The sequence below is a fragment of the Anastrepha ludens genome, chromosome 6 (assembly GCF_028408465.1).
Source record: "Anastrepha ludens isolate Willacy chromosome 6, idAnaLude1.1, whole genome shotgun sequence".
Classification (NCBI taxonomy): domain Eukaryota; kingdom Metazoa; phylum Arthropoda; class Insecta; order Diptera; family Tephritidae; genus Anastrepha; species Anastrepha ludens.
This window is the reverse complement of record NC_071502.1, coordinates 42,643,697-42,784,821: the sequence shown is the minus strand read 5'-3', so window position 1 is coordinate 42,784,821 and position 141,125 is coordinate 42,643,697. Positions and strand designations below refer to the sequence as shown.

The window sequence follows — 141,125 nt, the reverse complement described above, 5'->3', positions numbered from 1 at the left end:
CCTTGGCCACAATTACACTAAGTGTAAAAGCGTCGCAGCTCAGCCACATTAAGCAATGCAGAACGTCCACAGAAGCATGGAAGGCTCTAGAAACTTTGCATCAGCCAAGTGGGCCAGTGCACAAGGTGTCGCTGTATAAGAAGCTTTTAAATATGAAGCTTAGTGACAGCGAAAGCATGGCAAAATATTTGAATGATTTCACATCCATTGCCGAAAAGTTATCCGAAGTTGGCATTGAAATCAAAGACGAATTAGTGACAATTATTTTACTTTCAAGTCTGCCAAAGCAGTACGAGCATTTTGTTATTGCTATGGAGACTAGAGACACGCTGCCGACATTAACTAATTTGAAGGTAAAACTTCTAGAAGAGTCTGAACGAAAGAAACAGACAAAACGCGGTTGTGCTGAATCTGAAGGGGAATCGCAGGCTTTTGCTGTGTGGTCAAAGAATGCAGAAAGAGGGGAAAATTCAACGCACAGGAAGAGTAAAAATACGCAAAATGTCAAATGCTTTAAGTGCGGGCAGCGCGGTCATTACGCTGCAAACTGCAACACGAAGTCCAATAAGAACGATTATAAGGCAGCGAAAAGAAATGAGCATTCGTTTACGATGTTAGCAGCAGCGGACGCTGAGGTGTTCGACGACTCAACCTGGCTTCTTGACAGCGGAGCGACAGCGCATATGTGCAGTAACCGAAATATGTTTATATCACTCAAAGAACATAAAGAAAAAATTTGCTTAGCTGGAAACAATTATCTTTTCTCAGAAGGTGTGGGAGAAGTGCGTGTGAGGTCTCAAGAGAGTGACATTATTCTTTACAATGTTTTGTTTGTGCCAAATATGTGCGGTAACTTTATGTCTGTCGCTAGAGCTGTAGAAAATGGACTTAAAGTGAAGTTCGATGAAAATTGCGCTAAAATAATGAAAGAAAATGATATAATTTTAAAAGCTCTAAAGGTAAACAAACTTTTTGTGATCCGATGCGATAGCAGCAAGTGTTTTTATGCTGCGAATGAAAAGGCAGTATCATGGCATGAACGATATGGACACTTGAATTACGGTAGCCTGCAGGAATTAATGAATAAAGACATGGTTCGCGGAATGGACAAAATGACATTTACTAAAGACATTGCTTGTGAGATATGTGCAAAATGCAAAATGAGTGTGAGGCCTTTTCCGAAGAGCACGGAAAATCGAGCAAAAGACATTTTAGAATTAGTGCACACAGATGTGTGTGGTCCGTTTCGTACAAAGTCCCTGGGGGGCGCGCGTTATTTCTTAGTTTTCATAGACGATAAATCGAGACGAATGTTTGTGTATTTTTTAAAATCTAAAGAAGAAGTTTTAGAGAAATTTAAAATATTTAAAAGTTTAGTAGAACGACAAACTGAAAAAAGAATTAAGACAATCCGAAGCGATAACGGGCGTGAATTCGTCAACAAAGACTTTGATAAATTTTTGAATGAGTGTGGCATAAAACGGCAGTTGACGGTGCCGTACACGCCGCAACAAAACGGGGTTGCCGAGAGGGCGAACCGTACAATAGTGGAAATGGCACGTAGTATGTTGCTTCAGAGTGGACTTGGTGAATTTTTATGGGCAGAGGCAGTTGCTACTGCGGTGTTTTTGCGAAACAGATCGCCTACAAAGGCATTGAACAGTATGACACCTTACGAAGCTTGGTCTGGGCGAAAACCAGTTGTGAATTTTTTGAGAGTGTTCGGCTCAGAAGCTATTGCGTTAAATAAGATCAGCAAAAGTAAATTCAAGCCGAAAGGTAAAAAGTATGTTATGGTAGGTTATTCACTAACGTCGAAAGCGTACCGCTTATACGATCCTGAGCAGCGCATGGTAGTGGAGAAACGTGATGTTACGTTTTTGCCATTCAAAAAGAGTGAAATAGTAGATTTTTACGACCTGCTGTCTGCTAAAAACAATAAAGATACCACCAAGGAGAAACCTTCAGAGTCATTGAGTGAATCGGAAGCTGACGACAGCGATGATGAGTTTGAAGAGGCGAAGGCTTCGAGTGATTCTGGGAGTGATTACCAAGAAAGTTTTTGCGAATCTCCGATTCAGGAAGAGTCACCTGCGCATATTGGACGAGGAAGACCGAAGTTTGTACGTAGTGGAAAACCAGGACGCCCACGCAAAGTGTACAATACTGTCAATACGATGCAAAATGCTTGTGAAATTAAAATCCCGCAAACTGTCGCAGAGGCTGAAAGCAGCAAATATTCGAATGAGTGGACAAAGGCGATGACAGATGAGTACGACGCTCTTGTGCGAAACAAAACGTGGCAGTTAGTGGACTTACCAACTAACGAGAAGGCAATCGGGTCCAAATGGGTTTTTGCGGTCAAGCATGACCAGAATGGCGACGTGGAGCGTTTTAAGGCTCGTTTAGTCGCAAAGGGCTGCAGCCAGAAATTTGGTGTGAATTACACCGAGACATTTTCTCCAGTGGTTCGTTACGCCACTATTCGCATGGTGTTGGCGCTAGCGGCAGAGCTCAAAATGTACACTCATCAGATGGATGTTTGCAGCGCGTATCTCAACAGCGAGCTCACCGACGTGGTGTATATGAAGCAACCTGAAAAGTTTATCGCCAAGCGGTTTCCTGAGCGAGTTTTGAAGCTCAATAAGGCGATATATGGGCTGAAACAATCCGGGAGAGAGTGGAACCATAAATTGGACGAAGTTTTGAAGAAAATCGGTTTCGAAGCGTGTACTAATGAGCGGTGCCTGTACAAAATGAGTCATCAAGGTAATTTATGTCTCATAGCTGTATACGTAGATGACTTGATCGTTAGTTGCCAAAACAAAAATGATCTTCTTGCGATCAAAGCACGAATTTCAAGCAGCTTCGAATGTATCGATAAAGGTCCCATCTCGTATTTTTTGGGGATGGAGATCACCAGAGACGGCGAGACAGGAAGCATCTCAGTCGGGCAAGCGTTGTATATAAGAGAGATTTTAGAAAAGTATAACATGACCAGTTGTCGAGCAGCGAAGACACCTTTAGACGTGGGGTTTCAAATTGGGTGCACTAGTGAGACGTGTATTAAAGCCGATGTTACAAAGTACCAATCAGCAGTCGGTGCATTAATGTATCTCGCTATTTGCACAAGGCCAGATATATTGCACTCAATCTCGAAACTGGCACAGCGAAATCAAAATCCACACAAAGAGCACGAATCAGGTATCAAACATATTTTACGATACCTGGCAATGACTATAGACTACAAGTTGGTATACCGTCATACGGGCAAGCCTATCGAAGGGTTTGTGGATGCCGATTGGGGCAGTAATAGTATCGATCGCAAGTCATACACAGGGTATGTATTCTTCTTGGGCGGTAGTTCAATATCGTGGGAGAGCAAACGCCAGAGCAGCGTAGCCCTCAGCAGCACAGAGGCAGAATACGTCGCGTTAGCAACGGCTGCGAAAGAAGCAGTATATCTACGACGTTTATTGGCAGATATTGGCGTAAGTGGCTCCGGTGACCCAGTTAGAGTTTACAGCGACAATTTGAGCGCGCAGCAATTGGCGAAAAACCCGGTTTACCACTCACGAAGTAAACATATAGATATTAAGTACCATTTTGTTAGAGATGCACTGAATAATAATTTAATTGAAATTGAATACATTTGTACAAGTGAGATGATTGCTGATGTACTTACAAAGAATTTGAACAAAATCAAACATGAAAAATTTGTAAAACTTTTAGGTTTTAATGCAAGTTCTATGTAAACGACCTACTCGTGTTGAGGAAGAGTGATGAAAAAGTAATCGGTTTAAAGTTACAACACGAATAGATCGTACCCTATAATGCAACTCTGCTTCAAGATTTTCTTCTTTTTCCTTTTCATCTTTTTGTATAGTCTTTGAATAAACGCCATTGTACTTAAACGTGTTTTTCCTTGATTACGATTCTCGGCTCTACCCAACAATATACATATGTATGTACATACATACATAAAAATCCATAAACAAAATAAAACCTAAAGGAAAAATAAAACAATCTATAAAACTCAAGGGTTAGCAAACAATTTTATTGATAAAACAGTACATGCTTCAAATTATGTATAGTTGCTATATAATATTGTATGTGTATATTTTAAAATTATATATACATAATTAAGAACATTGTATGAATAGATGTATAGCTTTCATTCGTTTAAAGTAAAAAAGTTAGTTATTTGGGATTGACGAGAGGATTTTTTATTATGATCTTCAAAAAAAGCTTCAATATTTTTTAAACCATTGTACAGAGAATCGGTTGTATGTTCATTGGTTTTTAAATATGACCACAAAATCTTGAACGAATTTGCAACTAGCTCGTTTGAAACTGGTTGCAGCATATCATCTTGCAAATCATCTTCTATATCACTTTCGCTATCATGCTCAAATTCGGATTGAGATCCCAATAGCTCCACAATATCTTCATCTGTGGGAAACTCTGAAGTAACAATATCGTCATCCACATGCATAAAATCATTAAAGGTGACACCTTATGTACCTTTGATATTTTGCCAAGCTTCATATTCATTCTGCAGTTGAATTTCTTCCTCACTCCTTTTTTTTTATGCTTTCGCTTATGAAAACCAAAGGAATGCCATCTTCTTTCTCCCATTCAGAATATTGACCGAAGCCGGCTTTTCTAAAGCAATTAGAGATGATTTCAGGCTTAACATCGATATTCCATGCATTAGTTATTTCATCAACACAGTCCATTAATGTAATGTTAAGGTTTTTGTTTACTTCAAAGCATTTTATAGTATTTTTTAAAATTCTGCGACGATAATGACATTTTAAATTTTGTATGCCACCTTGATCGAGTGGTTGTAATTTTGATGTCATATTCGGGGGGAAAAATGCAAGTTTGATAAACTTTAATCTCTGTTGGATGTCTTTAGGATAAGCTGGGCAGTTGTCAATAAAAAGTAGAATATTTCTTCCGGCTTTTCCAAATTGTTTGTCTAAGTTAAGAAGCCATTCTTCAAAAACGGCTCCCGTCATCCACGCCTTTGAATTTGCTTTATAGTCGAGAGGTAACCATTTAACACCTCTAAACCAGCGGGGTTGATTACTTTTACCTATCAAGAGTAATTTCAATTTTTCTGATCCATCCATGTTTGCGGCAATCATTATCGTAACTCTCATTTCGGGTTTTTAAAAGTTAAGGTGTTATCTGGAAGACATTTAAAGAATAAGCACGTCTCGTCTGCATTGAATACGTCACGTGCTTGATAACCTTCTAATAAATGAGGTAAAACATCACGTTGCCATTTCATACAGTCTTCTTCACTTACATCATTACTCTCACCACACGCCTTTTTATGACATATACCAGATCTTAGAAAAAAAATAACTTTAGGTGCCAGCTTGCACATTTATTTTATGAATGTACATATGTACCTTCGTTTCCAATTATCGAGCCAACCAGTGCTTGCCTTGAAATTCGGTTGTTCTAATTTTGGACTAAATTCCAATGCTTTTTCTTTAAGTTATCCTCTGGATATAGGCAAATTCCGTGATCTTGCCGATTTAAACCATTCTAAAACTGCTTTGTCCACATTTACGTATGTTGGCTTTTTTAGTCTCTTTGAACTCCCACTTGCAGCACCACTTTCGATTGCAGTAATAACCGTTTGTTTATTTTTTAAAATAGTTGACACTGTATTTGTCGGAATAGCATACTTTACAGCTAAATCTTTTTTTCGCGCACCCATTTCTACTTCCTTTATTAGTTTAAATTTTTCATCAATAGAAAAAGTTTTTAAACAACGTTTTGATGACATGTCAACAGAGTTTATTTTCGTGCAAGAACTACTAATAAAATACCTGTGCAGCGACCTAACTGCTGACATCTGTTTGATAAAAAATAAGCAACACGTAATAAGGGGATTCCCGCGGAAATTCGACTTATCAAAGCTGGCGCCAAATATTCTGTTCGAGTTATCAAGATATTCGAGTAATAGAAGTTCGAGTTATCAAGTAAAAATAACACACAATTCTCACTCTAAACGCCATTGCCAAGCAATTTGATTCGAGATATCAAATATTCGAGATATCGAAGTTCGACTTATTGAGGTTCGACTGTATATATATATATATACATGCATAGACGGAAGCAAGCAAACTATGAGGAAAAATTTGATTCCATCAACAATACAATTGTGTAGAATTGCCTTCACCTCACAGAGAAGAAGAAATGGAAAAAATTATTGTGGAGAAAATAAAATTATGTGGTGCTAAGCTCGTTCTTTTGTATTTTATTTGCTTTATTTTTGTTTTTAATTCAATACAAGGCAGCTCAACTGAAAAACTTTGTACTTTTTGTGATAAATATTTAATTAGCTGTTCGTAAAACCTGGGAATTGTGACAGGTTTTGCGTTCATGTACTTTTTTTGATATATTTCACTTTGAGAGCGAATTCTCGGAAATTAAGTTACTTGCAAGTTACTGGATGAATTTTTCATGAATAAACCTAATGAAATGGGCTGCAGCTTCTTGTCTTTATGTAATCATAGAAAATAGTAACTAACTTTATTCTAAGAACTTAAAAACACTCAACCATTATAATTTGAAATCTTGGAATCTAACAAATGACGCATAAATACTACTCGTACCAGAACTTTTCTCACTTAACGCTTTTGTATACGCAGAGCTTTTTGTATATTTCTGCTGTCCACACCATGAGAAATAAAATGTTGCTAAACATTGTTGAGCACAACATTAACATGTTTCGATATAATTTTTTTTTCATTTTTACGTGCTGAAACGCGAACGATCGATTACACCAATTCAACGCGAGGGCGATCAAGCATGACGGTAAGGCAGTAAACCGATACACATACATATGCACGCGCTTATACCCTGCTAAGAAAATCTAAACTAGCGACACAAATTCCTGATTTCGAACTGGTTTACCTGAACACTTGTGAACCACTTGGCTACTCATGTCGCGAGTAGCGACATCTGTTTACAGAATTTTGCAGTGCTCAAAGTAGAAATGCAAATGAGCGCTTTTCTCTCTCAATACGATCGAACAAAGTGTTTTTACGTTCTAACGGCAATCAGGTTTACACAATCTGAACGACCTATAATATTTCTAGCTGAAGATTGTCAATTACTTCAGCAGCATTCAAAAGAAGAATTCTTATATAGAAGACTAAAAAACGCGAACCACTACTTTATAAATAAAACTTGAGAAAGTATAAAATTCTCTTTAAACCAAGTTTGCCTTCCAGAAGGCGTCAACTATACTCATTTGTATGGAAACCTCATATTTATCTATTCGTTAATTTAGAAAACTTTAAATCAATTTCAGAGTGCTTAATTGCATATACATATATATTTCAGAAAGAGGTAAGTGTATTTCAGAGAGCGTAACCTACATATATCGAAGAGATTTAATGTTCAGACCTATAATTTCTTAAATTTTCTAAATTTCTATAACTTTTGCACAACATTGAAATTTTGAATGAAGTACATTCGATGCCCTTTGGAACACTTTTTGTTCTTTAAAGTGCATTTCTTAACTTTAGAAGTATATATCACACTTTTTCAAATATACTTAACAATTAGAGCAATACAAATTACTACTCTAAGTAATATTTAACGCTCCCCAACGTATATTTGGCTGTTTGAAGTACTTTTGTCTGTTTCTGAAATACGATTGTTTATTCGCAATTACATTGAATGCATTCGGAAATATATTTGAATATTCTAAACTACATTTGACGGTTTCTGAAATACGATTGACTACTCGGAAATATATGTATTTAGCGCTTTCTGAAATGCGATTCACTTTTCTGACGTACTTTTGATTTTTTTTTAGAAAAACATGTGACCGTTATAAAATATTTTTGCCGGTTTCTGAAATACAATTGTCTATTCTGAATAACACGCCTTCTGAAACACAATTTATTATTCGCAAAATATGTTAAACGTTGCCTGAAATTCAATTAAATACTCTGAAATGTTTTCGACGGTTTCTGAAATACAAGTGAATATTCGGAAATATTTCCTGAATGGCATTTCCTGAAATTGAATTGACTATTCTAAGAACTTCAGATGCCTTTTGAAATACACTTGGTTATTCCGAAATATTTTTAAAGCTTCCTGAAATACCATCGACTAAACTGAAGTATTTTCGACGGTTTCTAACATACAACCAACTATTCTGAAATATTTTTGATGGATTCTAAAATACAATCGACTATGCGAAAACACGTTGAACGCTTTCCGAAATATATTTGACTATTCTAAATAACTTTTGACGGTTTCTAAAATACAACTAACTATTCTGAAATATTTTTGATGGCTTCTAAAATACACTTAACTATTATGAATTGTCTTTAATGGCTTCTGAAATGCAATGGACTATACTGAAGTACCTTTGATGGCTTCTGAAATATAATTAACTACTTTAAAGACTTTTCATAGCCTCTGAACTACGTTTGACTTCTCTGAATTACTTTTGACGCGCTGTGTAGTACTTTTGCTCCCAAACTCACTAGAAGCAAACCAGTTCAAAACTGATGGATAACTCGGTAGGGTATAATAACACAAACACCAACGCACACACACACACAGCTGAGTCGCAACAACGATTTCAGGTTTAAAAAGTTCGATCTTCTTGGCATTTCGAAAATATTCGGCGATCTAGACGGTTGGGCGTTGTTGTGCTGCGACTGGTTTACGCGTTAATTGTAAATTTGAATATCCAGCTTTGGATTTTTATTTTTTTGTGTGTGTTTATTTATTAGTGAAACCAGTGATATCAAAAATTTCTACAGTCTCCTTCAGTGTTGTATGTATGATTGTGCTATTTTGTTTACTGTTTTCAGTTTTTGTTGTTGTACTTTCCATTGTGCGTTATTTGCATACAAATCGGAAAGTATTACCATTGAGTAGCGTGCCATTGCATATAATTATTTTACAGTTACAGCAAATAAGTGCAGCTGATGCGTTGTGTTAATGCATATTTTTTTATTAAACTTTTTAATTTGACTGCAGATAAGTTACAATAAAGTGAAACTTTCAAAATGGGCTGTACATCCGGTGTAATGAAATTTGTTTTGAACATGATGAACGTCCTGCTGGCGGTAAGTTTTACAGTAAATATATACTAACAATTAAGACAACAAGAAAAAAAAAACAATAATCTAACAAGAAAACTTATTTTAAATTCAAACAACAAAAACAAATTCGAAAATTGAAACAAGAAAAGTAGTCTCTGCCATAAACAGCAACTGTTAATTGGCACAGCAATTTGGTCTGTATGACTTTTGTTGTTATTGAAATAATTGCTAACCAAAAAAAAAAACACAAAAAACAACAAAAAGGCGAATTTTAATATATGTTTAGCAGCGTTGCTTTTTAATACCATTTTGTATAATAAAATTAAAAATAAAATATCGAAAATCCGACAAAAAATGCATAAATTCATAAAAAAGATTAGAAGCAAAAAACATTTAAGTATGTAATAAAAAAATCTTTGGCATCAGTGTGGCGTGCTGATGAATCCAGTCACCTCTTTTTGTTTGAACAGAACGTGTAATTTTTTTGAAATGATATCATCGATCGGCCGCTAAAATGTTAATTTGGATTCACAAGCAGCTGCGTCAATTTGTTTGCTCTTTTTCAGTTGAAATGCCTGCATGCCTAATACGTACGTATAAGCTTTTATGTGCGCACAAACAAAATATACCTTTACATATCTACATGCATCCATATACCTACATATGTATACTACATCGACAATGTTAAATTTGTTAGCATTGTCGACACCGCACGTCGTATCACATGCCGCTTAAGTTTGAAATTGTACTAAGCTAAACTTCAAATAGCTTCGACTTATCGGATCGTTGGTTTTTTTTTTTTTTGTTCTTTGCATCGGCATTCCAGTGCGACATTGTAGGCACGAACATAAAGGGTGTTGTTTCGACGGAGCCATCGATGGGGCTTATCAAACTAGTTGTTCGTGTAAACCCATGTTTTTGACATTACTGTTCAGTTAATTTTGGACTAACCGCTTAGACGGCTACTGCGCGAATTACGAAGAAGGAAAACTCTCTAACATGAGCAATGTACGAACACGCAGTGGAAAATTATTTCCAAAATAAATGTTTGGTAAAAAAAAAAAACACAAAAAAATAACCAACCTGTGTGCTACGCTGAAGCTCATTTCTACCTTAATAGCTCGGGCAATAAATAAAATGTTTACTTTCGGAGCGACACTATTCTATCTACAAGCGACTCGTCATTAGTGCTGATGCACTCCGAAAAATTCATTGGTTGGCTAAAATTTTCAAAACGATGATGAGCCATTGCCGTTTTTTACGATGAGTGTCAAGAATAATAGAACAAAGCATAACTTTGCCGTCAGAGAGTATGAAAGAAAATAGTTGTTTGAAAATCAAAAAAAAAAAAAACAGTTTAACAAAACTCCATAATTAGGTCAGCCCCATTCACGCGACAGTTGGTTCTACCTCACCGGAACGACGCGGATTTGTATCCGGCCAAGGATGCTATTTTAGCAGCATTCCCCGTATTTATTGAAATTATAAGATGGTACCTGGGAAGGCGCAATCTTGCATTCCATCATTCTTAGGTTGGCCCAACACCTGATTCTGCCAAATTTACTGAGAGCCGAGTGACATGCAGAGCATTCACGTAACATGCGAAGAAATCCCAGAAGCCAGTGACATAATGCCACTGCAATACGTCATTTGTCATGTGGTTTGACTGTTGTGAACTACTGCTTATTAAAGTATGATACATCAAGTCACTGGTATAGGTTGATAAACCAATTAATATTAACGATTTGGGGGTCAACATTCGACGCGTTATTGCGCGGTAACGCCGGCTTTGGTGGAAAAGGTGATACATCGTAAAAATAATGTTATTGTCTGTATAAGTTACAATCGATGTAGAGCAAAGCGAAAACAAAGCAAAAAAAAATTGCCAATTTTAAAATAATTTTTACTAGGTCGTGTCATTCATAAACGTAGTTGATTTTAAATTAACTTAGCTACAAAAAAATTGAGAAATAAGAAAAACACGATAGGTGGCGCGTGGGTCGAGATATTTGGCAAACCCCAATTTATGGTACGATTTCGCTGACATTCAAAATCTGTATAACCAAATTAAGTGAAACAAGTGAGTCCATGTAATGAGCAATTTAGCAAAAAATGAAGCTGGTGAAGTCAGGATGTTGGGAAAAAAATTATATGCGTATGACCCAATTTGGCTCATATTCAGAATAACATGAAATGAAGTAATTTTTTAATGCAATTATTTATAATTAAATTTTATGCAAATAAAAAAAAGAGAAATAATCGTGACACAATGATTCTCTAGATGGCACTGGGGTCACGATTTTAAAATAAAATTAAATTTGCATATTTTGCAAGAATCGCTTTTATATCCCATTTGGCTTATTTTAGGTTAGGTTAGGTTAGCCTGGTTGGCAATAAACCATGCATAGACCTTTTGGTCCCTAGCGATACCAGATGGAGACCGACCTCTATGAATACCTAAAGTAGACATCATGTAGGATGTCAGCGCTTTGGGCGAGTCTAAGTAGGGCTGGCAGCTCCGCTTTTGAGACGTCTTCCAGACCCTCAAACAGTGGGGCTTCTAGGCATCTTAGTCGCGTTTTTAATAATGCCGAACAAACGCACCGAAGGTGTTCTAAAGTTTCCGCAACATCCTCTATGCATTTTCTGCATTTGTCCGTGTTAGCCATCCCTATTTTGTACGCATTTGGCTTATTTTAATATATACGAAAAAATTTAATATATACGAAAAAAATATATTTTTTATTTACACGCTAGATGGCGTTAAGCTTAAGATACACCAGTCCCCCGAATTACACGATTTCGCTTTTACATGGTTTCTAAATGACAACAAACTATTTTTTTTTGTCTTATTTTGATAGTTTGCCATTGCCATTTATGCCATTTATAAGTGGTATTATATTGATAAACGTTGCGCTTTTAAAAGCTCGTTTAAAGTTACCAAGCTCACTTTTTTCCAAAACTACATCGCAAATATTAAGATAGTGGCATAGTGCGTGAAGAAGAAGGAGAAGAAAAAACTTCATTTGTTCTGATAAAATTCTAATAACAGCTGAAAAAAGGCAGTTTTTTAGTTTTACAAATTTATTTCGTAACTAATAGTGTTTGAACTTTATTAGAGCCCTGAAATGTCAACAACAAAAAAGCCCAAGAAAAGAAAAATAATCTGTTTGGAGGAAAAACTAAAATCCGCACAAAACTCAGCATCCATAGCAAAAGAATGTGAAATGAATGAGGCGACTGTTAGGACAGTAAAGCAAATGGAAGCTTCTATTCGAGAAAGTGTAGCCAGTGGAACTACTGTTTTTTACGTTTATATTGTTATTGTTTGAAAGGAATATTGTGATTTAATATTTTCATTTTAATTGTAATTTTCAAAAATAAAATGAATTTTCAAAAATAAATTATATTGAAATTGAATCCGTCCTTATCTCATTTCGCACGATTATAATGAACATATCTTCGACTTTTCTTTGCCCTCTTTAGATCGATTCATACGGTTTTTAGATTTACTTTGTATGAACTCTGTGTCTCGTTTCGCACGATTTTTCCAAGATGAGTGGGATTAGTGCACGAATATATGGGAAATAACTACTTGTATATACTTTAAGTTATTTTCTTGGATGAGTACATCCTTTGAATAGTTGACATACCAAAGAGAAACCCAGTGCTTAACTATCTATCTAGCAGCATGCTGGTCTAATTAAATGATAACCAAGGGGATATTTTAATTTTAATACAAAAAATTATTCATATATTGCATTTTTATTGAATTACATTTTTTTGGATTAAAAATTAAAAAATTACCTTCTAATTGATGTGCACACAAAATTATTAACGCTTAGTACGAGTATACCTACAACTCTTTATATTAGTATATCAACCCTGTTCATGAAAAAAGAAATTGCAAAAAACCTGAAATATGTTTAAAGTGTCAGTAAAAGAGTTGCAATTGATTGCAAAATTTCGCTAAACGAGACGAAATGGTATAAAATATTTTCATAAAAGATGAATTTTACTTAAACAAACACTTTTTTTTATTTTTTTTCTAATTTTTTTTTTGTTTTTTTTTTTTAATCTTAATAATTTGAAATATTTATATAGGATTGAATAAATTTACTTAATACAAGTTTTGCACTTCTAAAAAGTACGCATTAGGTGCACAGTAAATATGCACGCCGCGATGCACGAGTATTTACTTGTTTTCAAACTCGAAATATTTGTGTCGTCAAGTTGCCCCGCCCGCCACAATCAGCAGCCTAAACCAGCTTGTCGGCAAATGGTGTAGAATTTATGAGTAATTTTTTAGCTGTATGGTTGTTTGTGGAAAAACCGCTTGTGACCATAATTGCATTTGTTTTTGTTGCTTTATATATATAAGTACAAATATGCACACATATACATATGTATACATATAATAGTACATACATATATATATACATTCATGTTTTTTAATTTCATTTTCGCCAACTTATTAAACAAATATCCAATTGCGACATGTATTAGTAACTCATGCATGCACCCAAATTTGCACAATCAATTGAATTTAGTATGCAATAAGCGAATACAATATTTATATGTATATTTTTATTTAATTTAATTTTTTCTTTGCAATTTTTTATGCGTCTCCACACCCTCTCTTCTCAGCTTTTCGGCCTCGCATTGATAGCTTTGGCAGCCCTGTCCTTCAACACTGCACCCAAAGTCTACATCTACTATCTATTTGTAGTGGGTGCTGTTAATTTCATAGCGGCTATGTTGGGTTGTTGCGGCATTTGCCAGGAGGATGTTTGTCTCACGACTACGGTGCGTATAAGTAACCAGCCGACAATGAATGAAAACTAAATTCTATACATATATATATATATCTATAACATATCTATATACATATTTACTACATATATACATATACACATTTTAATATTGTAGCTTTATTTTCCATCACCACACACACGCCTACTATCTCTTAATTGCTTGTACATAGATATTCGCCTACTGTTTACATTTGATTAATTGTTCTGTTAGACACCTTTATGGTTATTGTTATTTTATGTTTTTTTTTATTTTTATGTATTTTAATTTTGTCTTTCTTTAGTATGCCATCCTCATAGCGCTTTCATTGGCTTCACAAATAGTTGGCAAAATTTATGCCTCCGATTCGAACGCCATCAAGGAGTTTGCTGCCAAAGATGTGGAAAAGACGTGGCTGGAGGAAATCAAATTACCTGGTGCCATGAATGATACACAGCAAACGGTAAGTTTTGTTGTTTTTGGCAAGTGATAATGCGAAAGATTTAGTCTTTAGGTTAGTACGAAAAAGAGTATAACGAAAGACTAAATTGGTTAGCATCATTGATTCAAAATATGCGCGGAAAAGGAGGCGAAATGAAGAGGTAGCGTTGTGAATTTGACTGTGAAATATTCTTCCTTTTCAATATACAGTTCATTAAACAACGTTAGCAGGCGGTCTTATTGACAAAAATTGTTTTTTTTTTATATTTAATACAATATTATACATTTCGTATACTTCATATACAAAAACCATATAAATCTAAATTGCAAACTTAGTGCAAATTAAAAAAAAAAATTAACACATTTTCGAACTTTTTAACAAAATTTTCAGCACATGAAATTTCAATTTTTAGAGTGGTTCAAAAATCGCGTGGATTTCTAAGAATTTTTTTCTGCTGGCGGTCCTGTGAATTTTTCCCATCCAACGAATGCTCGTACGAAAGCTTAATTTTCATAAAACATAATTAAAATTAAATAAGCAACAAATAAAATGTCAAAACGTGCTAACACGGAAACTGTAGGAACGCTCAGTTGCTTTCGAAGTTCCGGTTAAGTAGGGTGTGCGTCTGAATATATTACATTAAAATCATTATATTACATTTGTCCGTCTGCTGGCACACGCTAAACTAGGATTGGTTGAACCGTAAATAACGGGCCGTTCATTGACAACTGATAAAGCAATTTTTACCTATTATCTTGAAAATATTGCACTCCAGATGGCACTGCTGTCGAAATAAGGCAAAACATGCAATTTATGGTCTGACTCAGTTCATCTCTAAAATATATAGCCAATACTAGCTGGATAAAACTACTTATTTAAAAAAAAAAAATTGGAACTTTAAGTGACTCTGGGGACGGTATAATTCGAAAAATCATATTTCTGGTACGCCTTACAAAAAATTAAATTAGCGCTTACACTCATTTTGGGTGTTTGGCCGAGCTCCTCCTCCTTCTTGTAGTGTGCGTTTTGATGTTGGAGAAACCTATAGTTTCAAACCGACTCTGAACGACGGATATTTTTTCATGAGGACCTTTTTCATTGCAGAAATACACTCGGAGGCTTGCCATTGCCTGCCGAGGGGCGACCGCTATTAGAAAAAGCTTTTTTTCTTCATTTTGGTCTTTCACCGAGCTTCGAACCAACGTTCTCTCTCTGAAATCCGAATGGTAGTCACGCACCAACCCAGTCGGCTACGGCGGACGCTCTAAAAATTTATTTATACCAAAAACAATGTCAGTATTGATGAAAATAACTGACTTCACTTCATCTTCAGCAACGAATTCTTGTCTTTCAAGTCATTTTACATATTTGGCAGCATATTATAAATTTATTTTTATTTGGCTCGTCAGAGTGGTTAAGTGTTTCAAAAGCGTATCTACCTATATACTTGTGCAAGGCAGTCAACTCAGTCACGAGGATCATATCATGCAAATGGCGCACACCTAGAGTCTATTTTAATCTTCTTTAATTGCATCTTTAAAATTTTTAGGAGTGGGCCGCCGGAGCAGGCGCCCGTAAGAATTAAATGCCTTATGAGATATTATAAGAAAAAAATATTTATTTCGTTTTGGTAAATTAATTCATATCTTGATATCAATATCAACACTAAAACATTGAGATGAGATAAAGTAAATGAACTCAAAAAAAGAATAAATACATTCAGTTAGTGACAGGCAAAAATCTATAATCTATAACATGTCGCTTCAAATATAATTTATAATAATTTTCTTCACCAAATATAATCAAAATCGCTTTTAATAATTTTAATTTTGCTTATATGGAAGAAAAACCCGATTAGGGCAATCTGCCATTAATCCACCTTCAATTTCGTGCATTAAAAAAACATTTCGAAAGAGTGTTTTATTCATTTCATTAAACGATTGCGCTTAGCTGTTAAGAGATTCTCTCAATGTAATGGAAATGTCAATATCATTTCGCTTCAAATGTAATGTTATTAATAATAATTTTCTTCACTATTGAAAATATTTCAAATACAATGAGAATCCCTTTAAATTCTTCTTCTTCTTGATTGGCACGATAACCGTTTACGCGATTTCAGCCGAGTTCAACAAAGCGCGCCAGTCGTTTCTTTCTCGTGCTAACCGGCGCCAGTTGGACACACCAAGTGAAGTCAAGTTCTTCTCCACCTGATCTTTCCAACGCAGAAGAGGTCTTCCTCTTACTCTGCTGCCACAGCTAGCACTACATCGAATACTTTCTGAGCCGGCGCGTTTGTATCCATTCGTACGACATGACTCAGACAACGTAGCCACTGCATCTTTATTCGCTGCGCTTTGTCTATGTCGTCGTAAAGCTCATACAGCTCATTGTTTCATCGCCTGCGATATTCGCCATTGCCAACGTGCGAAGGTTCAAAAATCTTGGGCAGAATCATTCTCTCTAACACTCCAAGGCACGCTTCATCGGTTGTTGTCAAGTGCAATTTTGGACTAAGTAGGCAACTGAGTAGTAAAGTCCTTTCCTTATTTTAATTTTATTTATATGAAAGAAAAACTTGAGTTGTCCGAGTTCTCCATTTACTTAAATTGATATTCGAGCCTCAATTAATCCATCTGCAGTTTCATGTGTTAAAAACAAGGTACGAAACGATCAAATTAGGTATCAAAAGATAGAGTAGAAATAATTTTTTTTTTAATAATTAAAAATACATGCCCAAGTGTCACTGAAAAGCTTTCAATATTAGAATATATAATATACCTATAAAATGAGACGTTCAGCTATTATTCTATAGATGTCGCTAGGAGTATTTTTAAACCTTCCCAAATGTCTTGTTTTTTTCGTCTGTCATCTGTCAACAATATTCAGTTCATTGTTTGTGCATTTTTGACGCTCTTAAAAATGTCGAATTTCATGCCTTCAAACTACGATTTGCGGACATCGAAAAACCACTTGTGAAATGCTGCCCTCCCTGTTCAAAAGGAAGTCATTTTGCATCGATTCGTTACAGGTGATGAAAAATGGGTGTATTTCTCCAATCCCAAGCGTAAACGATCGCATGGTCCGTCCGGCCACAAGCCAAAAGCAACGGACAAACGAAATCGCTTCGGGCAATGCTGTGTGTTTTCCGGGATCAGCGTGGTATGATTTGGTACGAGCTATTAAAACCAGGTGAAACAGTTGACGATGCACGCTACCAACGATAATTGGCTGATTTGAACAGCGCTATGATGACAATGAACCGCCACATCGAACAAGATCGACCCGGGAATTGGTGGAGACGTACGATTGGGAACCGCTTGTGCATGCGGCTTACTCACCAGACTTGGCGCCTTCCGATTATCATTTGTTTGCATCGATGCACAGTGCGGCCGATTCCCGAAAAGCTGGACAAAACTCAAAAAATTAAGTAATTGATTCAAAATTTCTTACTCGGGGGTTGTCGGGGTCGCTGATTACGAATTTGATCTTAAAATTTTGAAAACCCACCCCCTTCCACCACTATTGGCCACCCCCTCACGTGAAATAGCGTATATTCAAGAACATAATCAAGATGCATGTAAATTTATATGTTTTCGGGGTCGCTGATTAGCAAGTGGTAGCAGCTGAATCTTGTTTTATTCAGTAACCATTACTTTTTTGAGTAACCTTTAATAGGTTTCAAAGCAGCATATGACGGCGTTGTATTACTATACAGTTTGAAAACTCAAATTTTATAAAAAAAATTGCAAAAAATGTATCTACGTATTGCTGCAGCTAAAAATTTTGTGTCGAGGTATTGATATGTACTAAAGATTTCTCGTATTTTACTAACCTTCCGAAGATGATTCCATTTGGTTTTGCTCAATTTACTTCATTACAAAATCTTCCAAATGTGTACAACTTTCACTATTCATCGACAGTAATACGATGCTCAAACGAAGGCCACGTTGCGACTGAAAATACAGAGGATACTTAGGGTACAGGACGTTGCTATGAACGGTTTTCACTACTCAAGGCATTACTGTAGGCAACCCAAAGACAAAAAAACTCTATCTAGAAACTTTTTTTTTTCGACTTTTGGCCAGCTTTTTGGGAATCGGCCGCACTGTGCGATGGGCCACGCACTTTCCGAGCAGCGCTTCAATTCTCACGAAGAAGCCAAAAAATGGCTCGATGATTGGTTTGCGGCCAAAGATATCCACAATTTGCCTGAGAGATGGGAAACATGTGTCGCTAGGGATGGCTATTATTTTGAAGATTAAATTTACAACCATTTTTTGTTAATAAACGTTTGAAAGTGAAAAAAAGTCTCATTTCATATATATGTATATATATTTATTAATTTAAGGCAATTCTCTAGAGCTCATACTCGTAAGCCTTTGATCGATGCCACTGAAGCAATTCCAATGGAAGGTGAAATTAATTATATTCACACTATTCATTTACTTATTTAATACTTATTATTCTTAGTGGTTTTTTACTTAATTACTATGAAGCATTATTAAATCCTTTCCTTGTTATTTGATTGCTCCTACTAGTAAAATGTTCATGTAAATATTAATCTACAGCTTTATGTAAGCGCACGCTGTTAAGTTGAAAGTGTTGTTGCGCTGTAGTGGCGTTTCTGAAAGAAATTTTCATTGTGTGAAAGCTAAAGAATTTATTTTACGAAATCTGCATTGTTTTTACGATACAATATAGAGTCTTCACAATATTCATAGTTTTGTTCATGTTTTAGTTGTAGTTATATCAAAATTATTGTAACATAAAAATACGGGAGGATGTGCGCCAACATAACAGTTCTGGTAATTATTTTTTAGTTAATTAAGTTAAATGAAATTTAAATAAATTGGAATACTGAGTGACGCATTTAATTTATAATTCTTTTGAAATGATAAGAACTTATTTGTTAAAATGTTTAATAGGAGCTTGCATTGTTTTTTAAGAGTTCGTATTTGACCTTCACGTCCTCAATAATTCATTGTTCTTTCGCTATACACACAATAAATAAACTTTTTCATAAATTTTTTATTCATTATCATTATATTCTCTGTTTTTTATTTACAGTATCATTGCTGTGGCAAAATCGGTCCCGATGATTACTTTTCCATCGGACGGCGCGCTTATCCCGCTAGCTGTTACCCCAAAATGGTTTACAATCAAACTGCCCTCTGGACAACTGGTTGCATCAAAGCTGCCGAGTATGAATTCACCAGCATTTTCACTTACTCATCGAGCGGTGAATGGGGAAATCTTATTGTCACGGTAATTACCATCTGTCTAAAAGTACTTTAATACTTACATGGCATGTCGATGGCGTACATATGTACATACATATTAATAATATGTAGGTGCAGTAATCCCATGCGCTTTATGGCGGTGATTTTGTTGTTGTTGTTGTTGTTGTTTTTATTGCTAGAATCATTCGTAGAACGATAATTTTTAATCACATATTTGCTTGTTGTTACATCCGATTCTTTAATTGCTATTGTTGTTTTATTTTATTTTTAGGCTGTGATGCTGTTGTTCGCTATTTATCTGGTGATACGTTTCCGTAGTAAACAGCGTCGGTATGATTATTAAGCCGAATTTCAGAAGCGTAACATATAGCTTTTATGTTTACTAAAAATGAATGTTAATTCGGGAAGAAGAACAAAAAGCAAAAACATATTTTCGCACTAAAAATTCGATAAGTCATCCAATACATGAACAAAGCTTTAAATATGTACAATCCACATATGTATGTACGTATACGTGTATGTATTTTTCTATAGGCATTTAACAGGTTTTCAGATGTCGAAATGTATTTACTATAAATTTTATTTATGAGTATGATTATACTTTTTCATTCTAAATTTTGTAATAAAAATAAATAATATTTGTTGTTATTCACTAAACTCAAAACGACGTTTATTACTGCAAGAATTTTGGAGATATACATATACATACATATATGGGATCCTCTAACTCCTAATTGGAGCATAGGGTGTCGGCAAATTCTCTTCACCATCGAAAAGGGCTGTTTTATGCGAGGGCTCTAAGATCATGCCAAGTCTTAACCAAACACCTCTTTACAGCCTGCGTTGAACGACGCCAGGTGGTTAGTGTTAAGCGCACATTTCGTCCTGTCTGCTGGTATGTGTTCCATGGCAGCGCTTGTTTGGCAATATTGTCGTCACTCTTCCTCAGGGTGTGGCCGATTTATTGCAATTCTTTTCTGCGGATTTCAATCGCCACATCGGATTGATTGGCCTTACTCAGTAATTCGATGTTGGATATAGCTCGAGGCCAGAAAATTCGCATTATGCGGCGCAAGCAGCGATTAATGAACGTTTGGAGACTCCTTGTGATCATTGCGGTGACTTTTCTCGTTGCACAACCGTGTAGCAGGGCGAACTTGACGCATGCGTTGAAAATACGCAGTTTCATGTGAGTACTTATGTGATTGTTTTGACATAGCAGTGCAAGAGTGCCGAACGACACTTTGGCTTTGCTAGTTCTGCTTTCAAAGTCAGTCTCACTTCTCCACCTGCGACGATCATACATCTCAAAAAGCAAAAATTATTCCCGTTTTCTAAAATCTGATGAGGAGCAGTTCAGGTTAAATGCTTTAGTCTTTCCTACGTTGATTTTAAGGACGTAGTCTGATCACATACTCATTTTTTATAGATATTTTTGAGGAATTTTTTGTTTTACGAAAATTATTGACATCGAATATATATTATATAAAAAAAATTTTTTTACAATATTTTTTTGTAGTAGGGTGGCACTAAAGTAAGCGTCTTAAAAAAAGATAGGTGGCTTGTCAATGGGTTATTGGCTCTTCAAGACATCTGAAACAAAAAAGGTTAACTCATAATTATTCTGTAACCTTGTCGTTCTGGCAGGTGTGACAATGGGAAAATTTTTTTGAAAAAGAACAAAATGGCGGACTTTTCAAAACGATCGCATTTTATTTTCTTAAAAAAAAGGCCGAACAAATATCTATAAAAAATGAGTATTTGACCAGACTACGCCCTTAAACCCGTTGCTTGCACTTGTTCCTGCATTGACAGAGTCATCGACAGCAGACAAATGTCGTCGGCGTATGCTAAATAGTTTAAGTACTCGTATGTGTTGTTGATCTACGACTGAATACCTCTTTAATGGGGTTTGTTAGCGAAAGAAACGTTAAGAACGTCTTCAATTGGAGATATATTATACGTCTATTAATAGGTCTATTTATAAGTTCGTGCGGTTTTACAACAGATGGCGTAACTTGATTATTATTCCATCGATCCACATTTCCAAACATTCATTGGAGAGCTACTGTCGTAAGGCACAAACGTCAGTATAAGTTTTTTATTTGAAGCGTAAACAACAATATTTTTACCACACTTGAAAATGTCGAATTTCGTGCCAAATAATGTGTTTTTGCGGGGAATTCTTCTTCATTATTTTAATATGAAGAAAAAAGCAGCCGAAAGTCATCGTATCTTGGTGGAAGTTTATGGTGAGCATGCTCTATCTGAGCGAACGTGCCAGAAGTGGTTTGCACGCTTTAAAAGTGGTGATTTTGGCTTGGAAGACGAAGAACGCGAGGGTGCGCCGCCAAAGTTCATGGATACCGAATTGGAGGAATTGCTCGATCAAGATCCGGCTCAAACGCAAGAAGAGGTTGCAAAAACTTTGGGAGTTGATCAATCAACCATTTCCAAACGTTTAAAAGCCATGGGAATGATCCGAAAGGTAGGCCATTGGGTGCCGTATGAATTGAAGCCAAGAGACGTTGAACGCCGTTTTATGGCATGCGAACAACTGCTTCAACGGCACAAAAGAAAGGGTTTTTTGCATCGAATTGTGACTGGCGATGAAAAGTGGGTCCATTACGACAATCCAAAACGTCGGGCAACGTATGGATACCCTGGCCATGCTTCAACATCGACGTCGGCGCAGAATATTCATGGCCTGAAGGTTATGCTGTGTATCTGGTGGGACCAGCTGGGTGTTGTGTATTATGAGCTACTGAAACCGAATGAAACGATTACGGGGGATGTCTACCGACGACAATTGATGCGTTTGAGCCGAGCACTGCGAGAAAAACGGCCGCAATACGCCGATAGACACGACAAAGTTATTTTGCAACATGACAATGCTCGGCCACATGTTGCACAAGTGGTCAAAACATACTTAGAAACGCTCAAATGGGATGTCCTACCCCACCCGCCGTATAGTCCAGACCTTGCGCCATCCGATTACTATCTCTTCCGATCGATGCAACATGGCCTGGCTGACCAGCACTTCCGTAATTACGATGAAGTCAAAAAATGGATCGATTCGTGGATTGCGGCAAAACCGACCGAATTTTTCACAAAGGGAATCCGTGAATTGCCAGAAAGATGGGAAAAAGTAGTAGTAAGCGATGGACAATATTTTGAATATTAAATTTGTAACCATTTTACGTCAATAAAGTTTCAAATTTCGAAAAAAAACCGCACGAACTTATTCATAGTCCTATTAGTTAAACATTTGCCTTCCAGCGTAATCCAAAGGTTATGATATTCTTTAAAATATCCAACTGTTGTAAACTGTAAATTTGTGTTACAAATAATTAGTGATTTACTTACACAAAAACCAGGTCACTTAATATCTATGTAAAATCGGTCGCTATGTCCGAAAATTCACATAATATTTTTTTCTGTAATTTTCGAGATATCGTCAAGTAACGGCCTTGAATTAAGGGGTAACGTTTTTAAATTTTTTTTTTTGCATTTTTTTATTTGATTTTTTAAATGAAGAACCTTTCAAGAATATTCTGTGAAAATTTTAGATGAATCGGAGCAAAACTTACAAAGATACAGCCATGTAAGTGTTGCTACCTACTCTGATTTTTTTTGTACAATATTTAAAACTTTAAAGCGTTTTTCCCACAACTTACGTTTTCAAAGTCGGTGCCCCTCATAACTTTGAAACTACTGCACCGATCCTGATACTTATCCTGATACGATTGTTGATACTTTTGTTTTTACGGTAACTAATTCACCGATTTTTTACGCGAAAATCGTGTTTTTGACTTTAACGTGTTCCCAAAAATCGAAAAATTTTTAATTTCAAAAAACCCTCGGCGTTACCCGGAGAAAACGATTATCTAACGAAATAACTTTGGTGTTTTGATTTCAGATGATTTAACACTGAGTTATGAGGGGCACCGCAAAACTACTTTTTTTTGAGATGCGTCCGAATAATTTCTGCCATTGCCGTATTTTTAAATATTTTTGGACGAAAATTTCACAAAATATACTTCAAATGCTATAGTTTTATGTAGTAAAAGATTTGACGAATAAATTTTTACTGTGTCATAAAAAAAAATCATAAAAATGTGCCTTTTTTTCCATGAATTAACGTTACCCCCCCCCCCTTAAAAAAATAGGAAATCATAAAAGTGTCTATTATCTGGATCTCAGACAAGAGTATACAAATTTTGAAACTCTTTTGTTATAAAGGGTCTGCCAAAGGAGGCTCCCAGATGTTGTTTTCAAATAAAACATGTAAAATTTAGATTCTTTCAGGTTTCACTATTTTTAATAAAATAATGCACTGTTCGACTGCAATCGAATCAACTTAGCCTAACTTCGCAATGCAGGTATTGCAATCAATTATTTCTTGATGATAGTTCTCTCGTGATCATTCATCTATAAAAAAGGGGAAAAATTATATGCATACATGTAAAATATAATATAATCGTGGTTATAATATGTATGTACACTTGCATACATTCACTCATATTTTATTTCTTTTGTTCACAAACTAATAATAGATGACTGCCAAGGCAAATCAGAAATGGCAACTATGAATGCACTTGATTTATGTACGTGAGAAGTAATTTGTATGCAATTAAATAACTTAAGCTGTAAATTGAGTATGGATTCATTTATTCCTAACAAATATTTACATACACATACATAATTTTTCTATTCTTTTTATTACACCTGCGTTTCTACACAATATGAGTATAATAAAACTATGTATAGAACCGTCGTGCATGCACATTTGTGTGTATTGAAAATGTTGTGGATGATCTAGGGGAATTTATCAGAATATATATGTGTATATGTACACATGTCACAACTATTTAAAATAAAAATTGTCTGCCGGTTTGAATCCGCTAATCTCCGAAACGCATCAACTGAATTTGATGTAAAAGAAGAGGAATTTTCTAATCAGAACAAAGCCCTTTTTGTGCTAAAAATACTACTATCTGGGTAGTACTAGCGTCAAGATATTTCCGAAAACCTTACTTATGATCTTTATTATCCTATACTCGAAACATATTTAGATTATAGCAAATACTTTTCCGGTTTCTCAAACAAATGTTGGCCGCAACTGCGCCGTAACTCGACCATCCGAAAACACCAGCTTTGAATGACTCGCTGGAAGACTTCGGTCGGTATCTCGTGAATAACTTTAGTAATGTCGGCTTCTAATGTCTCAATCGAAGCTAGTTTGTCCATAAAGCATTGGGGTTTTACATAACCCCACAAATAAAAGGACAAAGGTGTAATATCAAAAAATCTTGGTGGCCAATCCACTGGTCCAAGACGAGATATAAATTGCTCACCGAAACGAGTTTGCAGTAAATCCATTGTTTCACGGATTGTGCGGAAATTTGGCTTATTGACTTAGCCATTAAGCCAAAAATGGGCCTCATCGCTGAATACCATAAGTTGGCCTAAGCGCGCGATGAACACATTTCACAGAGCGTCGATTTTCGCAATAGAATTTTACGATTTGTAAACGGTTTTTTGGCGTGAGTCTTTCCATGAAGAAATGTCAACAAATACTGAAAAAAATTATGTATTTAGTTAAACAGTAGTCACGCGTGATCTATCAAAAAAACTCCATTGGCGAAAGTACCTCCAATATGATCACCCTTTATATGTACTTACACATATGTGTGGTGTAGTTGTGGGGCAAACCTCCCTGTTCTTGTTTATAACATACCCTATTAATATTTCTTCTGGTGTGGCATCCCTGGTTAAAGTTATAAAAAATGCACATTTTGAGAGCGCTCTCATGAGAAAAAGAGTTTCGCATCTGGTCATCTATGACGGCATCAGCAGAAGTTACACTCAAGATTTTGTTTCGGATGGCTGAATCTTGTATTTTACAATATTATTATATTTTTGGAGCTTATTTTATAACTTCGAGCTTAGTAAATCGTCGGGGCATCGATTTGATAAAGTTTTTTATAATATTTTGGTTTGGGCTAAGGTCGGGGCTGCAAGTAGTCATTCAAAACTTAGTATTTTTCTTGCTGCTAAAAACTCTCTTGCTTCGGAAGCATGGACGGCTACGTTATTAGGGTGGAAGATCCTCATTTCATTGAAACTATCATCAAAAAAAGTAGTAAAGTAGTTTGCCTTTGACACTTATGGTTGCCCAAACCATAACAGAACCCCTTCCTCCACAGGAATTTGTGCGTTACTATATAGTATGTAAGTAAGTGCGGAATAATTTACGTTATGAGATATCGTTTTAAACATGCAATCAACTAAACGATATTGGGACATTTGTCCCTTATTGCTTCTGTAGATATCATCATAATCATCTTGGTTTTATAATCTGTTCGGGCGGTGTACTTACAATGTGAGAGAAATAATCTAAACTTTTAACCGATATTCTCCCTCAGCCAGTCGGCTTTAATGATATTTCTGTGTGATTTGTACGAATTGATGAATTTGTTCAGAAAATGTAAATATTTTGGGTTTAAAATATCAAAGCTTTCAACAAAATTGTCCCATGCAGCAGAACGAACTTTAAATGCAAAAAAGCAGTTTCGTGCCACTCAATAATGAGAATTGTTGCCCATATGAAAGCATACCTGGTATGGCTAATTAAGATTTGGGAATACCATATGCGCTCCTAGTATAGTATATTTAGTTAAAAAATATACTTGTACTATCGTGTTTCTTGACTGAAACCAACATCATCAAAAGGGCCAAAGTATTGTTCTGGCTCAACAAATCTGAAAAGGAATATATCTCTATCAAACTAATATATTGTTTAAGCGAATCAACTAATCGTTTAACAAAAAATTCACTTCTACTTTACGTCACCTGTAATTGAGAAGAAAAGTCAGTACGTCATTAAGCATCATCAGTCTTTCGTAAGTTATTTATAGATGTTTATTGTCACTCATTAGTCACTGCTTATAAAACACTTATATGTTGTCTCTATATTTAGCTATGTTTGTAAAGAATATATTTCTAATTCACATATTATATTTGTATGAGTATTCGCATATGTGTATATTTTCTAGGTTATGCAGTAAATTGTATTATTGAATGACTATTATTATTTTGAACACAGGTGTACGAGTATATGATGCGATTTTGTTATTTGCTAATTAAGACTGTAATCATTTAACATCTACAAACTTCATGCCTGAAATTTTAAACTGGCTTGCGAAATTGATATTTTTGAGTTATTTAAACTAAGTTAATAGTCATTAGGTACCAATAACCATTTGAATGATCAAAACTTTGCCTAGCAAGGAAATGGCAGCAAGGTGCACGCCTTAGTCATTCAAGGAACTTCTTTTCAAAACTTAAGTCAAGTTATCCAAAAAGCGAAAAGCTTCAATATTCCTTTGTCCAAAATGTTCGAATTGATTTCAACAGAATTAGACAAGAAAGACCACACCATGAGGGGTCCATATTTGATGTACATATGTAGGTATTAGAGCTCCAACGGCCGCCATAGCGGAATGGTTGAAACGCGACTACCTTTCGAAAGTGTGTAGGTTTGAAAACCCTGGCACAAAACACCAATTCATAGAAAACGTTTTTTTCTAATAGCGCTGGGGGTCCTGAAGTTAGAACTCCAGATTCCCGGATAGCTCCAGTTACTAAGTAAAAATTGTAAATTTTATTTGTCAGCATTTCTTTAGTTTCCAAATGACATTAGCACTGTGCCTAAATATTTGCAAAACTCAAAAAAAGTCAAAAATGATTAAAAGGACTGCTTGAATTACTCAAAAAAAGTCGATATACTCTTACTGTACTTTTCGAGTAATGTGCATCGAACAAGTGTGCGCGTACTCGTTGCTCATTTGCTTGGGCTGTTTGAAAATGTGTGAGTAAAATCGAGAGCTCCATAATCCACACAAGTATAAAGGTTACAGTATAAAGGTTACACTACTAATTGCAACTTAATTAAGGCGATCTAACTTACTTCTATATGGGCTATAATATGGAAATCTACGTATAGTCGAAATACGTGGGTAAGTCATATTTACGGTACGACTTGGATTATTTCTAAATTAGTTATTTCTCCTACGGTCAACCCTGTATCGCTTGCTCTCTTATCACTAAGCCCAAAAATCTATACGTTTAGTTACTGAAAAATACATGTTTTTTTATGCAAATGTAAAAAAAAAATCTAATATTAAACATTTTTCGTGTTCATTCTTCACGTAGGTGAAGTCGCGGGCAACAGCAGGTTAATACATACGAGCATATAAAATATAAAAAAGTTCATCAAAATAGTTTCAGTTAATAATTATACTCGTGATCCACACTTCTCTTATGTAAAATAACTAAATTTCCGTTAGAAACAATTCAACGTTTTGAAATTAACGACAATTTTGATCAAAAAAGCTTTTTTACTCACCCTGGTGAATTAAAGCTTATTTGTGAGCTCTTATATGTATGTCTTACACGCGAAAAGCTCTCTTTGTGCCCAGGGTAAATTAATCAGCGAAGACACTGCAGTACATAAATTGTATTAAAAGCAAAATGTGACTTCTGGTAAGCAAATATAATTGGGAAAATTGGCATGGAATAAGAAAACGTGCCCAGAGTTTTATTTGAAAACAAATTTTAACGGACAACTTAAAAAAATATTTGCATATATACAGATTATAATGCTGGTCGACATCGATGTTAGGCTTGAAATCTAAATCTTGAATAAAAACCACATAGTATAATTTTCTGATCAAGACTGTCCTAATGCGTGGGACAAAAGTTTAGAGGATGTGGCGGTTGGAGAAGTTTTTGAGAGAAATATTCTAAGAAAGGCGTTGGGGACGGCGAACATTTCAGACGATAAAACAATGCGGTGTTTGAGGTCCCAGCAATATAGGCATACACGTGCCACACAAATTTAATCAAGACGGCAGCTGATTGGCTGCTCACATGCGACTAACAGTCAGGAAAGTAAATATTTACTCCGACAGCCAAGCGGCAATGAGGGCCCTCGGGTCAGTAACGGTGCGTACGAGACTGGTCAGGGAATGCCTGACCTCACTTTCGACTGCGTCCGAATTCTTTGACATAAGCCTCATCTGGGTTCCTGGACACAGCGACATTGTGGGAAACTGTGAGGCGGATGAGCTGGCCAGACAAGGGACATGTGAGGTGATTTCCCCGCGAAAGGAGAGAATTGCGACCACCGCGAGCGTTGGGAAAGTACACAAACTTGTAAGGTCGCGAAATCCTTCTGGCCACGTGTGGATCGGGGGTGCTCGAGCGAGCTTCTGAGGTTCAAAAGATATCAGCTCTCGAATCTCGTGGGTTTTCTCATAGGTCACTATGCGCGAAGAATACATGCTGTGTGACTTGGAATTACCCAAGTCTTTTTTGCGCTGGATATATAGAGGATGTGGTGGAATCATCTCAACAACTTCTCTTTAGCTGCCCTGCTCTGGCAGGGCTAAGATCTAGGCATCTTGGCTCTTACTTCTTTGCTCCGCCTGCTGATATAGCTGGCGTTGACATTAAGAATCTGATGAATTTCATCAGCAGCGCAAAGCGCTTGACGCAAACGCAGCACAGTCATCGTTCGTAATCCACACACTCTAAACCCACCCTTCTAACCATCCCAGCACCACCTCTCCCCACCCTCTCCTTGCATCCCATAGGTCTTTCTCTTTCACCTCACCTCCTTCATAATGGTATCACAAAGGACGAACCCGTTTTTCTTCGTCCAAGTGTGCTCATTCCTGGGCAACCATATCAACCTAACCTAACCATACAAATTTGAATATTCAAATACAATATTCAGTCCAAAAAGTATTTCATGCGATATCTACTGCAGATGGCAGAGAAAGAGGAAAACCTTGGTCCATGTGCGGTGGAAAGACCGAGTGGAAAAGAGTTAGCACGAGAGAAAAGAAACGATTAGGTAACTTTGATTTTTTTATTTCCATTATAAATTATTACCTTTTAATATAATATTAACAGTAAGTAAATGGTGTGGGAGGTTGGAATTATGTAGAGTGCCCCTTCCCTTTGCAAGAGAGTATTATTGGGTTTTGTGGTATTTAGTTATAATTTTACTAACATAAATTAGATTTCTGTGTGCCCACCCTTTTTGGGTGTTTTGCCGAGCTCCTCCTTCTATTTGTGGTGTGCGTCTTGATGTTGTTCCACAAATAGTTACGAACAAGATCTGTGGCTGTTTTGCGCTTTGGTCTTCTTGGTTGAAGTTTCATTCCCGGTATTAGTCTCATTTTCAGCTTTTTGTGATCTAGTATTCACAAGATATGCCCACTTCTACTTCTCTTTATTGTTTCAGTGTCTGTGTCTATGCCGAGGTCGTGGTAAATATCGTAATTTTTTATGTACCAATCTGCGTTTGTGATTGTTCTTAGCAGATTGACTTCTCTGTATAATTTTTAGGCTTGATTTACTGGCAGTCCGCCTTTCTCGTCCGCATGCCTATATGGTGTGTTGAGAAAAAAAACGGTGTTCGAGGATGTGGAAACTTATTTCTAAGCCACTTTTATATATCATAGTATACAACCCGACTTGGTTCATATCAAGACCGATTTTAAATATTTATGTGAAGATAAATATTTTTGAAATATATTATTGATCGGTTGCTCTTCTGCGGCGAGCTCATGGTGCATCTGCATTTTAACCTCATTTTCTATGAAAATAAGGCTTAACACCTTTCTAAAAGCCAAAATTTCAAAATATTTTAAATATAGTTTTATAAAACACCGTACGACAGAATACGAATAAAACTTCCCATAGCTCTTTCTCGATTGAAGTAAACGTTTTTAATTTTTCACCAACATATCCAAAGAACTCGAAAGTTTCACTTGTGACATAGGGCTTCAAAAAATTATTATGAATTCATAAAAATATATAGCATGGGTTTCTAATGAAAGGAGGAATTGAAAAATATTTCTTCCCATGCAAATGCACCTTTTTAAAGCAAGCGAAAATTGAATTTTGAAGTAATTATATTTATACATATACTAGGTTGTTCAATTAATTTTGCGGTTCTATAAAAAAACACATTTTGAAATACACTTTATTATTCAGCATAGTCTCCCTGAACATCGATACACTTGCTTCAATGGGACTGCAGTTTATGAATTCCATCCCTGAAGTGAGAGTCTGGAAGAGCTGCAAAATACGCTTCCCCAGCTGTTATGACCTCGTCATTTCATGAAAAACGCTTTCCACTCATGAATTGTTTTAGGATTGGAAACAGATGGAAGTCGCTAGTGGCCAAATCCGGAGAATACGGTGGATGTCCCAACAATTTATGGATTTCAGCCATTGTCAAAATGATCTTGTGACGTTGTTTGCAATTACTAATGCGAGTTCTTTTCAAACAAAGTTCTTTTCGCATACCAAAAAACTGATGAAATATTTATGAAATAATTTTAGTGCTGGAAATCTTTATTTAGACCTTCCGCGCTCCGTTGTTTGTACTGCACCGAAAGAAAATTTCAAAGAAATTGAAGGTTAAAAATTTCGGAGAACATTTTTAGAGTGTTTGCAAAGCGGGTAATTAAGAACAAAAAACATTTTTAAGTTTCTCCTCATATTCTCATTATTTTCATTATTTTTGTATTAAATTATACCTCATTGTCCAACAGTAGGTGGACCACAGAGCCCACTTGAGGAATAACTGGACAGGCTTGGCCTAGACGGAATCTCGAGCAAATGGCCAACCGTCAGGCAAGGAAATTGTAAAAAATCCACGGAATTTTTCAGCAACTTCAAACTTGCACTTTATTATACAAAAATTTAAAAGAGAAAAAACGGCCTACCAAAAATTGTTCTAGAAACTCTAATTAAAAGTCAGGGTGTTGTGGAATTTACCTAATTTTTGAATATAGTTTAAAACTGGATTTCAAATGGTTTTTGTTAAATAATAAGCTATACATAAAATATAAACAATAAAAAGAAAATTCAAATAGTCAAAACTGGTCAAAATGTTGATGTGGTATCATTTGTCGCTGACTGTATGCACTATTTTCGATTTATAATAATTTTTGAAATCTTGGATTCTAAGTGAATATTCGCAGTCCCTATAAAAAATAACCTGCCAATTGCAGTCATACTAGAATACAGTCATAGGTAATAAATACAGTCGCAAGGTTCATAATACTCGTACACATTTCTTTTCAAACTTTCAAAGTGCAGTATTTCAAGTCAATTGAATGTCTATTGCTGTCCACTAAATGTCAAATAAACAAATTAAATTTCCCGTTTCCGCTAATACCTATAAATAAGGGATATTTTGACGACAAATCTCCATTTCCAGAGCATAAAAGTTTGAAGAGAAATCATACCACAACCGCGAGAGCAGCCAACAACAAATGCCTTAATGCGCATGTCTAACTTTTATAAGGATATTCAGTGAAATACCAAATGAATATACAGAGCAGCATCTATCAAATCAAATGTTGTGCAATGAAGTAAAGCATGTAAATAGTACACATACATATGCATACTGGGTATAGCGAATCGTCTGAGGGCGAGACGATAATTCACTAAAATACCAACTGAGTGTAATACACATATCAATACACTCACACACATTTGATACTCTCCAACAATACAAATAGATGGGATATTTGGAATGTAGGACAGTTGTAATAGAATTTGGCGTTGATGAGTGGATTTCTTTCGCATGGATTTCTTTATACGCACCAGCAGCAGCACAATTTTGAAATTGTATGTGAAGCTGTGAGAGATATGAAAGAAGGAGGGATAGAGAAAGAGAGCTTCGTAATGTAATAGAAATAGTAATGTGAACTGAAAAAAATAGCGGCAAAAAAATTTTACGAAAAGCAGTCCAACGGATGACAATTATTTTCAAAGGTAAGTGACGCTGAAAACGCCCCCAAAATTACGAAACAAAACGTTTAGTATTAAAAAAAAATATCTTTTTTTGTTTTTTTTCGCATAAGAAATTTTTAATAGCAAAATAATATATTATTGTTTGTTTTTAAATGTTTTTTTTTAATTGTTTAAACAACTTCCTACTATTATTTAATAACTTTTTCTATCTTACGCAGAAAGTTGTAGGTTTTTCAGGAGTCCTACAAAAACTGTGTGAATATTTTGTATTCATTAAAAATTCAAAACTACATGAATTGAACTTCGAATTGTTCCCACATCCACTGTATTCATCGAATTTACCTCTCAGCGACTACTGGCTGTTTGCAGGCCAAAAAAATATGCGCGCCGGTAAGAAATTTCGCTCGAATAAAGAGGTTATCGTTAAATCTGTGGACTCATTTGAGGCAAAAGATAAATCGTTAAACAAAAGTGGTATTGAAATGTTGGAACTACGCTGGAATGATTGCGATGTTCTTGATGTAATTTACGTTGATGAATAAAACTAATTTTGAACATAACAAATAGAATAAAATATAATAATATAATATATGGGTTAATTACAGTCAACCATTAGTCAGAGCAAAAAGCTGTTGATTAATATTAATCTGCTAGTTGGTTTTTTTGGTTTCTGGTTTTTTTGTGGAATAAATCTCATAAAAATCTTCAGGATATTGAAGGATATGAAAAAAAAAACCTTTTCTATGGTACATTTCTTTTATTTTCTTGACTTTATGCCCATATGGCTATGATAAAAATTTCAAATAAAAAATATATCGTTAGCATTTTTCGCGAATTGTTACGAAAACATGTAATGTAATAATTTGGGTCATATAATTTTATGCCTATGCCTAATGCCTATAAGAATAATTTTTTACTGCTGGGTTCTAACTGAAATTTGAGGTTCTTTAAAGAATCCCAACATAATGGTGAACAACTAAAAACACAGATTTATCGCCATTGAGCAACGCTATTGCGGATATAACGATTTTCTCATGAGAAGTACTATTGGTGTTCTCGTTGGGAAAAGAAATATAACTATTTAGAAGGAGTCAAAGTTTAGAAAATGTTACGTTTTTTGACTTGGAGATTAATTCTCAACCATTCATAGCCCCGGTTCTGTTAGAGCTCGAAATTTTATTTTTATTTAATTTTTTAAGGTAAGCATGAGTAAAAAACTAAATTAAAAGTAGATAATAGCCAATCCTCACTACAAATGTATTACAAAAAAATAAAAAGTAAATGTGTATGTCGCACTAAACAAGTAGCGTCACATTATAGCGAGTTTTCCTCGTCCGACTTTTTATCAAAAACGTATTTTAATAGGGAAATAATTATTATCATTATCATTTGGCGCTACATCTCTGTGTGAGCTTTTTCCTGCTGCGCAAAATGTTTCCATTTGACCCGATCCTTGGTTGTTTCTCTCCAATTGGTGGTCTTGAGTTTCCTCATGTCGTCTTCTAGTTCGTCAATCTATCTTGATCTCTTGAAAATTTCCCCCCCTTATACGAGTAAGTTGATCCAGTTAATAGTTCCATCTTATACGCCACTCTCCATTTTCTTTGACAGTATCGAAGATTTGCCTCAAAATTTTTCTCTCGAATACTTGGAGCTTGTTTTTGTCTTTTTCACTTATTGTCCAAGACTCCGATTCGTAGCAAAGAACTGGTCGGACTATAGATTTATACAGCGAAATTTTGCAAAGTGTGTTGAGAGTTGAATAAGTGAGTAGAATGCTCTATTTGCTGCTTGTACTCCCTCGTCGATTGTAATGCTCATTGCGTTGTCGTGCCTTAGTTTAAATTCCAGAAAGTTTTCACCGCTTCAAACTCATATGCCCCGATTTTGATTGTACCAAGTACCAGATCTTTTTTTTGACATCAACAAATATTTTGTTTTTTCCGCGTTAATTCTCAATCCAATTTTACCTGTTGCCTTTTCTATATATGTCACAGAAAGGGAAATTATTACTACTATTAAAAAAATGTATACAACCAAGTCTCTTTTAAGGTAATGTGAACAGAAAAATTATCCCTTTTCTTTATTTTTAAAACTTAAATTTATTATTGTACAAAAACAAAACGAAATAGACGATATATGTATATAGGAAAATCAGGTAACAAAAACCTTAAAAACTAACATCGATATTTGAAAAATCATCGATCACACGAGCCTGCTCCTCTGGATGATGAACCGATTGACCAGGTAAGCGTTCATATTGAGCTGCAGATAAAAATATTAAAATATTAGTTTTTAATAATATTATATTCTAAGAAAATTTTTAAAACTAATTACCAATGATCTGCTGTCTAATAAAGTCGGGGTTTTGGCCATAAGCAATGCATAAGAAGCAGGCGGCAAGGACGAAGAGAATCTACAAAAATTTGGAGAGGCATAGAAAAATAATAAATTTGGCTAATTAAAAGCAAAAATTACAATATATTTAAAAATTTAACTATTTTCTAACATTTCACTATATCCATTTGTTTCTTACGAAATTATGCGCTTTTCAAAAAATATTTTTAGTTAGTTTAGTGTCACACAATCTTTGTTTAAAAAACTTTTTTCATTGCCTTTTAAATTTTATGCCATATAAAACTTACCAAGAACTTCTGCATTGTGTTTTCTAAGGTTTTGTACTGTTGCTTTGAGTTTTGAAAGGTAACTAATCAAATTTTGCCTGCCAAGCTGAATTTTTATACTCTCACGGGAGCAAAGAAGTAGGAACAAAAAATACTAGTTCGTTTTGAATTTTATAATCGCTCTGTTTTGTTAGTTTTAATTATTTGTGTTGTTGCTGGCTGGAAAGTTAATCATTCATCAAAGTGAGATGGATCCATTTTATTTGATCTTTTCTTACGTTTTCAATACTAAACAGCGACACAGTGAGAAATAAAGGATAGTAAAATTTGTAGCTATTTACCTATGGGACAAGAAAAGTTTTAGGTTTTCATAAGCTATTGCATCCCGCAGCCGCCGTAGCCGAATTGGTTGGTGCGTGACTACCATTCGGAATTCACAGAGAGAACGTAGGTTGTGAAGCACCAAAAATCTCGGTGAAACACCAAAATTAAGAAAAACATTTTTCTAATAGCGGTCGCCCCTCGGCAGACAATGGCAAACCTCCTAGTGTATTTCTGCCATGAAAACGCTCCTCATAAAAATATCTGCCGTTCGGAGTCGGCTTGAAACTGAAGGTCCCTCCATTTGTGGAACAACATCAAGACGCACACGACAAATAGGAGGTCCCTCTCTGATAACGCCTTTGGATTTCCCTGCGGGGATGATAGATCGCAAAATTTGGCTATCCGGAGCAAATTTGTGAGCGTAACTTCGACTGCCATGTCAGCGGGGATTCGGCAATATATAGAATTCTGCGCTCTCAATTTTCAGTTATTTACACACTCGTCCAATTAGTCGTTGTTCAGGTGGTAACAAAGTGGAAGGACCGGATGCTATTTTGATTTTTTGTTCGTATATCACCAACTCAATGTCTGTTTTTTCCTAAATTACCTGCTGCCATAACCCCAGTTACGTCAGAAATTCAGTTGATTCCTTCAAAATCGCAGAGAGCCGGTTAACGATCTGCTGTTGGTCACACTTCTGCATACTGTGCATCGTGAGCACTTTGTCGCTTCATAACTACTGCGTTTCATAACTATACTGCAATGGCTTATCGAGAAGTTCTGACTATTCATTTATTTATTTTTTAGTTTCTTATAAAATCCTGGTTTAGAAAATAATAAAGATCATAGTAATCCAAGTTTCAAACTTTGTACAAAATTTATAAAAATTCAAAATATTTTCACCGAAATTTCAAAAGTTTCAGTCGGAATTTTGTCAAAAAATTTCGATACACAGTTTTATAGCCTGTTAAATTTTAGTACAATAAATAATGCGCTTACAATTTTTAATTTTAAGTTAAAAGTCGAATATTTTAATGTAATTTTATTTCTAATTTTTGTATGAAGTTTGAGATTGGAATTTATATGGTTTTCGTTTGGCAATTAGCTATATATATATATATATAATTGGCGCGTACACCTTTTTTGGGTGTTTGGCCGAGCTCCCCTCGTATTTGTGGTGTGTGATGTTGTTCCACAAATGGAGGGGCATACAGTTTCAAGCCGACTCCGAACGGCAGATATTTTTGTGAGAATCTTTTTCATGGCAGAAATACACTCGGAGGTTTGCATTGCCTGCCGAGGGGCGACCGCTATGAGAAAAATGTTTTTCTTAATCTGGGTGTTTTCACCGAGATTCGAACCGACGTTCTCTCTGTGAATTCCGAATGGTAGTCGCGCACCAACCCATTCGGCTAGGGCGGCCGGAATTAGCTATACTTTTATAAAAAAAAAGTTATTAAGATAAAAAAGTCTCAAAACTGGTCAAAATCCTGAGATGCTATATTTTTCGCGGCGTGTAAAAAATCCTCCGTCTGAGAAGAGGGTATAAAATGTCATTTTGCCACCATTTTACATTAGAATAATAAATATTTTTTTTTTAATATTTCAATGTTATTAAAAAAAACATTGTAAAGGGTGGTTAAGTTTCAAGGGCGGGTGTTGACTTTGAATAAAATACAATTTTTTAGGAAATTATTGTTATTTCTCTTTATTGTGATACAATAATATTGGTATGGATCAATTACGTATGAAACAAAATATCGGCCAAATGTCCGCCGCGGCCTCGGCGGCACACCTCCATCCGTTGGTCCAAATTTTCGATGACGCTGAGGCATAATTGATTTTCTATGCCGTTAATATGCCGAATTACATCATCCTTTAGCTCTTGAATAGTTGCTGGCTTATCGACGTACACCTTTTCTTTCAAATAACTCCAAAGAAAGAAGTCCAACGGTGTCAAATCACATGATCTTGGCGGCTAATTGACATCGCCGCGACGTGAGATTATTCGGCTATCAAATTTTTCGCACAAAAGAGCCATTGTTTCGTTAGCTGTGTGACAAGTGGCACCGTCCTGTTGAAACCACATATCGTCCACATCCATATCTTCCAATTCGGGCCATAAAAAGTTAATTATCATCTCACGATAGCGAACACTATTCACAGTAACTGCCTGACCGGTCTCATTTTGGAAAAAACACGGCTCAATGATGCTGCCGGCCCATAAACCGCACCAAACAGTCAGTCACTCTTTGTGGGTGCATTGGTTTTTCGGCAATCACTCTTGGATTATTATTCGCCCAAATGCGGCATTTCTGCTTATTGACGAATCCACTTAGATGAAAATGTGCCTCATCACTGAAGATGATTTTCTTCACGAAGTGCGCGATATGCATTTTGATTTGAACGCCCGTTTTCATAATAAGCCTGAATAACTTTAACGCATTGCTCGATTGGTTCAAATTGAATTAGTCTGAAATTGAAAAATGTCAAATGAAATGCAGAAAAAAAAGTTTAGGTGTGGTTCACATTCAACATCGGCTTTTGAAATTGAACCACCCTTTAGTATTTTTCCATACTCTCAAATATATGAAAGCCACATATTTTTTCAATATTACCCTTTTAAGTAACAGATTTTTCATATAAACGATAAAGTTGTTTTTTTATTTATTTCTTGTTGTGTACTTAAATATTCAATTCGCTAATCAATTCATTTTTTGCCGGCCGGAACTTGAAATACCACTTTGGTTCAGCTCAGGAAACCCGTTACGTTCGCATCCGTAAAAACTCGCACAGAAATTGTTGTGATACACAACGTACATAATTAGCATAGATATGCACATAATTTAGACGGCTTTTTCTTTTAATATCTAAATTTATGTATTTTCAATAAATAAATATTTGTTTATTTTTGAGTTCGGGACTATCAAGTGTTAATTCGATGAAATTCCAAAGAAATGACCAGAACAGGGCAAAAGTGATGTGTTAACTTAGATTTTTTTGAAGTAGTTAAACCGCTCTACAAACAATTCCTTAAAATTGCTATCCGTAACATATATGCAAACAAGTTGTCCATATGTCGCGAGGCCTGAATTTTAAATCCGCAATACTAATAAGACTACGTAAAAGCATAGCTAAATTATGGAGAATAGAAGAAAGCCGCGTAGATGCCGGAATTGATTATCATTATCGTGGTTAAATAACAAGAAAAAAAAACAGCGTCGCAGATGCGTCAACTCCTATGCAGAGTATGGTCGAATGAATGCTGGTCCGCCGACACTCAAGCAGGGGGATGTCCTGCAATCGCGCCAAGCACCGCGGAATCAATCTCTTTAATATTGCATATAAAATTCTATCAAGCATTGTGATGGAGAACAAAAAATTATTTTACTCTTTACTAGATATTTAATGAAAATTACAGCACCAAAATAACTGTTTGTCGATTTTAAAGCCTTCGATGTTTTGAGACAGCATGAGAAGTAATTACCTATGAGTTGACGTAAAGATAAAGTGGCGTAGAACAACAACAACAACTCCATCAGAATCGCGAAGGACTCCTGCGACACTTTTATACAGAGCGATTTCCCATAGTGCGCTTTTTTTGATCTGGCGCTAGTAAAGCTGGCATGAGCTGATACAAATGTTCGACCACGAACCGGACTTCACCGAAGGGTTTTGACGTAATAAATTCGAATATGAACTCAGAAAAGCTGCAGCACATCTGAAGGTAAAAAGTAAAGTTTGTAAGCATGTGTTTTTCGGTTGGTTGGTTGATTGGTTAAAGTTGTGAATCATGCAGAATCCAACTAGCGCTTTCGCACCATTTCATTACCTGCTTGTTTATTGATTATTTACAGCATGACTATATCCAGTCTGTGCAGATTACGTACTTTATTTGGTTGTTGACATCTAAGCCGACATCGAACAGCGGTTTGCCCAGGGTTAACATTTTGTCCTTCCATTGGGCAGGGCATTCACAGAGGAAATGGAAGATTGTTTCTTTTTTCTCCGGTTGTTTGCAACTGTGACAGTGTGTGTTTTGAGAGATGCCCACTTCGACTGATATGCCAGAAGCCATGTATCACCGCCGTGAGTCTACAGGCATCCCTTCGTTTCATATTTGTCAGTATTGACGTTTGTTTGTGGTAGTAGGTGGGCCATAACGTTATGTTAACTTTGCCTGTTGTCTGGTCTCTCCACCTGCAATCCGCTATTCGTAGATATTTTAAGGAAATTGCATTCTTGATTGCACCCAGTGGTGTGAATACTGATTCTGCAAGAATGTTATTCATGTCCGATCCCTCTCTTGCCAGTTCGTCCGCTTTTTCATTTCCTTTACTGTTCTGACATCTCGGGACACAGATTAAGGTAACTTTATGGTTTTCACTCAAGGTGGTAAGACTATTCCTACTTTGTTCCACCACTTTAGAGGTTATTGTAGCTGAGAATCCAGTGCCTGGTTTGCAGCTTGGCTACCAGAAATAATAGCGATATTGCTTTTAAAAGTGAAATCTGCGATTAGTAGCCTACAACCTTCCCCTGTTGTCAGTGTTTTCACTACTTGCAGTAGTGTCGAAATTGTTTAGTAAAAGTCTCTTACGCCATTTCTACTGAGATGGCAAAAGAGTGGCAAAAGTCCTCCCCGAGATGAACTGAGTTTTTCGCAATAATAAGGTGGCATGAACATAAGTTTTGTCCCTCGAACTTCATTTACTTAAATGCACTCATGATAGCCATCTTCTTGATATGGAGAACTGCTGTGCATTAAGAGCTTGCCAGTGCATTAAGTTTTTCGAGTTGCTAAACTAAATTGCTTAGGCAGAGCTAAAAGAGAAAAACTGGGATCTTGAAGGCTTCAAACGAAGATGAAATATGGCCACAGATGAAATGTAGGTATCAGCATCGCTTGCGGGTGGAGATCAGGATTGGGCGGTTTAAGGATGATTCATGGGAAAAAAGCATTTTTTTAAGTATTGTATTGTATGTATTTTAAATAAAGTATTGGAATTGGAATGTATAACACGCCATACATAGTAAAACGAATTTTTTTGCAACAATGGTTTTTTTTTCCTACTCAGTAATTTTGTTGTTCTTGGGGTGTATTTCAAGTGTGCTAAACGGTTTTGCAAATTCTAATTTTTTTTTTCAAGTTACTGCTAATCAAACTTTTGAACCATCTTTTTCAGAAATTTTCATCTCGAAATCTATGGACCCTAGAGAAAAATTGTGGGAATTAGAATAATAGGGAATGAACCAAAGTTTATCAAAATATTTTTTGAAAATAGCCAATTTCATTTTTTTTTAATTAATAAAAGAAAATGTTATAATAAAATATCAATCAAAGGGTTTTTTGAAACATTGGTCTACAAATATACATAAATAAGTTCTTCGTAGATGCAACGAAATTTTTTTTGAGGTGAACGCGATACTTCGTAATTGGATAATGTTAAAACAAGAAATTACAATTGATAGTCAACACGTTTCTTGAGATAAAACTGTCACGTTTTTTATTTTTTTATGAATGTGAAAGTCGATTTTTCTAACAAGAAAATAACTTGTAAGAAAATAAAACCTCGATCTCGACCACGTAATTTATGTGAAAGTTAGGTTAGGTTAGGTAGTAATGGAGAGTGGGCCCAGAGAGTGGGCCCACTTGGACGATAGAAGTTTGGTTCATCCTTTGTCATACCATTGCAAGAGGAGGAAAAGGAGAGGTGAAGGCAAAAAACGATAGGACGAAAAGGAGAGGGGTGGGGAGGGTCGAGTATTTGTGGGCTATGAACGGTGACTAATTTGCGGTTGTGTTAGCCTCTTTATGCTGCTGATGAATTTCATTAGATTTTTGAAGTCAAGACCTGTTATATCAGCAGGCGCAGAAAAGAAGTGAGAACCAAGATGCTTGAATCTTAGTCCCACGAGATCTGGGCAACTAAGGAGCAGGTTCTGAGATGATTCCACCTCATCCTCCATACAGCTGACGCAAAAAGGACTCGAAGTAATTCCGAGCCTTACGGCATATGACCCCGCGGATAGTGCCCCGTGAGGATGCCCACGAAATGTGAGAAATGAGATTTTGTCATCTTCCGAATATCCCTCGAACGCCTCCTATCCAAACGTGGCCAGAAGGAATTCGCGACTTTACGCATTTGTGTACTTGCCCAGCGCTCGCTGAGTTGGTGCAAAGCCCATCCTTCCAGGAGTAGAGCGCAGGTTGTCAAGGGGATCCCGCTCCTCTCCTTTCGCGTGCACACTACCTCACAGGTCCCTTGGCTGGCCAGCTCGTCGGCCTCGCAGTTTCCGGCAATGTGAAGGAAAAGTGGCACAAAATTTGGAAAATCCGAGCTCGACGCAGCTTGCGAGTAACAATAACAGTAACAACAATTTAACGGTTACTAGGCCAATTCTGGAGAAGAAGATGCCGAACTGCTTTGCCGACACGAGAACACAGCATGAAACTTATTTTATTACCATTCATCACTAACTACAACTACACAGGCGCTTGGGGAGTCTACTTGTGCGCGCGCTATCGTCATACACCCACACTTTCGGGCAGCATACAGAGTGCGCGCCGCCCTGTAAATTTCCCCCTATTTGCTGAGAGTTTTCCCTGAGCATAGAACATTACGCTCGCTTATCATGCTTATGCTTTGCATGCGATCCGCTCCGCTCCACTCCGGTACATGGAGGCTGTATAGCTGGCTTAACAGCCTAACTAACTAACTGCCTGGCTGTTTGCTTGCCTGCTGCCAGTATTGGCTATCCGTGTTTGTCCATTCGCAGATGGAAAAGTCAATTTTTCATCTCGGCGCAGCGCGAAGGGTGTTTTTGCTTTAATCGAAATTTTTTCCTCGTTAATACTTAAATACTACACACACTTCACGGCTAAACGGACCATACCATTTAAACATTGAGGATAATTGCACGCCACAACGCAAATAAAATAAAAATCAATAAGAAAATCCGATAAAATCTATATAAAAAAGCAATGTATGTTTAATGTGTGTGCGCTTTTTTGCCGTTTTTTTGTATTTCGGAAACGCGATGCGAACGCGAGTATGAATTTCGTTTTACGCCTTTGGCTGCAGTCGAAATCGAGAATTGGCATCAACGACGCAAGCGTTGACGGCGACGACGGCTTCCACAACTATATCCACATGCTAAGTCGTCGCAGCTGTAATCGCGACAGCGACAGCAACTGCGGCGCTGACAGTCAACATAGTGGTGTAAGAAGTGACAAAGTGGAGTCGGTTGTGCGTGTGTGCCCGTGTGTGGACAAATCTGTGTGAGAAAATTCCACCGAAATTCGGAGCGGATAAAAATCTATTGACGGTGTGTGTGTGTGTGTGTTAGCACTAGCGGATTAAAACAAAAAATTCAATTGGTAAATGAAATTCAATGTTTTATGGTAAAATGCAATAATTTAAGTGAATATTTGTTCGCCTTGTGGAATTGTTTAGTGAAACTATGTGTGGCCAAGATAAGGCTGAAAAGCTTACCTTATTTTTAATGCATACGACGTGGTGAAAATCGGTTGAGGCTAGCAGCGCCGCAGCGGCAGCACTACGAACACAAGCAGCGAAAGGAGTCAACCAAGAATTACTTATGTGGGATTATAAATCGAAATTACTACAATCGCTGTGCTAGGTACATACATATGTACATGTGTATGTGGGTTGAAGGAATTTGAAAATTAATAATAAGTTAATTGAAAATCGAAAAGGGGCTTTCGCTGAAAGCAGCAGTAACGTTTCAATTCGTTTGGTACTTGAGTACCGAGCTTCAATATCAGATTATCAGTATCAGCAGTCAATTTGTATAATTATGTGTGTGAAAGCCCTTCATATAGATTATTAGATATGTATTTTAAGAAAAGGACCTTCGTAAATAAGTAGCGATTACGGTGTTATTTATTCTCGTTGCGGTCCATTGAATGGCTACAGTGTCTATTGACCCATTGTTTCGCGTATTGCTGAACACTTGCAATATAACATATTTTTATAACCCCATATGTACATATATATGTAAGCAGACATTCATGCACACACATATCGCAGTGCCATTAGAACGTGATTAGTTGCCCTACCCCTTTTTTTGCGCAGAAACAGGGTGTATTGCACTCGTGCGTGTAGGCCATAATTATGTTGTTTACAATGTGAAAATGTGTGTTTTTAATCAATCAATGAGGTTGAAAAATCACTATCACGTAAATTTATGTATATAGCTGCGTGGACTAAGAAATAGTTTAGTTCAACGCCGAGAAATGTGGTCCACACAGCTTAGCTACTACTCCCCATTGTTGTTGCACATTTTGGATTTTTCCTTTTTTTATGAAAACATAGTTCATTCTCCCACCAAAATTATGTGAATCGAAGTTTCACACTTTTGTGCAAATTAAAAAAATGGGGATTTAAAATAAACTTTAGGTATGCAGTTTTATAGGCAATTGAAGCTTGGTGTCTAGCATTCGTTAGATGGAAAAATGGGAATAGACCACCAGCAAAAAAAATTGTCAAAAATCACTGAGCCACTTGAAGCTTGCACTTTACGAGTAATGCACCAAAATCCAATGGGCTAAATTCACCTGTTTCACCTGTCATCTTCAATACATGAGTGCCCTTCCTCCATCTCTGCAATGTTCCATGCGAATCTTCTATTGTTAGAAACGCGCTCAAAGTCTCCTTCTGGCAGCTCTTTAACAACACATACAATTTAGCTTCCCACAGCTTCAGCGGACACAAATCTTACTTCTTTTAATGCGGAGTTAACCTTGAGAAACCAATAAAAGACGCCCGGCACATCTGGAAGAATGCGGCGCATGATTTAAAACTGGGCTAAAAATCTCTAGCCAGACAATGCAGAACGAAGTGATGTATCATCTTCATATAAAGGGTCCTTCCACAAATCAGACAGTTTTGCGTTATTATTTCACAAAGTTTAGCAAGAATTTCCAGAAACCCTGTGATGGTGCATAATTTCATGAATATCGAAAAAAATTATCATTGTCTTGAATTTTGATTTGTTTATTTTAATATTATTGTTTTGACCCTCGATGTGGCACGGATTGATGTTTCGGTTATAATGATTCGCCTACTTGCAATAGCCTCCAATGCCTTCTTACGAGTATTTCGTTTTGGTCACATTATCATTTGCTTCCGAGTAAATACTCTTTAATCTCTTTGACGATAGAGGTATTTTTTTTTTACTCGATCCTTTTTTCGAATAATGTCATGGTAGGCTATGCAAAATTCAATTTACCTGTATTTTTTCGCGACTTTCTTTTTTAGTAACTTCTGCGTGCAATTAATGTCTCCGCTTGGAAACATTTCAAAAAAAATTACTTTAAGTATTAATTTTTGCTCTTTTTCCTACGTAAAAGTAAAAATAAAAAAAATATAAAAGAAATATTTCTGTTCCGTAATAAAAATTTAAAACAAAATGTTGTCTGATATTTGTAATTTAATTGGCGCATGCATTCTTAGTTGGGTGTTTTACCGACCTTTTTCGTTAATTTATGAGTTGCATCATGTGATATTTTACAAACAAACAATTCCAGAGTTTATATATACATATACATATATACATATATACATATACGTACACCCTTTTTGGATGTTTGACCGAGCTCATCCTCCTATTTGTGGCGTGCGTCTTGATGTTGTTCCACAAATGAAGGGATCTACAGTTTCAAGCCGACTCCGAATGGCAGATATTTTATATGAGGAGCTTTTTCATGGCAGAAATACACTTAGAAAAAACGTTTTCTTTATTTTGGTATTTTACCGAGTTTCGAAAATACGTTCTTCAAATACTATTTCTAGTTGGCGCGGCTTCATATATAAAAATTCATTAAGCTGCATTCAGGAGAAGGATTCTGCAAAAGTGACACGATAGTGCGCTGAAGAAGTGAAAGCCTAATTTTGTAAAAAATTCGGATATGTGCCTCCATCCAGAGTATCTTGTAAAAAATTATAACCATGAGCATCTTCAGGTAATTGTGCCTACGATGAGATGGTCAATACAATTTTTGGGGATTAATGCCGAATAGCGTTGAGCTAATGGAATTTTAAATGCCCTCTGCAGGCAGATATCGTCTATTGGTTGATAGATTAATAAACACAACGATTCTTAAAAATACCATGAGTTTGATTGGATACAGACCTTGAGTTTTCATCAAGCTGCATATATTTACTGTTTATTATGGATCAATTCAACCTCCAATTCTACTATAGTACGAGTAGATAATTTTTTATTTTTCATTTTTCATTCCGCTCGAGAGCATAGAGCCTCGACAAGACTCTTCCATCGTACATGGCTCTGGGCTGTTGCGCCGTCCCATGTGATGTCCAAGTATCATTTGATCGACTCTACTCCCTTGTGGGTTCCAGTCCAGTGCCATTCTCGTGATATTTGGTAGATTTCTAAGCGTGTGATCTATTCATATTCATCGCCACATTCTGCATTTGATTTGCCATAGGATGGGTTCTTCATTCGCTGATATCCACAGTGCGTCGTTGCTGATGGTGTTTGACCAGAATATTATATGCGCAATGGTGTTAAAGACCAGCCATGTTTCACTTCCGTACAACGCTACCGACTTCAAAGCCAAGCTGAATATTCGGAGTTTAGAGCGGGTAGAGATTTACGAACTGTATGCATTCACCCAAACCCCACCCGTGCTTTGTTTTACCTTCAGTTGATATGTTCGTCTGCTCCGCCGTCACTTTCACAACCGGCTGACCTATGACAAGTGGGTATAGTAGATGCAATTAAACACCCAACAGTTCAAAGCAGAGTTTTAAGTGAACTCTTTTGAAGTTTTAATGAGCTCAATCCTCAAACCTAATGCAGTAACAACAGCAAACCACCATTTGGTCAACTTTCATACATTATAGCTTATTTTTATTCTTTTTTGACAGTTTTCGAAGCAAATCAAGCGTGCGTTGGGTCAGTACCTTAAGACCTGAGGGGCATTATGGGTGAGCTTGAAGAATTTTCTACATGTCGACTGTTAATTTACAAGTTGGGCTTGTTATAGTCACATTGGCACTGTCACATTAAGCAACAAAATCAAGATTGGTAAGACGTTCGAGTGTGGATAGGACGAAAAGGGCTTGGTAGTGTTTTTAGTCTCAATGAAACAGTTATCTTTTCCTCAGCTGTCACATGTATATATGTAGGTATATATAATTGGTGCGTACACTCTTTTTGGGTGTTTGGCCGAGCTCCTTCTCCTATTTGCGGTGCGCGTCTTGATGTTGTTCAACAAATGGAGCGATCTACAGTTTCAAGCCTTCAAGCCTCAAGGAGCTTTTTCATGGCAGAAATACACTCGGAGGTTTGCCATTGCTTGCCGAAGTGCGATCGCTATTAGAAACAATTTTTTCTTCATTTTGGTGTTTTACCGAGATTCAAATCTACGAACTCTCTGAATTCCGAATGGTAGTCACGCACCCATTCGGCTACGGCGGCCGGCTGTCACTTGTGGTTCAATTAAATACTGATCAGTTTTGGGTATTTCTTGAACAATAAAAAATACAATTTTTATTTTATATACAAAAAGGTATTAACTAATGAGACCGCTAAAAAGCCGAATCCACCCTAATCTCTGGTGAGCGATTCCATATCATGTGTCAGTCTCGTCAATTTTTCTGAATATTGGCATATTGATAGGTTTGAGTAAGTAAACAGAAAATAATTTAAAAATTTTTAGATTTGTTCAATACTGAAAATTTTGCTTTTAATTTGATAAGAAAAAATATACTTAAAAAAATTTTTTTTTTAGTTTTATTTTTGTGTTAAAAAATTTTGGAAAACAAATTTTTTTTAGTTTTATTTTTGAGTTCAAAAATTTTTTAAACATTTTTTATGTTCAAAAATTATTGAAACATTTTGTTTTTACTTTTTAAGTTTTATTTTTGGAGGAAAAAAATTAAAAAAAAGGTTATTTTTGTGTTAAAAAGATTTGGAAAAAACATATTTTTGATTGCTATATTTCAAAAATAGCCCGACTAAGATATTTTTTTTTTTTGTCAAATTTCTTAGTCTATGCTCAGTAGTCTTTGAAAGTTTCATAGTGGGTTTTGGAGTTATGTTCAAACAACCAGTGAAAAATATTCGAATATACGAATATGTATGCTAGCGCTGCGCTAGAGTAGTGAAAATAGACGATTGCTTGACTGTAGATAACACATGGGATGAAAAGTCTCCTCAAAATAGGCCTCAGTTTCAGCGATAACCTCCTCATTCGAGTGAAATTTCTTACCTGCGAGAATTTTTTTAGGTCTGCGAACAGCCAGTAGTCGCTGGAAGCCAAATCTGGCGAATAGGGTGGGTCTGGAAGCAATTCGAAGTTTAATTAATCTAGTTTTGCCATTGTTTTGATTGATTTGGACATGGTGCGTTGTCTTAAGCAAACGCGGCACCCACTTTGAACAGAACTTTTTCATAGTAAAATGCTTATGAAATATAAAGCCAACATGTTCTTTTGATATCTTTATGATGCCAACTAACTCACGAAACTTCGCCTTTTGATCGTTAAAAATGATATTGTGGATTTTTTGTTACCACCTCATTTGGACGTCCATTGCGTTGTGCATCGTCGGTGTCTTTACGACCACTTTTAAAGTCAGCAAACCATCGTTTTATTGTTGTTTCTAATGAAGCGGAGTTCCCATAAAACTTTTCAAGCCATTGTTTAGCTTGAAACGTATTTTTCCCCATCAAAAAACAATTTATAATTAAATCACGAAATTCTTTTTAATCCATTTTTTTTTTGAAAATAATAAAAGTAGCGTCACCATTGGCACAATAACTCACGAATTAATAAATAGAATATCATGAAATTTTAACCGCTGTCTTTTTAAGGTTAGTAATAACTGAAAAAGAGGTGCATGCAAGAAAAGTAGTACCATCTATGTATTAGGCCCGGGACTTTTCTCTCCATGTGTTAATAGTTAAATTCTGAATAAAATCATTCTGTATAAAAGGTCAGGTTGGGTTAGATGAGTTGCTAATGTAGAGATATATTTGAAAGCTGGCGATTAGGAATTAGAAGTAGCAAAATGCTTCATGATATCAAGCAGGTGCTATTGACCAGTTTTATTTATGTAAAACGTGAGAGTCAAGCGAAGGCATACTAAGGCAATTCCACCTCATTATTCTCCAGATAGGTAGCTCAAAAGAGATTCGAGAACCACCAAACCCTATTTGGGCAGAGGAATATTCGATCTTGCATATCAGTGCACCCGCTGCGCTAATTCAAGGCGCTTCTATCCAAGAGGAGACCGCATTTAGCCAAGGGAAATCATATTCCTTCTTTGTATGAAGAAAAAAGCACTTCAGCTGCTGTCCCTGACTGGCCAGCTACTAAGCCATATAGTTTCTTGCAATGTCCTGTGGCTTTTTTTAATATAATATATGTAAGTTGTTGAACGAAGTATTCAGATGTGGCCGAAATTGAAGTCAGGCATTCTCCGCCTAATTTTGAGCGTGCCACGACTGAACCTAGACCCTAAATGGCCGTCTGCTATCGAAGTCGTGTAAAGACTTTTCATAAAATCAAATTGCTACTCAGAGCTGGGATAAAATGGCAGAGCCCTTCTTCTGTAGATAAAAATATTGAAATGAACAACACAAAAAGTAGCAAAAATTCTGATTAAGTCAGCTGTGAAGAAATTAAATTTTTACGACCAGAAATTTTACTTAATATTGGTAAAATTCACCTCTCATACAAACATACATGCACACATATTTTCGTAAGCTTTGAGATCTCAAAAAATTGAAAACGTATTTGCTTGCTTCGAACCAAGGCACATTGAACAGTTAGTAGCAGTAGAGCACCAAATATAATATTTTGTATTTTCTTTTGGACCTTAGGAAATCAAATAAGTAGAGAAAACAAAATCAAATCAGCTGGTCCATTACTACTACCCGTTTAATAGGCCCTACCTTGCATAATGTGTTAGACTAATCAGTTTGCTTCAAGAATTGCTCTTTGCAAACTTTTTATAGAAATACAGCAAATACAAACATATGTATATTATTTTTAGGCTGAATTTCATATGCTCCACTTGTATGTTAATTGTTTTGCGATGTTTAAGTATTCTCGTTAAATTTAAAGTCCTATATCAATAACAATGAGTGCGCTGATACTGTGGGCTCTACGTTAAGCTAATGAGGGCTACACGTTGACCAGCATACTTTATTCACTCTACGTTAGTGGCCTTCAGTATGACTTAGATAAATATTTCCCTTCAATTAGTAATTGTAAAAAAAGAGAAAAGGTCAAATATGAATAAATAAAAAGAATTGTGCTATGAAATCTGCTGCCCACTGGCTGCTAACTGCTGCCGCTGCCTGAAGCAGAACCGATTTTTTCCTGGAAAACAGATGTAAATATGCAAACATATATACATACATATGAGCACACAGACCCATGCAAAACACACATAGGTAATACACATACCTATATACATACAAACGTACATACAAACACACACATGGCTGCATGCTTATGCCTATAAACACACTTGAAGACAATCGTTTGACTGACTGGACTTCCACAACGAGAACAAAACGGCGAGGAAGGAAAATAGTGGATGTAAGTGTGGTAGAGAAATTTTACGTAGATTTTGCGAAATTTACGCACAAAGGGAACGAAATACGAAACAAAGCATGTTTGGTGATAAAGATGTGTGTAGAGTGGCAAAGTTAAAAATACGGAAAGCACAAGAAATGCAGCCAACTTCACGCTTATTACTGTTACAATGAAGCAAGCAAACAAAAACATAGTACGCACACATACACATCTTAGCCCTGCATTGCAAACTACGAATAAGGCGGAAACGTCAAATTGTGCAAACTAGTAAAAGAACTAATCTGAGAGTGGCCCTAAACAAGCGAGTGATAGGGAGCGAGAGAGAGAGAGGAAAGAAAAAGGTAGTTAAGCAGAGAAGAAATTTCAGTGAGTGAAATATCGTGTAGGTGTGCAGCGCTCAATCGACAGATTGGGCGTCAATGTTGCAGGCTATGAGCGACGCAATGCCAACGATGAACGGACAAAGTGTGCGAAAGTTTACGAAGATTTGAAATACCTACAAATACAAATGCGAATTGAAAGGAAACGGAAGCAGAGCAGCAAACAATGAGTGGCCAATAGAAAGTGTAAAGTAAAAATCGAATTCGAATTGCGGGATGAATGAAGTTAACCAAATTGAAAGACACGGGTAGTGGAACAAAAGCCAACGAATGTGTGTGTTAACGAAGAAAAAAGTAATAAACGTCAAATGGAGAGAGGGCAAATTAGTAGATGCTTTAGAAAACTTAGAAGCTCGTACTTGTGTGGCACTACAAATAATTAAAAGTTATGATTAAAAATTATTTTAAAATAAAAATATTGCCATATGAAGTACCTGCAGGATAAATTTATAACTAGTATAGTATTAAGACAATTAGCTCAAATTTAAATATAATTGCGTGGAAGCTTCAAAATTAGCATTAATGAAAACTAATGAATTTTTAAAAGAAATAAAAAACTAAACTATCGATTATACCGTGTATTCATAGGGCGTAATATGACATACATAAGACATAACGTATCAGCTTGAACATTTCGATTTCACAAGAAATTGCTGCAGTATTAGGTTGGGGAATAAGTTCGTAGCGCTTTTACCGAAGCGCTGTTATTTAAACAAAAAACAACAATTATATCAATAAGTTAATCAATTATATATTCGCCGTTGCTGTTTACAACCTCTTCCCACCTCTCGACCAATTTATTGATGCCGTTCTGCCAAAAATCGCCTGGTCCACTGTCAAAGATGTTGTTGAGCCAGCTTTTAAGTACCTCTTTATTATCAAAGGTAACGCCCTTCATATGGTTTGACAGGGAGCGTAAAAGATGGTAATCGGTCACTAATGTCCGGGGAATATGGTGGATGCTGAAAGACCTTCCATTCGACCTCTTGGAGTGCGGCTTTGACGACTTGGGCAACATGGGGAATGGCGTTCTCGTGAAGGAGTATGGTTTGACCATGTCGATCAGGTTTTTTCAATCGAATAGCCTCGTTCACGCGATGTAGCTGGGCAATGTAGAACTACTTGTTGACATTATTTTCGAGCATTTCCCAGTGCAGAATGCCCTCCCAGTCCCACCAAACACACATCATGACCTTCTTTGGATGAAGTTCCGGCTTGACTTTCGGCTTTGGCGTAACTCCTGGAGCCATCCACTACTTTTTTGGCTTCATATTGACGAATAGGCAACATTTTTCATCTCCCGTGACGATTCGGTACAAAAAGCGCAGTTTATAGTCGCGTGTTGTTCGATACTTAGCGAGATGCTAACAAACAATTTGAAAGCGACTTTCTTTGTTTTTTTTCGTTGAGATCGTGAGGCACCCAAGCTTCCAATTTTTCGATAAATCCCATTGAATCCAGGTGATTGAGAATCGTTTTATGATGACAGTTCATTTTTTCCGCCAATTCATGACTGGTTTGGCGACCATTCTCCTTCAGAAGTGATTTGAGACGTTCTTCATTCAGAAGGCCTTCCGCTGCAGGATGTCTCATCGACGTCAAAGTCGCCATTTTGCAAACCATTTTCGTACTCTAGACTCGCCTATGACACCTTCTCCGGGCCGCTTCGACAGGTTTTTGGCCTCGAAGAAAAGCAAAGAAGGGCAGGTATCGAAAATGTTGACTTTTGCCTTCTGGGTATTCCATTTCTAAGCTTCAAAACTAATAAAAAACTAAATAACCCAAAAATATTGTGCAATAAGATGGTTTTGTAGGGGAGAAAGAGTTTTATCGAAATATTAGTTACTCTTTGCCCAACAGCAAACAAATCGTTGTGAAATAAAAGAAAATATAAAAACGCTATGAACTTGTTCCCCAAGCCAATAGTTACATTATTCACATATTACTAAAAAGTGTCAAAAAAAATACCTTTCCTATACTCACCGAACCGGCGGAAGGCGCAAGGCTTACGATTAAAACTCCTTGCTGTGCTATGATCCTCTAAAAAGGGTTCCAAATGAGCACATCTGCGAGAAAGAACAATCTCCATAACATATTATATATGAGAAAATTTACTCCTTGAAACTCAGTCAGGTAAAAGCATTATAAGAACGGAATACGTTTGCTCGAGGTCCTCAAGGATGCTTTTGCTTAATCGCCCATACTCTTGCCATTACAAAATTCACGACCCTCAAGGAAAGAGTGGGAACGGGACGATGTAAAAGAGGGTGAGTCCATTCATGCATGCAACCTCGAAGGCAGGGTGGTTGGAGGTCTATAATCCGAGCATCTCCTTCACACCCTCGGCTCCCCAACTACTATAGTGCCTTTCAGGCTGAACTGATGGCAATAATGAAAGCCGATACCCTGGTACAGTGTGATGCGATAGCTGGAAATGATATCTACATTTTCACTGATAACCAGGCTACGACAAAATGTCTCACAAAATAGTCGACAACCTCCAAGATAGCCATGAAATGCCGCACATCTCTCACCGAGATGGTGAGTCATTTAACCTAAAGGTAACATGGATTCCTAGCCATTCCGATATTGAGGGTAACTACAGGGCCGATAAAATAGCGAGGTACCAAGTTGACTGGTGAGTACACATATAATGGCATAGGCATACCCTTACAAACAAGTAAGCTACTTATCTTTGATGAAAAATTTTAAGAGCGGGAGTGGAATTCGGCATAATAAAACCACCTGCAGAATCGCCTGCCAATTGTGGATGACTTTCAATGCTAAACGCACAGAATCTATGCTAAGTCAAAATGAGTATAGTCTTCGCACACTGCTTTCAGTTATAACGAGGCACTACCTAATAGGCAGCCCAGAGAATGGGTGTTCCAGCATATGACTTCTGTAGAAGCTGTCTAGATGAGGACGATCTCGTACCTCCGGAGCCATGGTCCTACTCTATCCAGACGTAGGTTTACCATTTTATATCGACAGTTCTTTAATTAATTGGAACATTTTAGAACTGTGATCAGGGATCTTCTAAAATTTCTGAAAAGCACACACTGGTTTTGGGAGAGATAAATATAAATTACCCACGCGCCATCTCAATGGAAGAAGAGCCTGAGACAGTCAAACATGGAAAAGCGCTTAAATCCAACCTAACCTAACCTAGTCCTCCCTTTTATGTAAAGAAGAAGAAAAAGTGCTTTTAACAATTTCTCTATTATTAATTAGTGACTATGCTAAATTTTGTTAAGAGTATCCAGGAGCTTTTGTATGTTCGATAGACCAAGTAAATAATGAATTAATGGAACTACATTTACATTTTTACATTTTCAAACTCGCACTCTACCAGAATTTCAGAAAGTTTCACTGAAAGCAAACTATTTTATATCTTACAAAACTTCCACAGAAAACTTTATTTACATACAACAAATTTTTCCCCTTTCTCTTTTACAAAAGTTGGTTAACAATCGGTGCTAATGACTGCAACAAACACACAAAATAAAATGCCATTCATACCTAACTGGATAAAGAAATATTTACAAAAACAATAAAGCATCTTATAAAAAAACGAGTAATATTACAACAAACACATTGTCTTCCCAGTAAAAAAAATCCACAAATTAATAATTCATATTACATTCATTCTCGAAACGAAACCAAAATTAAGAAACAATAAAACAATTATCCACAAACATAATCTTCTCAAATCACGATGGAAATATAAAATCGAACTGTGTGAAAGTAAAAATCTTCTTCACCTAGAACCTATGTAAAGCTGACCAGCCACAAAAAGAAAAAAACACGATTGATGCTTTAAAATTTCCCAACGCTTCGAAAAACTGCGTTGCACTGCACTACCCACCAGTGAGGATTGTGTTTTAATGCGGATAGTGGCGGCGGTGGCTGAGTGGCAGTGCGGCGATACCAGATGGCAGATACCACAGACCCTCGATCTCGTGGGCGGCTCTGTTGAGGCATGTCGTAATGGCCAGAGAGGTAAGATACTGATGCATATTTTCAATTTTTCTTTAAGCTTTTTCCTGTTCAACGAGTTGTCTTGTACCTAAGTATTTTAAATAAATATTAACAACTAGAGATTTCCAAAAATTCTTCAAAGAGAGAGATTTGTTTGCATAATAAAATGTCTTTAAATAATGCGTTTTTTTGCAGATCATACGGATTCCTTGATAGAAATTATTACATTGTACTTGGTTGGTTACAGAGGCATAACAAGTTGGCGAATATATGTTCGCGTTTTTCGCGAGTTAAGAAGGGCCCCTTCTACTCTATTCATATAGCTTAGTGTAGGTAGGCAGGGGTTTCCTAAGGCTATTTGTTGTTCCCTTCTTTATAGGAAATCCTTCAGTCAGCTCAGTGAGCGCTAGATGAGAAAGCTGTCTTGGAAAGTCGTGAGTTAATTCTGGTCGCGTGTGAATCGTAAACGCTTGAGGTAATTTCAAAGCTTAACAACTCTCTATAGTGGTGGGGATCAATACTGAATACTTTCCGATGGGTATACAAAAAGCAAGACTCAATTCAACTTTGAGTCCGTTTACGGTGGAGGAAAATGTGGTAAAATTTTCTCAACATCTGCTATAGAGCTACCCTGCTTTCGGAGATTAGGAACTAAGCAGCTTGGCAACTAAGCACATTTTAACTACAATCTGTGCAACTTTTTCATTAATATTAGCAGGCGTCTTATATCAGCAATGCTTAATCGCCATCATGCAAATATCTCTTATGTATCTTACTCTTTTTATCATCTCTCAACTGAAGGAGCTCTAGTCCTCCGTCTTAGTGAATCCTATCTGTCATATTCAACCTAACTTAACCTTTCACATGGATTGGCTTGAGTCAGACTCATTTAGAAGAGGTGAGCTGAGTAGCTCGGGATCTCGCGAGAAATATTTAGAGATACAAGAAAAGCAAAGAATTGTGTAAAACATGGGTATAATAAAATAAAATAAAATCTAAAAGTTAGGCCTCACACGTCGGAGTTTCGCTTTTTGTGAAAAGTGCATACCCTAGCTGCCGCTGGCTGGGTTGAAACGGGCATAATTTTAGTTAGCAGGCAGAGCGTACATTCAATGAAATATTTCACAAACGGGTTGAGAACTACAGACAAGTGTATACGGTGAATGTCATAATGATAAAAAAAGCCACCCGGCTTTACCTGTTTCTTCAGTGTTAAGGTTCCGGCGTTTATCTGTTCACATCGAGCGAAAATTCAAGCGATTTTCCAAAGAGCGCCTCAGTTGGTCACATCTGTTGAATTATTAATGCATTAAACGGCATTCTTCATAACTTGCCATATGAGCTTGCTTAACATTTGACCTATTTTGCGAACCTGTGCCAGGTATTCATTCAATGTGTGGACAACTCCTTCTGAATCCGATCATTCTATTGTATTCGAGAACGTCATTACTTTCGCTTTCCACCCATGAATGGCAAATTGAAAGATGTTTCATCTAAATATTATTTTCCGTAGGTGGCCACCATAAACAAGTAACTACCAATCGGTTGGCCCCGGATTCGATTCCTTTACTTCCCTTAAAATCTTAGAAGCCGTCATAAAATATTAAATAAATTTGCATTACACATTTTTCTGTACCATTCCCTCACGCGAGGGCCGTACGAAAAATGATACTATTTTGCCAAAGCTCACCTTCAGAGCGTATTTTTTGTCTGTCGAAGGGTCTTTGCTTTTCAACTGCCTAAGTTGACATTGTTGATGGTATAAACGCTAATACCCATGTTCTAGCTGTTCATCAATACACTTGTTCCAACACCTTCTTGGCCGATTTCTGGACACGAATTTGCTTCGGAGCCAAAGAACCACTCTTTATCCTTTTGTTTTGATTTTGGTTCACAGTGATAGACCCAAGTCTTATCCATAGTGATCAATCGACGCACAAAATCTACAAAATCTTTACCATTGTTGACGAATGCGGCACCTATTGTGCACACAGCTTTCTGAAACCCAATACTTCAGTCAAAAATATTGCTTACACTTTACAATGAGATGCCTAGGGCTTCTACTAAAACTCTTTCCGTCAGTCGACGATTTTTCAATACAATATCCTGTGTTTTTGCTACGATTTCTAATCATGTTGCTGGACGTTGTTTTTGGACGTTCTTGATGTGGATCATCTGCAAGGCTTATACGACCTTATAAATTCAGGAACCCATCTCTCTACTGTACTAATTGAGAGCGAAAAGTCCTTATATACTTTTAACATTTGTCGTAAATTTTGTTTACTTTTAAACCTACCAGAAATAAAAATTCAGTCAGTGCACGATACTTGAATTTTTTCATTGCAGAAAATACTGTGACACGTCGATACTAAATGGCTTGTAAACAAAGAATAAATTGACAGACTGAAATGAAATTTCACTTACGTTCATATGAAGAGCATAGCAATAAAAAAAAAAGTTCAGGCTACTAGCAACGCCCTCTCTTATTGAACCGCAAAATATTAGATTAGCCAAATGCTAAGACATGAAGATTGTGGTACTTCACTTAATTAATAATGTCGCATTGTAAACTAACCTAATACAATCCCAATATATTAAAATCTTTACTTTACGATGCCAATAACCCTCTTAGATGCCTCTTTTTCATTCAGTAACCACATCAATTTTATCATATCTAAATCATAGAATAGCTTTTCGTTAAAATAGCTCTAATTTCACAGCTCCCTATACTCTGAAAGTACTGTATACATCTTTTGTTCGTCCAAAGCTTGAGGGATGCCTTATTATCAATTTCCTAGTGATACAATTGAGCGTATTCCAAAGGCTTTCTTAAAAGTGCCCTTTCTTCCCTAAATTTCTCTATTACTTCCTTGTCTATTGTGCATGGCTTGGCTTGTCTACATTACTGCTAGCTTTTAAATCTCCTATTCGTTTAAATTTTTATTTTTACCGCAAGACCCTCAGTTTGAATTACGCATGAAATGCCCCATCAGCGTGTTCACTTCACTCAAAGAAATTTCGAACTCTATTTTGCTTAATTTTTTTTTTTGTTTTCTAAACTATTGAATTCAATTTTATTTTAGCAGTTTCTGCACTTTAGTTCGAAGTTATAGTTTCAGCCACCTTTTTTGAAATAAATAAATGAATAAACGGTTTTTTCGTATATCATCCATGAGCATACATGTATTCCCAATTAAATGCTAATTAGTAAACCAGTTCGAGCCTGTAGATAGAAAGCCGGCTAATGAAAGAAATTCCTTGATTAAAATACAAATTGATCGGCGCCACTTATGTAGATAACAAGTTAAGATATAAAAAATTAAAATATCAAAAGAGTTGATGCTTGCAAAAAAGAACTCGAATTTTTAATGATATGCAATTTTTGTGTGGAATGTACAATTCAAAAATTTTCCATATAAATTTTAATTTGTCTAGGTTATTCTAAGTTTAAAATAGTATCTCATACATAAATATGACTGAAATTATGAAATTATAGAACTTGTTTTCTAAATTCAAAGACGTAAGTCGCACAACTAAATACTTTTTTAAATTAGCTTTTACATTTTCTAGAGATCAACTAAGTATTTGCTGTCCAAATAATTATGTCAGTGTGCTAATTAAGTTAGGGTTGTATTGTATATATCCCCTAAAATACTGAGTTGCGTCTCTTTAGAAGGATATGTGCGATATGTATTACGGTGTCTTCAAGTCGTAGTACTATCTGGCAGAGTAGAACTATGTAAGAGCTCACAATTGGCTACGTGGGCCGGTTTTAAGAGACCCCTTTTCTACAACGGGTTAAAACTTGATCTTGAAGTCGCATGCCCACATTTTCTCGCGGAAAATGATAAACAGTATTCCCATGAATGACACCTTATTCTATGAAATATCGCATAAAATTGAGCTTAGGCAAGGCCGTGTGATATTACCCACATAGGTACGTAAAATTCTTAGTATGATACATAACACATGGGCTGAGAAAAGAAAGCACTTTTCTTTTTTTGGTGAAAATTAGCTTTATTCGTCAACGTAATTTCCATCAAGAACAACGCAATCATTCCAGCGCTGCTCTAACATTTCAATACCACCTTTGTAGAACGAGTTATCTTTTGCCTCAGCGACAAGCTCTTCATTCAAGCGAGATTTCGTAACGGGCAAGCATTATTTTTAGGTCTGCTAACAGTCACTAGTCGCTGGGAGGCAAATCTGGTGAATACGGTGGATGTGGGAGCAATTCGAAATTCGATTCTTGTAGTTTTGCCACAGCTTAGAATCATCGGCATGTTCTTGGTTTTGGTCAACGCGGCACCAACTTTAAACAGACCTTTCTCATAGTCAAAAGCTCATGCAACATAAAGTCAACACACTCTTCTGATATCTTTACGATGTCAGCTAACTCACGTAATTTCACTTTTCGATCATTCAAAACGGTTTTATTGATTTTTTTATGTTTTCTGGTGTTACTGCCTCATTTGGACGTACACTGCATTGGACGTCCACTCTACGACCACATTTGAAGTTAGCAAACCATCGTTTTATTGTTATTTCTGATGGAACGGAGTTCCCATAAAACTTTTCAAGCCATTGTTTTGCTTGAAACGTATTTTTCCCCATCAAAAAACAATTTAGAATTAAAGCACGAAATTCTTTTTGATCCATTTTTTTGAAAATAATAAAAGTAGCGTCACTCTTGGCACAATAACTCACGAACTAATAAATAGAATATCATGAAATTTTAACCGCTGTCATTTTAAGGTTAGTAATAACTGAAAAAGAGGTGAATGCAAGAAAAGTAGTGCCATCTATGTGTTAGACCCGGGGCTTTTAACCCCATGTGTTAAGCCCTAATTTTGAAAATGTAAGATACGACACATTTAAATTCAGTGTGAAGGTGCAATTTGGATAAAATTTTAACTGAAGATTCACGACTAAGGCCTTAGTGCCTAGGAATATAACTAATCCGGCACCCCTTGAAATATATCGCTGTAATTTTTTTTCCAACCGGTCACCCTACTTCATGTACAGTGAAACCTTTATATAGTTAGCTTTGATAAAAGGAAGAAGTCAATATAAAATGAACCTGAAAATAACGGAAAACTTAAATTCGGCAACAGGTCATGAAAAAAAGTGTGTTCCTTATATCCTCGTCGTATGTCACATTCCTTATTTAGCGTACTCTATAAAACTTCCCATGGGAAATCTCTCCTATCAGGAAAAATAATCACATTGAAAAGCTTAAACACCAACAACTTACTGCGGTAATCTCATTTTGCCCACTTTCGAAAATTTTAGAGAATATATTAAATCATATCCAAAGTGCTAAAATTAACAAACGTCTCAAATGACGGACGGATTAACTTTGCGTGTAGACTAATCACCATTTTTGCCAAAGAAAGCAACAAAATGTATCCATAAATTGTGCTACTTTGCTCCTCATAATACCAGTATTCCTCATAGTTTCAGATGCCATTACTCCTTTTCAAACACTATAGTGTGACCAAATACGATTATTCGAGGGCGGTTCAATGTTTGATGGCAAAGGGCTTCCTGAGAGAAGTTGGTGTTAGCATCATGTGCTACCATCTATCAAACGACGGCAAAACAAATTTCAGACTGATTGGTAGGTTAATTTGGATATAGCGGCTATTCGAGTAATACGTGTTTCGTGATTTTCGCTAAGATGGAAAAATAGCAGTATCGTTCGGAAAATCACTTTTTGCTTTTGGATGGGAGAAAATGCGAGGAGATAAAAGCAAAGTTGGATGCTATCTATAGAGACGCTTCCTCTTTTATGACCACATTTAAATATTGGTTCAACGAATTTAAACGTGGGCGAACATACGTTTTTGATGAGGAGCGACCAGAACGCTCGACAAATGTGGTTACCGAGGAAATCATTCAAAAAGTCCACTACTTTATTCTGGCTGGTCGACGAACGAAATTGAGCGAAGTAAGAGAGGCCATAGGTGTGTCGACCGGAACGGCAATTAATATTTTACATGATAAGTTGGCAATGAAAAAATTGCGGACCGATGGGTGCCGCAATTGCTCACGATGATTGGAGTAATTTAAGCGAGATCCGAAGGAATTTTTGCGTCGAGTTGTCACTGTTGATGAAACCTAGATTCATCATTACACACCAGAAACTAAGCAATAATAAAATCAACGGATTTCGCTCGGTGAATCTGCTCCAAAGAAGGCGAAGATAGCCCCATCCGCCGGAAAGGTCATGGCGACGATTTTTTGGGATGCGAACGGCGTCATCCCCATGGATTTTTTAGAAAAAGGAGGAACGATCACTAGACAATAATACAGTGAGTTATTGGACCGCTTTCACAAACAACTGAAGGAAACACAGCCGCATTCGGCGAAAAAGAAGGTGTTGTTTCACCACCATAACGCACCAGCACATTCCGCCGTAGTTGTCGCTGCCAAACTGCATGAAATCCGTTATGGATTGCTTCCGCTCCCCCTGTATTCACCCGATCTGATTCCCTGCGACTTTTTCTTGTTCCCTAACATGAAGAAATGGCTTGCGGGGAAAAATTTTAGTTCAAACTAGGAAGTCATCGCGGAGACAGAGGCGTACTTTGAAGAGTTCAACAAATCTATTTTTCGGAGGGGTTAAAAAATGGCCGGAACATTTTGAGAAGTGTATTTTTCTAAAAGGGGACTATGTTGAAAAATAAAAATAATTTTGTTTGAAAAAAATGGTGTCGTCATTTCTGATACGGATACTTATTGAACCCTCCTCGTATATTAGTTTGGGGAGAAAAAATTCATTATTTTTGGGTAAAATTTTTGCCCAAATCTTTTTACACTGTTTAATGGGCATTCTTTGGCTCTTGCGCGGTCAACTTCGATTATTATATGTGATTTTATCGACATTATCGACATTTTCTTTAACATCAAAAATGCCTGAACGAAGTTGACGAAACCAAAAGTACACATAATTAGTTGTTACACTATCGGCACTATAAACACCATTCACAATTTTAATGGACTGGCTTTTCGCCTTCATCAAAGGAAAACTGTAAATATACCGAATTTTCCCTTGTGGCCTTGCATTCTTAACACCCTGTAACTCAGAACTGAATGGAAGAAACGAAGAACAACGAAAGAGCTTTTTACTGTGAGATGTTACCTTGACAATGAGAATAAATTTTAAATTGTTTGATCGATACTTTACGAGATGTCGCTCACTACAGCCATCTACCGAGAAAATAATGGATTTATTTTGCCCCATACGAATAAAGAAAGGGAACTGAATAGGCGATAGTTTGTCTAATACAAATATGTTACTTCAACAACACCTAAAGTAAGTAAAAGAAAAATAATAAATGAAAATTTGGAGAACTGTCATTCAGATTGTATTTTTTAAAGGTAAAAATTATCAGCAGAGCATTAGCATTTTTCATTTAGTTTAAATCCCTCATAACTTTCCCAGCATTTTATTACTTATTAACTTATTAACCTCTGTCCACTAGCAGCAATGTTAGCGGAACAGAGATCTGTTAATGTTATGTATTAACAGTATTAACAGTATTTGATTACCTTTCCATGCTAAATAACTACGCGCGGTTGCGCAATAACAACGACAGCTGAGCACTGAACTCCAAACACACACTGCTCGCAGTGAGTGTTAGCCAAGAGATTTGTGCTCAGCTGTGCGCATCCATTTCGTTGGCACATTAAGCTTTTTCTCATTACTCGTATTATATATTCTACTGATGAACTTATCTTCGTTAGCCTTCAGTTGCAACTGCAACGCAAACGCTGCGATTATTTACACTTACATTCTGTGCTCATTAACAACCTGACAGTGACTTCGTCGGACGTTGACGATATATGTACGAGTACATACATGCGACAGACAGACACTACTACCGTCGCCGTGCCTACGACTTCCACACTGCTTGACTCAATGCTGTTTCTGTGCGTGGATGGATGGTCGTAGTGTCTTTTGCCAACCAAATCTTTGCACCACTATTATTAGGTATGTCCTGTTTTATTGTTTGTGCAGCAGTAGCTGCAGTTTACTTAATGATGGAGGGGTGTGGTGTTGTGTGGTTTGCGGGTGTGCTGGCTCGCTGGCTGGATGGCTGGCTGGTTGGTTGGTTGGCGTTGATGCAGTCGAGCATTTGTGGGGCAACAGCAACGTTCGAATGACTGACTAGCTTTGACCTAAATATCTGCAGGGGGAGGTATATTGTATGCTGTGTGATGTGTGCATGTGCCATGTGTGATATGTGTTCACCACACGTTGCCTATCTGCTCACTGTTGAGTTTGTGAACCTCCATGTGCATATATATGTATGTCAAGTGTAGACGTGTTGTCGGACAGCTCGTCAAAAGTGCCAAATATAGTGAAATTAAAAAAACGAATTTTAACCGAAAGTGGAAACAACGCTCATAACCACTGTAGCAGTCGATCGCGCACTGGAAGTGGGCGATTCTGCTCCTACAGGTGAGTCCTTTTCGCTTCTTGGGCTGGAAACTTTGTTTTGTTTTTGAGCGAGATAAGCAAAAGTGAATAGTGGAGAAACAAAAAAAAAAAAAAAAAAAAGAGAGAAGTAGCAAAACCAAAAATTTAAACAGCTACGTTGATAGCGGGTGAGTTCAGCAAAGTGGTTTGTACTTGTACAGTGAACAAGTGAAAATAGAGAACATTGAGAGAATAGCAGAAAAACAAACATTTAAACAGCTACGTTGAGTACGGTTCAGTGCGGTGAGCTTCACACCAAAAGGTGTAAGTGCAATGGAGAATGTGAATCCGTTTATGCGTTGCTCCAAAACAGCGAGATCACCCGAGCGCACAACCTCACCACACGTTGTCAAATCTGCTACTGGTAGCTTAGAAGGAGGTGATAAGCAGACGATGGATAGCGGTTCCCCTGTGAAGCAAAGGGAAACATTAAGTGAGTCGCTCTTTCTCCCTGCATTCGCCTCTCCGGCAAATGGCGACGCTCTTACCATGCTGGGAGCAAAGATAGAAGAGCTAGCAAAAATGATGGTACTGCAGAGACATGTAAATCAACAGATGAGAGGTGTTGTCTCATCAATCTCTGCATTACACAAAAAAGTAAAGCAAGAGCAGAATAAATTAGCTACGCATAATAAAGCCAAATCAGGTGTCGAGAAGGCCACTCAAACACCTTTTGCAGAAAATGCTAAAGCCAATGGGAAGAGGACAAGGGCTCAATATAGAGGGAATTCCTCTCCTGAAAATTCCCCGCAGCCAATAGGAAAGCGTACGAGAAGCATTTCACTTAGTGTGCAGGCTTCACATTTGGAGGGCACATGCAAGCAAGGAACCAATGATAGGCTGCCAAGAGGAAACAAACCCACATCCAATGAGAATGAAGGGTGGGTGGAAGTACGTCGAGCTAAGCGTCGCACAACACCTACGCAGACTTTGGCAGCGGCAGAAAGCAGAAGCGGCGGTACCTTCTCGGAGATAGTGCGTCAAGGGGGCGAAAAGCAGCGAATTAGGGCCAGACCAGACGCTTTTATTATTTCTAATAAAGGCGAGGGGTCTTATGCGGACATTCTCCGTGTAATTAAATCGGAGCCAAGCCTCTCACAACTCGGCGATATGGTGACAAAAATTAGGAAAACGCAAAAAGGTGAAATGTTATTCCAACTAAAAACGCGGGGCGAGGCAGACAATGCGCAATACCAGGGCTTGGTAGAAAAAGTTCTTGGCGATAAAGCCGAAGTTAGAGTTCTGACTCATGAATTAACAATAGAGTGCAGGGATCTTGATGAAGTGTCTACAAGGGAAGATGTAGTACAAGCCATAGTAGATCAATTCAATTTACCAAACATCAACGTAGCGGCAGTGAAAAGTTTACGTAAATCATACGGGAATACGCAAATAGCGACACTAAATCTTCCGGTAAGCGCTGCAAATTTGCTCCTTTCTAAAGGGAAATTGAAAGTTGGATGGGTGGTCTGCCGCCTGCGGAGGATTATTCATCCAACGCGATGTTTCCGTTGTCTAGATTTTGGCCATATATCGAAAAACTGTACGAATTGCGATAGATCCAAGATGTGTAGGAGATGCGGAAATGAAGGACATGTAGCAAAAGACTGCACAAATGCACCAAAATGTCTTCTATGTCAACTAGCCAAGGAAGAGCTATCCGACCACATATCTGGTAGTAGCAGGTGTCCAGCCTACAAAAGAGCTTTAGCCAAAGCATCAACATGAGGAGTATGCAATTAAATTTAAATCATTGTGAGGCGGCTCAAGATTTATTGAAGCAGACGGTGATAGAGATGAAGGTTGACGTAGCAATAATCTCAGAGCCCTACAAGATTCCTTCGCGCAACGATTGGGTAGCAGATAGAACACGAAAAGCAGCAATATGGACTTGTGGTACCCACCCGTTCCAGAAAGCGGATCCAGTAGATGCGAGAAAGGGCTTCGTTTGGGTCCTTGTCAAAGGTTGCCATATTTGCAGCTGCTATGCACCCCCTAGCTGGACGATTCAGGAGTTCCGGGAGTTCCTAGATCATATTGTAGAGACTGCGAGAGGTCGTCACCCGGTCGTCATAGCCGGCGACTTTAATGCATGGGCAGTGGAATGGGGCAGTAGGAGAACGAACGCCAGAGGCGCGGCTTTATTGGAGGCGCTCGCTCCGCTAGATTTGGTCATAGCCAACGATGGAAGAACAGCCACCTTTCAAAGAGATAGTAAGGAGTCCATAATAGACATCACTTTTACTAGTGGCTCCTTGGCTAGATGCGTCAAATGGAAGGTCAGCGAGCATTATACCCACAGCGATCATCAAGCCCTAATTATAGACATCCCGGAAGGAAAAGAAGACAACAATTATATCTCTGCTAGTAATTCTCTGCACCAGGCATGGAGACTGACAACACTGGACAAACCTCTATTCAACTTTGTATTAAACGAGGTCATAGAGCGCGTACAAGAAGAGAAATCAGCAGCAAGGGCAGCAAATAGGCTTGTGCAAGACATTATAGTAGCCTGCGAAGCATCGATGGCCCGTAAAGTAAAAGGCTGTCATCGGAAGCAAGTATACTGGTGGAATGACACAATCAAAGAACTAAGGGCGAAATGCTTCAGAGAGAGAAGGATCTGCCAAAGACTACGGAATACTGCGGAGCATCAAATTAGGCTGGCAAATTTTAAAAATTTTCGAAAGCAGCTAAAAAATGAGATCCGGCGAAGTAAAGCAGCCTCATTTAATCAGCTATGCAACGAGGCAGACAAAAACATATGGGGTAATGCATACAGAGTAGTAATGTCTAAAATTGTTAAAGCGCCGCAAGTAAAATGCCCTAACTTGCTAAATAATATAGTTCGGACCCTGTTTCCTCACCGCAAAACAGATCCAATGTCATACATTTCAGCATCTATAAATGACATTGATGATATAACACCTGAAGAAGTGGTACAAGCAGCAAAAATGATTGGAGATCGCAAAGCTCCCGGCCCGGATGGGATTCCGAACATAGCATTAAAAACAGCCATCCTGGAAAATCCCCAGACATTTGCTAGGGTGATGCAATTGTGTCTCGAGCAAGGCGTGTTCCCGAATTTCTGGAAGAGGCAAAGACTAGTGCTGCTCCCGAAGCCAGGGAAGCCACCAGGTATACCAGGATCCTACCGTCCCCTATGCCTCCTTGACACGATGGGCAAGCTTTTAGAGCGGCTTATTAACAACAGAATACAGCCGTACACTGAATGCGAGGCGGGACTATCCCCGTACCAGTATGGTTTCCGAAAGCGAAGGTCTACTACAGCGGCAATACAAAAGGTGGTCACGATTGCTACAGACGCGATCGCAGGCAAACGATGGAGAGGCGGTGATAAGCAATACTGCGCAGTCGTGACTTTAGATGTGAAAAACGCCTTCAAGTCAGCAGACTGGGGGCACCTTCTGAAGGCACTTAAAAAGCTATCTGTTCCGGCATACATATATAATATTGTCAGAAACTATCTGAGCGATCGAGTTTTAGAATACGACACAGAAGGTGGAATAAAAAAGTATAAGATTACAGCAGGTGTGCCACAGGGCTCAGTGCTAGGCCCCACGCTTTGGAATATTATGTATGATGAAGTGTTCCGACTCCCATTTCCAACAGATGTACACATCGTTGGCTTTGCGGATGACATAGCTCTCGTAATTGTAGCTAAACTGGTGAGCGATATCGAAGTCAAAGCAAACACTGCAATTGCTACCGTAACAAACTGGCTGGATAGCGTAGGTTTATCCATTGCAGCGGAGAAAACGGAAGCGGTCCTCATCAGTACCCGCAAGAAACCAGAGATAGCCTCTTTCAGCATAGGCACACATAAATTTAAATCGTCTCGTCAGCTCAAATATCTGGGTGTTATAATTGACGACCGGCTCAGTTTTGGCCCACATGCGGAATATATAACCCACAAAGCATCAAGAATGTTCAGTGCGCTCTCTAGAATGCTCCCGAATGTGGGTGGGCCGAGAAGCAGCAAACGCAGGCTATTATCTAGCGTCATCGCATGCACCCTGCTATATGCAGCACCAGTATGGGCAAAATCCATGAAGGTAAAAGCATATAGAAGACCGTACGAAGCCATGTACAGACTTTGCGCACTGAGGGTGATAAGCGCATATAAAACCACCTCTGACGAAGCGGCAACGGTGATCGCAGGCATGATTCCGATAGATATATTGGCGGAAGAAAGAGCGAGAGTGTTCGTGCAGAAAGAACAGGACCACAGTAACATATCCGCGATCATAAAAAGAGAGAAGGCTACATCCATGCTGAAATGGCAGGAGCGTTGGGAAAACGCGACAAAGGGAAGGTGGACTTATACACTAATCCCAAAAATCGAAAAATGGCTAAATAGAAGCTATGGTGAGCCTAATTTCCAGCTAACGCAATTTTTGACAGGCCATGGTTGCTACCAGAAGTATCTACATCGCCTTAGGATACGTGATTCGCCTTTATGTCGAATATGCCATGAAGAGGAAGATGCAAGACATGTATTTTTTGTATGCCCGCGATTTGTGACTATCAGAGAGGATTTAGCTTCACTATCAGATGATCCGATAGTACCAGAAAACATAGTGGACATCATGATGTCTTCAAAGTATGCGTGGGATAAGATCTCGGCCGCAATTAGCCAAATAATTTATGCATTAAAGCTCGCAGACATATCCGAGGTCAGCGGCAGATAAACAGACGATACTTGACAAAGGAACGAACTCTTAAGTCGACGTGTGACAAGTATGGTGGGAGGGGGTGGACAGGCCCAACTGGGGTGGTTTGCTTCGGTAACAAACAAAACTGGGGGAGGATTAAAGTACATGCAACTTTTGACGGACTGCATGAGAAGTGTAACTGACGTAGAGCCTAGAGTTCAACCGCCTTCCCGACGATTTACTTAACGGTAGTACCGGGAGGGGATCGGTACATGGACGGTAGGAGGTTTAGTTTGGGTTAAAGTCCTACACTGACGGGGTACAGGCTTTCGATGCTTCCTCCTCGTAAAAAAAAAAAAAAAAAAAAAAAAAAAAAAAAAAAAAAAAAAAAAAAAATGTAGGTATTTATGTATTTATGTGTGTATATGTGGTTTGTGAAGGGTGTTCCCTCAAAGTTTGCTACGCTTTTATCGCAACACGGCAAATAGTAGCAAGTAAGTGCCGCAGTTCGGTGCCTTACAAATTCGTCTGTTGATATTTTACTGTATCAAGCAATTATTGTTGTTATTTTTGTTACTGCCAGCAACGATTTGAATTCCTTTCACTTTGCCTCATACGAGAATTTCATCTTTCTACAAAAGTTATCCTTTGTTTGTCGCTACCATACATTTTGGATTGTTTATCATTTTTATATTCATACCTCCATTTCTGTTGTTGGTGTAATTGTTGTTTTTGTTTTTGTATTTTTGTTGCACTCAGCTGTTAGTTGTCATATTCTCATAAATGCCATGGAAATCTCAGTAGATAATTTCATAGTTGGGAAATTTGTGTAAGCAACAACATGGAACAACTGTAGGTATGTAAACGAGTATAAATATGGTTGTTGGTATATGCGTAAATAAAGGGCGCTTGAGTATCTCATTTTGCAAGGCGGTCTGTGTGTAATTCAGATGAAACTAAATTTTTTAATATTGCATTTTTATGGCTATACTATTTTCGTGTGTATTAATCAAGGCGTGTTAGTATGTATGTCAGCACAGGATTTCATATTTTGGGTCGCTAGCGGAATTTAGGTAGAGTTCATTATTAGACGTGCACATATTGCATTGTATTCATAGCAATATACATATGTATGTATTAGGGCGGGTCGATTTAAAAACCGCTCATTGCTCTGTGAAAATCGTTTTATAGGGATCAAAATAAGAAACTTTGCCGAAGGAACCATACCTCTAAAACGAATTCTGATGTCCCCCAACTTGGGTCGAACGAAAAATCCCACTTTGACCCATTTAGAGTGCTCCAATCGAGTCCAAATGTATGACCGATCCCCACTAACTTTAGACGGCCGATCCATCCATGCCAGTGGCACACCCCCTGGAACTCCCCTGGGGGCTCCCCATACAATCAATTCAAAATATCACCATTTTTGGCCTTTACATGAGAAAAGAAACTAAAAAGTTCGACCCAAATATATAGTTTTTAGGATTTTGAGAACTTTAGAGGACTAATTTGAAAAAAAAAAAATGTTTTTCTTGTCACGGGCCTAGTGCCAAGAGCTTTACAAAGCTCGAAATAAACAATTTTTCTTCCAAAACTTTTTCACTCACTCAACAGAAATATTTTCTTTCTTTCATTTAGCTGCTCTTTTTACCGCAGAAGTACTGAACCCAAAATATGTAGTTTGCTAAACGTTTTTGCATCCATGTCGGATTTTCTCATAAATTGAGCGATACTTCTTCTCGTAGTTCGAGTCTAATTGCTATCATTTCTCTTAAAATCGTGCTTTACCCTACGATGAAAAAGTACCGGGAAGGTGACTGTTTTCTTCGATTTCCAAGGCATAGCGAACTATGAGTACCATCCATCGGGCCAGACAGTCAATAAAGAATATTATTTATCCGTTTTGAAGCGTTTGAGAGATGCTGAACGTCGCAAACGGCCTGTGGGCAAACAATTCTTGGATTTTGCATGATGATAACGCGCTATCGCACCGAGCCCAAATTGTGCTGGATTATTTGACCAAACACCAAGTAAATGCCATCGTGCAAGCACCGTATTCACCTGGCATGGGCCCGTGCGACTTCTTTTTGTTTCCCAAGTTGAAGTTACCACTTCGTGGAAGGAGAATTCAGGCGATAGAGGAGATCAAAGAGAATGCGACGAACTAGCTGAAGGCCATCCCTTCGTCGGCCTACCAGGGGTGCATGGAGGACTGGGTTAAACGTTGGCACATGTGTGTTGCTTCAAACGGGTCATATTTTGAAGGAGATAAAATAAATTTTGGTGAAATTTAACTCTGTTTTGTTTAAAAATTCCCGGTAGTTTTCGATCAAAGGGTATGCTTTAAAAAATCTTCGAGTCGTTCCGAATATTTTTTATTTAGCGAAAAAATTTTGCCTACTTTTTGTTAGTGAATTGTGAAGTATTTCTATTGAAAAAATTGTGAACTTTGTCGTGTATGCTCCTTATCACAGAACACTCATTGCTATCTGGCTGTCTGAAGAACTAGCAATATTAGGTCCTGGTCTCCGAAGTTAGAACTTTTTTATAAGATCGTCAGACGCCAAATACTTCCGACTAAAGGGCACTCACTAGGATTTCACTAAGGACAGCGGTTATCCGGTTTATTGAGGACTACCGTGGCGAACAGGGAATATAGGTTGGCTTTCTGTTCATGCGCCCTCTCAACCTAATGGAAATTTGAGAAACACATCTACTAATAATGGCATGTAACAGATCATTTTCCAAAGCCCAACGGTGGACACCTGTTTTATTGGACTGTTTGCTCTTTAAAAAGAGTTTACTCGGTGGCTACTGAGGCCCATTATGTTGCCCAGAAAAACTCTCCACATCACTCTCCTTACAGGTCGTTAAATTAGCTATATGCCGTATGCTCTCTCTAAGATCCTCTGCTCGCGCACTCATCTACTTCCTCAGTTCTCGGAATAACATCAAGTCCCGGAAACCAGTACATAGTGACTCTCTACTGGGGGAAAGCTTGTAGGTATCATCCATATTCTTGAACACATTACGAGTTAGACGGTACGAGTCCAAGCGCCCTGTTAGCAGCTTAACTTTTCACAAATAAGGCGGGTTTTGAGAAAGCGAGACAAATCATGCTTGTCAACAATGCCGCCATTACCGACAATTGCATATACAAGGTGGCGTAATTTTAATCATCCAATTTTGTTTTTAAACAACTTTTTTACTAAATAAACGAAAAATAATTTCGGGTGATGGAAATCTTTATTTTGACCTTTACGCGCTTCATTGTTTCTCTGTTTGTTTGCTGCAGCTGTCTAGTTCGCATGTGTCAAATATTATTGACGTACTGCGCAATTTGCAAAAATTATAAATCTTCCGAAAGGGTGATTAATTTTGCGCTTCCCCTAATGAGAGCTGTTGTCCACAGGTCGAATGTATAAGAATATTTCAATATCGCATGAACTTCTAGACATAATAATGGTTGCACTTTTTGCAAATTGAGCACTTAATATTTCAAAATTTTTAAAGGAAACATCATATTAGTACTCTAAATGCGGGCATAGGTCTGCGGTCGTAGTCTTTAATCTTTACCAATCGTACTCTGGTACACTTTTCAATAGTCCTTCTCAAAATTGCAAATCCAAGAGAGAACTCGAGGACCTAAGAGAAGTCGAGGATCTAAGATTACTGCTAAAAACTGATCGAGTTATAAAACTGTACAATTTGCAGTGTCTCGTGAACAGAACTGTACCATATGGCATCTTACGCTAAAAACCGATTCGTAAATTTTTATCTGCCGTGTTAAATGTTTTGATTTTTGAAAAATGCTGTGAAATTTTGGGACTACCATTCTTCAAGTCGCTGTGCACCCCAGACAGAATTTATCATATATTTTTTTACCCCTTTTATGGTTTTTTCTTTTTAGTGTTGTAGGGTAAGGGTATATTGTGCTCGGTCGCGAGCCTCTAATTGAAGACTACTAACGGATTTGAGCACTTCTTCGTTATTTTTGTACCAATTATAAATATATTATATAAAATTACCAATGGATCAACAGTTATAGTTACGAAGTAAGTCCTCGCTATCTAGATTTACAAGCTTACTTGACACTCTTCTAGAAGAAAGGATAAATTGTTTTGTCTGCCTCTGTACTGGACTTTCCATTCAGTGGCGTATGAATTCATTGTTCTCCCAGTCGTTGACGTCCCAGTTCTTCATGTACATAGGCTTTGGTGGGCACGCAAAAGTGTTCGGTGTTCGATTTTGGACAGCGTTTTTATACCGTTAAATTCTTGACTCTACTTGTGATTTAGCTTTCATGAATAACGAAAATGAAAGTCAGCTGGCGCACCCACGGGTGTGATTGTGGGAGGGTACGAAACGTGTCGGAAAAAAATGTCAACCAACTCATTTTATACCGGCTGAAATTTTTTTCATGTATGGTTGACATTTAGTAGAATAAAAAAAAATAGTCTGCTGCGCGGTAGAGGGGGAAAAATGTATCATTGCGTTCATACATCTCGGCAGCGCGCGGAATTTTCAATGCTTCGGCTGACGGTCTTCCCACCGCTATAAACGCAGCTGACCATCATTATTATATTTTCATATGTGTCCCTCCATTTGTGGAACAACATCAAGACGCACACCACAAATAGGAGGAGGAGCTCGGCCAAACACCTAACAGAAGTGTACGCGCCAATTATTTATTTTTATTTTTTATGTGTCCAAAATTATGTAAAAAAATTTCAATCGGCATAAAGTAGTTTTACTTTTTAATTTATTTTACAAGTTCGCCTGTTCAGCTGACATATTTTCCCCCTTCTACGGCGCAGCTGACTATTTTTTTTATATTACTAAATGTCAACAATATAACAAAAAAAATTTCAGCCGGTATTAAATGAGTTGTAAAAACTTTTTTTTCGACACGCTTTGCAGCATCCCACGCACGTACCCACCGCTACTGGACCAGCTGACGTTTGGTTTCGTCATCCATTGGATGGCGTCTGCCTTCAGTATTAAAATCAGACGGCATGAAATGATGAGTTCAAAATGGCCCCTGGCTACCGGACTATATGGATATGAACAGCATGCCGGATGGATTTTGAGCTTGAAGCCGAATATCAGTTCAGTTTAGATCATTCCAGTTTTACTGAAGCAAAATCAAAATAAAAATATAAAAACAAATTTTAACTAACTCTTATCGAGCAACCTAAGTAAGAAGAATACATATATAAAGTGAATCCTTTGAAATTAACCGTTAATAGCAAGTAAATGACTACTATGGTTTCGCGAATCGTCGTTGTTGCGCCTGCTGCTGCTGCTGTTGCTGCTTCTTCTACGCTGACAGGCGTTCTAGCTTGGAAAATTGGAACTTGAACAGAACCAACAGACACTCCCAAATGCACGACGACGACAATGATTGACCGAACAAAAAGCAGATCGGCAGCAGAAATTGCAAGAAAAAAGCACTTCAGTGCAAGTATGTATGTGCAGGGAAAGAGGGCAACGGCAGGTTGACACATTGCAATGAAATATATGAAACGCGAAATAAAAAACATTTACAAGTACAAGAAATAAAAAACATGAAAAATATTAAAAAAAGAACCTGCTCGTACATTGTTAACAACTGCGAAGAATTTTACGAAAACAGCTTCGAAACGTAATGTTAACAGTTGTTGATTGAAAGGAAAAAATTGGGAAAAGGGAGGTGTGTGACATGATAGCGTTAACAGCGGGGCACAGTTAAACACACACACACACACACACACACGAATATGTAGGATATACATACATACACCCATGCACACAAGTGAGCATAGCGAGACACACTTCACTTTCATACAGCCTTCAAAAACGTGCACGAGGACATTACGCGGGACAGAGGTAGAGGCTGAGGCAGAGGTGCAGCAGTAGCAGCAGCAGCAGCAGTCAACGGAGGTAGTAGCCGAAGTGAAATTGGGTCAAATCTAATGTTGTGCCGAGTTACGATGATGGCAATGACTGAGCATGGCGCGGTAAAGATAGGGTATATGCGCCGAGTGCAAGGCAGAGCAAAGCTGAACAGAACAGAGCAAAGCACAGCCGAGCAGAGGTGAAGGTGTTACGGTGAGTGAATCAGAGTGCAAACTGAACATCCGCCCCGATGGCAACGAAGCAATGCATATAATGCAATCAGTGTTGCCAAAAATTATGAAAATAGGTGTTGTGAAAGAAAACATTTAAAAAGACGTATGCCCGGTTTCAACTAATATTTTATTATATATTATATTTATTATTAATTTTAAAATTTATCTGGCTGGTTGTTTTGTGGTTGTACAATTTGAATCCGAAACTGTGTTATTTCAAATTTTAGTAGCCTGATAAATTTGAAATTGTTTGCTAAAAACGAACACTAAACTTTTGATTTTTTAGAAAACTTTAAGTATACAAATTTGTATCTATAAAATGTGCTTTTAAAATTAATTTTTGGAATGCACCTTTGTATGTATATTTAGTGCAGTTTTGAACTTTCACTTTTATCTTTCATTAATTCAAATGACTTAGTCTCTCAACGCGAAAAGCCATGAACTCAGATGGTTAAAACTAAAAATTTAAATTTCGGTAATATTGATAGTTTTCGATTATTATTAAGTTCTATGCAACCCTCATGAAAATGAAATTTGAATTGGTCGAGCCAAGGAGCACCAAGACATTTGGTGGCTCCTAAAACACTCAGGCTAAAAAGCACATTGTATTTAGAGCTCTGTAGATAGTCAAGGGGGAAAGGAGAAAAGTATCAGAGAAAGATATCGGAAAGAATAGAGACAGAGGCAGACACAGAGACAGAGACAGAGACAAAGACAGAGACAGAGACAAAGACAGAGACAGAGGTTGTTAGTCCTGTGAGAAATTTCCATATTCTTTTTGGTAAATCTGTAAATATCCTCCAGTTTTACAGAACGAATTAATATTGATTCTCACGACATCGGAAGCCAAAACTCGTACTCTTGATCTAGCAAAGAAAGGACACTCACAGAGAAAGTGATCAGTGCTATCCGCCTCGTCCAAGCAAGACAGGCACACTGGGTCCTCAATGATTCCAATGATGGTCATATGCTGACCCCATGGGTTGTGTCCTGTAATAATACCGACCATCAACCGAACGTCTTTCCTTCCAAATTGTAGTAGAAAGTTTCTAGAAAGTTTGGCCCCAAGTTTTTGTAGAAAGTTTGACCCTAATGGTTTTGAATCGTCTGCGTAAACTACATTATTATTGCTTTTTTGCATAGTTTCTACTAAGTCTTTCATACATCTCACTTTCGTAAATTTCGGAATATACAGGCTTTTAAAAAAAACTAGATGGTAAAAATAAATAATCTGACTTTTAAAATGATTTTTTTTTTTTTATTCAGTATAATCTCCCTTAACTTTAATGCACCTATTTCAATTACCTTCCAATAATTTTATACCATATCTGTAGAGATTTTCCAGAAGCTCTGCAAAATACTATTCCTTAGCTGGAATGGCTGAATTACGGCACTAATTTTCCGCACAGCTTTTCCAGAAATAATTCTTCAGAAAAAATATAATGAATCATCTGAATGAAAATCATCTGAAATAACAACTTCATAATACATTCATTCAAGGATTTTTTGTTTGTTACCTTTCTTCGGCGTCCACTACATGATTCATCTTTACTTAACTTTATTCATACTTAAAGACGTTATCGCCAGAATAAATAAAGTGAACGACGCGTATGTACAGCTCCGAGCTATCTGGTCTTCGAGCATCCTCAGCGTACATACAAAATAACGGATCTTTAAGACAAATGTACTATCAGTACTGGCACATGAACAACTGGATTGAAAACCAAATTCAAAGCTGTATGAATAGCTGTACGCAGGATGTTGAAGATCTGGTGGCCCAACAGCATAAGTAACGACGATCTATACAATAGGTGCATAATCCAGCCGGTAGGTATCATGGTAAAACTGCGAAAGTGGAAGTAGATTGGCATACGCCTCGCAAAGTCTCAAATGAAATCTGTCGTTAAGCTGAAGCTGAAACGTCACGAAATCAAGCTTCTTGCCAAAAACAGAACCAGAGGGTGATGTTTTACTGAGGCCCTATGCTCCAGTGGGAGAAACATGAACCGGTGATGAAAATATTTATTTTGACTGTTTGTATACTGCAGCCGTGTGTTCACAAGTGTCAAATATGAAAGACGTGCGATGCCTTTTGTAAGAATTAGTACAAACTTCACACCCGTGAAATTTCGCTGGCAACAAGTAAAGGGTGATTTTTTAAGGGCTATAGGAAAGTTTTTCACAAAAGCACACGTCAAATTCAGAAAAATGCATGACATTTTTATTTGAATCAACAGTACAGTCCATATAATTTAATGTTTGAAGATTAAAAAAAAAAAATAATAAATAATTGGCGCGTACACTTCTGTTAGGTGTTTGGCCGATCTCCTCCTCCTATTTGTGGTGTGCGTCTTGATGTTGTTCCACAAATGGAGGGACCTACAGTTTCAAGCCGACTCCGAACGGAAGATATTTTTATGAGGAGCTTTTTCATGGCAGAAATACACTCGGAGGTTTGCATTGCCTGCCGAGGGGCGACCGCTATTAGAAAAATGTTTTTATTAATTTTGCTTTCACCGAGATTCGAACCAACGACCTCTCTGTGAATTCCGAATGGTAATCACACACCAACCCATTCGGCTACGGCGGCCGCAATGTTTGAAGATTATTTCATGCAAATGTTGACCGCGACTGCGCTTCAAATGGTCCATCCGCTTAGTCCGACTTTGGCATACTCTTTCCATTGTTTCGGCCGGTTTCTCACATATAAATGTTTTAATGTTGTCTTCCAATGCGTTAATTGAAGCAGGTTTGTCTGAATAGACATGAGCCTTAACACATTCCCTGTCCGCTGAGCCACATATGGTTCAGTAAACGTGCGCCTGATAAGCACTGATACGTTCCTGAGCCATATGGGCGTCAGGGGGTATTTGAACCACATGTGTTTCATGAACGTGCAGAAGCAAAAATGTCCCTCTACGCTCATGGACCATATGTGTTTCAGGTAGAAATACCCTACATCCGTTTTTATTATTATTATTATTACTAAAGCTATCCTATGACTACAGAAAAACAAACTATTCAAAAAACTTGGACTTGTCGGTCAATTTTGCATTTTTGTATTGGGACAGGGAACGTTAAAGGCGTTATATCGCACGATCTGGGTGGCCAATTGACAGGTCACGAACGTGAAATCAAATATTCACCGAACTCGCCTCTCAACAAGACCATTGTTACGCGGGCTGTGTGGCATGTGGCCCCGTCTTGCTGAAACCACATGTCAAGCAAGTCAAGCTCTTGCATTTTGGGCAAAATAAAGTTGGATATCATTTCACGGTAGCGCTCACCATTCACAGTTACGTTACGAGCATCAATCGCAGCATCTTTGAAGATGTACGGTCCAATGATACCTCCAGCCCATAAACCGCACCAAACTGTGCTCTTTTCTGGATACATTGGTAGCTCTTGCAATTCTTCTGGCTGATCTTCACTCCAAAATCGACAATTCTGCTTATTTACGTACCCATTGATCCAAAAATGAGCTTCGTCGCTGAACACAATTTTTCGACTTTAAACCAACTTTATAAAAAGATAATAGCTAAAAAATCTCTCGTTATTTGGACGTGAAATGTTTCTGGCAACATTGATTGTCAAATGAGAAGAAACGTCAAATTTATGAGCGTCGCCCCAGAAGCAATTGGTAAGAAAAGTGTTTTTACGCATATAGAGAAGGATCAGATTGGAGGTACTTTTCCCAATAGGGGTTTTTTGACAGATCACGCATGACTACTGTCAAACTAAATACATTTTTTTTTTCAATATTCATTAACATTTCATAATGGAAAGACTTACGCCTCAAGTCCCCCATCGAGTCATTCAATATTGGTGTTTACGGATGGCCGAAATACGGTTGCATTGTTGTTGATGGTCTCCGGCCATGGTAGAATCTCAAATCATCATTGCGTGTAATTATAAACAATCCATCAATGGACGTAACACCGGACAGTGCGACATACACTAGCGATTGTGACTGCTTTTTATCGTATTCATAGACTATTTCAGAATATGCACCGCCCTGAGATTTGTGTTTGGTATTGGCACATGCACAAACTACAGGAAAATGTGTGCATTTTGCATTTATAGTTTTATTGTGATTTAATGGTATTGTAGCTGATCGTCTAGCTATCGATACTGCTGTTTTACTAACGACTACGAAGCGCCGCACAAAGCGGAGAAAGAGAATAGCTTGTATGCCGTAGGCTTATACATTTCATGACGATTTTTCATAACGCTAGCTCGTGTGTCGCGCCCTTGAAATTATACTCTGACGCGCGAAAGGAAGTTTCACTTCAAAAACTGTGAAGCGTTTCGTTCTGTCGTTCGGAGTCAACGTAAAACTAGGTAGGTCCCTTTATGTGTTGAACAACACCAAAACGCACTTCAAATAGGAGAAGGATAACGGGCAAACACCCAAAAAGGGTGCAAGTTTGAAGTGGCGCCTTGATTTTAGATAATTTTTGTCATTGAGGCATTGGGCATATTCTTTCTTATAAAAAAAATATCGTGCATTCGTTGAGCATGGCGCGGTAAAGATAGGGTATATGCGCCGAGTGCAAGGCAGAGCAAAGCTGAACAGAACAGAGCAAAGCACAGCCGAGCAGAGGTGAAGGTGTTACGGTGAGTGAATCAGAGTGCAAACTGAACATCCGCCCCGATGGCAACGAAGCAATGCATATAATGCAATCAGTGTTGCCAAAAATTATGAAAATAGGTGTTGTGAAAGAAAACATTTAAAAAGACGTATGCCCGGTTTCAACTAATATTTTATTATATATTATATTTATTATTAATTTTAAAATTTATCTGGCTGGTTGTTTTGTGGTTGTACAATTTGAATCCGAAACTGTGTTATTTCAAATTTTAGTAGCCTGATAAATTTGAAATTGTTTGCTAAAAACGAACACTAAACTTTTGATTTTTTAGAAAACTTTAAGTATACAAATTTGTATCTATAAAATGTGCTTTTAAAATTAATTTTTGGAATGCACCTTTGTATGTATATTTAGTGCAGTTTTGAACTTTCACTTTTATCTTTCATTAATTCAAATGACTTAGTCTCTCAACGCGAAAAGCCATGAACTCAGATGGTTAAAACTAAAAATTTAAATTTCGGTAATATTGATAGTTTTCGATTATTATTAAGTTCTATGCAACCCTCATGAAAATGAAATTTGAATTGGTCGAGCCAAGGAGCACCAAGACATTTGGTGGCTCCTAAAACACTCAGGCTAAAAAGCACATTGTATTTAGAGCTCTGTAGATAGTCAAGGGGGAAAGGAGAAAAGTATCAGAGAAAGATATCGGAAAGAATAGAGACAGAGGCAGACACAGAGACAGAGACAGAGACAAAGACAGAGACAGAGACAAAGACAGAGACAGAGGTTGTTAGTCCTGTGAGAAATTTCCATATTCTTTTTGGTAAATCTGTAAATATCCTCCAGTTTTACAGAACGAATTAATATTGATTCTCACGACATCGGAAGCCAAAACTCGTACTCTTGATCTAGCAAAGAAAGGACACTCACAGAGAAAGTGATCAGTGCTATCCGCCTCGTCCAAGCAAGACAGGCACACTGGGTCCTCAATGATTCCAATGATGGTCATATGCTGACCCCATGGGTTGTGTCCTGTAATAATACCGACCATCAACCGAACGTCTTTCCTTCCAAATTGTAGTAGAAAGTTTCTAGAAAGTTTGGCCCCAAGTTTTTGTAGAAAGTTTGACCCTAATGGTTTTGAATCGTCTGCGTAAACTACATTATTATTGCTTTTTTGCATAGTTTCTACTAAGTCTTTCATACATCTCACTTTCGTAAATTTCGGAATATACAGGCTTTTAAAAAAAACTAGATGGTAAAAATAAATAATCTGACTTTTAAAATGATTTTTTTTTTTTTATTCAGTATAATCTCCCTTAACTTTAATGCACCTATTTCAATTACCTTCCAATAATTTTATACCATATCTGTAGAGATTTTCCAGAAGCTCTGCAAAATACTATTCCTTAGCTGGAATGGCTGAATTACGGCACTAATTTTCCGCACAGCTTTTCCAGAAATAATTCTTCAGAAAAAATATAATGAATCATCTGAATGAAAATCATCTGAAATAACAACTTCATAATACATTCATTCAAGGATTTTTTGTTTGTTACCTTTCTTCGGCGTCCACTACATGATTCATCTTTACTTAACTTTATTCATACTTAAAGACGTTATCGCCAGAATAAATAAAGTGAACGACGCGTATGTACAGCTCCGAGCTATCTGGTCTTCGAGCATCCTCAGCGTACATACAAAATAACGGATCTTTAAGACAAATGTACTATCAGTACTGGCACATGAACAACTGGATTGAAAACCAAATTCAAAGCTGTATGAATAGCTGTACGCAGGATGTTGAAGATCTGGTGGCCCAACAGCATAAGTAACGACGATCTATACAATAGGTGCATAATCCAGCCGGTAGGTATCATGGTAAAACTGCGAAAGTGGAAGTAGATTGGCATACGCCTCGCAAAGTCTCAAATGAAATCTGTCGTTAAGCTGAAGCTGAAACGTCACGAAATCAAGCTTCTTGCCAAAAACAGAACCAGAGGGTGATGTTTTACTGAGGCCCTATGCTCCAGTGGGAGAAACATGAACCGGTGATGAAAATATTTATTTTGACTGTTTGTATACTGCAGCCGTGTGTTCACAAGTGTCAAATATGAAAGACGTGCGATGCCTTTTGTAAGAATTAGTACAAACTTCACACCCGTGAAATTTCGCTGGCAACAAGTAAAGGGTGATTTTTTAAGGGCTATAGGAAAGTTTTTCACAAAAGCACACGTCAAATTCAGAAAAATGCATGACATTTTTATTTGAATCAACAGTACAGTCCATATAATTTAATGTTTGAAGATTAAAAAAAAAAAATAATAAATAATTGGCGCGTACACTTCTGTTAGGTGTTTGGCCGATCTCCTCCTCCTATTTGTGGTGTGCGTCTTGATGTTGTTCCACAAATGGAGGGACCTACAGTTTCAAGCCGACTCCGAACGGAAGATATTTTTATGAGGAGCTTTTTCATGGCAGAAATACACTCGGAGGTTTGCATTGCCTGCCGAGGGGCGACCGCTATTAGAAAAATGTTTTTATTAATTTTGCTTTCACCGAGATTCGAACCAACGACCTCTCTGTGAATTCCGAATGGTAATCACACACCAACCCATTCGGCTACGGCGGCCGCAATGTTTGAAGATTATTTCATGCAAATGTTGACCGCGACTGCGCTTCAAATGGTCCATCCGCTTAGTCCGACTTTGGCATACTCTTTCCATTGTTTCGGCCGGTTTCTCACATATAAATGTTTTAATGTTGTCTTCCAATGCGTTAATTGAAGCAGGTTTGTCTGAATAGACATGAGCCTTAACACATTCCCTGTCCGCTGAGCCACATATGGTTCAGTAAACGTGCGCCTGATAAGCACTGATACGTTCCTGAGCCATATGGGCGTCAGGGGGTATTTGAACCACATGTGTTTCATGAACGTGCAGAAGCAAAAATGTCCCTCTACGCTCATGGACCATATGTGTTTCAGGTAGAAATACCCTACATCCGTTTTTATTATTATTATTATTACTAAAGCTATCCTATGACTACAGAAAAACAAACTATTCAAAAAACTTGGACTTGTCGGTCAATTTTGCATTTTTGTATTGGGACAGGGAACGTTAAAGGCGTTATATCGCACGATCTGGGTGGCCAATTGACAGGTCACGAACGTGAAATCAAATATTCACCGAACTCGCCTCTCAACAAGACCATTGTTACGCGGGCTGTGTGGCATGTGGCCCCGTCTTGCTGAAACCACATGTCAAGCAAGTCAAGCTCTTGCATTTTGGGCAAAATAAAGTTGGATATCATTTCACGGTAGCGCTCACCATTCACAGTTACGTTACGAGCATCAATCGCAGCATCTTTGAAGATGTACGGTCCAATGATACCTCCAGCCCATAAACCGCACCAAACTGTGCTCTTTTCTGGATACATTGGTAGCTCTTGCAATTCTTCTGGCTGATCTTCACTCCAAAATCGACAATTCTGCTTATTTACGTACCCATTGATCCAAAAATGAGCTTCGTCGCTGAACACAATTTTTCGACTTTAAACCAACTTTATAAAAAGATAATAGCTAAAAAATCTCTCGTTATTTGGACGTGAAATGTTTCTGGCAACATTGATTGTCAAATGAGAAGAAACGTCAAATTTATGAGCGTCGCCCCAGAAGCAATTGGTAAGAAAAGTGTTTTTACGCATATAGAGAAGGATCAGATTGGAGGTACTTTTCCCAATAGGGGTTTTTTGACAGATCACGCATGACTACTGTCAAACTAAATACATTTTTTTTTTCAATATTCATTAACATTTCATAATGGAAAGACTTACGCCTCAAGTCCCCCATCGAGTCATTCAATATTGGTGTTTACGGATGGCCGAAATACGGTTGCATTGTTGTTGATGGTCTCCGGCCATGGTAGAATCTCAAATCATCATTGCGTGTAATTATAAACAATCCATCAATGGACGTAACACCGGACAGTGCGACATACACTAGCGATTGTGACTGCTTTTTATCGTATTCATAGACTATTTCAGAATATGCACCGCCCTGAGATTTGTGTTTGGTATTGGCACATGCACAAACTACAGGAAAATGTGTGCATTTTGCATTTATAGTTTTATTGTGATTTAATGGTATTGTAGCTGATCGTCTAGCTATCGATACTGCTGTTTTACTAACGACTACGAAGCGCCGCACAAAGCGGAGAAAGAGAATAGCTTGTATGCCGTAGGCTTATACATTTCATGACGATTTTTCATAACGCTAGCTCGTGTGTCGCGCCCTTGAAATTATACTCTGACGCGCGAAAGGAAGTTTCACTTCAAAAACTGTGAAGCGTTTCGTTCTGTCGTTCGGAGTCAACGTAAAACTAGGTAGGTCCCTTTATGTGTTGAACAACACCAAAACGCACTTCAAATAGGAGAAGGATAACGGGCAAACACCCAAAAAGGGTGCAAGTTTGAAGTGGCGCCTTGATTTTAGATAATTTTTGTCATTGAGGCATTGGGCATATTCTTTCTTATAAAAAAAATATCGTGCATTCGTTATATAGAGAAAAATGTCTTTGGACTACTTTTGCGCGTTGTTCAACTGAGTATCGCCAATGGCTAAGTACGCGAAAGCCTGTATACCAATTGTCTGACAAAAATAAAAAGAAACAATTCTGTAATAATTGTGGTTTAAGGTCTGTTTCACTTCAAGTTGTTAGCAGTTGTCTGTTCTACAACAAAACGCGGCCAGCTGTCAGCTCCTATGTCCATCAGGCATAGGTTGGTGAATTTTTTTCTGGTGGTACAAGAACCTAAAATATTTGTTTAGCAGCAAGCAGCAATAGAAGCAAATTTATTTTAATTTTAACGGAGTAGATAAAATTTCTGAATTTTCGAGCTAAAAAGCCGTTTTTCGTTAACCACGATATTAAAAAAGCGACCTACTTGAAGTTTGACACAAGAAGCGAGCTGAAAAGCACTTCTTTCACATTTTTTCTGCAGAAGATATGTAAGTATCCTTTCTTAGGAAAATATTCAAAAATGCGTCCATAACACGCTCGGCCACAAAAATGAAGAATTATTCGGCTAGGCATTCACATATTGCATGAGAGATGGAAAAAATGCACACATCCCAATGGTTATTACTTTGAACCAAATGCAGCGCATTAAATAACTATATCACAGGGATTTATTGACAAGTTTTGACAATTTATTTATACTTACTTATTTAATTTTAATAAACTTTTTATGAAAATATAGTTGCCACATGCCACACAGCACTTGTTACGCTTGGACTTGTTGAGAGGCGAGTTCGGTGAACATTTTATCTCACGTTCGGGACCTGTCAATTGGCCACCCAGATCGAGCGATATAACGCCTTTAGATTATTTTTTGTGGGGCTATGTTAAAGCTTATCTCTATTCAGACAGGCCTGTTTAAATGAACGCATGGGAAGACAACATTGAAGCATTTATATGTGAGATACCGGCCGAAACATTGGAAAGAGTATGCCAAAATTGGACTAAGCGGATGGACCATTTGAAGCGCAGTCGCGGTCAACATTTGCATGAAACAATCTTCAAACATTAAATTATATGGACTGTACCATCGATTTAAACAAAAATTTCATGCAATTTCCTGAATTTTACGTATGTTTTTTTGGAAAACTTTCCTAAAGCTCTTAAAAAATCACCCTTTATAAGCTAAAACTTTGAGTAAATATAAAAAAAATTAAATTTTCGTCAAAATTTCACATAATTTAATCACATTTTCTAGAAAAATGGCAGGTATTTTCGGTGTAATGAAGTGCAAGTTTCAAGAAGCTCAAACTTCGCGTCGATTTTTGACAATTTTTTTCCGGACAGTTTTGGGTGCTTTCTTCCATATAAAAATTATTGAGCATGACAAGCTTACAAATTATTTTATAAGCTTGAAAATAAAATAAAGAAAAAAAAGGCGCAGCTCGCTTAAACAAGACATACGATGATAATGAACTCCGTAGTTAAAAACATTATTTTTGCATCACTACGACAAAAATGGCAACACTGCAGCGCCGAAGCAACTCAGCAGTTAGACGACGGTGAATGAGCAAGTGCGCGCGTATGTGTGTGTGTGTGTGTGTGTATAGTGAATGAGTGAGTGAATTGGACTAACAGCGGCAAAGTTAACAGCTGGCTTTATTCGGGTCCGATACGAGTTTCCCTGACTTGGCGAGTTGGGTGAGTGAATGCATAAACGAGTGCAGCAGCACAGCAATACCAATAACAGCTATAATAGCAACAATATGCATACACGTAGAGGTGATGGTGGTGGGGGTATATGTTGGCAGCTGGCAACGACAATGGCAACAACGGCGACAGCGACAGGAGCAACTGCAGCATCCTGCATCATTAGCGACGACGCTCTGGCTTTTTAGCTGCTCTTGCCTGCCTGCTGACAACTGGCGATTGCAGTTTGTGTTACTCATTCGTGTCGGACGGAACATCTAGCATTATCACCTCCACGCAATCGAAAATATATCAAAAAGAAAAATCTACACAGAAATACAAATAACTGACTACAGAGTATAGGGAATATGGAAAATTTCTGCAGGATTTCTTCTGGGTGCCAAAGCAAAATCAACTAAATTAATGCAAAACAATTACACATACACGCGCATTAAATTACTCATACAAACCAGTTTGCTAGTAGAGTGTATTTAAAAAGGGCACCACCAGCATCAGCACCAGCACCAACACCAGTACCAATACCAGCAGCAGTGGAGAGCTTTAAAGTATGCAAGATTTTAATGGGGCGAAAAATGTTTGCAGTCAATGCACATTGGAGATCGGGAAAAAGTAAAAGTAATTGCAACGAAGGCAGTACACTAATAGAGAAAATCGCAAAAGTATGCTTCAGATGTGCGAAATGGGTGTGCAATATGAAAAATAATGCACAAAAGTATGTTAAATAAATATGAAAGGAGAATATTGTTAAATTTTTTCCAAAAAATTTCCCGAATTGGATTATGGCAGATGTCACTGAAATGAGTTCTTGAGCATTGCAAGCGAGTGAGTAGAGAATAAGCAAGAGGAAGGGGCAGCAAGGAAAAGAAAAAAGTAAGACAGCGCCTAAAAGTATGCTACATCAACGACAACCTGGAAGTGAAAGTTCAGGGTTTTACACTGTCACTGCAGATAAGCGAAGAAATATATCAACGACGACAGAGCAGTGCAACAACAGCGATAACAAAAGCAAAAACAACAAATAGAGTAGTAGCATTGGCAATTAGAAACAACACAACGCCAACTGGAGCAGCAACTATCAGCTAGCGTAGCGCACATGAAGGCGGTGTGAGCAGCGCAGCGCAATGCAGTGCAAAGAAGGCAAAGTTACGCAATCTTTTAGGCGCAACAAATTGTTAAAACACACAATAACAACAGCTGCTGCAACATTGAACACATATACACAGTTTCATATGCCATATACATATGTAGGTGCATACTGATATTCTTGTATTCTTATACCTGTATGTAATTTGGGCGTTTGGCTGTGAGTGCGCGCGTGTGTGTGAGTAACGCAAAACACACCCTTTAAAATAAAGGAAAAGTGGCATAAAAAGTATAAAGTGCATGTTATGGAGACGCAGTAGAAAAAACAATTGTAAATGTTTAAATCAAAATGAAATAAAATAAAATGTAGTAATGAAAAGCGTGCAATTCAAAATAAAGAAACAAAAACACAAATTAAGTAATTTCTAGTTTTCTAAAACATTCCAGCCTGCCGTAAAAAATCAGCAATTCCTGCACTAAGTTCAAATTAGAGATTTTTGAGTGACTTTTAATTCGGTTCCGCTGCCATCCTACACATTTCGCCAAAATGTGCATGTTCGTAATTTGTATGCTTTGCACGGAAAAGCGTAAGGATGCTGGTGGTTATGCAAATAAGGCCGTTACAACAATGCCAGTCACGAAAAAGCGTCAGAGTACATCTGCTTCCTACTCTTCTGCAGCATCAACAGCATCCACTAGTTCAACGGCTTCCTCGGGATCAGCAATTAGCTCATATGGAACAACCACCGCCACAGCATTGGGTGCTGCCTCGATAATACCCTTCGGCAATATGACATGTAACATTATGAACACCACTTCAGCAGCACCACAACTACCACTCCCACACATCACACGACCACTTGCCAGCGTCAAGTGCAATATAGTACAGAAGACTGTCTCACCAGCTGTTGTGTTCCAAGAGTTACCGCCACGTTATCGCGCCTGGTTGTAGATACTTGCAATTTGAGAGTGTCAAAGCTATGGAAGTAAAGATGAAAACTAGAATAAAGGTGAAAATTGTATGACAAAAGTGCACACTATACACAAAAAAAAATTAAAAATTACGCAAAAATATATTAAAAAGTAGTAAAGGAGCGCACTCGCTTCCTAATTGTATGTATCGTGAAATAAAGTACCAAGCAAACGATGTAAGTAGTGGTACAACATGCCTCGCCTACTAAAGCGTGCTGCATTTCCGAGTGTTGTGCGTAATTTGTGTTTTTCTTTGTGCTACGTACACAAATTCATTGAGTGTGTATAGAAAGTGCGCCTAAAGGCGTGCTATGCATTTTTAGACTATACCAAATAGGGAAGTACTAATTGAAATAAACATTCGGACGTTGAGGAGTAACAAAAAACACAAAACAAACAATCACACACACTCATACAAAACTAAAAACTAGTGAAAGCAAACGAGTAGCAAATAATCATTAAAACATAAACGTGACAGCAAAGAAAATTACGGCGACACAATCAACATCAACAACAATGGTGAGCAATGAAATCGACAAAGCAGCAGCGACAACAACAAATGGCACAGCTGGAGCCCAATAAAGAGGAAAAACAATAGAAGCTAAATGCAACGGAACCTTGTAAAACCAAACAGCAGCACCAGCAATGAAATCGGCGATAACAACAACAACAACAACAACAACCATAAAATCAAAACCAACCAAATCAACAACAATGAAAGACAGTCAGCAGTGATTTGCGTGTTCAATTTGTTACATGTCCAAAGCGCACCAAACGGCAATAGCAGCAGCATTTAATTGCATACAAACATACATACATGCAAACAAGTTTTAAAAACCTATGCATATGAGAAAGTATGTGTGAGCGTTTGACTGCTTCCTCGCCTCCTCGCCTGCTAGCCTGCATTTGTGTACACTGCCCTGATTATATCACACGAATGTAGGCCGAAGCGAAAACTTAACGTACAACTAACTGCCAACAAAACGACTGCCAACAACGATCAAATACTGCAACAAAAGCAACTGTATACTACTAAAACAAACAAACCAACAAGACAAAAAAACACAATCACATCATATGTAAATAAAACAAAAAGAAAATGGCACAATTTTAAACTCAAAGCAATATGCAGTGCTGCTGCATGAAACAAAATATGCTGAGATTGTAAAACGAAAAATTGTAAAAAAATAAACAAAGAACTATTTGAGGTTTAAATTCAAAGTTCAAGCATAGAAATAAATTTAAAACTAAAAAGAATATAATAATTTTCTGGAAATGGTGCATATTAAACAGCTAAAAAGTGTATTTGCGCCTGCAAGTAGATCACCAAGTGAACACTCGGTTTCACATTTGCAGCATTAAAATTGTAAAGATTTACACAAAAAAAAAATACACAAAAAAATAGGCATAAAATATTAGCTCCGTTGCTCATAGTTGTTGTAACGATTAATTAAAAAAAACAGCTTAAAAATAAAACCCTCACAAAAACTACAACTAAACTCACTGCAAACAGCAGCAGCAGCAGCCGCAGCAGCAGAACACTCTCACTTTTAGGCGCTAGGCACTCGACGCCGTTTTAGCACTCGGTTGGCCGTCTGCTGTTAATTCGTGTGCCAAATGTTAGGAAGTAAATATGTATAAGAAAACGAAAGAAGCAAAATATGTACGCCATTATTTGTTGTTTTTATTGTAAAACTATACTATTCAAATTGTAAAAGTTGTGATTCGTTTTGATGAAATATTAAATTTTAACTGGGTGTGACACTGAAGCGCTGACAACTATCAGCAAACGAGCAGAACAGTAGTAACAATAACAGCGGCTCCACAATAACAGCAGGCGTAACAGGGCTATCACAACAGTCACAACAATTAGCAGCACAACAATTTAGCATAGCCAACAACAGTTGGTTACCATTGCAACAGAAGGAGTGCGACTTGAATTGTTAAATACATGGAAAAACAAATCAGAATTCTGTGCTAAAAGATTAGAATAAATATATATATATACCTGAATTAAAATTTATTAAAAAAAAAGGAATAAATTTGGATAAAAAAGAGCGCAAAATCAAATATTATAAATTAATATAACAAAATAAAAAAGTAATATAATAAATAATAAAAAAAAGTTAAGGTAAATTTATATTTGCAAATAAAGAAAAATAAAAAAAAATCTGGAGCCACGCATATATACATACAATAATTCTACGCTATAAATTTGGTGTGTTAGTGTGTTTAAAATAAAAGCAGTGCAGTGATGTACAAAGAATTTATGTGGTTTCACGCAGAAAAGTAAAAAATTAAATAAACAAACATAATAATACATATATAAATAAAAAGCATACAAAATAAATCATAATAAATAGCTTCCATTGCTAAGCAGCTCTATAAATAATACATATGTATGTATGTGTATGTACTCACGCTCGTAATTAATAAAAAACTTAGTGTTGTGTGGCTTAATAAGTAACCTAATCTAAGCATAAACTGTTAACCTTGAATAACTAACGAATTTTATGGTGTGCCTAATTTATAAACTTTCTATTTTTCTACATTTATCTCTAAATTCTGCGCCTGAGTGGAAGCCAATGAAAATTTGCTTGGTACAGCTTTATAATTAGATTAATTATTGAAAAGGATTTTTCGAATACTAATTGCGTTCATCTTAGCATCTTACGAAATTTTCGATTCTTGCTTAGTCTTCTGTACACTCACAACAGCATTCGAGAGGATTTTGAAATGAACATACATACCTCAAAGAAATAAGTATATGTGCAAGGGTATTTTCACATGAAAAACTATAAAGAAGCAGGGGAAAGGTTCAACTAATAATTTTAATACATACGTATTTAAGAAAAATAGGAACAAAAAATTATACAACAAAAATTCAACTTGACTAAACTTATTAAATAAATAAACTTATAAAATAAAAATAAAAAAGAAATTAAAATAATTTCATATGAAATAAGTATGAAAAACAAAAAAAATATAGGGTTGTTCAATAGGTGCGCTTCAACTTTTTTCCGATAGGGAGGGCGAACGACGCAATATTTTTTATTTTTCGCTTGTCATTTGTAAACTTCATTAGTATACATTTCATCATGGAACGCTACACACTTGAGCAACGATTGCAAATCGTGCAAATTTTTTATGAAAATAATCGTTCTGTTGCTGCTACTTTAAGAGCATTACGGCCATTTTACGGTCCATTTAACAAGCCGTCCCGTTTTGAGGTTATGTGAAGTCATTGGTCTACAGTAACAAGCCGGCGACGATTTGTGAGCTCAGAGCCAATATTGAAAGCGAAATTGCTGGAATTTCGGCCGATTTATGCAAAAGAGTGGTCGAAAATTGGGTTCAACGATTGGACTTCGTAAAACGTGCACGCGGTGGTCATGCAAAAGAAATCGAATTTCATACTTAAATGTATATGTTCAAACTCGATAATAAAAAAAAAATTAGTTAAAAAAGTCAAACCGTTTGTGTTTTATTCAAAAAAGTTCAAAAGTTGAAGCGCTCTTACTGAAAACCCCTATATATGTGCATCGGCCTTTCTTTACACTTTTTACAACGTTTCTGTAACTTTCGATTTTCTATAATTAATATGTTTTCCATTATGAGAAAGGACATCATTTATACATATGTTTAGGCATAGAGTATGCCAAGCTTTGAAGAGTGGAATCACCTATCTTATCCCACTCTTCCTCTAAAGCACCTTTAAGGCCTTTGATTGTCTCAAACTGCCGACCATTTTTATAAATACGGGCCGACAATATTCCTCAGAGGTCCTCAATTGGGTTTAAATCGGGACTTAGTGCTGGTCAATCCAGAACTGAAATTTTTCTTGAGGATAGAAAGGCCTTAGTTAAACGAGCCGTATGGATTGGGACGTTGTCTTGCTGGAACACCCAGTCGTCTCCGTCAATGTTTCCCGCGCAAATTCAAAGAGAAGATCCTCTAATATTTCAACATAGAATTCTGCGTTGGTTCTTGTCGGAATAAAACAAATTGGAGACTTTCCATCATGACCGAAAGCGGCCCAAATCATCAAAGACCCGCCTCCGTGGTTCCGCTTATGACGCGTTTGCTGTGGTTGACTAAGGTCCCGCAAATATTTCTGGCAACCATCTGGACCACCTAAGTTGAACTTTTTTTCGTCCGAAAATACAACGTTTTAGAATTCGTTAGTCCAAAATGTATATTTTTCGTCAAATGCTAAACGAGCCTTAATGTGATGTGCTAATAGTCTTGGTACAGGCTCCCGCAAACAATATTTAAGTGCTCCGTCCTCGACCAAAATTTGATACTTTCATCTATCGGTGATCTTAAGACTTAAATGGTGTTTCATTTCCTTGCAAGACATTTCTTTTTGAGCAGCTAGATGACGAATTTCTCGTTTGCATCTGCTGTCGTTGTGAGTTGGCCTGCCGCTTTATTTGAGTTGACCATATATTTCTGGATTTTTAAGAAAGTTGCTAATGGTACTCCTATGCGGATTTACTCTAGCAGTAATTTCATGAATACTTTAGCCACTTTCGCTTAGCCCTTCAATCAGACCACGCTCTTCATCGGATAAATTTCTTCCATGTTGCATTCTACAGATTAACCCATCAATAATTCAAATATTCTTTATTCAAAAGAAGGAATCTATTTTACTTACATTTTTCTTTATGATATAAATGCAAATAATACTCAATTTTTTGATAACTTGCCTTCTATGAGTGCCTAATCAATACTGATCTCTGATTGCACATACACTTATTTCATATGAAAACCAGAGACCTGCATGGCTCACTGTTTTCTTGAGTTGTTCATACGCTAAATTTCTTGCTCACATTCAATCAATTGAACCAAAATATTTAGTCAAGTGCAGTCAGCTCATGCAGGCGAGCGCGTAGTTCAGCTCAGTCAACACGTATTATCTAATGTCTTCGGCTCAAATCTAATCATTGAACAAAAAGCAGCATTGAATGAAATTAGCATCAGCCTTTGCGTTCAAACGATCAAACTTGTTCAAAGAAGTAATTGTCATTATTGTAAATAGCACATGTTCGAGCAAACGAGCGTTGGCGTACAATGTACGCTGTAAATTGCGTTTCGTATTATAAGAAAAAATGAATTGCAATGTTTTCCTTATTTACATTATTTTCTTTCGTTCGTGTTTTATTATAAGTTTTAAGAAAAAAAAACAAATATGAAAATATAGTGTTTTTGCTTTACAATTTTGCTTTTACTTTGCTATCGTTACATGCAAAAACTCATGCGGGATCAAACGTGTTCAAACCGGCTCTATAGCTCTTTTATTCTTGTTCAAAAAAATGAATGTAGAGCCGAACGAGCAAATACCCGAAACGGCAGCTACGAAGACGATTGGTGATAACATCGGAGAGCTAAAACGCAGCACATGATTTGATTGAGCTGAAATAAACAATGACAATAACTTATTTGAACAAGTTCGATCGTTTGAACGCAAAGGCCTGTTTTTTTTTGTTCAAGCAAAGCGTATGAATGTTTTACACTCGACCGGTGCAGTTCTCTGATGAAAACCAATTCTCGCAACACAAATTTGTAATAACTGCACTAAGAATAATGACTAGACAAGAATTTTGCAATCGAATAGCTAAATTGGACTGCAAATACACATATACTTATTTCTGTGAGGCATTTTATAGGTTGCCTCAATTTTTATTGCTCAAGACATCTTCGATCTACGCTCTAACGCTGCAAATATACAAGAGCTACATAGCTATATGTTTGAACTTCTTCTTAGTCAAGGGATGTTTAAAAAAATATGTACAGAGCGCAGTAAATGAGGTTTCAGCTAGTGACAAGAATAGGCCCCTTCTTTTCGCCAAGCGTTAGCGTTAGTGGCGAATAGATGAAGCAACAACTGGTATAAATGAGCATATTTGGCAACGCGGAAATATGTAGAGTCGTCTTAAATTACATGAGTTCGTACGAAATGAGTTACACCAGTCTAATGAACTATAACTATACTCGCTAGCGGCGAATCTTACTTAATAACTTTGTTGTTGCTTTCGCATGCAAGTTTTTCGAGGAGACATCTGGAAGGGAAAGAGAGAAGGGATTTTGTCTCCCGTACTCGGCGACACGCTTTGCTTTTCTTATTCGTATTTCTTATCTTAAAGCAATTTTTGACAGTTGCTTCATTCGCTTTCTTCTTTTGTGGAAGAAAGTTCTAAGTTATGTGTTGGTTTTCAATCAAACGGAAGATAACAACGATGACAAACATCCGAACGCTGCTTGGGAAATGCATGATTATTTTTGCTAGTAAAGTAGGTATAATTTAAAATAGTTATGGGACATGTTTATGTTGATTTCTAATTTTTCCCTGCATTTCTAGATACTCAAGTTAATTTTAAGTTAATTATTTACATAAGAAGTATTTTCAATTTAATTTTTTTTATTCAAGTATAAGAATTTATAAATATATTTCAATAAAAAAAACAACAAATTATTTATTATTTAACCAGTTTGCATTTTTCATTCATATATTTAAGAAACTGTTGTCGAACGCTCTCTGCTTTAAATGTAAGCGCGTGCTAGAATACATCCGAACCAGACGATGCTAAAGTATTAAATGTCAAAATGTCGCGGAAACATTTTTGCCCGTGTGTACGCGAATGAAACATCAAAAGAGAATTTCCAGTGTCTCCCTTCTAGATGTCTCCTCGTGTAAATCGGGACATAGCGAACGGGGAATTGGCAACTAGAAGAGACCCCATATCTGGCAGCAAAGGGAACAAGCTTCAGGCAGGTCGAGTTTGGCTTTATATTAGCTCGATGTGGAGTTGCATTGCAAACAGGTACCAGATCCAAAACTTTGCAGTGGGCCAGAATTTGGGTGTTGTGCAACGCATTAATTTAATTCGCTATTATTTAGTACACTTCCATAGCCAAGGGAAATGTTACGGAAGTATTTTTCCTTGCAAGCTCCTCTGACTCTTTGTCCCAGTACCTACAAGAAAAGCGAACTACAGTAACATGTCGAAGTATGATAGATACGCCAGGTTTGCTCTTCAACTATGGCAAAAAAGAACATTGTGGGGGGAACTTCGGCTGCTACGTCACTTGGGAGATTCAGCCGAATTCTGTACGATGATTGCACATACGCTCGCCCACTCGTTTAATCAGACGTTGTTCAGACGGCAACGAAGTGTCATTGGTTAATCGTATCACCAACACAATCTCAGTTGATTTGTAAACACATCCCAAGTTGATCATCAGTTGATTCTGTCAAATTCGCTTAGAGCCGAATAACGGTCTGCTAAAGATCACGCCTCTAAAAATCGTTTCACCATGTCATATGACCAATTCAAAAACTTTAAAGTCTGCTTAGTCATCTCACTTTTGTTGTGGCAATAAATCAATAAACGCAGGTTATCAACAGCTTTTTATATTCTCACTAGATCGATCTGAACGACGTCAAGGAATTTGCACCTGTAATTGTTCTGCTTATACACCTCGCCCTCGCTTTTTGTTTCAGATCCATCTGTTTTGGATGTATTAGTTTGGAATCGATACCATTGGATACCGGAATTCCTTTTTTCATTTCATGACTTCCTACTGAGTTTTGTCAAACGATATTCCTTTGTTGAAAGCGAGCATGGGGTTTTGAACTACTACTAAGGTTTACTCTCCAGTATTTTTAGTTCTTATATGTATTATTGTGGCAGTATTAGGGCATCAGGGGCAGATGTTCAGAATCGCTTTCATTGCTTTGTAAATTGTAGCATTAAAGTTCCGTAAACGATAAGAATGATTTTCAACAAAACATGAATTCACTATTTTTCTTACCATCTAATTTGTAATGAGAATCCAAAAACGATAGACCACTTTGTTTGGCCATCCGAAGTGCAATTGTGAGAGTAACTTCGACTACCACAGCATCATCATCCGACAGCAGAATTCTGCCCGTTCATTTCAAACATATTCGCACACTCGTCCACACAGTCGTTGTTCAGATGGCAACGAAGTGACGTTGATGGAGGCTACGTTAATTCTTTTCGTATATCGCCAATTCAATATAAGTTTTTCGTGAGCAAACCGCTGACATGACCCCGGTTACGTCAACAAATCAGCTGATTCCTTCAGAATCGTTGAGAGCCGGTGCACATTCTGATGTTGGCCACACTTTTGCATTCGGTACATCGAGATGCGAATGGGTATTCATTCTCATAGCAGAATTTTCATGCGTTCTCATGTTTGGAATATTCACACCTGCGTTACAGGTTTCTGTGAGAATTTTGTTTATGCTTTCGCTGGTATTATCAACTCACTTATGCTTAATGTTCATGTGAATTATTTTTATCGTTTATGCTCATTCACCTAAAAAATATGATGTTTCCTTAGCTTTTACCCTCAGGTGCAGAGTTACATATGTAATGAATGAGAAATATCGCATTTTTTGTATATACTAGGTGTATCTATTAAATAACAAGACTGACGCTACTATAGAAGAAGTATATGTTTAGGCTTAATTTTTTGTTTTAATTTCGCCGGAAAAATGCAAAATGTAACAATAGCGCAGTGAATTGTTGTGAAATTTCACATTAAACTTGGAAAAACCGCATTTTCACTCTGTTAGCGTAGGTGAAATTACTAGTCAAGATTACTTCTTTCACATTCTTGTTTAGCTCTGTAAGGGAATAAAGAAGAAAATACCGGAATTTTAGAGTCACTCATACTGCAATGTCTGCTACGAGTTGCTAGTAAAACGCAGTGGCTCAGGGCCAGACTATCCGACTTATGCGATCATGCGCCATGGGACTTCTACCTTGAAAGGAACAAGATTTAAATCCACTGTGAGAGAGAAACTGGTACAAGCTATGCACTAACTGAAGATAAAAAACGAAATAAGAAAAAACAGTGCTGGGTTTGAAAAAAAGAAGATTTGCGTGGAGTATTGCTAGGATAGAGGAGAGATGTCATTATAGGGGTCTTCTTCTTTAACAAAGCACTCTTTCTAACCCAAAGGAGGCCTTGCTCTTCCTCTGCTTTCACCAGCTGGTACCGTATCGAATACTTTCAGAGCCGGAGCGTTTGTTTCCATTCGGACGGCATGACCCAGCCAACGTAGCCGCTGGCTCTTTATTCGCTGCGCTATGTCTATGTCGTCGTAAAGCTCATACAGCTCATCGTTCCATCGCCTGCGATATTCGCCGTTGCCAACGTGCAAAGGTCCAAAAACCTTACGCAGAATCTTTCTCTCGAACACTCCAAGCGTCGCTTCATCGGATGTTGTCATCGTCCAAGCTTCTGCGCCATACGTTAGGACGGGCATGATGAGAGTCTTGTAGAGTGTTAGTTTTGTTCGTCGAGAGAGGACTTTACTGCTCAGTTGCCTACTTAGTCCAAAGTAGCACTTGTTGGCAAGAGAGATTCTACGTTGGATTTCAAGGCTGGCATTGTTACCGGTGTTCATGTTGGTTCCTAAATAAACAAAGTCTTTCACAACCTCGAAATTATAACTGTCAACAGTGACGTGCGTGCCGATACGCAAGTGCGTCAACTGTTTGTTTGATGACAAGAGGTACTTCGTTTTGTCTTCGTTCACTACCAAACCCATTTGTTTTGCCTCTTTATCCAGTTTGGAAAAGGCAGAACTAACAGCGCGGCTGATAAGGCCGGAAATCTGTGTGAAGCTAAAATAAAAAGCGTTCGTCTCGTTATTAATAACCCAACCTTGTATATTCAAAAATTCTATTTATATTATATAAAAAAACCGAATTTAGTCAAAAAAATTGTGATTTGTCATTCATTGGACTGTCTTCGAAGTCCTTTTACTACACATTAACACTCCACTTGTCTTTCAGTTGCATTTTAACTGCATTTACGGCGCACAAGAACTGGCATAACTTTGTTTACTGAGAAGAAATTTAACAATATATAGAAAACCAGAAAATAATTATAATCTAATTATAAAAAGGAGTAAAAACAACAAAAACACTTCCGTACTTATTTATGCATAACTTCATGTGAAATGATAATATTGTTTAAATGACAACTTTTTAATGAAAAAAAAAACCAAAACAAAACAGCAAAACGAATAAATATTAAAAACTTTTGTAATGCAAGAATTTTGTAACGACGATCTTTTTTGATAAACGCTTTTTCCGTTAATGGTTACTTGTATAACTAATGTTAACATTTTTCTAACAAAAGACTTAATTAAGTGTGGTTTTTAAATCAAATAATATTTAAGAGAACTGAATTTGTGATTGGGAGATTTTCAGGTTGCTTAATTTTGTATGTGAAAACAAAAACTCAGTTAAAACTAAAACAAAAAAAAATAACAACCAAAACTTAATAAATTTGAAGGCAATCAAATTTGTTTTAAATTACAAAAATAAAAAGCAAAAAATTAAATTAAACAAATAAATGAGAAAATATTTACCATAAGCTGTTCGCACAAGCGGGTTCATCACTATTAAAATTTAGCTAAAACGAAAACAAAAATTAATAATATTTATATACACGTAAAAATACATATATTTTTAAATAAAATCAAAAAATAAATGGCATGATTTTAAAGAAAAACTAAATGTAACCAGACTAAAAATAATCAGAATTTAAAGAAGATAACCAAATTAAGTATACAAAAAAACCGAGCGCGCGCTAAACTCAACTACTTCAGATTGTTAACTACCTAAAACGTAGCCATTAGTAAGAATATTATTAAATAAATAGTTTATAAAGCAGAGCAAAAAAATAAAAATAATAATACAAAATAAATATTAAACGTCTAAGTAAGTGCAACTGCAACTGCAACTGTCTACACTAAATAGAATAAAATAAAAATAAAACCAATTAAAAAAAATTCTACCTAACTAAGCAGCTGTGCATTAATCGCTTAAACGTGGCTAGCAAAAGTGAAACGATGTGGTCCAATGCTTTGTGCACATTGGGCGTCACTAAACCCCTATGCAACTGTCTCAGCATACGACAGGTGGCGGCTGCAGCAGCGGCGGCGGCCAGTCAAGGTGCTGCCATCACCACCGGCCCAACATCAGCTTCCAATAACACTGCCGGGGTAATTACATACAAACAAATACAAATTATTGTTAATCTCTTTGTGTTTTGTCAATAAATATTCGCATCTCGGTGAAACATCAATATTAAGAAACAGATTTTTCTAATAGCGGTCGCCCCTCGGCAGGCCATGCAAACCTCCGAGTGCATTTCTGCCATAAAAAAGCTCCTCATAAAAAGTATCTGCCGTACGGAGTCGGCTTGAAACTGTAGGTGCCTCCGTTTGTAGAACAACATCAAGACGCACCCAAAAAGCGTGTACTCGCTAATTATATATAAAGGGTGGCTAAGTTTCAAGGGCCGGTGTTGATTTTGAATAAGATACAATTTTTTTAGGAAATTATTGTCATTTCTCTTTATTATGATAATATTGGTATGGCTCAATTACGTATGGAACAAAATATCGGCCAAATAACCGTTGCGGCCTCGGCGGCACACCTCCATCCGATGGTCCAAATTTTCGATGACGCTGAGGCATAATTGAGGTTCTATGCCGTTAATGTGCCGAATTATCTCATCCTTTAGCACTTGAATTGTTGCTGGCTTATCGACGTATACCTTTTCTTTCAAATTCCCCAAGGTGTGGTTCACATTCAACATCGGCCCTTGAAATTTAATCACCCTTTATATATATATATGTATATTCGCATTTGAGATCGTAAAAGAGTGAGCAAAGCATAAATACTCACAACTACATATTTTTACTAATGAAAGGCAAAATGCATCATCAAATCATAGGTCACAAGTCACTTATTATTTTCACACTGATAATTGCAAACTTATCTTCGAAGTGGGGGCTTGTTGCCTCAACTGTGGGTTAAATGGAAAAAAATTTTGGATGAGATTCATTTTAATTTTGGTAAAACAAAATTGTCGCTTTTGGGGATCAAAAAAGCCGCACTGGATTGTTGAAAATTTAAAGCATCTGTTGAGAGGGAGAGTTTGCTGTAAATTTAGGAGTTATTGCTGAAAATTCCATTCCAATTATAAAGCAATGATGGAAAGGTCGCGTTAGATTTAAAAAATAAATATAGATTTAAATTTTGAAAAATGCACAGTAGAGTTGTAATCAGCCAATCTCTATGTAGCTATATATACATATACGCCCTTGCTGGGTATTTGGCCGAGCTCCTCCTCTTATATGTAATTTGCGTCTTGATGTTTTTCACGAACGTAAGACCCTACAGTTGTCCACCGCCTTTGAAAGGTAAAAGGTTTGTTTTTAACAGGACTTAACTTTTAAATTTAATGAGTGTTTCGTGCCTAGAGTTTCGAAACTGTGCGCCTCCGAATGGCAACGACCCATTAACCCATTAGGCTACGGCGGCCGCTCATTTCATTTCATTTCCACTTTCATTTTCATTTCTTTACCCATTTTCATTTTGGTAAAATGAAATTGCTATCTGCAGAGAGAGAGAGTTTGGTGTAGATGTAGGAGTGTTGCCATCATTGGTCCAATGTTTTTTCTAAAATTATTGCTAAAAATTCTATTTCAATTACAAAGCAGTGATTAAACTGGTGAAAATGGTTTTGTTTCTGTTTTTTTTCTTAATAATGCCAGATTCCGATATATTTTTTATTTTTCAAAAACCCCTGTGTAGTAATTTTTATGTGCTTATCTCACAATAACGGCTTAACCCTATTTTAGTCAAAATTCTTTTTGACGCTTCCATATATGAATATTATAGTGGAATATTCTAGCTTTAATTTGAATATTTCCTGCAGTATATCATGCCAGATTTAAGAAAAGCATGTGGTGAAATACGCAAAAGCTCGAAAAGTTGGGCTTTCATCCCCAAAGCTCTTAAAATCATATTAAGGTAGAAACATTTGGTGCTCGGAATCGTGTTCAGCGCACAAAAATATATCGGAAACGACGTTCCATTTTTGTTTTTTTGTAGGTTAAACATGTTATTTCGCAGGGGATTCTCAACATTAATAATGAAGTTATGCTCCATAAATAAAGCCGATGCTTTTTCTATACTCGAACATACAACCATTTCAAATGAAATGTAACGAGCTTCTGCAACACGGACTAACAAATTCATGCTCAAACTGAGGGAAATGGACTTAGTCAAATTTTTAATCCTTTTTCAAAAATATTATGAAAGTGGAAAAAGTCATTACAATTTAAATGAAAAATATGGAATGTTTTGCTAACAATTTGTTGCAGGAAGCGTAGATGAAAACATTTGAAAACATATCCTTTAGAAAGTTTAATTTTTTTGAACCATTATTTCTGTGAAATTCGATAAATTCAAAATACCACAAATTTTGAAGCCTTTGAGACTACATCTCGGAAAATATCTTATTTAAAAATGAATTTGCCAATATTTTTTATGATTATAGTTTAGTCGAAAAAAAATTGTAATATGAAACGAAAATTTTTAAAACTTAAAGCTAGAGCTTTGTAAAAAACTATGTTGTGGGAATACTTGTGAAGATAATCAAACCCAAATACTGTCTGATTAATAACCTTTCCAACTATACTCCATTTATGCAAAATGGATTAGAAAATGTTTAGTTATGTATACAGAGTTACCAGGAAACGCATCGAGTTAGGTATCTAATTTTTATCTAATCTGAATTTGTTATTATTAATATTATTAGGTACCTAGGATGACTTTCCCAGTCTCCTTTTGTTAGGAAGTTTTTTGAATTTCGCCACCAATTTCCCCGGTTTCAGCACAAATTTTGTCCATGTGAAAAATTTTAACAATATCGAAGACCATGTTGAAAGCGGTGCACAGGTACAGACAGGGCTAGTTCATTGATGAGATTCAAGACAAAACACAACTACTGGATCAGATAGTATATAGACATACATTAAAAAAAATCCAGTGGAAGACCCTTACTACCTTAAAAACTCCCGATCTCCAAATTCTGATATCGGAAGCCAACCACCTATTGCAAACGAAGAGCTTCAGCTGCCTCGCGAGACCCGTGTAACTTTGGCTCCTTGACTTTCTGGATATTGTAGTAGGTTAATCCCCGACGTACTCAATATATGTTCAGCATGTGAAGCCACACTGCACGACATTAACCACCCATTCATAATCCGACGCAGACCTACTCACCTAACACCCCTCTCCCTCTGGACCCAACCTGTCGATACAGTCCATTTCCTGGGCATACCGGTAGATGAGTTAGACGATGATGATCGTGGCCTATTCCGCACTGGCAGGGTCTAGCAAATTACTACATCAACAACAACCATCTTGAAGGAAATCACCTCTTAAGAGTTACATCCAAGAGAGGAAATTCTACGTTAAACACAATGACGCATGTTCAGACATCCAACCTATGAGCGCGGGCATTCCTCAAGGCAGTGTTTTAAGACCAACGTTGTTGTATCTCTTATATACGGCTGATCTGCCGGTACCGAAATCAAAAGACATGCTGTTTTGCATGATTGCAACATTTGCAGATGACACATTCCTAATGGTATCTCATAAAGGTACAAAACTCGCAAAACAAGATCTACAAAACGAGTTAAATGTGACATTAAACTGGTTCAAAAAATGGAGCATCGAAATTAACACAGATAAGACAATGCAAGTAAACTACACAAACCGGAGGACAACCACCGAACCAAATAGGATTGACAATTCCGACGTGCACACTGACATCAAAGCAAAATATCTGGGCATTACGATCGACTCAAAATTAAACTGGCAGGAGCACATAAAGAAAAAAACGTAATGAAGTTAAAAATTGTTTCAAGAAATTATACTGGCTGCTTTGACCTCAGTTCAAATAATCACTGCAAAATAAAGTACTCATATATCGAACGACAATTGCCCCGATCTGGAAATATGGAATCAAGGTTTAGGGCACTGCTGCAAAAAGTGATCTAAGCGAACTACAATGAGTCTAGTCTTAAATAATACAATACTATTGGCGAGACAGTACATAGCACTAGCCGAAGTTACATAAGCAGACTATTGACGCACACAAATCAGGTGATGAGAAGGCTCCTAAATAAAGAAAAATCTACCCAACGTCGGCTTAGCCGTCAAACACCAACAGACCTTGCAAAATCTATGTAGTTAATTGCCAACGAATCGTATTGGTCACTGCTTGTTAGTCACTAGTTTTAAGGGGACAGATACCTGTAAATGGCCATATTTTCCCTGATTTTCATTAAAATTATTTAAAATGAAGAAGTCAATATATTTTTTTCAAAATTGGCATACAGTTTATTTATACATTAAAAAAATATAGAAATTTTTTTTTTTTTTTTATAATATAAACATTTTTTATTCATTTAAAATGGCGGATGTACACTCAGTTCTCCCAGGAAGGTCGCAACGGGGCTTCTCAATCGGCGGGCATTGTGGCATCGGCGTCAGTGACCTGTATATAGACCAAAAATCTGTTTGTTTATTAATGTCATAATTTCTAGGTGAATTAAAATGGAAAAAAAAATCGCGGAATAGAATGCTTAAAAAAACGAATTTTGGGACGAATTTTCCTACTATTTTTGCTTCGAAAAAATTATTTTTTCGAAAAATTTTCACATACACAAATTCACATACAATAACACATAATATTATATCATAAAAAAGATGTGTGCAAAATTTCAGGGAGATCGGTCAATAACTTTTCGAGTTATCGTGTACGCCGATTCGAAAAATATAGTTTTGCGAAAAACGCGTCTAAAGTCGGCAACGTAACTATACCTCTCCCAGCTCGAACGGAAAGAATAGAGTCGTCACGGTTGACGATCTATAATATAAGAAATACTTAAATTTACGTTCTAAAAATTTTTTTTCACATATTCTTAAAGGATTATATTAACATTTTATGAAAAAAAAATTTTTTTTTCGAAATTTTACAGGCATTTGTACCCTTAAATGCTATGTATATTAAGATATATTTCTTCTAAATGACTTTGAGGGCATCGACCCTTCAATATCACTCTCATTCCATCTCATTATAAATTAAATTACTTATTGTCTAACGACGTAAGAGCTACTTGTAGTGTACCTGGGGTATTCTTGCCAACTAAGCAAAGCAAGCAAATAAAAAAAAAAATTGTTTTTAAGTCTACGTCAATTATTGCATGGAGTTATTCAAACTTTGGCGTATCTCTTAAGCTATTTCGTTATACCAACTTCTTCCAAGGACTCGATCCAATGTAAGTAAATTATTGAGTTTCCCTTTTGCTAGCAGATTCTTCAAAAGTTCTCTTCATTCTATGTGATCAATTTCGTGCATATGTACCGAACACAATTTCAGTCATAACAAGACAAACACATATTCGGCTATCACCTGGCTTAGCGATACTTCACACAACTCGCGTCGGCAGGCATTGCGGTCAATTGTATACTTCTATATATACCACATATCATCGTAAAGGAAAAAATAATATTTTGAGACGTACACACCTTAGAAAAATACTTTTATTCAAATTGGTTCGACTTCATTTTTTGAGTTTTTGGATCAGAAGGAGCCGCCTCTTTTGTAAATTCATGTATTTCAGACAGCATACCATCCTCGAGAACAAATCAAGTTCCACTTTTTATAATTTTACTAATACTATTTTTTTAATTTTTTGCAAATGTGATTTTTTTTTCTTTCCACTAACATTCTGTTACAAAAAATTGTCTAACTTTTTACCTAAAATCACCGCAATTGTGGAAGGTCATTTCAAACAGCTCAAACACTTTATGACAAGGCGAATCTATTAAAGGTGGTATCGGCAAATCAGCTGATTTGTTTTTTTTTTTTTCTTTCGCCATGACCATATGGCTGTCAGCCCATAATGAATTAAGGGGATTTCATTTTTTGTTTTCTACTTTTCCAATGCCTTGCTTCGACAATCATACGTACAAAATAGTGTTGTTGGTCTAGTGCTACCACCTTTAATGAATGCGCCTTGCTCTATGATTTCAAAGGGGTACATTTAAAAGTAGGTTTACTACTGTTTTAAATTTTTTAATTTTATTTTAGATTTTTTATCTTCTTAATTGATTCTACATTCCTTTGCTGGTTTGTTCAAAAATAAAAAAAAATTATGTAGTCCAATTAAAGGCCCGCCTTGGACCTTCTGTTATAGTTGCGTGCACTCTTAATTTGTCTGCTTTTGGGTACTGAATCGTGTTTTCAACGAATCCTTATCGCCCATGAGAGCCCGTGCATCAAATCTTCTTCTTCGAGGCGCATTACCTATGCATTCAGGGATATATAATATGTATGTCTGTTATACAATAGCTTCCTCAAATGGACATAGTGTCTTCTAATATCGTTTTTGTGCCATACGCGTAATAGCAATTAATATCGGAAATTTTGCTGATAAAACACGAGGAGGTTAAGTTACAAGCAAAATTTTGTTAAACAATAAATATCAAATATGTTCATATAGAGAAAATAAGGAAGGTAGCCCAAAAAAAAATTATCAAAAATCTGCGCGATTTTTTAACCATTTCAAAGTAGCACTTTGTTAAACCAAAATTTCATACTCAAAATTGTTGTACAAATTCTAATTAAAAAGTGTGAAATTGTCATTAAAAATTCATTGAATTTTTTTATATTTACACGAAGTTTGAAATTGGGATTCATATGGAGGAGAATGAATTATATTTTCCTAAAAATATTATTAAAGTTAAATTAGAAACAAACAAATTGTCCTTCAAAATAAGTCGAAATATTTATAACGACTTCGTGAGTCAGTTTTTTATTTATTACCTGTTATGTATGTCAAAATGTGATTATCATTTTATGATTAAAATATATATCCTCGGTGTTATCGCATCGGCATAGGATTAACTCAAACAGTTAATTTTTTTGTTTGCTTTACAGGCTTGTTAAGAACAGGGATGCCTGCAGTTTTATATATAGTGGCAGCCACCTACAAGTTTCATGTTTCTGGTTTACTTTTCCAGCATTTGTTATTTTCGAATATTGGGAGTATTTCTGTTCTATAAATAAAAACAGATAGCTTTCTGTACAAAACTTCACCACGCAATACTTTATAAATGACTCCTTTTTGTGTCGGTTGTGGATGTGCCTAAAATTTTCTGGCAAGCAACGTTTACATTTATGATACTGCTATCACTGCTAATATAGCATTTTCTGTAAAGACAGCAGAGTTGAGTTAACATCCGAATTGAGTAAAGGCGATTTGGCTTTAAATGTGATTTTCTTAAATGTGATTTTTAATAAACTTAAGCGTAAAGTTTTATTTGTTTTTTAACCAAATTTAAGCGTAAAGTGTAATTTACCAATCAATTTTAATAAGTCTTGGTTCCAAATTAAATACTACTACTAATCATTACTTGTTGTATTGAATGCGTTGGAGATCCGCTTGAAGGTGACATAAATACTCAGTGATCCATACTGAATAGGCTCCGAGTTTCTTAGGACTACTGAGTACCTGCCTTCAACGTCTACAGGTAAAACTTCTTCTGGTGAGACAAAATACCAGAACATAATTTTTTACCTTTGCTCACTGCCACCCCAGACACTATTGTCTCTTTTTTCTCAGAACTGATTAATAAGCCCTCTATATTATAATTATTTAACATTTATTACCTTCACCATGGATCAACTCGACAATTTTGATAAATTGATAGGCAAATTGAAAATCATTTAATTGAAAAATGCAGTCTGTTATTTGCAGTTTGACCTCGAACCAAGTAAGCCGCTGATATCTGTCAGCGGAAGACCTATTAGAGCCACTGCCTTGTCACAGCCTCTGCTCTAGCCACTATAATTGCAGAACAACTCCCCAGCTTGCACGGTGATGCATGAGTGGAGTGAGCAGCTGCAGCACAGCTGATGGCAAAAGTGAAATCAGGCAATTACACGTTGTTATACATATGTTAATGCATATGTCTACATACATATGAGGGTATATGCGTATAGCAATTTGTATAATTAAGTAGTTGTGCGAGTAGAAGAGGGCGTGCGAATCGTAAAGCAAGTTGAATGCGGACGTTGAGTGAAGACTTGTGTATATAAAGGGGAAAGAGCGAAAAGTAAGTATGTATAACCGAAAGACTTGATCGATGTCGCATTTGAAAGCTAAAAGTGGCGGAATGCTGGTTGAAATGAAACGAAGTGAACCGAACTGAACTGAACTGAACCGAACTGGGCGGATGTAGGATGCGTCAGTTGCGGCCGCAGCCTTCTGCCGTTCGTTTGTTTTTGGCTCGTGCATGACCAGCGCAATTTATAACAACGAGTGAATGCACGAAAGAACAAACGAACAAGCAAATAGCGAATAGTGGAATGAGTGAGCCATGGAGCGAGGGATATGGGAAAGATGATGTTGAAAAAAAAAATACGAATTCAGTTAAATGCAACGGAATGAAGTGGAATAAAATGGAATGGACTACTGATTTTTCTATTTCATTATTGTTGTTACTCTTGTAGTTATTGCTGCCCATTTTGTCATGGTCTTCAGGTTCGAGATTGTTGTTGCACTGCTGCTGTTGCTCTGCTGCTGCTGCAATTTGGCGGCTTACTGGGTCACTAGGACTCTCACTCGATGTCCTTGCAATGCGTTGCAACATACGAGTCGATTGTAGATACATCCTTACATATGTACACACATACATACATAAAAGCAAACATACTGATGAAATAAATACATATGCATATGTATGTAGGTATGCATCTTCACATATGCTCGTGTACTATAAATGTATATATATACATGTGTATGTAAAAAGTATATATATATATAGATATATATATATATATATATGTATATATATGTAGTTGTGCTCGTATATTCATATGTGCATATGTATGTAAATATATATACATATGTAAAAGTAATCTTAGTTCAGTTCAGTTTTAGTTGCAGATTTATTTTGTTTTTCATTTCTGTTTTTGTTATTGTTGTTTTGTTTTGTCTTCTTGAAGCACACATATTAAATTTGTATTGTTGTTGCTGCCACAATATGCTTTACTCTGCAGTTCCCCCTCGTCTCCCTTTACTGCAGCGCTGCAGCATCAATGTTGCGAACTTGTTTGATTAAAATCTTCCAAAAAATATTCGCACTCATACACACACATTCATGTACTCATATCCACAAATACTTTTCGAGTCGTTGGAATTTTCTTATAGGCATTTTCTTTCAAAGAATTTAACTCGAATCCTTTAACATCCTATACAGCTTATTGTATTTCTGGGCATCACGGTTGGCGTACGAGTGCAGAAGATTTTTCATTTTTGTAATTTCACCACCGTCAAACACACACTAATCTCGCAATTTTCAGCGTCCATTGTTCGGTCTTCTTCTGAGGCACAACTCTGCTTGCAATGTGTTTATCTTGTTACATTTGTATGCACGTGTATGTGTCTGTGAGTGTGTTCGTGCTTATATGAGTACTCTACGAGTAGTAGATTTGCACACAAATATGTGTGTATGCGGCAAACTCTGTGCAATCCTTTAATTATCCTTTAACTGTAGCGATTTCGCTGGCAGTCCGCCTGCATAGGACACTTACATTGCTCTAATCACAAAATCTGCAAATATTAACTATGAGTGCTTCTCTGCATTAGTGTACCATCATGTTTGCATGTATGCATGTATGTTTGTATGGGTATTAGGCACACATATTTGTAGTCGGATGCAGATAAGGCATAAATTGTGGCGGTTAACGGTGTAACGGGCCTGAAGTAGTTTGAAAATCGTTGATAATAATTTGCGCAGTAACCTGATTTAAACCGGTTTCTATTATAATAAATTCTTAATATTTTTAAAGCACAACTTAAGGAGGTGGAAATTGCATAATTGGTGTCCGTAACTCATACGCCCCGCTGAGTAATTTTTTCGGTTAATATCGATATTATTATCACGGAAAGAGTATAAGTTTTTAAAACAATTTTTCGAAAATTTAGATAGCTTTGAAACCCTCTTTACAGCAAAAATAATGGGAAAATTATAAACTTAATATTAGCATTTCTACATAAAGTCTATGATTTCACTTGCATATGAACATTTTCCTGCACCACTTTTAATGACGCATGGTTTAAGGGAGAAACCGGTTTAGGAGGCCGAAATTGTTGTGTTTTTCGTGAACTTTCTTAACAAGGAAGGAATAATTTCTGATTAAACGCAGATGGTATTTTATTCATATTTTTAAGTACACTTTTAAATTTTTTCAAGCTCTTTATGCCGGAAATAGTGGCGTTAGAATGCTGTTTATGGACGATCGCCATCCGAGTATCTGGCTGGTGGGCATTCCTGAAGTTGTAATTTTTCTCTGTAACTTAACAACTTTTTTTTTCATTCACAGCATGTTTCCTAAGAATATGAACCTAATTTTGATAAAATAATATTAAAAATTGCATGTTTTTGAGGCGCTTGAACACAATGTCATTTTTTTATACCATATTTTTTCATCTATTTTGCTTAAAAAAAATATTTTTAATGATAGTATAATCCAAGAATTATATATATATATAATTGGCGCGTACACCCTTTTTTGGGAGTTTGGCCGAGCTCCTCCTCCTATTTATGGTGTGCGTCTTGATGTTGTTCCACAAATGGAGGGACCTACAGTTTCAAGCCGACTCCGAACGGCAGATATTTTTATGAGGAGCTTTTTCATGGCATAAATACATTCGGAAGTTTGCCATTGCCTGCCAACAATTAGGTTCATATAAATTATAATTGAATAAAGAACACTTCCCAAAAATTTCATAACTATTGGTCGATAACTTTTTGAGCTAGAGTGCCCACCAGTTGAAAAAAGTCGTTTCGAGAAAAACGCCGTTCTAACTAACGCGCGCTACGGTGCCGAACCGACGGGCGGTCAATTAAGTGCTCATAGAATCGGGAATAATGAGAATTTCCTTTTAAAATGTTTACCACACATTCTTGAGTAGTTATACTAACAATTTATGCAATAAAAAAATTTCGATTTTTTCATCAGTCTAAACAGGTTTCCCCCCTTAATAGATGACATTTGTCTTAGCGTGGGTGGGTGCCGATTTTAGAGGGCAGGCGAAGAGTTATTACTTTTTTAGTAATTGTGATAATTTATGCTTTGAGAGTACAGCTATTTTAAGTAAACAAAATGCTTATTTCACAATATAGAAGACTTGGATTACAACCATAATTTTAGAATATTTTATTACATTGAAAGCTAATAGAGTTTCACTTACGGTGTTTAGTCAAGCAAAAAGTTGTCAATATTTATTCGCTTTATTTCGGCAATGAAATAAACATAAGATTATTCGACTGAGATGGAATATTCATCGTTTTGTCCGCTTAGAGCGCAATTGCCTGATTCTTGATAGAAGAAGTTCTCGCCTCTACTATTAAAAATGTTACCAGCTCAATTGCATAATGCTCTTTTCCAGTTTTGTACCGCCACAATTATCAATTGTTAACTCAATACACCGTGTGAAAAAAATTTGCGTTTTTTTGTTATTCAGAAAAAATTTCGTATACATGAAAAACCATAGATTTTATAAATTAATGCTGCATTCTCTTTTTCTCATCAATTTAATGTTTTAGAGGATTTTAAAGTTTCACAGCGGAAAACGTAAACAGTGATCTCCATTATATATATATATGTATGTATATGTGTATGGGTGTTGGGCCGAGCTCCTCCTCCTAGTTGTGGCGTACGTCTTGATGTTGTTCCACAAATGTGGATCAGTGATCTCCATTGCGTCTACTTTATTTCAAAGGAGAAAAGTTCAACTATTATTTTTTTACGTTTTTATAAAATAGCTAGAAGAACGGAGTTGAGGTATACTTACATAAATATATATTACCACATATACAGGGTTTTCCAATAAGAGGTGTGGCTGCCCTATATCCTCGATAGCCCCACGAATTCCATCTTTGAGGTCTTGAATCGACCCTGGGCTATTGGGGTAGACCTTCTCTTTCACGTGGCCCCAAAGAAAAAAAACACGAGGTGTTAAATCACAATATCTCGATGGCCAATTGTGATCACCTATTCGAGAGATAACACGGTTCGGAAACTTTTCCCGTAAAAGATCAATGGTTTCGTTGCTTGTGTGGCACGTAGCGCCGTCTTGTTGAAAATAAACGTTGTCCAGATCAATACCATCCAATTCCGACCATAAAAAATCGTTAATCATCTCTCAATAGCGCAATACTATTCAAAATAACACCTCTTATTGGAAAACCCTTTATATTGCTTGGGGGAAAAGAAATCCATTAGTTTTGTGTTAAATTCAAAACTTTATTTAAGCTGTTTTGGAATGTCCGATTTGGGTCGAATATGCACTGTGTTGTCATTTTAAAGGTAGGTTCATAATGCCACTCTCAAAGAAGTCTTTGTCCTTATTGGCGAAAAACTCTAGTAACTGATTTTCAAGTTTTGCAATGAGAGAAAAAGGTGGTAACCCTTTGGTGCCATGTCCGGACTATATGGTGAATAAGCAGTAAAACTTCTCAACCGAGCTGACAGAGTTTTTGGCGAGTTACTACAGACGTGTGTGGCCTTGCGTTGACCTGATGGAACAAAACACGGCTTCTGTTGGCCAATTCTGCTCGTTTCTGGTCAATCGCCAGCTTCAAACTGTCCAGTTGTTGACAGTAGAGATCTGAATTTACTACTGTGGACAAAAAGTAAGGTGAATTTGGTTGTAAAATGAAAAATCTTTATTTATTCTTGTAAATCAATTTCATCCCCTTCAAAATAATCCCCTCTCGATGAAATACACTTATGCCAACGATTTTTCCAGTCCCCGAAACATGCCAAATAGTCCATTTCCGGTATAGCCATCAGCACCTTCTTCGATTCAGCTTTTATCTCCTCAATTGACTCGAAACGCCTTCCCCGGAGTGGTCTCTTAAGTTTTGGGAATAACCCGAAGACACACGGAGCCAAATCAGGCGAATACGGTAGTTGCGGAACGATACGTGTGGAATTTTTGGCGAAATGGTCACGAAGAACGAGTGCAGTGGGAGACGGTGCATTATCGTGATGCAAAAACTAAGAGTTGTTAGCCCATAATTCTGGTCTTTTTAGACGAATTGCTTCACGTAAACGACGCATAACGCTCAAATAATATTCCTTATTAACAGTTTGGCCAGGTGGAAGGAATTCATAGTGCACCACACCACGAAAATCGAAAAAAACTGTCATCATGACCTTTATTTTTGAACGACTTTGACGTGCTCTTTTCGTTCTAGCCTCGCTTTTAGCACAATACTCGCTTGATTGGTCGGTTGTTTCAGGGTAGTAAGCATAAATCCAAGCCTCATCTCCCGTAATGATGCATTTGAGCTTGTCCTGATAGTCTGAAAGCATTGTTTCACACACATCAACGCGACGACCCAAATGGTCTTTCAAAATGGTTTTCACAGATCCTTCGGATATTCCGATCATATCAGTAAGGTCTTTAACAGTCAATTGACGATTTTTGAGCACTAACTCCTTCACTTTATTGACGTGTTGGTCATCTGTTGACGTCGATGGTCGTCCGGAGCGCTCCAAGTCATCAACACGTTCTCAACCCTCTTTGAAGTCTTTGTACCACTTATAAACATTTTTCTGCGACATGGTCGAATCACCAAATGCCTTCTGCAACATGATAAACGTTTCCGCAGCCGAAATTTCATTCCGCAAACAAAATTTGATGGCACTTCTCTGCTCAATCAAATCAGACATTGTAAAAATCGAAAAATGCACTCTTGGTCGTTTGGTAAACACAAGCGTAAATATATTACTGATAATGACATTCCCATGAAAGTTGGCCCAGATGTTATTAACAGTGCTGCCAACTCATGAAAAAAATAACTAGAGCGAAATTGTAATCCCGCGAAGTTTGATAAATAAATTCACCTTACTTTTTGGCCACATTAGTAGTGTTTGACCAAATGTAGGCAACTCATAATAAATGAATCCTTTCAAGTCCCACCAAATACACCGTAGAACCTTCCTGGCCATTAGTCCTAGTTTGTCCATCATTTGAGCTGCTGCATCAAGCTTTGGCGAAGAGCGTTTGTGCATAGTATTGTCGCATGTAACCCATTTCTCATCTCTAGCCGCCATCGGCAGATGAAAATTCGATTCATTCTGGTTTTGATGTTAACTGGTGTGGCACCCAAACATCGAGCTTCTTTTTGAACTTAGCTTTGCGCAAATAGTTTAAAACTGTTTTATACGGTACCATACTCCACGAAATATCGATTACTACAGCCATCAATTAAGAAAGTAAGGGATTTCGGAATTTCTTTTCCCCTAAACTAATATTTTATATACCTCAAATATATATATTTTTCAATAACTCCTTAGGGAATTTCAGGGATATTTAAAGATAAATTTTTCAAGGAATATTATTAAGCTACATTTTTCTTGGCGAAAAATAAACACACAACTATTAAAAGCTGGATATATCCTCTTTCGTTTCCATATATCCATATTAATATTATGGAGTGAGTTTAGACACTTAAAACTACTCATTGGAAATTGAGTCCTTTAAATTAATTGATGAAAAAATTCAGCATTACTATATCGCATTTAAAGTTCTACAGGCATATGAATTTTTTCCTTATCTCACGGTCCAAAACATATCGAACGAGCAGAATGCCGGTAGAAGTATTTCCTTTCATAGCCAATGCATTTTTTTTACGAAAAACAACTCGAATGTAGAGTAGAGAATACGTAGAGTGGTGGACTAGTTGATAATTTTTCCCCTGAAGGTGTTTTTCATATAGCGATGCATGACCTTTTTTACGGAGACAAATTATAAACATCAATGCAAATTTTGAGAGAGTTCAAACATGCATTTTGCTATATATTAAAAAAAAAAAAAATTGAAATTACAAACTATAATCAATAAGTAAATAGTCAAAAGTTGTCAGTATGTGGTGGCTTTTTAATAAATTACTGATATATAATAAAGGATGAGCGGAACAGGCGTGACTACTTCCAAACTAAATACATAATTTTTTCAGTATTCATTGAAATCATGGAATCATTGAAAGACTTAAGTTTCAACAACGTTTACAAATCGTACAATGGAATTACGAAAATCGACGTTTTATGAAAAGTGTTCATCGCGCGCTCAGGCCAACTTATGGAGTTCAGCAATGAGGCCAATTTTTGGCTTAATGGTTACGCAAAATTGCAATTGAAGAGCAACCCGAAGCCATTCAAGAACAGCCATTAAATCCATTGTCGCGCCATGATAAACGATTTTTTGATGCCAGAAATGAAAGTCCAAGATCTCCACAACATTTGGTTCCTACTGTGTCGTTGAGGCGAGCAATTTATCACTCTTCTCAGACTAGTGGATCGACAACCATGATCATGTGATATCACAGCTTTGGAATTTTATTTGTGGATGTATGTAAAGTCTTAGTGCTTTGAGGCATTGGAAGCCAAAATGACTAACGTCATTCACGAGATACCGACTGAAGTCCTCCAGCGAATCATTCAAAATTGGTGTTTACGGATGTCCGAGTTATGGCGCAGTTGCGGCCAACATTTGAAAGGGACTATCTTTAAAAATGATAAAATGGCGGCCGCCGTAGCCGAATGGTTGGTGCGTGACTACCATTCGGAATTCACAGAGAGAACGTAGGTTCGAATCTCAGTGAAACCAAAATTAAGAAAAACATTTTTCTAATAGCGGTCGCCCCTCGGCAGGCAATGGCAAACTTCCGAATGTATTTATGCCATGAAAAAGCTCCTCATAAAAATATCTTCCGTTCGGACTCGGCTTGAAACTGTAGGTCCCTCCATTTGTGGAACAACATCAAGACGCACACCACAAATAGGAGGAGGAGCTCGGCCAAACACCCAAAACGAGTGTACGCGCCAATTATATATAAAAAATAAATGTCATGAAATGGTTCTACACTTCTAATAAAGATTGCTAATCAATTTGAATTTTCGTTGTTTTATTTCAATTTAAAATCCGATTTATCTGAATTGATGAGTTTGCTCAGAGCAAACTTTTTTGCACCAGCTCTACAAGCTGAAGTCCAATATAAACAAGATTGGCATCATAGAAATATTTTTGATGGCACCATCTTTTTAATGAGTTAGTGCGTTGAAAGTTATACCCCCTAGCTGACTTCCAGTGAAAGCTTGGTGACATTCGGTTCAGTGGAAGCGAAATTATTGCGTCTAAAGTCACAGTATGTTTGTGTAATCGGTACAAAAATGAGTTTCGAGCAAAGAGATAAAATGAAATTTTGTTTTAAAATCGGTAAAACGTTTATTGAAAAATTTGAATTGATGAGAAAAGTTTATGACGATGATTTTCTATTGTGTGGCAGAGTTCATGAGTGGTTTACACTTTCCAGAAATGGTTGTGAGGATATAAATTATAATGAACATACGGTCGCACAAAATCAGTAATCACCGAAAACTCCATCGAAATTGTTCGAAAATTTATCAAAAATTAATCGAAACCATCCTTGAAATTCATGGAATCGGAGTTGAATATCTCGAAAGGTCTGTGCACGTTCCATTCCGCACAAGTTAACTGACATGAACCTGAAACTAAGCGTCAAAGTGCCAAATGCAAGGCTCCAGACGAGCCACAAACCAAAAAATCGCGTTTGGAAAAGACAAAAATCAAGTCGTTGCTCATTTGTTTTTCCGATTCCAAGACAGTTGTCCACAAGAGTGGTGCCAACGGGTCAAACTGTCAATTCAATTTTCTATCTTGGCGTTTTGCAGCGTTTGCTGCATGGCAATTGTCGAATATCGCGAAGGAGGCATGATAATGCACCATCTTATCGATCTACTCTTGTGACTGATTTTTTGACTATAAATCGCATTTTAACCATCAATAACTCACTGTATTCGCCTGATATGACCCCCTGTGACTTATCCTATTCGGAAAATTACATTTGGTCATGAAAGGAAAACGTTTTGTGTCGGTAGAGGCCATCCAAAAGTCTTCTACCGACATCCTGAAGGACATTCCGGTCAAGGACCTGAAACACTATTCCGAAAAGCTTTTAGATCGCTCAAAGCAGTGCATCGGGGCCAGAGGGGACCATTTTGAACAAATAAACTCGAAGTTATGAGAACAAAGCTCCTATCGTTTCTATTTTAGCTCAGCCTTGTTTATTTTGGACTTTCAGTTTTTTTCTAATAGCGGTCGCCCCTCGGCAGGCAATGGCAAACCTCGAGGTGTATTTCTGCCATTAAAAAGCTCCTCATCAAAAATATCTGCCGTTCGGAGTCGGCTTGAAACTGTAGGTCCCTCCATTTATGGAACAACATAAAGAGGCACACCCCACACAGGAGAAGGAGCTCGATCAAACACCCAGAAAGGGTGTACTCGCCAATAATATAGATATATATATACTCAATAAAGAGTTTAAAGTTTCAATATTAAAGCTTAATTATATGTATATTAAGAATTGTATTAACTTTATTTAGATTTTTATTTATTTGGAATATTTTAAATAGCAATTCTTTTCTTTGATTCCAGGAGTCTCGTGGCAAGAGACCCCTTAAAATTTGGGATAGTTGGCGAAATGTGCGCAAAGGCGTAGTTGTTGGAACATTCGAGGAGCTATTAGTCAGAGGTAAGTCGGGCAATTATGCTTCTTTTTTATGTATTTAACTTTAATTGACCTTTCAATGTGTGCATGCGAACAGGAAAGGATAAATTGGGGGTTCCTGCCTCAGAACCGGTGCGTGTTGTTCTGGAGTGCGATGGAACCCAAATCGAAGATGGCGAATATTTTCGTACATTGGCGAACAACACGGTGCTACTATTGCTAAGGCAGGGCGAACGCTGGTATCCAACTGGTGTTGATGTTATAAAAGCTGGTATGCTAATCAATTCGATACTACTACTTTAGGTTTCTTACCTATGCATACATGTATTTCTTTTCTTTTTCGTGCACTTTGCAGCGATATCAGCTATACCGAAGATCGTCTGTGAGACGATTCATGCGCTCGAACTACACGATGAGACGCCATCTTGGAAGATTATGGATAATAAGGGTCGTGTCACGGTGGTCCTGCACTGGGATCAGCGTCAGGGAGGTGGAGGCGGAGGAGGAGGCGGTGGAGGTGGTGGTGGGGGTCCCGGCGGCGTCGGTGGCATGGGGCCGAGTGGAAGCGGTGTCAGCGGCAGTAATGGACTCATGTCATCGGACAAATACTCACCATCGAAGAAAGGACTGTCGGCGCAAAGTTCGCTGGACACCAAATCGGTGTCGTCACAATCGTCACAACAACGCTATGCCAGCCCACAAATAACCGTCATTAGTGATGAAGGTCCAGCGAGCATATACCATCCGGGCGGTGTGGTGCTGCCACCCGGTGTTGTAATACCCGGCACCAGCAGACGCCTATCTAAACAAGGCGGCTCATTTGATAGCGCCGTGGGTGCGGTGCATGTGCATACACCCGAATGTGCGCATCATGCGCACACGCCCAGTCGGGCGGGTAGCCCCAGCACCACGGAATGCGATTTTCATTGTTGTGCGTTGCATGAGGAGGGACGCAAGATAGCCGTGCATAAAAGTGTGGCCACGTCGCCCATACAGGATGGCACAACGAGTCCCCAGCCGCAGCAACAAGCGACGCTATCAATGTCATCGGTTGTGGATCCTATGATGGGCGGCAGCATGCAGCGACGCTCATCGGGCGTCAAGGGCCATGTACGCTTTCTGGATATTGCGCCGGAGCGTGATAGCTCCGAGAGCGAAACAGAGAATACCGTCATGGAGGATGATAAGACGACGACTGAGAAATTCCTGCTGCTAATCGATCAGCTGTCTGTCGATCAGAAACGACATCTCAGCATCAAAGATATCGGCATCATATTGGAGCGGCTCAATTCGAAGATACTCGACGTGGAGCGCCTGGATCGAGAATCGGAATCGGACGATTGCTATAATTGGACGATAAAGGCGACAATACGTGGTGATGCGCTGCGCGAGCTGGGTGTCATCTATAATGGAAACTATTACGCCATATCCGAGCATCCCGGCTACAAAGAGGAAGTCGAAGAGAACGGCGAAGAGGTGGAGGAGGAAGATGAAGAGGATAGAATATAGAAATGCAATTAATTAAATTTAAATTAAATTAACAACATTAAGCATTAACACAAAATACACACACACACATTCTCACACATACACACTCATATATATAAAATATAATAATAATAATAACCTATTGAAAAACTCACAAAAAATAATAACAGGAAAAGAAGAAAGAAACTAATAAGCAAATTAAATGGTATAAAATGGATAAAGAATTGAAAGAAAAACCAAAACCAACAAGAAATGGAAGTGACAAAATAAGCAAAACAGAATACGTTTAAGTAAAGAATAGTGAAACAATTTTAGTGAATTGTAGTAAATTAATTAAGAAGAAAACAAACAATTGCAGTTAGAAGGGCAATTAAAGGCGTGGCGAAAACAGGGAAGTGACAGAATTTGAAAAGCAAAAAACACACCATCACACAACAATGCAAAACACATACGTTCATACATACATACATACACACACGAGACACACGATAAATACTCTAGCGCGAGAGCATAATTGTAAGAATTAATAAAAATAAAAAAATTAAAAAATACCAGAATGCAATTCAATAGGATTTAAGAAATAGTTAAAGCAAAGAGAAAAACCAAAGTAAATAAATAAATAAATAAATAAATAAATAAAAAACAAATGTGGAAAAAATCAACCTGGCGCTAACCCTGTTCCCAAACCTTCACTTAACTTACACAGCAACAACAAGCTGATACTGCGTAGTACTGAATTGAAATACACAGTGAGAAATTCAGAAATTCGTAGAACGCTATCTACCGTAAAGCACCAATCAAGCATTGACATTATTGCAACAAGTAAAAAAATAAAGAAATAATACAATAAAATAAATGAAAATGAAAGTATTTAACAAAAAAAAACTAAAAAAGAAAACGAAAGCGAAAACGAATAATCAATCAGCTGTTTTTACATACACGCACATATTACATACATACACACGTCACACATACATGCATAAATACATACTCCAAGATAATGGACTACATACATAGGGTTTTTAAGTAATGTACAATCCTTATACTAAAAGTATACATATGGACGTATAGCACAAGTAAAGTAAATTGCAATACGAGCAGTGTGAAACTCATTTACCTTAAATGTGAACCAATGGAATTATTTCAATCAAAAAAATTTGTTAAGTTTCTCTCAAAGCACAATGCAACCAAATGTGATTTTACTAATTACTCGTTTATGTCTTACTATATGTGAATATGTCATGTGTACATAGTACATACATACACACATACATGCATAGGTTCATAAAATACCTACATAAGAGCACATTTTATCATATATTTCGTATAGGTTCATATGTATATGTACAATACAGTGGCGTTCATAAAAATCCGTTTGCTAAAATAAGTACCTTAGTTTTTTACGTTTCAGCATTAAATTCAAATTCAAATTACGGGAAATATATTAGCTTAATTAACAAGTTGAGTATGAGTTGCCAAAATTGTATTGCATTTTATTTTATTTATTTATCGGAAGCCACGTGAGTCTATAACAGGTGATAGCAGTAGCACAAAAACAAAAGTTACATGTAGTTTAGTGTTGCAATTTGGTAGTTTGAATGTTAAAATTTCAATCAGAACAAACGAAATGAAAACAAGAGCAGACCACTTTGACTTTAAACCTATAAATTTTAAGAAAAAGGAAAAAACATCAGTTGCTCCACTGCCATCACCTTCTATGAGTGAAGCACTAAAAAATACGACTTGCTTTTTTCCAGCTCACAATCATCTTTTTTCTTAATGCCGCAATTTTTGCTTTGGAACGGAAATTTTCGCTTTAAAAAGCTGATTTTCTGAAACGAGGATAAGTCTGTTAAATGAAAAACAACATTTCCCTACGAGTTTGAAATTTAAATTTGAAAAAGGCGAGCCAAGAAGCACCCAGAGATTGGTAACTCTTGGGCTAAAAAGCCCATTGTATGTATTCAAAGCTCTGGAAAATAAAAGGGTATATAGTCGAGGAGGAAAAGAGAGAAGTAACATAAAGAAAGAGGTAGGATAGAATAGAGACAGAGACGGAGATAGCTAGTTCTGTGAGAAATTTCCAGATTCTTTCGCAAATCTGAAGATATCCTCTAGATTTTAGGAACAAATATTACTAATTCTCGACTTGACTTCGGAACCCAAAATGTCGTAGCCTTGCTCTAACAAAGGTAGGACACTCACAGAGAAAATGTTCTGTGCTATCCGCTTTCTCAAGCAAATCGGGTCCTCAATGATTCCATGTGTTGTGTCCTGTAGTGATACCGACCATCAACCGAACGTATTTTTTCCCCAGTTTTAGAAGATAGTTCGACAATTTTCTGTTCGGGCTTGTCACAAAACACTTTGGGTGTCTCCCCAGAAGGAGAGGAGGGATCGTTTTAGTGGTCACACCACACGACGCAATAGACGACGGTCGCTGTAAGTGCGAAGGCATTTTGAATCCTACCTCACCCACACAGAAAAAAAAAAGTGTAAATGTGAGTCTGGTGGCTATGCATATTACATATTCTGAATTCGAACCCAACCAGGCATAAATACATGTTTTGAAATGTATCTACCTAAATGCCACCTAGGTAAATTTTTTTAACAGTATGTTTTCAATTTGAACGAGCGAATTTTTGTTTTGAATATGGGCCTAATCGGACTAAAAATACGATTTTTTAAATACTTCAACGCTAGTGCCATCTAACGTGAAATAGTCGACTTAAAAATAAGTACCTCTCCTGGTTGTTAAAATCGAACCAAGTACAGATTAATTGTGCAGTACCGGTATTCCCACCATTAGGTGCAGTCAAGAATGGAATTTCCCTAAAATTCCTTCCAATCGCAGATTGTAGATAGAGAGACCAAATGAAATGCAAAATCAGCAGGACGTTATGGCCCACTTAAAACCTCAAGCAATCGTCGACATTGATAAACATAAAGCGACGGGTCGCCTGGAGACTAACTGCAGTCATAATTGGCTTTTGGTCTATGGGAGAATAAGCAGCCAAAATAGGTATCCCTCACAATACATACTGTCATAGTTGTAAACAACAGGAGAAAAAGGAGACAATCTTCGATTTCCTCTGTGAATCTCAAGAATCTCGAACAACTGTCTGGCTCATAAGGTTCTTAAACCGCACAGACTGGATAAAGTCATGCTGTAAATAATCGTTAAACAAGTTGGTAACGAGGATGTAGCAACAAAATGGTGCGGAAGCGCTAGTTGCAATCTGGAAGAATCATCACTTTAACCAGCCAACCAACCAACAGATTAACTGACACTTAAACATGTTAGAAGAAGGTTTTTTTCGGGAAACTCAAGCTAAGGACCTCAAATGTGATGGTCTACAAAGAAAGGATTTTTTAAAGAGCGAGATGTAATAGAACAACCATCCCTGTTTTTTGCCACTATAAGGGCGTGGTCGAGAACACCTTAAAGTAGTAAGGCGAGTTAATGAGAAAATATGTCCCATTCAATATCGAAACCCATATCGATCCCCAACACGTGATCGTCGAAAATTCTTTCTTCAAATACAGTTAGTTCGTTGTTCGCAGCAGCTTGTGTGTTTAGGTTTACACAAATAAAGCTCTATTAGCTCGAGCTAAATCGATAATTAAAGTAAATCAGGAAATCATTGATGAAGACCAATCCAGCGGAAGCAATTGCACTTAGGGCCTAAAAAATATGGATTAGTTGTCGTTAGGCTTTAAAGTGAATCCGAAACCAAATTAAAACAAACAAAAAATTGCATTGCTATAAAACTTCACATTTTGTTTGCGGTTTTATTTGGAATAAGTGCACATAATGCAAATTCCAAAATTTTAGTTCCAGTCTAAAACCACTTGACTTTATTTTTATGTGCGCCACTATATTTATTTGTTTTTCGTTATAAAACATGGCACATCAAATATTTGCGATTTATATTCGGAGAAGTCCGACTACTAGCGTAAATACATACATACATGACAAACCTTTATGATCTATATGTGAACGTAAATTTTATAATATTTTAAGCAAGTGATTTTCACGCACATAAATACCTCTTTATAAATATGTATGTGTTAAGTAGATGTCACTATAAAATGTCAAACTTATAGTCTTCTTAAAGATATAAGATTCTTTTAAGTTTAGGAATTGGAGTTGGAGAAAGACTCAGCTAATTTTTTAATCATGACTATAATTTATGATTTTTTTATTCATGGCATACACGCCAATGTAGTACTATAGCTATGTTAAAAATTTAGTATTTAAAACTGGTTTTGGTTAAGTGCAATATTTTAGCAGAGCTAAAATTGCGGTTATTGAAACTGATAATAAACTTCCTTTGGCGTATAGTTGCATCAAAGAATGTTAATGGACATTCTCTGGTTGCATATTCGCATCATACATAGCTTATTTGTAACGAAGCGAAAGCTTTTTGTGTCGCAGCGAAAGCTTATTCGATAGCGCGTGCTTTAGTTCGATCACTGTACAATTACCTGCGAAAGCAAAGTTACAGCTTTTTTCCGCCCTCATAGCTGAAAATGTTTTTATTCAAATTTTGCATCAACGACACAAAAAGTTATTTAACTTTCGATGTCATCAGTTTCAATGCGGAATATTCTGCTAACTGTCGTTATTTGAACAAAACGCGAAATTGAATATTGTACGTAGTTATTTTAATTTCAGTCTAAGAGAAATATTTTTAAATATTTATTAAGCTCGCGCTAATGTCACCTTATTATTAACACATTACTCAGGTCACTTGGAATTTAAGTTTATATGTTAAGAACATTTATCTTAGGATGCTGTTGCAATAGCTCTAATTTTGCAAAATAATTTACTTATTATTGTTTTCAATCAGCTGATATTGCAGGAAAAACTTCTTTATAAAAGATTTTTTTTTTTTGCTTAGTATTTCAGCGCGCCACAGTTTAATTAGCAAGCAAAACACCAATTGGAATCATATCGAAATCAATTGACTTTTTGCGTAATGAAATGAGGAAAGCGAATTTCGGTAGTTGAATGTGCCGGGAGTTGGAGAGCTTCTTGCCTTTGTACTTTCTTTGAAGCAGGTTTAAATGCACTTAATACTTTTAATTAAGTAATTCATAGCCAAGCTAAAATGTAGATTTATTTCTTTTTATAGTCAACTCCTATGAAATAAAATTGTAAAGCTTCTACTATTTTCACACCACTTTAGTTTTGTCCAAAATTGTTGAAAAATTCTTTTAAATACTTATCCGCCAATATTTTTATGGATTTTTAGCGATCTTCTTCCAGAAACGCTTAGCACTCTTAATGCATTTGAAAAAGTTGGCTGGACTAACGCTACTTGTAGGTTATGTAAATTTAGCACGTGTGCCCTGAAATACTATGGCTCAGCTTTCGGAGATAGTATACCTATATTTGTTAAAAATGTTAAAAACCTTGGGCAAAACTTTCCCACCAAGAGAAATGTTCGTTCAAGAGAGAGTAATTTTTTCTGACCTCTAAGACTTTGTATGGAAAAAAGGCTCATTCAAGGGAAGTGTCCCTCTAATAGAGGTGTTCGTTGCACAGTATTTTTTTTTAATTAATTGAATATGAAAGTTTTTGTAGCAAAAAATCAGCATTTGCGAGAAATGAAAATTGGATCCGAAATATTTCAAAAAATCTTAGTCGCTATGAACTAAGGCGTCTTCTATTGCATTTTTTTTTTGTCGGGACAAGTAGCAAGTACAGCACTAAGACATAATTAAGTCCTTTGTACTGCGCTCGGATTCCCTTTTAATTTTCTTTAAATCTACGCGACTTCCGAAGAAATCTGAGTAGATCTTGTGGGGCCAAGGAGGCAAGGTGGTGGCTTCTTAACACATCAGTGCCAAAGACCTCAAACCTGATTCGAGCGAAGGCGGGGCAGACGCACAGGAAGTGGTCCGCCGTCTCATCTTCCTCTTCACAAGCCGGGCAGAGTACACTGCTTCGCACACAGAAAGTGGCCCGTCATCAGTACAACAAGCTGTCTGCAGTCCTTCTGCTTGATGACAGGAGTTGGAAGACCATTCAAGAAATGTAACTAGAATAGTACGAGTAGATATGATAAATTGATCTTTCGCTTTGAAAACGCCGAACTTCATTTTTCTTTAGCAGTTTCAAACTATGATACTTGAAGTGCTAGAACTAAGAACTGTACTTCATAGCATCTGTGGTACTAACCAGACACAATTTATCAAGTGACTATTTGGATGAAGGCAATAATACATTTCAGGAGGCCAACTTGACTCTTACGAAACCATCAAAATTTGGCTTAACAACAGGATCATTTAAAAAGAAAAGCACTTCTTCAGAGGTAGAGTCCCCAAGGTGCCTAAAATATGCGTAAGCATCGTATGTTCCAATGGAGCAAACTTTGTGTAGTAACATTTAACAACGTGCTCTACTAGAGAGCAATAGACTAAGAGAGCGAGACATGGAGTGCAGATCTTCTCGGATGTAAATAACAAGGTTGAAAGAGCAAGAGTTGGTAAATACTTCACAATGTCTCGGTATGTAGATATTGTTCTCCATAAATATACGGACAATTTATTTCCAAATTTATCTATTACCAAGCCAAAAGTAAGTTCAAGAGTTTGTGATGAACAGTCAGTAATCTGATATTGAAAATTGATTCAAAGACGCGTCCTTTATAGAATTATAACTTTAGTATGTACATAATTTCACATCGGCTATGGGGTTGAAAGATTTTTTTCCATATAAATATACCACCAAGCTTATGTATGAGCCTGTTATTAGTAATTTTGCAGGTTTACTGGACCCTTACTATTTCTCTAGTAGCTCTGCCTTAGAGAGTATTCTGCTCGAAGGAAATCTGAACTGAAAGAAATCTAAAAATAATAGCCTCAAGCTCATTTATGGTAATGGAAGGTGAGTTTAGGACATAAAAATTATAAAAAACATACTGAACTGAAGTATTCATTACCGCAACATAAAATATTTATACCAAGTTAGGATGTCGTGGTATAGTGGAATTTTAACAAAACATGCAGATATCTTCTCTAACGTATTAACCGCGGCCGATGCTGCCTGATTTCGGTAATCGGACGAACATAGCTGTATTCAGATTGGTTGAGACTATTGGCAGATTGGCCAGGCTATTCCCAATTACTTCATTCTTTACATACTCGAAAAAAATCACTCTTAAATCCAATTATTACGAAATTCCCTCTCTAACAGGGCCTTGGAGGGAAATGATTCACCTGTAAATTCTCAGATTGTCACATGTTGATTGCTGTGCTTTTGTACTTTGTACTTGTACGAAGAAGAAACGGGTAGCAATCTGAAGCTTTTATTAAATTCGGATATCTATTTTTGGGATCATCGAAATCGCATATCTGGTGAAATTCCTTAGTAACACAGGAACCAGGGGATTAGCTGAGAATTGTTAAGGTAGCCCATCAATAGTAGCTGCGTTCAGGAAAGATGTTCCCTGCTAAGCTATTTTAATACTGATTTTCTATAAATTTAGATTCTCTTCGGAGATATATGTAGTTGTTACGGTGGACCATCTCTTTCAAAAAGGCCGCTGAAACCTGCGCCGTAGCTAATCAATGAAGTAAAGGAGAAAGGAGAGTAACAGTAGTTAACCTATGAAGAGTGGTAACAAAGGAGAGTGGGAACAAAGGTAGAAAGGAGAGAGAGAGAGTGCAATAATATTAGAATGGTATTTCAGCTGTTATCTTGTTGTTATGATGTATTTCACAAGCTCAACGATACAAAATATGGTATGTAGACACATATAAAATGAGCTATGCATTTCATAAGTCTGACATGAGAAAAAGAGATATGAGGATATACCATATGAAAACCACTACAGTCCGTAAAGCGACTCTTTTGCCATTTAAAAATCAAGCAATCCTCTCGCCTCAGGAAATCTCGGCTCGGGAGGATTCTGTGCGAAGCGAATGAAATGATAACTCAAAAGGGAAACTTGCTTCAATTCATTGCTGCTCACGGCAAGCAACTTCACAAAAAAACAAGCTTCAAATATATGAGCTAATTTCGCGCCTTAATTTTTTTCATATTTTTCTATTGTATTATTCGGCCAGTTCTAATTTCCGTGACTTTTTGCAAATGGGTGAACCTAGAGTAACTTTCTGAGTGCAATATTTTTGCTTTAAGTACCTGTTCTATATTTCTCACGCGCTAAATAACGCAAATTTTTTCTGTTGACATTGATTCAATTAAACCTGTAATGATATTTACTATTATCGGGCGGTAGTGCCGATCTGAAAATTATCGAAATTTTCTATGAGCTTCGCAAATTCAATGCAGTTTTTCAGAATAATTTTTCAAAATTTGCGACGTAAAATTGCTTACGAGAAAATTTCCAACGTGTTTGTAACAAAACTAAAACTACCTTCGATAGGTGACAAATTACGTTGACATATGACTGCTGACGGCTGACAGCTTATTTCGCAGGGCGCGATGTTTAATTACTCAAATAATATTTGAGAGCGCAAACTTTCTATAAATAAATGCCATAAATAGAAAACTAACTTCGACAGCTGACAGCTGACTGATGACTACTGACAACAGCCACGATAGCTCAATAGCAAGTTTTATCCATCCTAAAATGAGAAAGAACACTACTTATATATGATACTATTGAGGGAGAATATTATTTTGCAATAATGATAAATGATCCATTAATTAAAAACAGTTCACAGCTGCTTTGACAGTTGACGTCATGCGAAGTTACATCGCTCAAAAAATGATTATGTATTGTAAGTTTTTCTGCAATATCAGAATTAAATTTTTTTAAGCATATTTTCTCATAATTTTTTCATAACTTCTCATAAATAATACAACAAATACAATAAACGATAAAAATGTTTTTATAATAAATTAATAAATAAATAAAACTGCCATAGTATTTAATAGTGTACATGACGATGAGGAAATTACCACAACAATAACAACAACAAAACACGCATAATTTTTAAATATCAGAATTAGAAACATACACGAATCCAAAAACGAAAAATGTATTAATTAAAAAAATACTAAATAATGCAAATACGAATAAACAAAATAAAACACAGTAAACAAGAAATAAATAAACAGGAAGTATAAAAAATAAATGTAAAATTAAACGAATATAAATAAGCAAACAAACACTCAAAATTCTCCTCGTAGTGGTATTGATTTTTAGAAATTTCGTAATTGAATTGAACAGTAAAAGTAAAAACGAAAAAATACTCTAACCAACTAGTGGAAAAAGTCTACTCATGGGCAGACAAATTGTGTTGCTAGAAGAATTGAGGACCAAAATACACTGCCATTATAAGTTTTTTCCTTAACTATTATGTAATTATAGAACAAAGAAATTAGCGAAATAAATTGCAAGAAAAATTAGTAAGTTTGTAATACCACAAACATTTTTGTTGTTAGTATGCCCAGTTATAGGATCATAAACAAAGCACAAATAGATGATGTAGAGAGCATCAAATAAAAGGAAAATTATAAATTAACAAACCCGCAACGAGATTTTTGAAGAAACCCCGAGAGCAAAGAAATTCAAACTGTGTGCATGAAAACTTAGGCACATACAGTGAGTGTCACTGAAAATCGCACAGATGTTTTTTTTTTGCAATTATTATTATAGTTATTGTATTATTTGTATGCTAAAAAAATTTTAACTAGTGCCAAACTTTTCTAAGACCATAAAGAAGAGCGATGAGATTATATTACAATTTGCAAAATTTTTATAAATTTTTTTCTTATAAATTAACATTTTGCAACAGTTAACATATTATTATTAAATATTTTGCGAAATTGGTTCGCACACGAACGACACAGTTGAAAACCACTAACAAAATCGAGCAGAGTAACTCAAATTTTTTTTACTGTTCTTAAGTTTTTTCTTTTTTTTTTTAGAATATGAACTATACCTTAAAAACAAAAAATTTAAAAAAAAATATTTAAAAAATATTTAAAAAAATATCGAAAACCAAAATACCTGTACGATTTCCAGTGACACTCACTGTATTTATATATGAAGCATGCAAAAAATTCCACAAAAAATGATTGCTAATAAGAAAAATAGTTACAACTTCATACACATGCATATATGTATGTATACACCATTCAGCTCAACAATACCGTACCTACTTGCATACATTTGTGTTAGTATTAAAATTTAAAACAAACAAATTTGATGAAATAATTTAAAATTATTTTGTTTTCTCGTTTTTTACATTTGTTAGCAAAGTGGCAATAAAAAAAACAACAACTAAAATTTAAGTTCTTTCGCGCTCACTTCCATTTCCGCTCAATAATGAACAAACCTGTAGACGCACAGTGGCTAAACAAATTATTTGCGCATACAAAAAAATACGAAAAAAAACAAACACAACTAAACCAAATAAATAAATGTAAAAGTCAACCTAACAATGAATTGTTTGTTCACAGCACAAAACCACAAAAATATAAAACATAGTATTTGAGTAATGAAATGTGAAATATGAAATAAAACACACACATACAAAAAGTGGAGCGTATGTGGGACATACATACTTACATACGTATGCCTACAGGGTGAAACAACTTAAGCGGTTGACGCTTTTAATAACTAAATAAATATTAATAAAATTAATAAAAGTAGAAAAATGAAGATCATTATTAGAATTTACACTGCGGCTAGGAGAAAACTTAGTAGGCACACACAAACACTGCATTGGAGGCGCGCTTGACACACGTAGGCAGAGACACTGAAGATGTTTTGTTAAAAACAAAAAAATATTAAAAAATATTTATTGCTTTACCGAGTGTCATAAAATTGCGCGTTTTATTTTTGAGTGGAAATTTCGCCTAGAACTTTGCTTCATATTGCTTTTGGAGCAGCATAAACATTCTACATATACGACGGGAATTGCTGCTGGTCGGGTCGTTCCGGTACCGCCTGTCATGGGAACGAACTTCGCTTCATGGCGCTCATTCATTAAGTTATTCATATTTGGAACTGACCAATCGCATTATTATCAATGATTCTCAACTTAATGAAGGCATTGACTTTTCATTTTACTAATTATTAATTATTTTTGCATAAAAAGTATGAAAACATTATTTGCACAAATAATGAAAACGTTCTTCAGAATAAGCTATAAAAATTTATTTTTCGGTCATGCTGGTGGTACTAGTAGTAATAGTAATTTAGGCCATTGGCAGTTTGGAAGTGATTTCCTTTTGCTACAACTGTTGACGTCATATATTCTATAATACCTATTGACCTATACAAAAAAAAATATTTCTATCACTCAAAATCACTTTTTGTTTTTTGTATGTAGTAAAAAAAAATTGTTCAAAAACAAAATTGTATGAATTTGTATAAACTTATTAGAATGCGTAAGGTACTGATTTTTTTTTTTTTATTTTTCATTTAGTTTTCATTCTCAATGGGGACTCTTAGCTGGTAAATATGCACTTACAAGCTGCTTACCTTAGTTTTGAATGACTTTTCTTAGCACTCTATTTTGCGTTAGCACTTTTTATTTCATTAAATAATCTATTTAGTATGTAAAAGCTTTTTAACAAAACGAAAAACTTAAATTAAACATAATTTTATTTAAGTTTATTTTCAATTTTTTTTTTGCATCTACGCCCATTAATAGAGAAATTTCCATGATTTTTTACAATAATTAATTCATTCATTTTAAATGTTACATAAAATTTGTTCACGCGTTTACGTCGCTGGTAATGCGGCCGCAGACCTCTACCCTCACGCTAACTTAGATTTCAATAATATTCAGTAACGGAGCGAAAATATCGAACTGTTGTGTTTTCTCACTTGAAATCGATTAAATTGAGAACCGCAGGAAAAGCCGGCAGAGCAACGCTGTGATTGGTCGATTACACACTTATACAGCAATGCTGAAGACGAACTCCACATCTCCAAACTTCACCCGCTTTTCGCCCTCAAGCGATGCAGTTTCAAGATGCTCTCGATGCAGTTTTAATATTATATTTAAAATGTATTACATATGTGCCATGAATTTTTAGATAAATATTTGTATTCAGAATTTCAGTGGATATATGTAGACTGTGGTAAATAGCTATCACCTTAGACATTTTGACAAGTGTTTACAATTTATTTGTTTCTTATTTAATTTTAGTAATATATTTTTCTTATGAAAATATGATTCGATTTCCTAGAAAATCCGTTTCAATTTTTGTTCAGTCTAAGTTCCAAATTTTGTATAAATAAAAAAAAATATCAATAGATTTATATCAAAATTTCACGTTTAATCAGAATTTTGAGAAAAATTTTGAGCACGCAGTTTTATAGCCCACTGAATTAGATAGCATTTTGGTATATAAAGGGTGGCTAAGTTTCAAGGGCCGGTGTTGACTTTAAATAAAATACAGTTTTTTAGGAAATTATTGTCATTTCTCTTTATTATGATAATATTGTTATGGCTCAATTACGTATGAAACAAAATATCGGCCAAATGACCGTTGCGGCCTCGGCGGCACACCTCCATCCGATGGTCTAAATTTTCAATGACGCTGAGGCATAATTGAGGTTCTATGCCGTTAATGTGTCGAATTATCTCAACCTTTAGCTCTTGAATTGTTGCTGGCTTATCGACGTACACTTTTTCTTTCAAATAACCCCAAAGAAAGAAGTCTAACGGTGTCGGTGACGTTTAGGTGTGGTTCAAGATCGGCCCTTGAAATTGAACCACCCTTTATAAAGTATAAGTTTCAAATAGCGTTGGTTTTTGAAAAAAATTTTTAGCTTAGGATTTTTGATGCTTTGCCTTATAACGAATAAGTTTTAAACAGCCGCTAACACAGCTTTTCATATAGTAGGTGGAGCAAAGTATTAAGTTAAGTTAAGTTAAGTTAAGTTAAGTTACGTAAATTAATTATGAGCTAACTGAGCTCTAAATCGAATTCATCCAGGATTGAAATTTTGCTTAACTCCGCATGCTCATTTTAAAATGATGCCGACTGACTTATAGTATTTTTCTACATCTGTAACTATTTGAGCATTTAAGGCAATCATGTTGCGCATAGCTCTTCCATATCCCAATATTTATGCTAAACTGAAATCAAATGGGGCGAAAACGCTAGTTCGATTCTGCATGAATCGCCACTTTAACTAACCAACCAACCAAATCACTGATCCATTCCTCTAGCCTGTAGACGCTTCAAACTCGCATAGCTTCACTTGCCGACCAACCGATAACCTATCATTTCTGATTTGAAAACCTAATTTGGACGGTCACATTGTGCAGTGTTACTTCAGCTAGTTCAACACACAGCGGGATTGACTGATCATTTCAATTGAAGCTGAAGAGTACGCATAATGCTTACCAAGCATTTATTTTGGTTTTATGCAGCTTTTTTTAATGGGCACACGAAATTTACTTACTACGAAAATGCTTAAAGTTCTCTTTTTCAAATAGCTGTCACAGCAAAAGTATTAATTTATCAGATCAGCCAGATAGTTAGCTGTTTCTTGACAAGCATAATGTCGAATTTGATACGGCAACGCTACCTGTGCAGAGTCTCATGGGCCCACCCTCGCGCTTACTCTTTATAAGAAAATTTTCAGCTCAGCTTAAGACGCGGTGTGGCTTTGCCCGATTGCCTCAAATTGAAACGTTTAGTTAAACCAGTAAGTTTGGGAAATTTCAATAATGGAAGTGCAAAGCATTAATCTGATTTATTTGGATTGCGCTCACAGAGAGGGGAGACTTTAATCATACGAGTATACTCAACTTTTGCATATGTAAAGTACTTTCATATCTGGATGAAAAAACAAACTTAAGATGATTTGAAGCATTGAGGGTGTCCCTGCGGCTTTTCTCTCAAAATAACGAGAATGGCAAGCTTTCAGCATACAGAAATCAAAGCAACAATCGGAAAACTTGGAAAAAAATGTATGTTCAATGTACTTGTAAGGAATATATACTTTTACGAGTACATTTGCTCGGTTATTGTAAGGACTAGCAGGCAATCATGTGATTCATTTTCACTCGACTTTTAAAAGCCAACCGAGCAGATATTTTACGCTGCCGTATTAGCAGAATTCATAATTGAGGTTTTTACAGTTTATTACTTGTTTTAGGGTAGTCGGGTGAGCAGTGGTTGTTGTCTTCAAAAGTTATATACAAATTTGACAGTCGACCGCTTGTATCTGAGATATTCAACATAAATTTTATTAAATCTCATGGTTCTTGGTGTCTAAGCAAGCACTGATTATAGTTTTTGTATAGAAGTGTATATTTTCAAAGCATTCATTAAATTATTATTAATTAGATTCTCTCTAATAACTAGACAATTTTTGCTTTGGAAACTTTTAATTTTCCTATTTATTTTGAATCAGTTAATGTAAATACATTTTTTGGTCAAACAAATCAGTCTTCAGTGTCCTGTAAATGAAATTTTAATACAAGCAAAATTTATAAATTAATAAAAAAATTTGGGCTTCAAAGTGAAAAGATAAAAAGAAAAAATATTTAAATGAAATTTTTCGGAAAAAATATAAATGTTGAAAATTGCACAAAGTGCACACTAAAATAGCAATAAATTAAATTAATAATACGAAATACATTCACAAAACATAACAAACAATGATTGCAAAAAATGATTGTAATAGAACAAACTAAAACATCTCCATCAAAGGAAAAAAAATTTTAAATATCTGGCAGGGCGCGTTGTTGGTTCGCATATAATTGAAAACAAACAATTCACTGCTGTAAAGGGAGCAACTCATTTTGTTGATGAATTATTTTTTAGTAACATTTTTCAAAATCCTGCTTAGTCTTCGAGATATTGAAATTGAAAAATTAAAATTTTTGATAATATTTGGAATTAATTTTTATAAATTCAGCAACATTTACATCTGTACTTAAGTAGTACTTTACAGAATTAATAGAGTAACATCCGTATTTTTGGTTGCACAACCAACACCCTGCGATAAATATAAAAAAGGATGCTTAAAGATAATAAAATTAAAATGTTTAGTTTACCAATTCACATTTTCATTAAAAAAAAAGTATGTACTCGTACTGGTGTATGCTTTTTAGAAAAGATTGATAACGGCATCTTTCTTGCTTTAAAACAATATATTTTGTGCGTGTGAGGTAAAAAATTAGCGCAGAATGTTACTTAATCCTCCGTAGGGCATCTGGGACTTTTCTGGCCAGACTTTATCCACTTTGGAAGCGAATTTAACATATTTCTATTATAGCCCACGACTTCAACTTCCAGGTAGCTTCCTAAAACTGAATTTTGTATCGATTTATGGACATCATCTTTTAAAAAGGATCCTTGAAAAAGAAGAAAAAAAGCCAAACCCGGGTGCCAAGGTTTTAAATAAGGTGCCCAACGGAAGGTTAAAGGTCAAGGTGCATTTCAGGGAATCTGGCAGCACTGTTCTTCATATCCCCAATACACTAAGCCAAATATTTAGAAGTACACGCGAAATTTGTATAATTTAAGAAATTTACAAAAAAAAATTAAGGGCTGGAAGTAAACTTTTCTGTGGAGTTTATTTTTAACAAATTTTTCAGCTTTACTACAAAAAATTTTAAAAAGCACCCAGTGCTGCTCGAAGGATTTCTAAGTAGGTTGTTAAAAAAATTAAGATTTAAATTCAAAAGAATCGACGTTTTCTCATTCTTCCTGAATTGCTCGTTGAAGATCTTTCGTGCCCTTGCACTGACGCCTTGCCCCATTCGAGAGTCCTTATTTCTGTAAAGCTTTTCATTTTGGGCGGTCAACTTCTTCTTGGCAGGGGTGTCTTTACTGTAATTTAAAGTCGAACTGTAGTATGGCTTTATATTTGCATCTGGGGTACACGAATAGTTAAATATATAATATATTTTATATATGCTCGACGTGCGCCCACATTATACCCAATATTTTCGATGATACATTTTTTTCGTTAATTTTTTGTAAAAATATAGTTCATTGTTTAAGAAAAACCGTATAAATCAAAGTGCCACATGTTGTACGAAATTCGCAAAAAATGAATGCATATAAAAAAATGCACAACAAAATTATTCACTTTTCAATTATAATCTTTAGAAAACTGCTGGGCATTTAGTTTTATAGCCCATTCATTTTTGGTATAATGAAGTATAAATTTGAAGTCGCTCAAAAATTGCGTGGATTTTGGATAATTTTTTTCGCGTACGATGTTATGCATTTTCTTCCATATAAAATACTTGCAAACGTGTGCTGTAACTGTTGTAAGACGTACCACTAAATCGTTCTGCACTGAAATTTTTTTTTTCATTTTAACATAAAATATAAAATAACTTTTATCAGACCTCTGCTCTGCATTCCAAAAATTTTGCTCGGTGTCCCGACTTCAATTGATAAGTGGAACCGCCGTAATGAAAATACACGATTGATTGACTTTAAGGGAAATACAAAATTTTTAAAAAGCTAACACAAATAGGAGGAGAACTGTGTGTTTTGAATTTTCAAATCGCATTGTAATGCAGAAGACAGAGTTTTTTTGTCTCGCTTCCAGGCACATTTTTAATAATTGAAAAAAACGGAACAGGCCTAGTAGTATGACTTCGAAGAAAACTACATTTTTTGAAATTTTCAGAACTAAAATTTTAATTTTTGTTTTTGTTTTGAATTTCCAAAGCATACACCAACTAAGCGCAACAGTTTTGAAGGTCTGGCAGTAAGACCTCGAGGAAAACTAAGTTAGTGTCAAGCATTTCATTTTTGGAAATTTTCAGAACTAAAACAGTTTTTTTTTATTTTTAATTTTTTTTTTTTAATTTTTTTTTATTTTTTTAATTTTTTTTTTTTTTATTGTTTTATATATATTTTTTTTAATTTCCAAAGCATACACCAACTAAGCGCAACAGTTTTGAAGCTGCTGCTGTGCATATGTACAAATATATGTATATAAGCACGCGTTTGCAAAACTTTTGAAAAATTATCAAAGTGCTCTAACTGTTAATTTTAACCTGCTAAGAACCAACTCGGGCCGCTTCTTGCCTTTTGGAGAAAAACACACATCAGCTAAAAGAAGCGTTAATAAGAATCCTTAAAATTAAAAAAGGAAACCACAATTTCACCAAACCAAAATACTCGCGCAATCAGAGCAGTCGCACTTCAGCAAAGAAAAAAAACTAAAAAAAAAAATCAAATCAACAAACATTCCCAAACACTCACTCGTCACTTAGCCACTACTACCAACCACTCACGAACTCACTTCCAATGTTATGCGTGAAAGCATAAGAATAGTTTTGTTTTTAGTAGACTGTAAGCTCCGGTACACACAGAACAAATTGTAGAAAAAAGTTAAAATAAAATATAAAATTGTAAGAAAATGAGGTGAATATTAAATAGTGAAGGCGATGAATGAAAAATTGACTTAAATCAGTGGATTCATTTCTCGCGGTATAAATGCAATCAACCCTTAAGGAAAGAAGCAAATAAAATAAGTAAAAGTTAAATTGAAATTAAAAGAGGAAAACTGTAAAAAAAATATTTAAAAGATAAGAAAAAAGTTTATAAAACAGTGCAAAGGTTAATGGAACAAATGAAAGAAATTAAAAAACTAAATAAAACGAAAGGATGCGAGCAAAAGATATAAATAAAAAATTAAAACAAAATTGGATTTGGAAAAAATAACTAAACGAAGTCTAAAAACGTGTTTGCTCAAATCTGATTAGTGCAGAAAATGAAATAATTTTAATAAAATAAACATTAGGAATCATTTTTATTAAAAAACCAAAAAACAACACACATTGAAAGTTACGAACATAACAAAAACAACAAAAAGCATACGCATGCATACAGAATAAACAAATAAAGACAAAAGTTAAAAGCAAATACAGTAAAAAAGCTGACACATTAGTTCATAAAGCAAGCGCATAAAATGATTGAGAAATTTAAGAAAACAATAAAAAATAAAAATACATTATAATACATACATATATATTATAAAAAACAACTAGCATATTATTGTAATTTAAAACAAAAACAAAATAAGATCAATTAAATTGTTTTTATTAATTTTGTTACTTCATAAATGAACGGCAAGCAGAGATATATGAAAAAAATAATAATAGTAAGCGTAGCAAAGCAGAAGTAGTAGCAAAAGCAGAAGCAGAAGCAGATAAAGTTCAAGTTAAAGCAGCAAAAAAAAAAAAAAACAAAAAAAAATTGCAGAAGTTAAGTGAAGCGAAAGAGAGAAATGATGAAAATAGTAATTCAATGCGATAAAAAAATTGAATGAAAAATTGTATTAATTTAGTTGTAAGCATTATGATTATACTGATTATTATTATGATTATCATTATTACTAAAACAAAAAGTTATAAATAATAATAATTTTGATTAATGAAATAAATAAAATTATAAATTAAACAGCATGAAATCACATTCATACGAGTATAAGCCGAACACAAAAACAAACAACAACAAGCAAATGCTTTGCATTATTGCAAACAATAATTGCAACAAGAACAACAACTCCCAGCAGCAATGAAAAGTAGAAATATTAGACGATAGGCCAATGGAAACTGCCGCGGGCAGAAATTCACACACTCGTACACACACACACTCACATACAAACAATTTAGGTATAATAGATGCAGCAACGGCAACAGCAACAGCAACAGCTAAAGCAACAAAAAACCAATACTAATAAACAATAAATGAGAAGAAATAATTGTGAAATAAATCGGTATGCATCTGTATGTATGTAGGTGGCATTAATCAACTAACGAACTTAAAAACATTAGTCAAACAGTCAGTCAGTCATACAGTGAAGTCAAACGGCGACACATGAACAAAAACAACAAGAACCAATTGAATTATTCATGCGCAAATACGTAGGTATGTATGTATAAAAAACTAATGCAAAAAAATAAAAATTCAAAAATTAAAAAAAAAATATGTACTCGCAAACACACATAATTACACACATACATATGTAAAACGTTGCCATGCGTTGCGTTGCGTGAATTAAGGATGATGATGACGATGCTGAGGAGGATGCTGAGAGTTAGACGTTAGGTATGCAATGAATGCAGCAACAAGTATAAAAAATAAAATAAATAACAATACAAAAACAACAATTCAAAGAGAGAAGCAGCAATGAAGAAAAACAAATAACAAACGACAACAACAAACAAACAACAAAGTTATTTATGATGAAAAATAATAAAATGCAAAAAATTACAAAAAAAAAATCATGCAACGGTTGTTTCTATTTCATTAAAATCTGATCTGATTATGCAACAAATACGTTTAAGTGCATGCAACATAACGGATGTACATAGTAGACCAAATAGACTTGGGTCGGTGCACTAGACAAGGCTAGTTTACTGAGGCGGCAGCCCTTGGCCGGGGAAAACCCGAGTAATTCCGGTAGCGTAGAAGAGGCTGCCATGGTACAAAGCAGGTCAAACTACATATATATATATATATATATTTGGCGCGCACACCCTTTTTGGGTGTTTGGCCGAGCTCCTCCTCCTATTTGTGGTGTGAGTTTTGATGTTGTTCCACAAATGGAGGGACCTACAGTTTCAAGCCGACTCCAAACGGCCGATATTTTTGTGAGGAGATTTTTCATGGCAGAAATACACTCGGAGGTTTGCCATTGCCTGCCGAGGGGCGACCGCTATTAGAAAAATGTTTTTCTTAATTTTGGTGTTTCGCCGAGATTCGAACCTACGTTCTCTCTGTGAATTCCGAATGGTAGTCACGCACCAACCCATTCGGCTACGACGGTTAAACTACAACTCAAGATTAATTCCGACTGTAAACAACCCCAGACATGCCAAAACTCTGCCATTAGGACAGCCACAAGATGCCTCCTGATGTCCTCCCCACAACATCTGCATAATGAGGCACAGATGCTACCTGTCAAGGTAGCTCAGCAAACAGTTTCTACTCGGGTGCTACGTACGTTTCCCTTCTTGAACCAGAGCCGCCTTCCAGGCACGTCGGGAGGTATCCCTTTAACTACTCCGACAAGATCCAGGACAAAACTAACCGACAACTACTGCACCGGACGGTGTTTAGCCACACACTTAACCACATTCATCGGTAGACCTTTACCACCTTCTTAAGCTCCCGACCCCCGAATGCCGTAATTGGAGTCCAACCTCCACCCACATTAGATGAAGAGCTCTAGCTACCCCGAAAGACCTGCGTAACCTTGGCCCAATAACGTTCTGGATACTGTAGCAGGCTAAACCCCTACCTATCCAGAATTGACCCCGACATAACAAACATATCGCACCCTAAATACAAAAGGGTCACAACTCAAAATTTTCCACACTCGAGCTTGACTTGTTTACAGTAGCACAGAAAACAAACTATGCGACATATCACGCTGAAATTTGCCATGTAAGCTTATAACAGTCCTACCAAAAAACAAAAAATTTATTTTTGCCATATGTCATCCGCGGACCGTTTTATTGATAACGTCTCGTTCATATTTGAGCAGAAGGTACATTTTGAGTTGTGACCCTTTTGTATTTAGGGTGCGATATGTCCAGCATGTGAAGGCTCCCCGCACGATACTAACCAGCATTGCACATGCCTCATCATACTCACTCGTCTTACATGCCTTTCTCTATGGGGCCAACCTGTCGAAAACGCAAATTTCCAGGGCTAACCGTTAGATGAGCTAGACGAAGACGACATATAATGTACATTGCACTGGCAGGGTATAGTAAACAGCCATGGCAGCCGGTTCTACGTTACCGGAATTACTCGGGTTTTTATTCCCGACCAAGGGCTGCCGCCCCAGTATACTAGCCCTGTCTAGTGTACCGTATTTCACCCCAGTAAACTGCTACAACAACCAAATAGACAAACAAACAAACAAACTTACCCCAAGCTTTTGCGCCGTATTCCCAAACTCCCTTATTAGCCTCAATTCGTTTTCTTCAGTTTACATTTCATTTTTTTTTTCTTCTCTGAAAAGCTATCTTCTGAATTTGCCTCTCCACTTTAGCTAATTAACCCGGGAAGTCCCATAACTTTTTTTGTTTTGGATTTTTGTTAAATGTTGTATACTTATGTATTTCGATCTCCTGTGCACGAAAATGAAGTCCATTTTCATTTTCCTCACTTCGATTTTCCGGAAAACGCGGAAAACTAGCGTTACCATATGGTAATCGTGGGACCTCTAGACAACATTGTTATCTTTCCATTTCACCAAACAAATACCAGTGCTTTTCATTTCAATTGATTCAGAGTAACTTCTTTCCATTGACTTGAAGTCTTTTTTATGCACTAGTGGACAGCTTGCTGGAATTCTGTTTTCTCGGATTGTCCCAGTACCATTATATCCGCATGACTTGAGATATGCCAACAAAGGTTAACTAGTAAACAGGTTATCGAAATAAAACTGGAATGACAGCGATTTCAATTCATCAGGAAAATCGTCGATCATGCTGACTAAAGGAGCGGCGCATTTTCTAAACTTTGCTTCGTACTCCAAATTCGATCGAGGATTCTTCCCCTGGTAAATTTCAAAATTCACCAAATAACCAGATGGAGTACATAGGGACCAGGCTTTATATCCAAATCGTAATGGTTTGCCCTTTGTAAATTGCTTGCATCCATGTTTATCAAAATAGGATATCATACTTTCGTCGAAAGAAAGATTTTGTTCCGGATGGAAATTTTCTATCATTTTTGCTTTCAAATGATCGGTAAGAGGTCGCAGTTTCCACATTTTGTCAGGATTTGGGGCGTCTTTTGAAGAAGCCTTGGAACTTTCTTCGAAGTGGAGATTTTGCAAAATCTCTTGAAAACGATTCCGACGCATGGTGTTACTGACAAGATTGTTGCGAATATCTTCATCCTGACTCCACAAATGTTTGTAATTGGAGTGATAATTGTAGCCAGTGACGATCAATATGCCTATGAATGCTCTAAGTTCGCTGACTGTTATATTTGGGTTCGGTCTATTCTGTTCCACCGAATATAATGCACTTTGTTCGCAAATATGTTCCAATAATGTGTCATGAAAAAATTTTTCAAACTATTCGTGTGGCAGTGAATGACGACAATCTTCGTAATTTGCGTTTGGAAAAGTTGGAATTAGAGATGACGATTTCTTCTTGACCCATTCAAATACAGTTTCCTTGTTTCCTGATGGCAATGCAACGTTTGAAGGGTTCGGTTCAATTGTATGTAAGCGCTTCCTACTTGGAGATTCTGAACGATTAGCCGTTGTTTCTTCATCCTCCATCTCATTATAAGTGTCTTCAACCTCAATAACAGGCAAATCTCCTGGATTTGGTGCTGAAAAATTTAGAGGTTATAAGATTAAAATGATGGTATGCTTATACCGTCTCTAAACATGCCTCCCATATCCTCCTCTTCATCGAAACCTTGCATACGTCGCAACTTCGCAGCCACCTCTTAGCTGAGCCGGGCAAACATTATCTGGAATGCCCGCACAATCATCTTCAGCGTCATCTTCGCCAGATTCGTTGCCATCCACAGGAGGCTCGATATAAAGAGTGGTTGGAATATCACACAGTTGATTTTGATCTTCTGCTTCATCGAGTTCTTGAATGAAATCAAGCATTTCTTGCAACGATAAACCGCTGTAATTCACAAAATATCAATAAATTTGATCAAAAATCTCAAAAAAAAAACTACACCAAACGTAACTAAAACCATGTACCCTAGACATCCCACGGTTACCATATGGTAACGATTTGAGTAAAATACAAAAAAGTTACACAAAAAATCAAATTTCAAACAAAACTAAACTTGCATTTACTAGTTCATTTCATTAGCTACCAACTGATGCAATTTTTTTGGAGATATATCAAAAAAGCAAAAAGTTATTCATATACTTACCGACGTGCCATGTTAAAAAACCACAATAATTCACTTTTTTTTCACCTGAGTTCGACGTCTTATAGCTTTGCTAGCTGCACTAAAAATAACAAAACACTTATGTTTTTCCGTGGGCTGCAATTATTGTGCGTGAAATACAGTTATTCTTTTTTGTTTTTGTTATTTAGTTCAGACATAATACGTAAAATTGCAAAAGCTGTTTGCATTACCATATGGTAATCGTGGGAAGATTCGGGTTAATACAATATTTTATTTTTCTTGCTTCCAAATCGCACATAAACAGCTTTACACATTTAATTACACAAATTTTTAAGTACAGATATTTCGACATTTCAATCTAAAACTACGTGGCGTTCACACATTTTTTTAACTCTAAATGAAAAAAGCATATAAACATATAACCCTGTAAATGATATAAATGCTGCTGCACCTATTGGCAACCTTCAGCTAATCTCAGTATATATGTATGTAAGTATAAGTATATTTTTTGGCTTACAAAAAAATTGGCAAGTAAATGCACACACGCCTTTCAAATTGGCGTTAAAGGCACTTTTAAGCTCATTTTTGTACTTTTTTCTTTTTAATCCATTCAGGCTTCTTCAACAGCTTCTTTTTGCCTACAGGCTTATCTCCAGTTGTTTTGCTTTTAGGTTTCTGCTCATTATCTGCAATTGGTGTGTCTGGTGGTTTTGGCATACTTGGTAACACTGCAGTATTGCTAAAAAATTACATTAAAATATGCTCATAATTTTTTCTTAATATGCATTTAATATCGGCATACATACTCTTTGTGTTCGGTGACTTTTGTAAGTAACGGCGGCACTTTTACACTCAAGGAATCGGTCAAGAGATCCCAAAAGTGTTCGCTATTATATTTCAAAGTATGCAATCCACGCAAAGCACGCGGCAAATGTAAGTCGTATAGTAAAGGTATGATTCTTCGACGATTTTCTTCTGCAGATTAAGAAATGAAAAAAAAAAAATAAGATATGTAAAAATAAAAGAGACTATATATGTATATTTACTTAATTGTAACGACTGCGTGTTGTTGAAAAAGAAGCAACTTTCGAAATCTCGGCTAAAATTTCGTGTTACAATCAGCAACACATAATTGCAACGATCTTCAATAAGCTCCGTCACAGCATCGTGAAAAAAAGTGCCACCAAGCAAATCACGATTCTTAAAGACTAGCTGAAATAGAAAATTTGTTTATTATATTTTCCAACTTGCAACCGATACACTTTCATATCGCAACATTCACTTGCCTCGAAATTGAATTCGGTATATTTTTCCAATTTTTGCTGCAACTCATTGGCGTAATCTTGATCAGGATCGGCGTACAGCACGAAGGCATCGTACTTGGTAAGTGGCAAACCTCTGCGTAAGCGCGCTGCATCTTGGCGCGTTAATGCATTTACTTCATCTACGATCAGCTCGGGTTCTGGCTGTTTCGATTGCACAGCAACAGCAACAGCCAAAGAGTCTTTCCTTGTTTGATCAAGTGTAGGTTGTATTACTCGAGCCGGAGTGTTAGCATTTGTCAACAGCTCAACACGTTCTATTAGGGATTCCAAATTTGCTGGGGGACTTGGCGGGGGACTCGGCGGTGGGCTTGGTGAGGAACTGGAACCTCCATCAGCATTGGCATCATTATCGGAATCATCACTATTTTCATGAAAATCGCTTTCATCCTCACAATTCCCATTGCTCACACCATCATTTTCTGCAATGCTCCCACTTCCAGCAAATGTTGTATTTTCAGAACTTGTGCCGCTTGCAGCATTTGCATAAGATCTTC

General features: G+C 36.7%; 3 protein-coding genes across 6 annotated transcripts in view; 2 read left to right on the top strand and 1 right to left on the bottom strand.

Annotated features, from left to right (window-relative positions):
- Positions 1-8,627: 8,627 nt before the first annotated feature.
- Positions 8,628-20,232, top strand: LOC128866770 (23 kDa integral membrane protein). 3 transcript variants are annotated; one of them, XM_054107743.1, is made up of 6 exons: positions 8,628-8,723; positions 9,031-9,119; positions 13,743-13,901; positions 14,191-14,349; positions 19,396-19,593; positions 19,840-20,232. In XM_054107743.1, the coding sequence occupies exons 2-6, from the start codon at positions 9,060-9,062 to the stop codon at positions 19,909-19,911; spliced, it is 648 nt and encodes a 215-aa protein (XP_053963718.1). In that variant the 5' UTR covers positions 8,628-8,723; positions 9,031-9,059; the 3' UTR covers positions 19,912-20,232. The 3 variants fall into 3 exon arrangements, with proteins under 3 accessions (XP_053963718.1, XP_053963716.1, XP_053963717.1); XM_054107741.1 differs by having other exon boundaries at positions 8,647-8,824; XM_054107742.1 differs by having other exon boundaries at positions 8,647-8,824; positions 8,957-9,119.
- Positions 20,233-42,129: 21,897 nt separating this feature from the next.
- On the top strand, positions 42,130-120,444 carry LOC128866740 (uncharacterized). 2 transcript variants are annotated; one of them, XM_054107703.1, is made up of 5 exons: positions 42,130-42,740; positions 53,798-54,337; positions 114,915-115,011; positions 115,085-115,258; positions 115,343-120,444. In XM_054107703.1, exons 2-5 carry the CDS (start codon positions 54,326-54,328, stop codon positions 116,494-116,496), a joined length of 1,437 nt encoding a protein of 478 aa, XP_053963678.1. In that variant the 5' UTR covers positions 42,130-42,740; positions 53,798-54,325; the 3' UTR covers positions 116,497-120,444. The 2 variants fall into 2 exon arrangements, with proteins under 2 accessions (XP_053963678.1, XP_053963677.1); XM_054107702.1 differs by lacking the exons at positions 42,130-42,740; positions 53,798-54,337 and adding an exon at positions 96,773-97,514.
- A 19,152-nt stretch (positions 120,445-139,596) lies between these two features.
- The window catches only part of LOC128865972 (uncharacterized), a 2,420-nt gene continuing 891 nt past the window's right edge, over positions 139,597-141,125 (bottom strand). Inside the window, exons 3-6 of the mRNA XM_054106420.1 lie at positions 140,593-141,125; positions 140,353-140,518; positions 140,113-140,281; positions 139,597-140,045 (exon numbers count right to left, since the gene is read on the bottom strand). The exon at positions 140,593-141,125 is cut by the window's right edge and continues 27 nt beyond it. Coding sequence (XP_053962395.1) covers positions 139,886-140,045; positions 140,113-140,281; positions 140,353-140,518; positions 140,593-141,125 — 1,028 coding nt within the window. The 3' untranslated portion in view covers positions 139,597-139,885. The remainder of the gene's footprint in view (positions 140,046-140,112; positions 140,282-140,352; positions 140,519-140,592) is intronic.

What these genes read in the sequence shown, in the direction of transcription:
- LOC128866740 (XM_054107702.1), top strand. Translation starts at nt 97,362, where the DNA reads ATGTGGTCCAATGCTTTGTGCACATTGGGCGTCACTAAACCCCTATGC. An exon ending in CTTCCAATAACACTGCCGGG is followed by an intron (nt 97,515 to 114,914) that starts GTAATTACATAC and finishes CTTTGATTCCAG; the next exon opens with GAGTCTCGTGGCAAGAGACC. An exon ending in TGTTGATGTTATAAAAGCTG is followed by an intron (nt 115,259 to 115,342) that starts GTATGCTAATCA and finishes TGCACTTTGCAG; the next exon opens with CGATATCAGCTATACCGAAG.
- LOC128866770 (XM_054107743.1), top strand. Translation starts at nt 9,060, where the DNA reads ATGGGCTGTACATCCGGTGTAATGAAATTTGTTTTGAACATGATGAAC. An exon ending in ATGTTTGTCTCACGACTACG is followed by an intron (nt 13,902 to 14,190) that starts GTGCGTATAAGT and finishes GTCTTTCTTTAG; the next exon opens with TATGCCATCCTCATAGCGCT. An exon ending in TGAATGATACACAGCAAACG is followed by an intron (nt 14,350 to 19,395) that starts GTAAGTTTTGTT and finishes TTTTATTTACAG; the next exon opens with TATCATTGCTGTGGCAAAAT.